The 144,179-nt window shown below is 43.3% G+C and overlaps 1 protein-coding gene across 5 annotated transcripts; it reads right to left on the bottom strand.

The window, feature by feature from the left end:
• Nucleotides 1-12,396: 12,396 nt before the first annotated feature.
• IRF2 (interferon regulatory factor 2) lies at nt 12,397-117,197 on the bottom strand. 5 transcript variants are annotated; one of them, XM_080928288.1, is made up of 10 exons: nt 117,065-117,126; nt 86,381-86,585; nt 65,173-65,265; nt 52,572-52,671; nt 51,736-51,912; nt 51,410-51,456; nt 40,203-40,320; nt 22,230-22,394; nt 15,891-15,937; nt 12,397-14,979 (listed from the first exon to the last, which is right to left on the bottom strand). In XM_080928288.1, the coding sequence occupies exons 3-10, from the start codon at nt 65,257-65,259 to the stop codon at nt 14,671-14,673; spliced, it is 1,050 nt and encodes a 349-aa protein (XP_080784414.1). In that variant the 5' UTR covers nt 65,260-65,265; nt 86,381-86,585; nt 117,065-117,126; the 3' UTR covers nt 12,397-14,670. The 5 variants fall into 5 exon arrangements, with proteins under 5 accessions (XP_080784414.1, XP_080784415.1, XP_080784412.1 ...); XM_080928289.1 differs by lacking the exon at nt 117,065-117,126 and adding an exon at nt 116,765-116,799; XM_080928286.1 differs by lacking the exon at nt 86,381-86,585 and having other exon boundaries at nt 117,065-117,197.
• Between the last annotated feature and the right edge of the window lie 26,982 nt (nt 117,198-144,179).

A 144,179-nucleotide genomic window follows, 5' to 3' on the forward strand; every position in this document is an offset into this window, starting at 1 on the left:
CCTGGGCTGTCCTAGCCAAGATGAGCAATCTAATAATCTAATCTCCATGTCTTCTGTGTCAAACTCCTGCCTTGAGTTTTTCTCTTGGTTTCCCTTGATGGTGGACTGTCACCTAAAAGCCAAATAAACTCCCCTCTCCCACAGCCTGCTTTAGGCCACTGTCTTATTACAACAACGGAAAACAAACTGAGATAGGTAATAACTTCTCCTTTTTGTTTGCCTTTTCCTAAAGCTAAACCTCGAGTGATTTGTCTTGAAAAAATCCCTAGAAGCCGTGGGTAGGTTTTTGGAGCCTGGGTAACTGTTTTGACGATGCCTGAGTTGTCATGCCAACTGTCTCCAGCTTTACAAGGGCGGATCATTTATCCAGTTGCAGTGGGGCACTGTGCAATGCCACCGTGCAGCCGATGACATGTGCCAGGCAATCCAAAGCACACACGGTGACTTCTGCTAAATACAGTAAAGCAGTGTCAACTCTGTAAAGACATTTTTCCATGACAGCTAGGATCGTGACTTTGGGCACGTGCTGAGCTGTCACTGACACAACCGGAAGGATGGAGTAGTGTGAACAGCTAGTTCTACAGCACTGGCAAAGCTTGTGCACCGGAAGGCAGGGCCAACCATGTCGGCTCTTCACTCCAAGGCTCAGCAACTGGCAACCTTTTCTTTTGACGTCTCGATTTCAAAGAAGTTAGCATGTGAACAATAGGAGTGAGGTAAACGATCAGAAAGAAGGCAGTTTTCAGAGATATGGAAGCTCTGAGAATTCGCCTTAGCCAGCAGGGCTGGAGTGGTACTCCTCAGCTGGAGTCTTGGGTCTGTTCAATTTCTGTCTTCACCATTCCCCTCCAGCTTCAGTACTAGTGCTACGTGAGTTCAAATCACATCTTGGAAGGAAAACCATCTAAAAGGAAATGACAGCAATTAAGCTTATTCTATATCTCTTGCCTAAGTTACCAGTAGAGTAATTTCTCATAGATCAGACTTCATTTCCTGAAGGCTCCTGGGTCAGTACATATTTTCATGGCTTGCTAAGAAAAGAGGGCTCCTTGGTCTAGGCTTTTCTTAAACCTCTAAATTAATATTGACATATGGCTATGTGAAACACCCACCTGAATCTCATGGAGGAATCAGGACTTAATCCCATGAAAGCATTCTGAAGTTTGTGTGTTCCTGTGGGTGGTTACTTTGCTTATTGTATTATTTTTCCTTTTACCTTCTTCAAGCAGCTCTTCTGTGGCGGTTGAAAGTTCACACACGAAACCCCTCCCTTCCTGTTTCGCCAATAATCCCTTTGTTTCATAGATTCTGAAATAATTCCCAGCCAGTTCTGGAAAAGTTGGGGAGAGGGGTAAATTTTGCAGTCTGGAAGCATGTGATAAGCATCTCTGGGGGTGGGTTGGGGGTAGACCAGAGCAGGCCAATGTTCAGAAATTTCTGGAAGGAATCTACAAAGCCCTAGAAGAACTGTACTGTGAATCTCAGTGCTCCTCTCCCTCAGCCTGGAGGATGAACCAGCCTGACCTGTCTATCCTAGATGGCCAGTTGATTCTGCAGCCCGGTCAGTGTACTGGGACCACAGGACAAGCAAGCAGGATCTTCGAAGCCGCTGTTCCTCAACCCCAGCCACACCGCCTTATACAGCAGTGCATTCTGGGACAGCTAGAGACCCTGATTTTTATTCCTGGTCACAGGCTCCACATTGATGCCCCTCCCTCATTACGCAGGCATTGAGATACATCTCTTGTATATTTATATATTCAGGTTGATTTCATTATTAATGCAGAGCTCCCTCTGTGCATGTGTGCACTTATGCGCATGTGTGCATGTGCACGTATGTGTGTGTATGTGTGTGTGTGTGTGTGTGTACACATGCATAGAAATGCCAGGTCAACATTGGATATCTTCCACAATCATGTCCCTCACATTCTTATTTCTTTTAATTGTTTTACTTTGTTATTTGAAGTGTCTGAGTATTGTATCTGTGTAGCACGTGCATGCAGTGCCCACAGAAGCCAGAAGAGAATGACAGATTCCCTAGGATTGGTGTCATAGTTGTGCAATGCCACGCAGGTGCTAGGAATTGAACTCAGGTCCTCTGGAAGAACAAGGAGTGTTCTTAACTGCTGAGCCATCTCTCCAGCACCTTTCCCCTTTGATGTCTTAAGACAAAGTTGCTCATGGGACAGGGAGCCCACCAAATTGGTTATGGTGACTGACCAACAAAGCTCCAGGGATCCCTCTGTCTCTGCCTCCCCTCTGCTGGGATTACAAACACGTGCTGCCAAGTTCCTGGATTATTTTATCTGGCATGGGTGCTATGAACTCAGATCCTCACACCTGCCCAGTAAACATGTTACTAACCGAACTGTCTTCCTGGGCCTCCGAGGCCCCCAAAGTCATGTTTGACATTGCTGACTGTCTGTGAGGCACAGTGAAGTCTTAGACTGTTCAGTCTTATCAGCACTAATGGGCTTTCACCAGGGAAGACATATTACTGGGAAAAGGGATGGGGCAAAGCACTTAGAGGAGCAGATGTTTGATCTAAATAAAAGGCTTTACTGCTTCACAGGGATGAGTAAATTTACCTTCTGCATCTGCTTATGTTACATGCTTCAGCACAGCCTTCTTAAAATAACAACTAGCTTTTGAGACAGACGATATTTCTTCAGAAAATTTGGTTCTCAAGTTTTCTTACGGTCAGTGATATCATCACGGGCCCCCAGGGGATGGCAGATTCTACACACATTTTTCTACAAATTATATGTTTAACACCAGCTTTTTTGAGAAGCCAAAAGACAGTAATCATTTCCCATTAAATGCACCTTTATTTATCATCGAATTTTTTGAGAAACCAATGCTTTTTTTATTAGATGTGCATTTATCTTTTTAAAGATACATTTTAATTTTAATAGTGTATACATACATGGTCTGTGTGGATATATACCACATGAATGTGGGTACCCACAGAGGCCAGAAGAGGGTGATACATCCCACTGAAGCCAGAACTACAGGTGGCTGGAAGCCACCAGACATGTTTGATGACAACCAAACTCTGGACCTCTGCAGGAGCAGTGTGGCTTTAATGCTGAGCCCATTCTCAGCTCCCAATATGTACTTAAAATCATTACTGCTAAAATTATTTATTGAAAAAGAATAGCATTATAAATAGTTACAGATGCACATAACTAGAACTCACAAAACCACGACTGTACAAGAATTCTGTACTTCGTACATGTGCTAAGAAAGGACATCTGTGCTTATCTCCCATAAATATTTTATTTGCCTCTGACCTACATTTTCCATGCTTCACGCTGATCCTGTGTATGGAACATGACGACACGGTGCATGCCACGGGCTACAACGAGAAGCATTAGTGTCCCGTGGAAGCATCAAATAGCCCTGTAACCAGGTCCGAGAGCCTGAAGGAAGTGGTGTATGCCTGTCTAAAAGCACATTTCACTTATAGACAACCCACACGCTGTGCTTAAAAGGGAGATAATAGTATGTGTGAGGTGTCTGGGAAAGGTCGGGAAAGAAATCTACCACTGGCTGGTGTCAGATCTAATCACACGTGAGAGTGAGAACTGGTTTCCTGCCAGTGTGTCTCACATTTTGAAGACCCTGGCAAAAAATAGCTTAACATATAAAATATAAGTGAAGGTATGATGTCAATCAGGGTCATTTGATGCGACCACAAAAATGAATGTTTGCTAAAATGGAACATATGGGAAGACTTTCTTCATTGTTAAGGAGTATGCTATATATACTTTTTAAAATTATATATATATATAATATATTATATATGTTTATATATGTATATAAATATAGATATAAACAAAACCAGTCTATTATTAGTTGAATGATTTATACCTCTATCTTTAGTATTTTCAATCCGTGTACTGTCTGTACTGAATATGAGGTGTTAAAATCACCTATTATTACTATGTCCTTGTTTCATGACATTTCTCTCTCGGGTGGTGGCTGCTATGGTTTGTGGCACATAGATAGTTCTGACTGAGGTCTTCATTGTGTGAACTGAGCTCTTCAACATTTTATTACATTGTTCAAATGCCATCGACGTAGGTTTGAAAACGTATGTCACGGAGCTTTGGGGGCTGGATTTACTTTCCTCATCAGAGTCACCATTTCACGGTCTTAATGTTTTTATTTTTGTAGCATGCTTCTGCCAATTTGGGGTTTTGATTAGGAGCCCTTGAATAATTCGACGTGTGCTTGTGAACTTTGTTCGGGTTTAGCTTTTCTGTTATAGGTCAAATTGAAAGCTGATCTATTTGTCACTGGGTGGGGGGAGGCAGGTGACACCTATTCTATTAATTAACACAACTGCTATCATTGGTCCCCTGTGTAATGCTAATATCTAATTATTGCATGCGTTATTCTATATTTTCTGCTGTAATTGGCTCGTTTTTGAGGATATTTGTACATTTGTCACGTGGTTATTGTTGGTTTTATCTGATTTGCAACATACTCACTCCAGCCCCTTCTCTTCAGGCTGTTTGCAGCCCCCATGGCCACTGTCTGTAGAACCGTCCATGATATCAGGTCTGCTTTCCCCTCCTCTCCCATCCCTTTTGGCCATGGAATAATTATTTCTATAGATCATACAATATTTACATATTACATGGCCTGAGCTATACAGATAAACAAAGATTTTATTTCATCATGTGATGGAAACACCTCAACAAGCACTTGCGTGCTCTCAGTCTCATCATTCAAGTTTATCCAGCTTCCTTTTGTTTGGGCAAAAGTCATCTTCAAAGGAGTCAGCTGGTACCCAGACAGTATTGCGTAAGATATTTCTAATCTGATTTTCTTTGCAACATGAGGGGTCGCTTGGCTTATAAAAAATGCTGGCTTTCACTCTTTGCTCTTAAGTCTCTTAAGAAGGTGTTCTTCTTATTCCTTTTTATGTGAGAAGCCTGAAGTTCATAAATAATTTGACCTTTTACCGAGAGGTTCCTCAGTGAGCTGAAAAATGGCCCCAGAAAGGTATATCTAGTCCCAAATCACTGGTATGAGTGACTACTAGCTTAATTGGAAAAAGAAAAAAATCTTTGTAGATGTCAGTGAAAGACCTGGAGATAAGATTGTTCTAGATTATTCAGGGGCCCTTGAAATCAGTGAAAAAAATCTTAGAGGGAGACATAGAATATAGATCACACACATACACACACACACACACACACACACACACACACACACACAGAGAGAGAGAGAGAGAGAGAGAGAGAGAGAGACGAGACAGAGACAGACAAAAACTGACAGAGAGACAAAGAGACAGAGGGAGGGGAAGGGAGAAGGAGAGACTATAATTTCAGAGTCTTCTAGAAAATGTCTCACAATTGCTTTCTTTAAGTCAGTTTTCTTAAATACACAGCGGGTCTTTAGAATGTATAAATTTACATTGTCTATAGGTTTTCTTGGTTTTTACTTGTCTATAAGTCCTGTTCCATCGATGGCTTCTCCTCTACTAGAACTTTCTTTATATGTCTATTAGGTCTTATTTGGCCAGTACATGCAAGGAGAGTGGTGCTTCTTGCTGGACTCATGAAGAAAAAGATGAGGGAAGACTTGCTAGAAGAAATGCGAGTTTTCCCTGCATTGTAGTCACATCACAACAAAAATTGTTACTTTTATTATCAAGTTATAATTGGAACGCTCAAGTGTCTCCCAGGCGGGCACGTGCATGAGGCATGCTAATACACCAGCTGTCCCTAACTTGAGCCCAGCATGTAATACAGCAGCAGCATCTCCAAGCCACCTGTAGCGCCCATTTGCCAGATTCCTCTTCCCCTCTGTGTTCTGTTCTCAGCCCTGGTGTATGGATCACTATGTACTATGCCAGCCTCAGAGTGGCATCTGTCCTGGTCCAATCCCTTGACTTGCTTTCAATCAATCATTCCTTACCCAAGGCTGTGCTTACCCTACTGTTGCAGTTATCTGAGGAGACTGTAACAATGTATCACAGACTTGTGATTTACAAGTAGAACATTTATTGTTGACATTTTTGAAGCAAGAAAGTTCCAAGATTCAGGCACCAGAAACTGTGTGCCTTCTATGTGCCCTCACCTGGTGGAGGGGCACACTCAACCCTTTGTGCCTCTTTGATAAGGATGCTAGTGATAATGCCAAGAGATCTGTCCTCTGGACCTTGTTGGCTCTATTTCAGTCTTGTTGGTCTAGAACGGTGGTTCTCAAACTGTGGGTCATGACCCTTGGGGATCTGCCTAAGACCACCTTATAAAACACAGACATTTATATTATGGTTTATAACAATAGCAAAATTACAATTGGGAAGTAGAAATAAAAATGCTTTTATGGTTAGAGGGTCACCCCAACATGAGGGATAGTGTTAAAGGGTCACAGTATCAGAAAGGTTGAGAATAAAAGTGTTACAATGTTTCTTCTTTCAAAATCACTGGGTCAAAGTATCCCACATCCACAAGTATGGTGAGAACTATAGTGAAAACTTGCCATCAGTGGAAATTGTATTGACGACCCAGAATGAAGCAAATTAAAATATGCCAATTATCTTGAGTGAGTGTGATTCCACCTAGTGTTTTTTTAGATGTTTAAATTTTTGTTTAAAATTAAATCTACTAAAAGTTTTGTCTCTTCTCTGTTTAACAGAAAGAAATTTACTCTTTGATTCATTCAAACAAGTTCCATAATAGAATTTGTTTTTAGAAGTAAAGTCTAGGACATGGCTTGAGGTTATATAATAAAGCATATATATATATATATATATATATATATATATATATATATATATATATATATTCACTCAGAAACTCTTGAATTCCTATGAGTCAAGAAACTATGGATAATTTGGAACTGATTCTCCAAACTATACTATTAACTCTCTTATATACAGAGTTTATAGAGGTTACAAATGAGTATCTACAGTGTGCTCCATATATTACTAGCTTTATCATATTTAACAATACAACAATCTTACAAATGAGGTGTCAACAGCTCCACTTTTAGAAATAAACATTTCTTCCAAAATATCAAGAGGGTTTCCTAAAGACAGTAGCAATCAAATAAGAACCGAGGACAGGACGGTCTAACTTCAGAACCGAGGACAGGACGGTCTAACTTCAGAAGCCTACCCTGCACTTGATACACGTATCAACCAGCACTTGGAGGCACAGGAAGGACTGAGTTTGCGGCCAGCTTCAGCAGCATAGCAAACATAGCAAGTGTGAGGCCAGCCTGGGCTACACAGTGGAGCCTTGTCTTAAGAACAAACAAACATTGTCCAGAATGGAGAGATTACTCAGAAGTTAAGAACACTGGCTGCTCTTCCAGAGGACATGGGTTCAATTCCCAGCAACCACACAGTAGCTTTGCAACTCCAGTTCCAGGGGATCCATACCCTCTTCTTGCTTTTGAGGTCACATTTATGGTACACAGATATACATGCAGCAAAAGCAACCATACACATAAAATAATACAAACATTAAAAAATTAAAAACCTAGTCAAAAAAAAAAAAAAAAAAAAAAAGCCTTCCTCTGACCTCTGTGTAGTATTAGCCTTTTATCTTTGCTGAGATATATTGGAAGTTGTCTCTCTCTGGCTAGTCTGACTGCCTTTAGCATTCCTACAATTGTTTCTTGGGTTTGACTCTGTAAACAGCCTGTAACATTTACTCTCACCTGCCCATGGTGTGCCCTTCTTCACTGCTCAATCCGGAAATCTTGAAACTTCTTTCTCAGCCTTACTCATGTGTGATCCTAACTTCACGGTATGTTTCATCTTGAACACCAGTGGGAATTCAGTTGTGAGGCAAGAGCCATATTCCTGGCTCCACTGTAAGCAGCCCCATATGTGCCATGAACACGGAGCCTGAGGACTTTCGGGAGCACTGGCTCAGTGTTCAGGGGTCTCAAGAGATAGTTGAGGTGGACTATGACAGGCACTTTCTGATGAGATGTAAAGAACTGATGTTTCCTGTATCCCACCTCCAGTGATGGAGGTGAAGTTAACCCTATGGAAGCTTGCCACATTGCCCACATAAGGACCTGCTTCTCTCTACTCAATGCCTTTGTGCTTAAAATAGCTCCTGTGGTTTTTGCTTCCTGCAACAGAGCACTGCTGATACGAACCACGTTTCTCCTTTTCCTCTAACTGCTGAGCTTTGCAACTGCCAACCCTGCAACCGGTTCTGTGAACACCGAAGTGATGGCTCTGGGTATCTCCACTGCCCCGCCCCCTTTCCCCACTTTATTAGCCTCCATAGCATTTATTGCCTCCCAAAGATTATGTTTGTCCAATGGTTGAGTATCTCTCATCCACTCAATAGAAGAAGTTCCATTCATCTCTATATGTCATTAGCACTTAAGGCCAACGCATACTGGGAACTTCATAGTGTTGAGTAAGTGACATCTATATCTCTTAGTAAAACATACCCTTTAAGTTAATGGGTTAGTATAAACTTATTAACAATATGCCTCCAATAATATGTTCTTGTGAGTGGCACACATGTCTCCTCTGATTTCAGCATGATATGCAGGGCAACTTATTCCTATGGTGTACCTGAGACAGTCCCAATTTCAACAATAAAAATAAATAAATAAAAACCTTGAGGGACCTCTCAGTTCTAGGCAGACCAAGATCATTACTTACCCAATTAAAGTCATCAGCTGCTAAACGAAAATCACTTAGAACCATATGACTTTAAATCTATCCTGCAAATAGAAACTTAAAACCATGCTAAGCCACCCAGTGGTTTCCTTCCCTTATCATAGCCTGGTTGCCATGTGACCCCCTATAGCTGCGAGTTAGAATTTGAGCAAAAGCGTTGGCTGTATTTCACACTTCTCTCTGAAATTCTAATTTCCCTATAGGCGGACTGCCGTGCAGCCAGGACTGTGAACCCTCTTCCCAATTTCACAGTCACATTAAAACATGATCTATGGGTTTCTGGGAGCAAAGATGCTGCAGATGGAGATATGAGCTGGATTTACAGGCCTGGAGAGGGACCATTGACAGACAGAATAGTATTCTCTATAGAGGACATTTGTCAGTGTTAATGCTCAGTGGATAAGGCCTGGCTCATCACTAGCCATAGGAATCACTCCTACTGTCCTCAAACTTCAGGCACAGCCCCAGTGCAAATTGTGGGCTTAAATTGTCTTTGCCATTGTACATTGGGGGATTTGGGGGCAACCCGAGAAATCCCAAATAGAAGACCCAAGCCCCAATCAGACAGAAGATATCTGATGTCTTTTCCAATTGATGGCTCATGTAGATGCATATGAGTTAGTGGTTCCAATTTTAGTATCTTCTTCTTAGCAAAAAAAAAAAAAAAAAAAAAAAAAAAAAAATGTTTAGAAATATGTGGCCCAGACCTTGTCTTCTTGCCCTGCACACAAGAGTGCATCTTGTACGCCACCGACTTGTGACACTGAACAATGAGTGATCTGTTTATAAAAAGATAAGGGGGGTGTGTTCTATGGAGTGTGGTGAGGTGTGGGGGAAGGGAGCGCCTCTGGCATGCTCATATTGAGGCATCCCTTACCCCTGAGGGACCAGCCACATGATAGTATAGACTAGAGTTTATCCAGGGCATGGGGAGGGAAGTTAAAAGGGTAGTAGGGGCAGAGAGAGAGAGAGAGAGAGAGAGAGAGAGAGAGAGAGAGAGAGAGAGAGAGAGAGAGGAAAAGAGGAGTAGAGGAGCAGATAGCAGCAGAGGCAGGTCATGAGTCTGTGGAGAGAGACCGGGAAAAGGAATGGGGAGAGAAGGGACAAAGGGGGTAGAGGGTAAGATAGCAAGAGAACAAAAGAGTAAGGAGGGGCAAGCAGCCCCTTTTATAATGTTAGGCATACCTGGCTGTTGCCAGGTAACTGTGGGGCGGAGCATCCCTGACTGTTGCCAGGTAACTGTTGGGTGGATCTTAGACAGAACGCTAACAATGAGTATGCCAGCAGTGACTTCAGCTGTGAGCACAGGGGTTAAGCCAAAAGCACCTGGACAATCAAGTGTTTTCCATAAAGCCAGCAATCTGTCTGAACACGTCTACACAGCACTAGGGAGAGAGTGACCAAACGTTATCTAGAGGCTCATGCTTTGCTTTCTTTCAGAAAGAACCTGCTGGAGGATTCTAGAATGGGGTCTTGCCAGACTATATAAACTCTTAACTTTCCATTTTTATGTGTTTGTGTTTCTGTGGTGCTGGGGGTTGCACAGGGTCTTGCATATGTCAGACAAGCACTCCAACACTGAAATGCTCCCCCCCCACACTCTCTACTATGTGAGCTCTGAAATGCCCGCCCCCATCCTTTCAGAGCATGACTGAAGTTCTTGGACAGACAATATTTTTGCTAAAACCAGCTATCAGGCCTGACCACTTCCTTCCTCCCAGGGTCTATTTTCGGACAGTGCCTCAGCACCTGTTGTCAGAATGGCCACAGAAGCAAATCTCATTGATGGTCACAGTAAGGCCAGCGATGCCCAAGGCTCCAGCAGGGCATAGTGTCTTTGTTCTCTAAGGGCTGGTCAGGGCACAGAAGCCAGTAGAAACCACTATACATTACATTTTTTTTGTATCTCCTTACACCCCAAGTTTCACACACCATGGTAAGCGCTCCTTCTCTAGGTCTGCAGCTGGTCTCCAAGTCATTGCTGAAGGGCGCATCTGAGGACCAACATGGTCCTCTTAACCCTAACAGTGGTGGGTGGGGGGTGGATGTGGGAGATGCTGGTGTGATTGTCTGATAGCTACATCCCACCTGCCACTTGGGAGAATCAAGATGTGATGTAGATTCCACTCAGGGGCCTGCTGTCCCGGGAGAGATATCAAAGCACTGTGATCCCTCTGGGAGGGGTCGAGTGCAGCCTAGACACACAGTAGGAGTGATGCTCCCTGGTCCTCTGGCAAGTCATGTTCATAGCTCTGACCGTTCATCCTGGCCCTGGGCTATACCAAGGAGTGGAGTTTCAGGGTGAAATGGTTGAATATAACTGGTTAAAACCAGTTTTTGTTCTCCACCCCCCCCCCCGTTCCTTTTTCAAATCCAAACTAGTAAAGTGTCAGATAGTCTGCATGCCAGAGGCCCATCTGTCTGCTTGCCAGCCTTTTCTGGGTTTTAAAAAATTTATCTATTTATTCGCTTTACGTGCCAATATCAGAGGTGCCCCCTCCTGGAGACCCACCCTTCCCATTCCTCCCTCTTCCCTAGGATGTTTTTGTTTTGTTTTTGTTTTCTGTCTGTCATCAGTGAAGTCCTGGCAGAAGACTTGGGTTCTGAGTTCCTCCTTTTATCTGAGTCTGTTTGTCCCAAGCTAAAATAACAAGGGGCTTTTAAAGCCCAATGAATTCAGCACTCAGAGGACAGTCTCTAGGGACTGGAAGGTCTAAAGTTTCACCTCTCAAATTTGGGGGCAAGAGGCCATTTGGGGCTTAACACTTTTTTTTCCCTCCATTCACATGAAAAATACTTTTAAAAGCACCAACTTGAAAACTCAGAATCCTGAAACCAAATCACCAATCTTCCTCATTCCTAAATGTCGGTCTCAGGAGTGGGTTATATAATAGTACCCTTTGCATTTGGGAGAACAGAAAGGGGGTATCATTTTAGGGCTTTGATGTTGCAAGGATTTGTATTTCTAATACATTCAATTGGACTAAACGCCAACTCTGGCATCTAAATAGGGAAAGGCGGCTACGGCTGAGGATGGGCTTAAGACACCCAAACAGCATCACAGAAACCTCTTACATCAATGTGCTCTGTTCTCTCTATCTTAATGCTGTCAACGAATTCCCAGATCGCAGATGCATGAGAACTTTGTTACAGGTGTGACCTACCTGCGTGCTTGCCCCTGAGAACGGGGGCTATTGTCTCAAAGGCAGTTATATTGCTTCTTAAACACACCCACAGCCAAAACAGTCATAAAAACCATATCAGGCACACACAGAGGCCTACTAAATAAATCTCATGTCCCCAGCACTTCCTCTAAGTGACAAGGTCTGGGGCTCCAGTTACTTAGTTGTCCATCTGGTTTGTTTGGCTCCCCCAGGCTTCATGTAACTCATTTGTTTTTCTTTACTCGCCTTTGGTTGGGATGTTTTAAGTATCATTCTGTTTCATTGTCTTATTGACAATGGAGTCTTACCTTGAGCACCTAAATTATGTGCCTCTGAATCCTGAATTTGGCTGCTAGTCTGGATCCCACCGCAGGAATGGATGTGTGGCAGTGTGACACAGCATTTGGGGTCTGCAGGGCTCACTATGGGGTGAGTCAGGGCTAGCTTCTATTGTTGTGTTTTTGTTGTTTTGCAAACAAAACAAAACAGGGAGATTAATGAGATTTTGTTTTAATATAAATTACCAAAAGGGGAGGCTCATATAACTGAAGGCCATATGATTTCTCCTGGGGAATCAAAATAAACAGCTCCTACATCAATTGATATACCAGTCAATCAATAAAAATAATAATTAAAGAAAAAAACAGAAGAAGAAGTAGTTGACCATCTGTGTTGTGAGACATTTCCAACAATGCACCAAACAGTAACATGGTTCCACTGACTTGTGTTCAGGAGCGACAATTTTATGGTCACATATGGTATCTGCAGCCACACACAGCAATAGACTTTAAAAGAGCTCTTTGTCCTTTCATAAATTGAAGGGACCTTTTCAAACATTAACTGGGTGATCTTTCCCCAGCCCCAAAGGTGGCAGGAAGGCAGCTAAGTTTTTAGTATTCTGAAGAAGCATGGGGGAGGTAAGGGAGGTGACCTCCTCAAGGTGAGGACTCTACCTTGAACTACCAAGGTGTGTGAGAAGGCAATAAAAGTTAATTCAAAAGGAAAGAAAATAAATTCTAACTAAGTGGCAGAGAACAGTGTTCTCAAAGACCTAGTCATTAAGGGCAGGGCTTTGTCTTAAGAGACAGCCAAACAGAAAGGTAGAACCTAACAAATATTTTCCATTATTAAGAGTGTCTTAGCTCTGTGTGCCCGGGTATGTAACTCAACACAAATTCAAGTCTGTAATTATAAGCTTACAGATGAGGGCAGAAAACCCACCAAGAAGAGTGGACTCCGCTTACAGTAGAAACAGTGAGTGGGAAATGCCCCCTCCAGGGGCCCTCTAGAGGTGAGCTCCACCAGCATCCTGATCTTGTGTTGCCTCGGTAACCTGAAAAGAGGGTCTTCATTTTAAGAACTCGATTTCTGCCATGTGGAATGGTGACAAATGCCCTTTCTAGACACATCTGTGATGAGCAAAGATTGGAACTCACATAGGACATTCTGCACGAGGCCCGCTGCCGTGGGAAGAGGAAATTATTCACAGCCTTACCATAGGAACCTCCTAATTTTCTGTGGTTAGCAAAGGAAAGCATGTTGGTCTTTAAGAATAAACACTTTGTCAGCCCTGATCCATAATTAAGCTCTAAATAGACACACATAAAGCCGGAAGTGATACCCATTAAAATTTTTAACTATATACCATATTCATTTATTATCAATCCACAGGATAATTTGATTGCTACATGAGCTCATAAAAGTTTTTTTTTCACCTTTACAAAATTAAAAAAAAAAAATGTGCCACAAGGATGTAATAACAACTGCTGATAAACAAGAAAAGGAATCTTAAAATTATAAATTTGCTGTAGAAAAGATAAAAAACAATTATATTTTATTTAGAATTTTTACCTTGAATAAAATATTCCCCTTGTATAAAAAAATAAAAAAGCTTGCTCTGGTTAGAATTAGAGTTTTTTCGTCTTCAGATCTGGGAATTTGCATAATATTTCCATGACAGCTTTCCTTTGTACCGCGTGGCATTCAAGCATAGCAGATTAGAGAGACTTTTATTCAAGCAGTCTTAAAATGGGACAGCTGTGAAGAAATTCATTTTCTTCTCCTCCTCCTCCAAGATGTAGAACTTTGCCTTTGAGGAGAGGAAACGGAGAAAAGGAACAGGGTGGGCTGGGGTAGGCTGGGTTGAGGAGAGACGGGTGGTGAATAGGCTAGGATGGAAGAGTTGTGGAAAGAGGGTTGGGTAGTGGGTTGGGATGGGATGGGTTGGGGAGAGTATAGGGCTGGGATAAAATGAGTTGGGGAAGGAGGGGTGCATAGAGGGCTGGGATGGAGGGGTTGAGGAGGGAGGGGTGGGAAATGGGGTAATGGACACAGAAGGGGATGCCGAGTGTGCTGTGAAGGAGAGCAAGATTACAAGAAGGCCTATTGTAAGTGCTTCAAGATAAGGTGCAGAAGCATACCGCAACGTTGCTCGTACTGCCCTATGTACAAATTCACAAGAATAAAAAATTCCAGCTAGTTCACATTTTCTCCTCCGTCTGAGGCATCCACTCCACCATGCTGGCCTTGACCGCAGGCAACGCAGCACCTCCACTGCCCGTGTGGCTGTTGGTCCTTGAACTTGAGGGAGTAGCCCTGGCAGATCCAGCAGGTTCTACAGATACGCATCTACCGAGGGGGGTAGGGGGGCTGGAGTCCTGAGTTAAGAAGAAGCTCCAGCCCTGGAGTTGGACACAGCAATCAATAATCTATCGTCAAGGCTTTTTCCCTTAGATTTGTCTAAGATAGGTATCATAGAGAAAAAAAAATAAAATACAAACAAATAAACAACACAAAGCTAAGAAATTCCAACAACCACCAGGAAGGGTCAAAGGCTTAACAGCTCTTGACCCGGGCCTGGGTGATATCAGATGTCTTCTTGATGACGCTGGCCCGGGTCTCCCGGTCTGGCCGACTGCTGCTGGGTGTGGGGGTTACTGGGGCAGGAAGGGAGAGGTCTGTAAATGGGGGCCAAGAGCTGTTGTAAGGCATCGGACAGCTCTCCTCTTTGATGGTGACCTGCAGATCTGGCTTGTTGGAAGTGACAAAGGTCGCCATGCTGGGCAGCAGATAGGTGTTCCGTGTCCCCATGTTGCTAAGGTACTGCTTGCCTTCGATGTTCCTCTTCCGCCAGTGTGGTCTCCCCTTCCAGAGAAAACAATAAAGACACGTGCATTCTTTCTGTTCCTCTGAGTGTCATATGGGAAACAATGTCTTCTCTTACTTTTCAAATGAAGTCTCCAGGCGCTATCCCCCAGATATATTAAATATATTAGATATAATAGCTAAGACTATTCTATGAAGACAGGGGACATATCTTGGCTGGCTTCTGGCTCGTATGTCTAGGCTGGAGTGTGTCCAGCCATAATGGATGGCCCAACCTAATGAGTTATCCTGACTTTCCAGAGTAAGGAGCTTACAGACAGACAGCAAATGCCCTTCGGTTGCTTTTTAAATGGATAGAGCTGAGACCTAAGTTTTTTGAGCCGCAGCTGGCCCTGATGGTGGCCAAATAGAAAAGGAATTAAGCTCCTTGAAGAAATCAGAACATAAAATATGCCAGCATAGTTGCCTACTGTCTTCTAAGAAGTCCCAAACTTGGAATATTAGTTATTCAAACAAATGGGTTCTCCCCCAACGCCCTTTCTCTCCCCATCAGCTTTAGAGCCACTTCCTGCCATTGTGTGAGCCTGGTCTAGGAGGGAAGCCTGAAGCAGGTTGGCAGGGAGTAGAGACTGGACACACACCAACTCTGTGGGACCAGTGAGGAGGGACCCAGCTATATGGAGAGCATTTTGCTCAGCTCTTTCTGATGCTTACTTCTGTTCACTGCTTTGGGCTGGGCAGGCCATTCTATTCCTGTTGGCAAATCGGGATGTTTACAGCCGAAAGAATATCAACATTTCCTGGCCCTGACTGCGATTTCCTCTTCCTACCCTGTTTTATTTGTCTCTCTTTCTGAGGGTCACATTGCTTCCCTTGCTCAGTACTACAGTCTTAGAATACAAAGCTAAGGTAAACTGTAGGAGATGGGCATTCTCAGTCTCCTCTCTTACCTCCGCGTTCTCCTCATCACTGGGCACACTGTCGGTAGTTTCACTTTCTGTATAGAAAGAAAAACAGACAAAGAGCCTTGTTTCTCAAGCTATTTTAAGGCTACAGGAAATATCTTAAAAACCCATGCCGGCACTTCAGAAATAAGAAACTACACATACCCCTCCCTCTACGTTGTAAGGTCAAACACTTCCAAGTGGGACACACTGGAGTGGATTCAATTCTCCACTCAGTCCCCTAACACAAGTGGGCTTTGCTGCCACAGGCTCTGCCTCCCAGGGTTGGGTGCTATCCCTAAGGCACCTCCTCCCCACTGAAGCTCCGCCCACGCCAACATGCCACCTTTTCTTCTAGTTCCTGTCTCTTCTCACAGGAAGTCCAGACTCAGTGAAAATTTCCAAGAAGCCTTCCTGACTCTTTCCTTGCTCTCTCCTATTGTTAGCACCTCCCCCTTAGATTTATACAGATCCAGCTTCCACTAGAGTTATAGCAGATGGCCATGTTGTAGATGCCCCGAGACCTTTACTGAGTGCTAGCTGTTTTGGGGACCTGTCCTCCTCAGTGTGGGTAGGAACTGTGACTTGCTTTTAGCAACAGAACACATCAACGCTGTAACCATTATATAAGCATGTTCATGTTCAACCTATCTTTTATAGATACTCCCTTGCTTGCTGGCAGTGTTCAGAAGACCCACACGGTCAATTAAGGCTAAGGGCTACTTCCAGGTAAAAGTTAGCAAGAAACTGGGAATCTCCGTTCCTCCCTACTTGCAAGGAATTCAATTCTAGCCAATGCCTGGTGAGCCACTGGCTCAGCAGTTGAATCTCAGATGAGTTGCAGCACTAGCCAAAGCCTGATGAGAGGTTAGCAAGGCTCTGCTGCTAAGGACCCAGCTAAGTCATACCTGGACTCCCAACCCAGAGACTGTGAGTTTGTACTGTGTTCAGCCATCATGTTTGTGGTCATACTGTTATAGAGCAAAGAATAATATAAAACCGATTGGACCTGCCAGAGACAGGTCCAAGACACAGAGAACAGTTCTTTACCACCATGAGCTACAGTTCCCTGCCACCTTCCAATGAGGATTAGATGATGAGAAGGAGAGCATTTGGGTGTTTGGAAAGGCCCAGCACAGAGCCGACACTCAGTGCCTGTGATGTGATTGCTATTTAACACTGAGTTTGCCCGTTGGGCTGGATTTGACAGGGTCAAATTCAGTAACTGGCAATGACACATTATCTGTAGGTTAAGTTTTATAAATTAAAAAGAAATGATACTGAACAGTTTTTATTTTCAGTACTTAACAACACTGCTAAAATTAAGGCACAGAAGGTAGAACATCTCAAATACACAGACTTTTGTAGGTCATTTTGTCTGGTTCATTTATTTTACTGACAAGAGCTGGGCATTTGTGAAGATCTATGGCTCGGCTGTGCTGGAGTCTTTGTATACAGGTTTTTGTTCATGCCTTACCAAGATCCTAAATCAGAAGACAGCTGCTATCATCTGACAATATGTTGTCCATCATTCCGAGCACAGCCCAGCGACCAGGCTCTCCACATATAGCAAATTAAAAAACAAGTGACCGAACCGCACCCCTCCCCCTCGGTGCATTTCGACAACCATTGGAGATCCAAAAGTCTCCTTCAGGAATGTGTTGCATATCCCTCAGACTCTGCTCTCCAGAGACAGGCCTGGGAGATTGCCACAGGCTGACCAAAATCATCATTTTTTTTTCTCCTCCACCTCACAATGCTCTGCCCATGTAGGGGTCACAAATCCCACAAGCAAGCCTAGGTCTTAGCTGACAGTGGTCTGAGCTATGGGGACACATGGACACTAGGCACAAGAAATGTTTTCAGGCAGAAGTAAACAAAGACCAGAAAAGGAAACTTCTCTTCAAACACAAAAGCCACATCAGCTCAGCCTCCAGAGGAGGCAGGACAGCCACTCCCAAGAGGAAGGAAGAAAATGGGAACGGAGATGTGGAGAACCTTGCCAAGTGGTGGACTGAGTCAGCAGAGGGGAGAAAACAAAACTGTCCTTTGGATCCCAGAGTAGCAAACAGTGCAGAGGCTACCTCCCTGCTGGCAAACGCTCAGGAGCTCCTTCCTATTTTCGTGCTTGGCTTTGTTTGTGCTCTGAAGCCTAAGTTCCCCTTCCTTTCAGACATACCAGGCACACTCTCCTCCTAATGATTCTCCATAAGTCCTAAAGTCTCCCAGGCCTTTCCCCTCCAAAAAAAGCAATCACACAAAGATATCAGGCACAGCTGGGAAGGCAGGAGACTGGAAGAAAGAAGCTGTTGACATCAGGGTTCTAGGATCCCACAAGTGCAATTCACAGTAGTTGGAAGTTTTGGAAGTTAGAGGCCAGGCTAAACCCCTTTGTAAGACTTTGAATAGACCTGGAGGAGGATAAGAACCTCAATTTCCTTTAAGTACCCAGGATTCAACTAGAGGAGGAACAAAGATGTGGCTAAGGAAAGGCACACATATTCTGCCCTTGTGTTTCTGGCTGACACAGACAGTGACTGGAGAAAATCATTTCTAAATTAAAATCAACGGTCTCTGCCATAGTTATGGATCCTCTCCATTTCAGTAATTGGGCATAAGGGTTCGGATCTTAACTGTCACCCAAAGTGCTGAAGATCTGGTCCCCAGATGACAGTAACATTGGAATGGGTTGGAAACTTTAAGAGATGCAGAAGATACCAGGGTCCCAGCTCCTTCCTGTCTTTCTTCCTTTTCCCATCCAACATGGTCTGAGCAGCTTTGCCCCACCACATGGTTCTGGCCCAAATCACTTGAAACTGAGCCACACTGTCTTTAGCCTCTTGTGTTTTGTTACGGCAACGTGAAGCATGCTAAGATACCAGTTTCTAACTCCGATTCTTTCTGGAGAAAGTGGCCTTGAGGGGCCTTTAGCCTAGGAGGTACAGGTGCTGCCGTCTGGCGATCCTGAAGCTTGATTTCACATGAATGGTGGTTTTTAATAACTATTACTGAACAGTCGGTCCCATGTCCTCATTCCTGTTCTCTTGATTTTCGTCCACCATGGCCATTTCCAGAATGGCTTTTTACATGACAAATGAGCTTGCTGTAGCTGCGGCTTCCAGATCAATGTGACTGCCAAGATGTCCATGTGGATTTTATCACTCCCTCTTTTATTAGTTTGGATACTTTGCAAACTGACTCCCAATACAATGAGGTGAGAATAATGGAAGGTACTTTGCAAGAGTGGTCAGAATATGCTAAAATAATTACACATTAGTAGCAGATCCTCAAACAATTGATTTAACCTTTCTGGCCTGTTTTTCCCACAAGCAGCTCAAAGGGAAGGAAGTAATTTGGACTTGGATCAGATGGCCTAAGGGCTCTTCCAGAGCAACGGTTCCAGAATCCTGCCACTTCAGCCTAGTTTCTAACATCTGCCTTGGAATATGTTTTGCCAATCCACCTTGAGAACATCCTCGAGAGGGAGATGATATAGTTTATGGAACACATTACTGTATTATGTGAGATCTGATATGTTTTCTGGAAGGCTCAATTCCCACCCAATCGGATCAGCATTGATCTCTTTCTGAATAATTTCCAGTTATGCTGACTTAGAAGACGTAACTGGCTGCTCAGTGGCTCAAACCATCGTCTTCTTAGTCTCCACAGCAATGCATCTTTGCCTCATTCGTGACCTGCACGCGGCTCCTGGAAGGATGGTATGGTTGGCTACCCGCCCGGCCTCTTTTCTCTTGATTATATAGACAATTAATTTTTATTATGCTTCCTATTCAAGCCTGTCTTCCACCCTCTGTCTGCTGAATCACCATCATGGTTTTCCTTTACTAAACCACCAACAATCTAGTTAAATCCTAGGAAAAGTGAGTCATGTGGTCACATCAAAATATGGTGAGGGTCAAGGATATAGACTAGTGGTGGAGCACTCCCCCCATCACACTCTATGCCTCGGGTTTGCTCTTCAGCACTGCAAAAGTAAATAAATAAACAAACTAAACAAACAAAGTAACTGCGCCTCAGTCTTTTTCCAGGCTGGGCTTTGAAACAAACTTCTCCACTATGAAATTTTTACAAGTCAAAGCAAGTTTTATTATCTTAAACTATCTGATGCAAATCCTCCCTTCCACCCAAAGCTTCTCACCCTGACAGTTAGATCTTATATCAGAAGGCAAGTGTGTAAAGTTGAGTGTGGTTTTTGTGATACTCCTAGAGGTCCGCTGATTCCATTTCAGTGATCCTTAGAGGAAAACTAGTCCAAAACAGTTCCCTTGTTACCTTAACAGGTGGGTAGAGGAGGGAGGTAGACGACTGGGTGAAGAGTCCACACAAAGGACTCTTTGTGAGCAACAACCAGCTGATGCTACTGACGGCCACACAATGAAAGGATGGGAACAGAGAGCTACAGAATCTTACAAACTTTCTGACGGGAACCCTTGGACTAGTGGAGAACTTTCCTGTCATGTCTCCAAGTATAGAGAAGAACCAAGAACCAACCAGAAAAAATTTTTGAATCCATCAAAAAAAAAAAAAAAAAAAGTCCTCTACAAGATTCTGGAGAATTCTGGCAATGAAAAAAATAGATGAACCAAATAGAAAGAAGGCTGGAAAGCTGGGCTCCCACAGAAATTCATGCTGCCTCCCACCCTGGAGCTAAAAACCTTCTTTGGAAATCTATGCAAATGTCCCAGACCTCGGGATGACATTTTCATTTCTCTCTCCTCACATCAGCTGTTCTCAGAGTGCCTCTGCTAAGGCAGAATGCCAGAATGTCGCTGCTTACAGGACAGGAAGAAGAAGGGCTTTCCAAAAATCACCAAGGAAACCTGATAACAGTCAAACCCTGCTACACTAAGGCTCCGACCCTTAAGCCCAGCCCCTGCTTAACCACCACAGCAGCTTCGTGACTTAGAAGGAAGCCATGGATTTAGCCTTAGCAGAAATGCTTTGGTCTACCCTCTCTGCACTGCACCGCTATGTCACTAGTGTTTCAATTCTAGGCTCACATTAGCCTTGGAGTCCTCATTTTTGAGAGGAGACAATGACATTTATCCCTTTGATAATTAAGCAAGTCAATTAGTGCCAGTTCTTACAAGCATTCAGCACAACCCCCAGAGCACTGTAAACATACAACAAGGAGAGTAACTGGGCCCTGGCAAAGCCCCAAAAGAAATGGACACATACGAGTTCAAACTATATCTGATGAATGAATGAATGAATGAATGAATGAATGAATGAATAACAAGTTGCTAACAATGGAAAACCTGTGTTACATGCATTTTGCCACAATTCAGAAAACAAAGAATAAACCTGGCAGTTAAAAAATGTGAGGCTAATTTATCTCGTGGTTGTTTTCAAACACCTGAGGTTGGGATGAACTCTGCCACACGAGTCTGTCCCATCATCCTGTGGGCTCCAGGGAGTGCAAATAAGCTTGGGGAGGAGGTGACCCTTTTCCTGGAGCTGACTGGCCTTTCCCAGTCTCTGGCCTTTCCTTTTTGTTTTTCATAGCTGTAGGAGGCCAGATTTCCTAACTGTGATCGAGTTCCAAAGTCTCAAATTTTGATGGTCAGAAAGTGTAAGGTAACAAACAGGATGCCGTGATCAAAGGAACCACCATTTTCTCAGTCAGTCTCCAGTCCTGGGACTTATATGCAGGATCCAGGAGAAGTAGAAAAGAGCTCAGTTCAACTAGAAGCAGCACTATATAGGAAGTGAAAGAAGGGGCAAAAGAGAAAGGAAAGAAAATATGTGGTAGTGATAAGAAAAGCCAGAAAAAATAAATTGAATCTAGCGATAACCTCAAAGTTGAAGACCGAGTTCAAGTCCTGGCCAGGACACTTTGTTGGCCCAGTGACCTTGAAAAAAAATTTTTACTTCCACAAATGGGAACACACTAGAAAAGATGATTTATGAAGTCCTATCATCCTAAATAAAATCAAAATTCCATCAAACCACTCTACCTGCCAAATTCTGTTAAATTGGGCGAATGGGTCAGTGGGGTGGATCTGAACTCACATGAGCCCGTGCATTTTTGGTCTTGGCCACCTCTCAGTATATCATTTGTTGTATGTTTATGACGACAATGAAACATTTATCCTAGGAAATGTCATTTGTAGTCCTGGATGAACCATATCATGGGCAAATCAAGTAAAGGGATACCGTGAGTACGTCTTTTAACAGAACTGTCCAAGACATTGTCGAGAACATGAGTAAGAATAGCAGCGATTCTAGTGCAGAACAGAGATCTCCTGTAATGTGGCAAAATGGGGTGATGGTCTTGTGGTCTGGTCCCCATCCAGTGTCCAAGTCACCCTCCCACCCCCTTACCTGCATAGGAAGACACAGGAGAAATCTGTAGTGGGTAGAGCTCACTCATGCTGACTGGCTGGTCGTCACTCTCAGTGGTCACTTCTACAACCTGGCAGATGTCTGGCGGGTTAGTGACGATCTCTTGATCTTCAATGTTGCTGTCCAGATGGGACTGTCCTACAACTTCAAAGGACAGGAGACCATCATCCCTCAGAGCCTCTTGACATCACGATTACAACACACTCCCCAAACAGAAAACCATCCTCAGTTCAGGGAGGTTGCCAACTTGGGTTCAGATTTCAGGCCTCCCTGTGCCACCTGCCAGGAAGCTGAAAACCAAACGTGTTCTGAGTTAACAATCACAGAGAAGTAGCCTGCAATGGGTTGGCCCAGGTGTGTCCCCAGCATGCTCTTTGATGGTACAACGTGGGGAAAATGTCCTGAGTCTCAAACTCAACCTGGTCATAGCCAAGACCTCAGGCTGCATCTTGACCAAATCTCAGGCCAGATAAACTACTGTCCTGCACATGACCTACTCCTTCCTCTGTCCTTGTTCTGCAGGAAGGTGCTATGCTTGTTTTCAGAATTCTGTGCTCCAGGCAGACACGGTCAAACCTTCCCAGGAAGGCAAAGACACAACAATCCACTCACTGAGCCATTTCTGACCGAATTGGAAGGGGAAGGACGCTCTGCTTATACTTTCTCCTGATCTGAATGTAGTCGACTGTCCAAACTATCAGAGCACTGAAGCAGTTCCCGGATTCTAACAAATGGTTAATAACATTGACTGTTCAAACACTGATGAGATACTCTAATTAAGCTCAGTCTGAACCTGCCTCTTTTTTTTTTTTTTTAATTCAAGTCTTTATTTTGGTGAAGAAAAACGACGGTGGAATACCCAGACTCAACTGATCCATCTGCAACACAGCCCTACACCAAGGCCCGGGACCGTCACCGAGGAGAGGGCAGCAAGACTGTAAGGCCAGAGGACCATGCGACTACCGTGAGATGGGTTCCTTTATAAAAGACAGGAAGGTTGCACCTATGTAATCTCAACAATATGGTTATATAAAAAAGTCCTGAACAGGACAAAGGCAGCTGACCCAACACTGCAGATGGTGGAAATTTTATGTTGTCTCCACCTCTAGATAATTAATGACTACTGGTGGGGGAGCGAGGGGGGGGGACAATTTTTTTCACCTAACTTGTTATCCAGTACCAAGTGGTCATCCCTAAACACACACACACACACACACACACACACACAAAACACAACACATAAAACACTAGATGGACTCAGAAGAGGGTATTTATGTATATATAATTGAAGAATAAGATCCTGTCTGGATCCTTTATCCAGGTTTCTCCAGGCAACAGCTTTGGAATCCAATACCTTCATTGTAACTTACAATCCGCCATCTTGTTCAGATAGCCTCATTTCTGCCTGGGTTCCTTGGTGTGAGGTGAGTATAAGTACCTCCTTGCAATTATATCATATACAAAGTTTCATGTACCGACCACCGCTGCTGTAAAACCGACTTCACCGCAGGTGCCTTTGTCGCTCTGTAGCCTTGACTACCCCTCTGCAGTCCCCTCCCAGCCACCCCCTGTCCCTTGTCCCTGACAGTCACTAATCTGATCCATTTTTCTGTAACGTCCACAATTCCAACGATGTCATATGAATAGATCCATGCATCGATCCACTCAGCTTGGCTTTTTTCACTTAACATAATTCCCGAGAGAGCCACCAAGCTGTGTGTAGCCATTGCTGGCTCTGTATTGCTGGCGAACACATTCTGCGGCTTAACTACTGTAGACCGTTGGAGGACATATTCCATCTGTTTAACTAGCCGCCCATTGAAAGATGCTTGGGTGGATACCAGTCTTTGCCTAGTACAGACGAGATTCCTGTGAACATTTGTGTTCAAGTTTTCCACAAACATGTTTCCATTTCTCTGGGATAAACATCAGAGACTGCAATTGCTGGCTCATACGAAAATTCCTTGTTTAGATATTCAAGAACGAGCCAAACTGTTTCCCAGGGTGGCTGCATGTTTCACATTCCCAACAGCAGTGTCAGGGTGATCTAATTTGTGTGCATCCTTGCCAGCATTTGGTGTTGCTAGCATTTTTATTTTGACCATTCTTCTAGGTAAATAGTGAAAATCCACCACATCTATGTCCTAAGTTTTAAACAAAGCTGAGCAAGCGTACACTGTTGTTGGCTGCAGATTGAATAAATTGTTCCTGAAAATTGGCTGCAATTAGTAAAAGAGAAGTAAGCAGGGTGTTAACACATTTCCAAAGGTCCTAAAAGCATGAGGCAGCCACAGTCAACATTACACTTATGCGCTTGGAGGTTGTTTTAACATTTCTATCATTAGAACGGAGCATTGGTATCCCGATACCGACAAAGGAACTAAGTCAGAGAGGCAGAAAGACTTCTCCATGGGCTCACAGTGGTTCTGCACAGTGCTCTGTTCCTCACCATTTCCCATTCTTTTCCAACTGCGAAATGCTGTTTTTGCCAAAAAAGGCCACACACCAGTCTCCCTGAACATTATCCACTGCAACTGTTCTGGTTCCAGACACTCAACTCATCCCTCTGGCTGACATACTATTTGTAAATTTTAGAATACTTTCAAAGATTTGATTACTAAGTGTATGTGTGCATGGGCGTGTAAGTACCCTCAGTAGCTAGAGGCTTCATCCTCCCTTGAAGAGTGAGTTACAGGCAATTGTGAGCTGTACAACATAGGCACTGGGAACCAAACTCATGTTCTCTGCAACAGTACAACACCCTCTTAACCGCTGAGCCATCTCTTCACCCCCAGCATTTTAAAAACATTTATATCTTTAATCGCAGCACTTGAGAGAAAGAGAGAGAGAGAGGGAGAGAGAGACAGAGAGAGAGAGAGAGAGAGAGAGAGAGAGTTTCCAAAGAGGTCAAAAGAAGACATCTTTCGAGCCTCCCAGCATGGATACAGAGAGCTGAACTGAGGTCCTCCAGTTCCAGGCAGACTTCATTTTAAGTAACTTTCTGTTCTAATTGCTTTAGAAAAAAGAGTGAGAATATTACTGTCTGGTTTCTACTCACAGGAAGCGTCAGGGACGGTGAGGATTCATAGGATCTTTAATAAAGGGAGGATGGAAAAGGGACCACGGCAATGATGTGAGCACTGAAGGCCACGGCACACAGAATGGAAGGGAAACTGGATACTGTTTGCATTTTCCTGGCAGTGAAATAATCAAAAAAACGAGAAACCATACCTGGGGACAGAGACCCAGAGTCATATTTTATACATTGGAAAATCGTGTTGTGGGGAGGGGCATTAGTTGTGCAATTCACTAGATTCTGAGTGCAGACACTGAACTCAGGGCTTCCTCTGCCCATCTCTCAAGCAAAGGGAATGAAGGGGGAACAGAGAAAATGGCAGTAAGACCAAGTCTTATTCTACTGATAGTCCTACAAAGTAGGTAGGTGATGAGAAAAACCAAGCAGAGGCATGTGTGTGTGTATTTTGTATATATGTGTGTGTATGTGTATGTGTATTTGTGTGTGTATGTGTATATGCATGTCTTTCTTGTATGTATGTGTATATATGCATGTATGTGTTTGTGTGTATATGTTTACATGGATGTGTGTATGCGTGTCTAGGTAGGCTTTCATGCATGTATTTCTGTATATAGAGTGCATGTATATTGTGTGCACATGTGTGTGCATGTAGATGTGGTGTGTATGTGTGCCTGCACCCATATGCAGTAGATGCATGAAGCATCCAGGACAATGGAATCAGGGTCCTACAATAATTTTATTTAAATCAAAGCCTGTTTCATTGCAGCGCTCCAAAGCTCCTTCCTCCTTATGCTGTCATCCCGGCCAGCGACAGGAAGCTGGCTAGGACTAGAAACACACACACAGCTCAGGTGTCCACTGCAGCTGTCCTTCTGTTCTGTCCAGGAGTGCTCCTTCTCTGTTCTCCTCCTCACATACTCAGCTCGGTTATTCAAGCTACCCAGACAGGCGGCGCGCCTGCCCCGCACAGACGCTGCTGTCTGGTTCTGGCTGGGACAGAGAAGATGCAATGAAACAAGGATCAGGACTGTAAGAAGTCTAGAGGGCAGCATGCCAGCAAATAACCACCTAAGGAGGAAACAGAAGATGGAGAAGACAAAGGGGAAAAGCAAGGGATGAAGTCAAAGGGATGAAGTCAAAGAGACATCAAGCTGAGGAAGTCAAGTATATTTTTCCAGCTAGAAAACCAAAGGCTTCAGTAAGGTAGGACTGGAGGAGATGAAGCTGAGTGAGCTACAGGCTCTGCTCAGATGGCCCTGTTTTCTAGAGCCCTTACCAAGCCTGACCCACCGATTCCTTTAGCCTTCTCCTAAGCATCTCTCATACCCTGTAGATGGAGCTCGGCCCAAACTGTGCGAGCTTGCAACACACCTTGACTTTTCTGCCTCAGTTTCTAGTTAACTCCACGTCTTTACTTGACCTTTCATTTGTACGTACGGTATCTCCCACGAGCTGAGAAATGCCCTCAGCACTTCCTGAACTCCATCGTGGCCCGTGCTCACGGCTCGTACCTGGAAAGAGCTCAGCAAACTTCTCCTGGACAGCTAATTAGTGAAGGGATCCAGGCTCAGCGGCTGCAAGGAGGCTTTGAGGAGTTAGTTCATAATAGTTTGTAAATATGGGGCATTCCAATAAATGCTTTCTAGAAAATGTCAAGACTTGCAGTGAGTGGGCTCATTTAAAATTTCCAAAGTGAAAAAGACACAAGAGGTTATATTGCTATGATAAGTTAGGGGTAAAAAAACATTCTTGGTTGATAAAGACATTCTGTCTTGTTGCTTGGTACTAGTTACACAACCAAATACATTTGTCTAAACTTAGAGAATCATGGGGATAGGCATATATCTCAGTAGTAAAATGTTGAATTATACACATAAAGGAATTAATTTTGTCCTCTATTTCATTTAATGTACATGACTTGAGAGAAAATGCAGACATATAGCCCTGTTTAAATTATTAGTGGATCCTGAACACTAGCTTCTACAACAGACAGCTAAGTCTGCTTTCTGGGGCTAAGAGCTTGATACTCAGTCTACACAATTATCATCTCTAAAGCCAAACTTCCCTCATAGGTCTGTGCTATTTTGGGAAGAAGGTAAGGTTCTTTAACCACTCACTGGTGAGGGCCCTTGCAGGGCCTCCACAGAAACAGGGGAACCCTCATGTCTGAGCTCTAAGGGTGTGTGCTGGTACTGTTGGTCATCTGCTTCTTTAGATGGTACACCTCTAGGCACTAGATAATGAGTAACCAGACTGAAAAACAGCAATAAAATCCACCTTTCCAAGCACACCCTCTGAAAAGCCTCCCAACTCTGTAAGGAAAGCACACCGCAATTATGACCCCCATTTTAGACAGAATGTGTGTGTGTGCGTGTGTGTGTGTGTGTGTGTGTGTGTGTGTGCATATGTATATATATTCAAGCAACAGCTATCCAGCTAGTACATGACAGAACCAAGATTCAAGAACAGCTTTGCCTTGACTTCAAATTTCAAGTCTTTTGTGGTATAAACTCCCTAAATAAAAGCAGCCCAGATAGTTCAAGCTCAGCTACTTTTACTCACTAAACCTTTTCGAGACAAAACCTCTCAAATCTCACCTTAATAAATCTTGGACCCATGGTCAACAGTGAAATTTCCTCTCAACAGCTTCCTGTTTAGTGCCAGAAATTCTCAACTGGATCAGCAAGCAAGGAATCCACAAAGCTTGGCCAGCACAGGTCAGCCCCTTATGCAAGGTCACCCCCCAGGAATGAAACTTTATCTGAGTCTAGTTGCTAAGAATCACAACAATATTATTCAGAGCCAGTTAGCCATGGACAGACTGGTTTGATTGTTCAAAAGGTCATTCTTGCTTTATTAACAATTGTTGAGTTGGTGCAAGGCCCCACCTTAAAAAGCAGCTTTGCTCTTGGGCTTCAGACAAAGTGCTTTCAAGCAGGGACTATTGGAAACAGAGAGGCCCTTGAGGGAGGCTGGTCCTATCATTTTACAGTTTAAAAAGTTGAAAGGCTGGGCTGAGGTAAATTGCCAGGGTTACCAGGTAGCTACAGAACCAAGCAATAAACTTACTGGCTGTGCATATAAAAACCCAACAATCAACATCTCACTATAGGAAGAAATGTATTCTTAGATGGGTTGAGGATTAAAACTGCAAATACGGGCCCTGCTGACACAGCCTACGGGGGAACACTTCTACTAAAATGCATGTTAATTTGGTTTTGGAAATACAATCATCTTATATCCCCTCCAAACAGAGTGATCAACTGTCTGTTTTATTTGATCTTCACAGCTCTAAGGAGTAAATACCTTCCCATTTTACAGATAATAAAGCATGAGCTGCCTCTGATTCACATATATGCTGTGTGGTGCTTTAAACAAAGATGGCCTCCACAAAGGAGTAGCATTAGGCTACTCCTACCTCAACGACTTGACACAGGAGTAAGAAGAAGCAAGAGTTTAGCCGGTACAGAGGGGGATCATCAACTGGAGAGCACAAAGCAGACCACACAGGTCTCCCAGTAACACTCTGCAGAGTTAATCAGAATCTCAAAGGGCCCATGTTTTCTGGAGGCAAGGTTTCTGCTAGGCTATCAGGAAGAACCCAGATGTGGCGCTTGGTCCTAAAGTCTCCCACCAACTTCCTTCCCTTGCACACACTGCTAGATTACTCAGGCTGTTCAAGCTCAAATGCATGACATCTGGTCATGACAGGCCAACATGACAGGCAGGGACAGGTGATGCCAGACATGAAGGAGACTCCAGTGTGTTTTGTGTTGGAGGCAATGGTAACATGGTATTGAGGGCAGTTTCAAAAAAAAAAAAAAAAAAAAGACTGTGTGACTGAGAATGAATAGGAAGAGGGGAGGATGGAAGCGGAGCCCAGGTCGGAAGCAAAGTCTGACAATAAACAGTGTCAGGAACAGGACAATGCAGAGAAATGGCACAGGATGAGGGTGGAGTACCTGATAGTTAATTATCAACAGGTAGAGGTGAATGGAAACAAGGAGAGGAGAGAAACCCTCATGGAAAAATGGCAGTCTTCTTAAGCACATAAAAAAACCTCATAACTCTGGGAAAACAACAGCCACACTCCACCACTTATGACTCCTGATTAGCAGATGTGACTGTCCCACCTATGTGACCCAAATCTTGGTGCCTAAGCTGCCAACTACAAGATATTGTATTTTTCTTTGTTTTCTGTTGATTAACTTGTTCCTGGATTTTAAGACTCAGCTTAAAACAAACAAAACCACCACCACAACAAAAACAACAACAATAACAACAAAACACTACTCAAAGCTAAGGTTGTATAATTCAGTACTGGAGTGTTTACCAAACATACACAAGGTCTTGGATTCACTCCCTAGAAACTCAAAAATAGAAGAATAGGGAAAGATGAGAAGGCTCCTAAAACTCAATCTTTGCTTCACATGAAGCTAATCAAATTGGAAGAAAATGCCAGAAACTACAGTCCTCCAAGGTGTGTTTTTAGTAGCTAAAATGAAGAAAAATGCTCTCATTTCCTAAATGTCCTATGTCCCGTCACTGTAGGTTGCTTTATGCCCATCAGAGTTGAATAATTCCCCTTGTTTCTGGTGACCTTGGCCTTATCAAAGGGTGTGGTTCCTTTCTATCTAGAAACACAACGAGGCTGGAAAGCACCACCTCACAAGTGGGGCAGAGCAGGGCTCCTGCATGTGTCATAGTTTGGTCTGCAGATCCGTTCCATACAGCTCAGTGGAAGCTCTGGTACCTCGGGCAGGAGGGCACTGTCAGAAAAATTTGACGTCTTATGCACAGAAGTCACCAAACACCCAACCAAAATTCAATGCTAAAAATAAGAAAAACTCTCCCTTCCCTTAGAGAGAAATGGGAAGACTTTTCTGGGGGCTAACCCTGTGACTTAACCATTCAAAGCAAAGAAACTTTAGAAGACACAGTTTAGCAAGGAGACATTGCACTGTTTGGACTTCCTGTTTGGACTGCTTGTCAGCCTGTCTGTGTGTGGGGGTGTGTACATGCAGATATCCACAAAGGCCAGAAAAGGGTGTCAAGTCCCCTGGAATTGGAGTCACAGGAAGTTGGGAGCTTCCCAACAGTTACTGGGAACCATATTGTTGTGTGTGTGTGTGTGTGTGTGTGTGTGTGTGTGTGTGTAGACACTAAACAAGAGTTCATTTGTCAGGGCAATGGTACCCTATAGTTTTGATTTATGAAAACAGCCAACTCTGACTGGAATGAAAGTGTACCAGTGGCTAAGCTCCACTGAACTCAGTGATTTTCAGTCCAGCTCCTGGCTAAAGAGCCTCCAGACAGGACGTGAAAGGCTCCAAAATGAAGTAACCCATTCCAGCCTCCAGTTCTCATGCTTGTCAGCATAGGGTGCAAACAGTAAACTCTGTGGAGCTTTGCTGTTGGAGCCCAGATAGGAAACAGAAATGCAACCCAGGTTGGGAAGCAAGTCAGTGGACAGTGAGAAATGGGGTCATTCATAAATAAATAGAGTTTCGAGGTCGAGATAGTCTCTCAGAAGCCACTGTAGCCATGGATCCAGATCTGTTTCTCCATTGTATCCACAAGTCTCCGAGACCAAGGTGGCTAATAAGACATGCGTGGGACGCTATAGGCAAAAGTGTTTACGTCTGAAGTTTAAAATCTGAAGAGGTTAAAGTCTAGAATAACTCGATGAACACGGCACTGATTGGCCTCCATTGAACTACACAATGGTTCTTTTTTTTTTTTTTTTTTTTTTCAATGACTCAATTTGTAAGGGCAACCTGCTGAACAGAAAGAAGTCTCCAGAATAATTTTGCAGCTATTTATTTCTGATGTACTATTAAGTCTAGTAACTATTAACTTCCTGGTCACTATTAAGACCAGGAAGAGAAGTGTTAATGTAGCAGGTAACGGTCTCTGGAACCCTGTCTGGAGTCTTTGCCCTGGAAGAGAGGACTTGACTTCACACCAGCTCCAGGCAGCACCAGCCATGCAAAAGGGCAAAGAACGGTCAGAAATCCTACACGCCAAAGACCCCGCCAAAATGACAAGAAAGAAAGAAAGAAAGAAAGAAAGGAAGGAAGGAAGGAAGGAAGGCAGGAAGGAAGGAAGGAAGGAAGGAAGGAAGAAAAGAAAGAGAAAGAAGGTGGAGCTGGAGGACATGTTACTTAGTGAACTAAGGCAGGCACAGGAAAACGGAACTGCTTGGCCTCAGCATGAGTCAAAATAAAGTCGTTCTCACTGGAAACAGAGAGAATGAAGGTGATCTAGGAGGGAAGGGAAAGGGAAGCTACAGTGCGAGAGCATGGTTAACATTGAGGAGTGACGGTTTGAGGTCTTCAGCCCCGCATGCTGCCAGCCGTGGTGATGCTGAACTGTGTGCGTCCGAATGGCTGGAAATTTGATTTGTTGTTTTAAACAAAACAGAAAAGCCCCCAAAACTCCTAATGTCCCAACAGAAAATGTTGATGAGGTGGCAGACACTTTTATTAGTATGATGAATTAATTGTCCCTACAGTGTGCACATCAGACACAGCATCATACTGAGTCCTTTGTAAATTCATAATTATCACTTGTCAATTAAAAACAGGTAAGTAGCGTTCCAATCAATCATGGAAACCCATGATACAGCCCTCGCTTTGGTTTGGCAGATCGTTTGGAGCTTATTTCACCTAATAAATGAAGGGAAACTTTAGAACCATTCAATACATTCAAAATGAGCTAAGTCTTAAGAAATTGAGCCTGGAGTTTGGGGGGATGTTTTCTTAAGGGCTCCAAGAGTCATATGTAAATTCTCCAGGCCTGCCTACTAAGAAAGCTAACTGTTTCCCCATAATAAATTAGACCGAAAAGAATGGGGGCAGGAGGCAGGAAAGAGGAGGGAGGGGTGAATACTGACCGTCTCTGGCTGTGGTCTCCTGTCAGTCGGTGTTGAAGCTAAGAGTTTGACAGAAAGCAACCTGTTCAAGAGGTTTGGTTTATCTTTGTTGATTCTTTCAAGTTCTTAGTAATATCAGAAGGCCAGATGGAAGCAAAGCAAGGTTTTATGAGCCAATATGTATCGTTTGGCCACACAGCCTCAACTCTCAATTTTGTGTGCAGATTCAAGGCAAGTTCAAGGTGTACCCAGAGTCTATTCATCATGGCTTCTCAGCAGGATAGGACTGGGATGCATTTCCCTACCCACCCGCTTGCCTGAGGGCACAGTGCTGGCTCCGGGGCATTTTATTGCTCATATCATGCTTCAACGTAAAAAAAAAAACATTTATTTTTATTTGTCTATTTATATATTTATTTGTGTGTGTGTGTGCACATGCACACTCGCACGCGCACACACTTAAGAGTGATGGCAAGCAGGCACAATGCAAAGAATCTTCCTTCTTCCGTAGCCTTCCTATAGGCTGGCAACAGAAGGTGTGGCCCAGATTAAAGATGAAACTTGCCCATCTCAAAAGAGCTGGATTATGTGTGCCATTCCATATCAGAGATTCAGATGAAAAATGAATTTTCCCTCTTCAAATTATTTAATTAAGAAAAGAAAAGCCCTCACACTGTACCCTGACACTTGGTGTTGGTTCATTGTAGATATAGTCAAGCTGAAAACCAAGAATAATCATCCAAAGTTCACCCTGGTCGGTGCCTTTTTATGTCATCCTTAATTACCAGAAGAAAACAATAACCAGGTCATAATTAAAGCTACCATGATATGACTATCATACATATAATCTCAAATGTATTATATATCTAACCAGGACATAATTATGATATAGTTATTCCTTATATAACTGAAAACACAGGATCTGAAAAGACTTGGGGAGGGAATAAGTATGATCAAAATATATTTAAGTTTAAAAATATTTTAATAATGAAAATAAAATTATTTTTGATTAAAGTTAAATGTATGTATTATCTAAAGCAAAATAATATTTTGTTTTAGAAATAAAATGTTAAGTAATATTAGGAAGTGAGTATTTACATACTAAAATTTATTAAGGTATTTTACAACAGGTGACAATGTGCCTTAATGGACATTTTATTATCTCAAAACTTAAATATGATGACTACTGATATTCTCTTATATGTTGTTAAATTACATGATAAAGAAATCAAGGAAAGAAAACTCAAATATTTGTACAAATGCATCCTTAACAAAATTATGATGGAAATATTCATATTAATTAAAATCCTCATTTCTGCAACTGGTCACATGGCTTTAGTGCTAATAACCACCTTCCTCTCCTACCCATTCTATGTTTCCTCCACCTCTGGCAAGAGCCACATCAGGTCTTGACTCTTTCCCTGGAGGAGTGACCCATACTTTCATTCCTGGAGGGTCTGTGCCCTTTGTCATCCTGCCTGGATTAAGCTGTTGTAGTTTCCTATTGACTTTAATAAGAGGATGTGGTAGCACCAAGAGATGCCCTAAAGGATCTACTGCACTGGAGACATAATCCTTCTTACATCCATTGTGGAGAAGCAATCCAATTTCCGAATAGTAATCTGGATCAATCACCCCTCGTAATAATGTTATTCCCTTCTCAGCCTTGGCTTAAGGGCATCAGAAGCCCTAAGTAGGCAGAAGGGAGTCTAGGTGTCTGGCTCAGTGGAATGTTTGTTGTGGCTCCTGGCAGGAGCTCTCTCCCATCTGCAAACCAAATTTCTAGGCCAGCAGAGTTTAAGGCCATGGGCACAGAAAATAAAAAATTTCCTTATGGGTCACTAGAGGTGATAGTGAGTTGAACTACCTTTTCCATCCTCTGCTGAATCCTGGCTATGGAAAAATTGTACTATAGCTTAGACGTTAATATAGGTTGATGTCTATATGCAGATGAGGGCTGGCACTACTTAGGTCAAGACGATACATGATTGGGCGGTAGAGAGTGGGGCGGGGACAAAGTTCTGGTAAGGAGGTAGGAAGGGGAAGGAGCTGTGGAGCCAACATGGCGGCGGGTGTGGATATTCTTCTTTACACATAAATACAGGTTGTTATGAGTATTCTTGCGTGTTCTTTGATGTGGTGACTTAATTGAGCTCAAAAGAGAGTGTACTGGCGGGACACACAAAGCCTGCCTCGGAATTGGGAAGTGAATGTGCCAAGGGCGGTAACAAAGTGAGTAAAAGCAGCATGCTGGGACGCTGGTGGACCAACTGGGTCAGAAGCAGCCAGGGCAGGTGGAGCAGACCGCCTGGGTCAAAAGGAAGCTGGCGTCTGAGGGGACGTGGGGACAGCGTGGAGCCGCTGAGATAAAGTTACGCCTTGGTGCCATGTGGCTCTAATGATGCCGGCACTAGCACGGGATAAATGTTACCCTGCTTTTAATATTTACCGCAACACATTAATTCAAAGACTATAGCACTTCTGGGCAACCCAGAGGTCTTCAGGCTTCTGCCACCTGGTTAGTGCTATAACCGTGTTTTCAAAAGGCCATTCCATCTTTCTATCAGGCCGGCTGCTTCCATGACGGTGGAGAGGTAAGGTATTCTGTAAACCCATGGATGGTAGTTTTGACAGAAGCATTACATGAAGAAAAAGCAAATCCATAACCACAAGAAGCAGCTGCTCTAGTAAGGACAAAGCATTGCCTTTTCCACAGAGGAAATGGTCCAGTGTAGTTAACCTGGTCAGAGCTGCTCACTCCACAGGATGGTGCCATGTCTGAGACTCTGTGCTGTTTCTGATGTTGGCAGATCTGGCACTCAGCAACAGTTGTAGTCAGGTCAGCCTTGGTGAGTAGAAGCCCTTGTCGTGCCCATGCATACCCTCCATCTCTGCCACCAGGGCCACTTTGCTCATGTTCCCATGGGCAATGGCAGGGATGGCTGGGGAAAGAGGCTGATGTGCTTGATTACTGAAATCTTTCTCTGCTGGCGTCACCTTTTGAAGATCGCTTACATGTGGCACAAGTATCTTCACATCCTTCCCAATTTGGAGAGATCTCTTCACACACTTCTTCCCCAGATGTCTTTCTTACAAATTTCACAACTGTACTTTTTCCAAGTCCCTGGGCACCCAGCAAATCCATTGGCTTCAGCTCATGGATCAGTGGCAGTTCACATCTGGACATTTCTTCCTTCAAACAAACTGTCTGACAATGTACATTGCCTGCAGTTCTGCCCACTGTGAAGATGTCACTTCACTGATGTCATTCAGCGTTGTCTCAGAAAAGTGGTTGTCATGCTGTACCTGTCCATTTCTGGGCAATGTCTACATAGTGCGTAGAATCAGACCCTAGTCTTCTTTTCTTCATCCAACTGATCATAGAACATACCCCAGAGGCTGTACTGTATGCTTGGGAGCAGACAGCATCGTAACAGGAGTAAAAACTATAGGTTTCTTAATGTAATTTTTTCCCCGCCTTCAGGACTCCCTAGGCCCTGTCACATATATACCACTTCCATTTGATAATGGATTTCTGCTGTGCACGGCCTATTGTGACTTGATGGGTCAGAGAACACCAGCTCATGATGGGAAACTCAACCTGCATGGTAACTTTGTGACCAACTGTCAAGCATTCCGTTTCCACCAAGGCCAACAGCAGGCTAAGACCTGTCTGTCAGAGGGAGAAGAGTTGTCTGTAGGTGATGGTAGAGCCTTGCTCCAAAATCCCAAAGGTTTCTTCTGTGATTCACCTTGAGGGACCTGCCAAAGGCTCCAAACAGCATTGACACCTCAAGTGCCATTAATCGTGCTGGATCATATGGCCCAAGGGGTAGAGCAGCCTGCATAGCAATCTGGACCTACTGAAGAGCCCTGTCCTGTTCCAGGCCTCATTCAAAGTTAGCAGCTTTCTGAGTCACTTGGAATACAGGCTGAAGTAACACACCCACATGAGGAATAGGCTGTCTTCAGAATCCAAACAGGTCCACTCAATGTCACAACACTCAGCACTTCTTTCGGGTTGGTAGCAGGGCCCAAGTGCAATAACTTACTCTTCACCTAAGAAGGAATATCTTTACATGACACACACCACTGGACTTTTTGAATTGTTGGTTGGATTTCTTATCCTTTGATGAGAATGTGTTACAACAAAGTCCAAAGTAGTCGCTCCCTCTCGCTTATTTGGACTGATCAGCATAACATCATCAATACAGTGCACCAATGTGATATTTTTTGGAAGAGACATATTATCCAGATCTCTTTGATCAAATGACACAGGGATGGAGAGTTCATATGCCCTTGAGTAAAACTGTAAAGGTATATTGCTGGCCTTGCCAACTGAAAGATTCTGGTGGTCTTTATGGATAGATACCAAGAAAAAAGTATTTGCTAGATCAACAGCTGCATACCATGTACAAGAAGATGTGTTAATCTGCTCAAGTAAGGACACCACATCGAGTACTGATGCTGCAAACGGTGACCCACTACTTGATTATGTTTTCAATAGTCATTCTTCATGAGCCACATGTCTTCTGTACTGGCCAGATGGGAAAGTTAAATGGAGATGTGGTGGGAACCACCATTTCTGCATATTTCAAGTCCTTCAGGGTGGCACTCATTTCTTCAGTTTCTCCCTGGAATGTGAAACTGTCTTCAATTCACTCTTTTCCCTGGTGAAGACAACTCCAATGGCTTCCATTTAGCCTTTCCAACCATAATCTTCCTCACTCCACAAGTCAATGTAGGGTAACACCAAAGTCTAAATGAATCTATCCCAATTACACATTCTGAATCTAGGAAATGAACTACAGGGTCTACTGTTTCACCTGACTTTCATATAAGCCCCTTCTTTAACTTGAGGGCCACAATGTTTTGGGGATCTTCTAGAATTAGTGTCAATTAGAATCTGTGTCCAACAGACCCAGAAATTCTGATTGTTTCCTTTTCCCCAGGATACAGTTAACCTGGTAAAAGGCCAGGTGTTTTATTAAGGTCCTTCCTTAGGGGTACCTGGCCATTTCTTCACTCAAAGGATCTGCAAACTAGTTTAAGTCTGATATAGGCAGCGATTGACTTTTACCATGGTCCTTCATTTGTTTGAGAGTGTTTCCACTAACACATAGTAACTAGAAATACAGTGGGGTTTTTTTTCTTCTTTTTTTCTAGTTCATGCCTGGAAACACCATATTGATTAGCCAATACCCAAAGTCCATACAAGTCATGCCATTATAAAATGTACTTTATGTGCCTAGCCCATTACTGGTCAGGCTATTATGAACATTGCTTTGTCTATGTTGGCCATTATGATAACTATGATCACCTCACCTTTGGCAATTCAATGCTGCCACCTGGCCCCTTTGGGTCCCAATTAAACCTACTTATTGCATTTAATTCATCCAATTCAGCAGTAATGTCTCCAACCCTAAGGTCTGACACAAGGAAAAAGGAAAGAAAGCTCTTCAAATGTGCCGGGGGCCCTTCACCAATTTAACTGTCTTACATAAGATTAGTGAAGGGCACATCTTTCTGGGCCTATTCATGTGAAGGATTGCATATCCACTCTAGCACTGCAATTTCCCTGAGTCTTAAAAGCCCTTCATCAACAGTAAACCAAAGGATATCAGACGTCTCCAGCTTCTTTTCAGTAGGCCATCTTTTGACAAATGCTTTACCAACCATTCAAACAAAATGTTCACATCCCCTTTAACTGAGCAAACGTCCATATTAAATCTAGAGCCTCCATTCAGTGGGACCATATCAATAAACTCAGTTTTATGTTTCTTCCACATTATCCACACCCTCAAACCCCCACACATACTTCCTAGAGTTCTGCATAATTGAATTAGCAAATTTGTTAAACTCTTTAGTAGTGTATGGGGTGCACTTCCTTGTGTTTACACGTTCTACCTCTCTTCTAGGAACCTGCTTAACCTTAAGTGTGATTATAGGTCTAGAGGCAAGTAATGGTGGTCCCTCAGGGACACCAGTATTGTCTTGGCTGGCATCTCTTTCACAGAAAGTTACCGCTGGTTTAGCAGACAACAAAGGTCAAAAGTGAAAAGGGCAATATTTCAGAGGGGGTGGTGTGAGTCTATCTTCTGAGGGCAGAGAGATTAAGACCTCAGGTAAGATAAACCTTTGAGAGCCTGAGGGTTCAAAGTTCTCAACTTCAATAGGGTCCTTTCACATAGCTCCATTCCAAGCTCCAGGACCCATTCTTTACCAGTTAATGTCTGTACTCTAACTGCCAACATCCTCCAAGGCTGGGACTTGAATTTTCATTGTTATTCAGTCAACCTTACAATGAGGGCTTTGGTTTGATTTTCTTTAACTTGGGCTCTGTGGCTGCCAGAGAGAAGATTCTCTTCCAGGACACACTAAGAAACCTTTAGGCTATTCATGTGCACTTGGAGCAGGTCAGTTTTATCACTGAGATCATTGTTGTTCTTCACAATCATCAAGCTCCTTATTTTTCCATAAATTGTCAAATATTTTCTATACAGGGTCACCAAACCCGTTGCCTTTCACAGTTGGTGAACCAGGACAGCCAATGCACTCATCTCTTTCCGTTTATAAAAGGGTTCACACAATGGGCTTTTAATATTTTTTTTTAACTTCAAGGAGAAGCTTCAATATTTGTAGGTTTTGGCATATTAGAAATCCTATTCCACATATTTCTAAAATGCATATTATACTTCTGTTGTTCTAGAACCACTTCTGGTACCAAAATCTTTATTAGTCGGCATTCTTTAGAGGAACAGAACACATAAATGTATATACATACAGACATATACATGTATATACACACATATAAAGAGGATTTTAGAATGGCTGATAGGCTGTGGTGCATTTAGTTTGACAATGTCTGTCTACTAATAAAAGGTCTAAGAATCCAGTAGTTGTTCAGCCCATAAGCCTGGCTGTCTCACCTGGATTCAGTAGATGCCGGAATCTTGAGGAAGTGGCTCTAAAGCCAGTGAAGGAATGGACTTGCCGGTGAGGGTGAGGGTAAACAGGCAAAAACTAAAAATCTTCCTTCTTTGATGTCCTCTATATAAGCTGCCAGCAGAAGGTGTGTCCCCAGTTAAAGGTGGATTGTCCCACCTCAAACAGTCTGGATTTAAAGTGGGTCCTCTCAATTTAAATGATTTCATTAAGGAAAAGAAATCCCTCATGGGTGTACCCAGCTGCTTGGGTTTAGTTCATTCCAGATGTGGTCAAGCTGACAACCAGGAATAGCCATCTGAAACCTCTGCCTCTGCGGGGACCCCATGAGTAGTCACCGTACTTCTGACATTATGCACCACTGGCTGCTTTCTGTTCCTTCAGATGTTTTTCTACAGGGTTTCTGTCAGCATCATGTCTGCCTCCACAAGTCACCTGCTGCTCCTCACACGGGCACTATAGGGGACGGTCACTCTTCCGAGGACACCCGCCCTACCACGCAATTCCAGTTTCTAGATTCTTCCTTTGTATCACAGACTACAAATGGGGGTGCTATGCTTATCTGTGGCTTTGCCCGTTTACTGGGTCCCCACAAAGGTAGGAATAGAGCTCAGCTTGTTCCCTATTTACTCCAGACCTGCATCTTGGAGGTGGAAACATCTCTGCAAATCTATTTAGCCAGTCAGTTCCTTTGACAGAAGGTTTTCGTGCCTCAGTTTCCTGGCCTGTAAGACGAGTGCCAACTCTGGGCAGATGTGCACAAGGCCAATGCTGAGGGGACCCACATGGATGGCCTTTCTTCTCCTTGGTTCCAAAGTTAACAAATGACATTTTAGCTGACAGTGATTGATTAAAAACTACTAACCATTAGCCACCAAAGAGGAAGCTAGAATGCCTGGCCTTCTTTTCTCGGTTTTGACTCCTCTACAAACCTTCTTCTCACTAAGGTCCTAAAACCTAGGGACTAAAACTGGGATTTGGACACATTCCAAGACCTCCTCTTACTGACTGTGTTATTTTGAGATTACTGTTTTTACAAAGTTTAGACCTCAGAGGCTGCTCGTGAGTATAAAAAGAAGATGTCAAAACAGTTTACCTATGATGTTCACCGTACTATCCACTTCATTTTTTATAGCTGAAGTCAGGACCGCATACTCAGGAGAAAAGCCACTTACTCCATTACTAAGCCCCAAAGATGACTCAACTGGTTCTTGCTAGGAAGAAGAAAAGAAAAAAGAATTGAGAACACTTCCTTCCTCTCCCCTTTCTTAGCTTCAATTCTCCCCCTGTCTAATTGGTTGAATCCTGGGGTTATTCATTCATGCCATGCCCCAAATGCATCCCCTGTCTCTTTGAATCAGCCTGACATTAAAGAAGCTAGCTCTTCGGATTCTTTCATTTTCCTTCAAGGAAATGTTCTCAGTACATCTGGCTTGCCCTCAGGAAATACCTGCAGCTGCAGATACACAGAGGACTGTTCTGTGGTTGGATGGGAGCTTGCAGCTCTGACACAAGAGTCTCTGCACGGGAGCCTCCTCTGAGGGAGCGCTCAGAAGAACCCGCTCCTGGATTCCTGCAGAAGGCAGGCCTCTGCACTGGCAGACACTTCTTAACATAAACTCTGCCTAGATAACAAACCAGTGAGCACTCAGGCATACTTTGTGCTGGGGTCCGGCCACTTGAGCACACTGCACTGGTGGTCCGATGATACTATGAGCCTTAGCCTTAGCTGAAGTCTCCTCTCACTGGCCTATAACCAGACAGGTAGTCCCAGCTCCACAGCTTCACATTAGTGCTCTTCTTGTGCCTAAAACTCCCACCCAGCCCAAGAAGCTGCATAGTGACACTGACTACAACACTGTCATTCCTTCCCTTGTTTTAACTCTGCATCTTCTTCATTCAAGAGTACTTGAGCCCTCCACTCCCTGAGAATCCCAACCAATCAAGGAAAGTCAGCCCCGCAGTACACTTGATTCTCAGCACTTTGACGAAGGTACTTCCCTCCGGTAAGACTACATTTGTTTCAGAGATAGCAATAAGCCAGACAAAAGCCACATAGTGGGACAACTCCCGGGGAATCCAAAATGGAAGAAGAAGCTTGAGGAGGAGAGTGGAAACATGGCTGCAAGCAGAGGAGCACTGTGAGTAAAGTGGCAAATTCAGGAGCATTGGGCATTCAAAGGCATAGGGGGGCAATCTTATCAGTTGGTCACACTGGGGAATGGAGATCCAACTCCATACGGTCTTCATGATCCTCTGGCAAACTCCCTTAATGAGTCTGTCTTTAGGGCATCATTTTGATGTTCAGCTTAGCTTAAGGAAAACAAAACAAAACAAACAAACAAGAAGCCCTCACTGTAGGGTATACCCATTATACCAAAGGTCAAATACTCAGAAGGCCCCAGGGCAGGCCCAATGAGGAAAAATTCCACTCCTTTCTCTCTTCGCATCTTGTATTTTCCCCTCCTTAGTAAGTTCCAATAGAAGGCTTGTTCTTTCAGGGAGAGGGGGAGGAACCTTACCAGTTTTCCTTCCTTTATGGTCAAATATCTTAACAAACGCCTGCCTTTGCTAACCCCACCTTCTCATGAACACCCTTAGGAAGGCCTATAGTCCTAGTTCACCTCCACCTGCAGAATGAAGCCCCCAGAGGACTCGCTAAGAAGAGGATGCTGGAATCAGACCACGTGACCATGCCTGGCACCTATGTTTCTCACAGGCCAAATTTAACCCTTTAATCCACCCCTGAGTCTTTGTAGTCATGTGGGAGCTCAGAATGGGAATGGAAGCCATACCGCGGATTGAGAAGCTTATAAAAGACGAATATCGACAAGGCAGTTATTCTTAAATTACACTCACTACCATCAAAGGTAACCAACAAAACTGTTCTTCCAAAATCCAGCGGCCTTTCTCAGGCACAGGACAGCGTGGACTATGCCTCCCTCCGGAAAACCTGAATCGCCCGCAGCTGCTGCGCATGCGCACTTCACTCTGATTCCATCTTTCCTTTATGGCTCTCTATGGCCCCTGTTCCATTTTTCCTTCCCCAATTATGTCCCATGTTCCATTATCCCTGCCATTTCCTCAGTTCCTCCCTAAGAAACTAAGTACGGAGCTCTAAACGGAGGACAGGAAGAACTGCTTCTGTACGTTCTCTTTTTGTTTCCTTTTCAAATAGTCATCCTATTTCTGGTTTTCTTATCAAAGTAATAAACCAGCCAGGTTTGCGCTATGCAAAAATTGAACTATTCTGACTTTGCAACAGAGTCTGCTAAGTGTTTCACGTGATCTACAGCTTAACTGCTGGTGACAAATGATACTTTTTGTCACTTTTCATGAGAGAAAAGAAATATGATTCACGCAGTTAGTTTTCCAAGGGCATGCTACTTTTAGCCTGTTGTGATGCAGGGACTGAGCCAAGCCCTTTTGCTCCTGCTGTATGTTCAAATGCCTAGTCTTCTGCACCCATGCAGACAGAGAACAGGATGGATGGGCGGCTGCTGCTTCTCTCGGCCTACCTGGAGCAGAACATTCAACTAACGGCTACTGAGAGACTATTTGGAACGTGCCTCACTCTTCCTACAACCGCTCTGGGAAAACTCATTGGTTCTGTCACCCCAGAGCATCTGTTCGCAACCAGTGAGTCATGAACTGCTCGGGGAGGTCAATGACCCCTTCACGTCATTGGATATCAGATATCCTGCGAATCAAAGGTTTAGATTATGATTCTTAAAAGTAGCACAGTTGAAGTTATGAAGTAGCAGTGAAAATAATGTTACGGTTGGGGGGTCACCACAACATGAGGAACTGTATTAAAGGGTTGCAGCATTAGGAAGGCTGAGATGCAGTGCTCCCGTGGACAAGAGGGTAACGTGTAGAACAGCATGTGCCCTGACAAACCTCCTTCCAGGGTGTGGCACCTGGGACCATTTGGTCCCAGAAGAGAAGCTTCTTCAAGACCCCAACCAAAACTTTTAAATGATTAGAAATGGGAATATCAAAAGTTAAGAGGTTAAAAAAAAACACTAATAAAAGAGGTAAGGGGTTCTCTGACCTCCACTAAGTACACTCCACACTGTGACCACGTGGGCATACACACAAATAGACACTAAGGAATGTGAGGCAAACATCTTTACAAAGCCCCCCAAAACCTTAAGAACCCGAGGGTTCCAAACTGTGGGAAGAGGTGATGGTTCTCTGTGAACATGCACAGAGGTGGTGTAAAAGATGGATGGCCTGTCCCTGTCATCTCTGGTGGCCCACTGCTGTGTGTAACAATTCTTCTTCACTCTACCACCACACCGGAGCCTAGCCCAGTGAGTCCTGAGCATCATGTTAGAGGTGCTCTTATAAGACAGCTTACCTGTGGCTACCTGGGTTTCTAAGCCTCTTGCCTCACTCCAACAAAATCAAACAAACAATCTCAGGCAGAGCCTCTCTGCAGCGCCAAATTAACCCTGCCAAATACTTAGGCTCAAAGACATCTTCTGTAATAACAGAATCTAAGACCTGGGGTAGATTAAAGGGTTTTTAAGTAAAAGGGTGAGTGGCGGCTACCCTTAGCAGCTGTAAAACAGGCTCACTTTGGTTGTCTCTGGCCTTGGCTTGCTTGATAGGCTTGCCATCTAGCTTGGCTTGGTGGCAGAGGAGCCAGCAGCAACGGAGCCAAGGGGTGGGACACTGCATCCCTCTGCTCCAAGTCCCTTCTGCCTCACCCCTGTGCTAAAGCGCTGTCTAGATCAGTCCTCCCAGGCCCCAGTGGAATGGCCTTGAGAACATTTCCCACCTCTACCAACCTCCTATCTCAAAATGCTCTCTCAAAGTTAATTTGAGGACCGCAGATTTAATGGTACCTCTAGGTCTCTGTTCAAAGGGCCAGGCTGAGCTTCATAAACAAAGGCAGGGGAAGAACCTCAGAGGGTGCAGAGACCCACCTCAGCATCACAGAGAACAAAAACTGCCACACAGCCTCCTGCCTTCCTTCACTCCCCCCCCCCCCCGAACCCCCGAGGCAAGGCTGTCTTTACTCATCTCTGACTGACCAGCTTCCCCTTGGCTCATTCCTCCCTCCCCTTTCTTTCCCTTCATCTCAGAGGATTTCTGTGTTGGAACAGGGCCTCCCTGCTTTCAAGACTTGCAATGTCACTCTGAAGTGAAGGGTCACACCTTTGGGCCTCGGACACTTAGCATGACCTCTGCTTGCCAAGGCTCTCCCATTTCACTCACAGACAAATCCAGGCCTTGTATTCCATCACTGTATCTTCCTCGTTTAACCTCTCCTGTCCTCGACCTCCATACTCTGAAGAAATGTCCCCTGGGCTCCATCCCAATGGTCACCACCTTTGTCTATACTTGCTACTGTGTCATCTGTCATTTTCTTCCTTTTACCCTGAACCACTGGTCTCTAAACCTTTGCCCCAAGTAGTTCAACTTTATTTCCTAACGCTATTCGTAGAAGTGTGAACAGGGCTTCCTGGCAAGGAGCTGTGTCTAGAAAGACTGATGCACTGACTAGAACTTGAGTAAGATAAAGAGACTGGAATAATGGAGGACTCAGTAGGTCATCTTGAGCTGGCATTAGCCTCCTTAAGAGTTTTCTTTGCCCCACACTGTGTCAGAACTAACATGGTTGTGACCAGTCAACAAGAACGTTTTGAACTACGTTGCCGTATCATACTAGCTTCTGACAACTCCAAAACTAAGAATGCCATCAGATATGGGGCCTGTGGTAAAGTTGCCCCAGCTCACCACAAAAAACCTCTCTGATTCACTCACCAATGTGTTTTAAGCTTGCCTTGACTCAGTATTTTCTGGATTTTGCATGACTATACCATCTCATAAAACTTCCCATCGTGGAACATGGAACTTAGAGTGACCTAAACCTATGTTCCAGAGCCATGATCACTCAAATTTAGCTCTAGGATAAACCGTCTTCTCTTTCCTCTAAGGTGAAAACTATTCTTTCTGTGCCCATAGAAGTGACTTAGCCCAGCAGTGGGGGAGGGGCCAGAACGGTCAGTGATGGCTCCTAACCTGCTTTATCTTTCTAGGAGCAGCTCTGGTGTGTTTTCAAGTAGACCACAGATACAGGTTCCCTGGGAATCACGCTTTCAAACCTGAAGTGTTTTCCCAAACAGGAAGGGGCTGCTGCCCTAACCGGCCTGTCTAATCAGGGATGCACTACCACAGGAAGCAGCCTTGTGAAGAGAAGTCTGCAGAATGGGTTCCAGCTATGTGACTTCTCCCTACATGGCTGCCCCCAGAACTAACACAGACCAGTGACTTCCACCAAATGACATTAGGCCTCTTTCTATTCTGTTTCCATGGGAACGCTGGTGCGTTGATCTGGAAATGCTTGCATGTTTACCTGCAAACAACCCCAGAGGCAGGACGCCCTTGTTAATATCCATCTTACCTGTACATCTTTATTTCCCATTGTTCTCCACACAAAGCCCCTAATTAAATTAAGACAGCTTCCATATTCATCTAGAGAAAACCAAATAACTCTGACCTTTACAACTTCATTCATGAAGCATCCTCCTAGGAAAAGAGGATTGTCCAATCTGGGCCACATATCCCTCCTGAGAATTTGGCTCAAGTTCTGCAGCTTCCAAAAGACTAAGGCATGGAATTCACAAACTCCAGCAAGCTATGCCATCTTGGGAAAATGACTCAGCCCCTATGCCTGTACTTCCTGGATATGGAAAATGGAAAAACTCTGACCATCACAGGAAGAGCTAAGTAAGGTAATATCACTTAGAAGAACTAAGAATTGTCAACACCTACTGCCCTACCTACTTTTAGCCTTATTGTTCTTGGTCTTGCCTGCATGGAACAGAGCAGTCTGTTTTAAGAGAGCAATCTGCTCTGTGGTATTTTTTGAAATGCGTACATCCACTGATGTTCAGTCTAAAACTGCTCACTAATGTTTCTCTTATTCTAATTTCCTTAGGTTAGACAGGTATCATCAGAGAGGCAGTTTATTTCAGTGATGTGTGGCCCACTAAGCACCCAGGATATACTCTCAGATAGACAGTGACAGAAATGAAGATATTTTAGAGGCACATTTGTCCAATTAGATGACCTTACAAAATGTAACTGAAGCCCAGAAAATGATGGGTCAGTAGTGGGCGGGACCACACTTGACCAGCCCACCATACAGGTTCATGTTCTCTGCCTTCTATTTAAATTAATTTAAATTGCCTTTTGGGACCCTGAAAATGGACCTGAGGATTCACTGGATCCTTCTGTTCTTCTTCCCAATGTTGTCTTATTGAAAAAACAATCTCAATTTTCTGCTTTCTACTATGAATTTGGCTCTTTTTAGTGGCTATTGAGGATGGGTGACCAAACATGGCTTGGAGAACAGGCTTCAAGATGAAAACATAGTTCAGCAAATTATTAGAACTGTGTGAAATCTCACTGGGAGTCACGTTTCTCCATCAGATAGGAGCTTTTTTTTCTTCCACCATGAGATTTCTAGGAAAATTCCTGTTTCCTTGGTCTTCTCTTCAGAATACCTTCATTTCTGCCAGGCCAGTTACAACCAACTCTACCCCCCAGTTTCTGTTTTAACTTCTCAGTCTTGAGGTGGAACTTGTCTATGTTTAAATGAACACAGAGAGCAATGAAGGAAGGTTAGAACTTAAGTATTATCAGCTACCCATGCATATAAAGCTTTTTCTTCTAACCACTTGACTTTGGGAAGAGCTGGCACAACCAACTTCATTTTGGTTTGAGAAAGGGGTTTATTATAAAGCCCAGCCTTGCCTCAAACTTAATATCCTCCTGCTTGAGCTTTGTCAAGGCCAGGATGACGAGAAAACACTGCCATGCCCAGTGTGACCCTGTTTTAACTCTGACAACTCCCCCCTTCTCTCCTCCTTTACTATATGGCCATGGATTTTGGAGAAACTATTCTCTGAAACAACAACAAACTATTCTCTGAGCATACAGTGAACATGTCCATGGCCCAGTACTTGGCTAACATGTCCTAAATGTTATTTGCTGATTAAAACTTTTAAGTTGAAGTGAAGGTTGGGAAGAGCTTGCTTCAACAATGTATGTCATTGCAATTGTTACAGTTTCCTTGGTAGGCATGCATTTACACAAAAAGAACTCAGCTTGGGTATTTTGTTTTGTTGTTGTTTGGGTAGGAGGTGGTGGTTGGTGTTTGTTTTTATAGCATAAAACAGGATTTAGTGTAACAAGACTGACCTCAAACTTCATATGTAGCCTAGGCTTACCTTAAAATTCCTGGCCTCCTTCCACTTCCCAATGACTAGGATTCTAAGCAAATGACACTAAACCTGGCTCAGGTTACAGACTTTGACTTTTAACAAAAAAGTAACCTATTAATTTTTTTTATTAAAGAAAATCTTTTAATTATATGTTCCCAAAGCCATCATAGAATTAGCTTTGGAAACATTCTGCTCATCGGTGTCTTTAGCAAATATAAACCCCCAGAACTGAGGAAACCCACTGGCCTGATTCATGTCCTACAGGAACACTGCATGCAAGACATATGCAAAAGAGATAGCTACATCCAAAGGTTAGGCTGCACTATGTATGATTCATCAGCCTGCCGCTGAAGGAACAATGTCCCTTGAGGAACACAGTGTTTAATCATATCTTTGTTACACAAGGGTTTCATAACATATGATGCTCAGTAGGAGCTTCTCCCACCTGGCTGCATTCAAGACCTCCCACTTCCTGGGTCAACATGGCTAAGCCTCACCCAGGGCCGTGCCTTCCACAACTTGCCCATTTTAGTGGCCCCGCAGGGCTGATGTAACCAAAGCTACTCTTTCCTTAGGAGAACCCCACATGCCACCCGCCCTTGGAAGCACATTTCCTCACATCCCCACAGCTCTGTGATGTTGCATGTCTCAACCTTGACTGCGGGTCCCAGCTTCCCTGGAAGCATTTTATCTGTCTTAAAAAGACATAATATAATGGTTTGACAATGTAATCTTTGTCATTTTTGATATTGAATGAAATATAGTGGTTATATTTGGGGAAAATATACTGAAAAGTTGATGTTATTTTGCTGTTGTTTTTCTACTAACTGCAATTATGAAATTAAATCTGTACTCTAAAATAAAACCCCTAGTTCCCACCATATAGAATAAATATATCTGTTTATTTAATAAATGCTCATGTATCCACTCAGTTATTCTAGCAACTGTGAAAATAATAAATTTGACACATTAGACCTAAGAGTGCAGTGAATTCTTCAAATACGATATTTATGGCAAAAAAAAGTTTTACATCTCTTACTGAGATGTATAGATATATGAGATGTATAGGTATGTATATATAGACCTATTCTCAAATGTAGGTCTAAAAAATATCACCATGGAAAACAGTATGGCTAATAATTAGCTTTTTATAATCATAGGGAGAAAATCATGTTGGTTTGTTTTGTTTTGTTTTATTAAAAAAAAAGACATAGGAAAAGCCCATAGACTAAAAACAAGACCACTCAAGGTAGCTGTGGTGGCTCTGGTCCATGATTCCAGCACTAGAGAGGCCGAGGTTGAGAACTGCTACAAGTCTGGGGCCAGCCTTGGCTACACAGCGAGACTCTGTCTCAAAGAAAAACCAACAAACCAAGCAAAGAAAGAAAGAAAATTCTGGGCATCAGAGGACATGGGCTCAATTCCCAGCAACCACATAGCAGCTCATGACTGTCAGTAACTCCAATTCCAGATCTGACAGCCTCACACAGACATCATATAAGGCAAAACACATAAAAGAAAAGTAAATCATTTAAAATATTTTTTAAAAGAATGAAAAATTCTTGAGATATATCAAAAAAAATTTCACATGGGGTTCTCACATAAATTTCTTTTTCTTTTTTGAAACAAAGTTTTCTTCAAGTTACTTGGTGCAGGACAATCATTCCCAAGATCTTCCTATCTTAGCCTCTTGGCTGCTGGGATTATAGATGTGTGCTCCCTACCAAACCAACCCATAGTGTGAATATTAATTAAGGAAATATACATTACATGTACATACACACACGTATGTATGTATGTATGTATGTATGTATGTATTGCAATAACATCTCTGTGATAATAGGAAACCTGAGTATTGGCTAGATATTTAAGGATATTGAGTGATCCCTGTCAAATTGATCAGCTAAAGTAATGATACCATGGTATTTTTAAAGCATGTATACTTTTACAGATATATAGTGAAATATTTATGGAAAAAACATCATGTTTGAGATTTGTTTGAAAATATTTTGACATCTATCACAAATTGTTTCTGTAGTCAAAATGGGTCAAATATCTATGACAATCCTGAAAGTCAGGGAAAAGATGGAGGCACTGCTGAAGCAAATTTGGTCAGGAATTGATTAATATAAAAATTAGGGAGTGATCTAGAGTAAATTTTACTTCTTCCTTTGTATACAAATTTTTTTCACAATAAAAATTACAACAAAATTTATCATTAATCCTATGCTAAATTTATTTATTTATTTTGGTATTTGTGCAAGTGAGAGTGAAAGACAGAGAGAGAGAGAGAGAGAGAGAGAGAGAGAGAGAGAGTTACGTACATGTCTGTAGAAGCTAGAAGAGGGTTTTTTTTTTTTTTTTTTGATTTCTTGAAGCTTAAGTTAAAGGTTGTTCTGAGTCACCTGACACAGGTTCTTGGGACCAAATTCAGGTCCTCTAGAAGCAGTCTCAACCACCAAGCTACCTCCCCAGTCCCCAATCCTGTGTTATTTTTAAAATAATCAGAAACTTTAAAATATCAAAAATGAAACAAAGTGTCACTGCTGCGTAGTCTATGTAAAATTCTTATTTTCCATTACAGAGAGAAGCATCTCTCAACCTTGAACAGCTAGCTAATATTTCCCTAACACTCTAACTACAGGAGCTAGAGAAATGGCTATGTAGTTCCGACAACTCACTGCTCTCCGAGAGGATCCGGGTTCAATTCTTAATACCTACATGGAGGCTGACAACCTTCCTTAACTCCAGCTCCAAGGAATCTGAGGGCTCTGTAGATAGCAGGTATGAGGATGGTGCACAAACATACATACAGGCAGCCTAAACACATAAAGAAAACCTAACAACAGCTAGCCGTGTGTACCCACAATTCTATACCCACATAATACCTACGTATTCAACCAATCACTGGTTTGTACAAAACATACACCGAGTTTTTCTTCTCGGTTTTCTCTAAATAGTACAACACAACTTTTATATCATATTAGGCATTAAAAATAACCAAGGGGGTAATTTCAAGTAAATTGAAGATGTGGATGGGTTCTACACAAACGCTACTGCAGCATTCTCCATGAAAGTGCCTGGCAGGGTGGAGAATCCTGGAAAGCAGCCAAGCACCCTCATGGTACTCACAGGATGCTGTCCCTTCTGAAGTCTAATGAGGTAACTACACTCTGTCACTTTGTGGTTTGTTTTTTTTTTTTTTTCTTTTTTTCTTTTTTTTTTTGTAAATAAATCAGAATGGTTCACATCTACTTCAAGTTTGGTTCTAAGGAGCCATGGAACCTTGCACAAAAGCCACTTGACTCATACTTCAGTCCCTCCCTTTGCACACAGAAGCCAGTATCTTATATCATCTCAAGGGTGGTCTCTGGGTCTCTAGCTGTGCTCTCTGCTCTCGGCTTAACAACTGATGCACCTCCTCAGTCAGGCATGGGATTATGTGACTGACACCCTCCTGGATATTTAAAAAGGGCTACACCTCCGATGCACTAAGATCACTGACATACAGGTGTGGTTAGACCACCTAGTCACCCAACATCCTCAAGCACACAGACCTGTCTCTATGGAGAACTCCTGGGACTTACATGGGATGATTCACTCACAAAGCAGAGAACAAACCACTGAAACTCTCACTAATGGAGTGTGTGAACTACTGTGTCCTCAACCTAATGGCTTATGATAGATATAAATAGAGTTAATGATTCTTAATAGAGATAGAAATTTCTCTAGTTTTCAAACATATCTCACAGTCTGAAGCCAGACTTCACAGCATTAGGCAGAAGCCAGTTGCTGGAGCTTAACTAGAGCTGAGAGATTGGACTGCCAAGCTCTGTGTATCGGTGATGTCATCTGCACATTTTCTCTGGGACACTGGACTAGGTAAGGTATCTGTGTGCTTATGTCTGCAGGAGGGTGCACACAAAGGAAGAAAGGCACATAAAACACAGTAGCAGAAGGAGAAAAGCCAAAGCCTCTGCCGAGGTCCTGATAAGACAGAACAGGAATCATTACAATATGGTCACAAGTCACAACATGGGCTTTCTAAGCAACCAAAAATTACCTTGATGTGCTTAACTTTGTCTTCTTTTTCTGTCTTTGGTTTCTTTCCTGTGGCAATAAAAAGGTAGTTCTGGATCAGTTCACTGAAGGACAGACAGACATGGACTTTCCTACATTAAATTCTTTCCAAAATCCCCTGCCTCACCTACATGGGATCAAAATTCCACAGCATCTTTTCTGCCTTTGGTGCCTTGAAAGTTATTTTTCCAAGGCCAGTAGAGACAGAATTATCCCCTCTAGAGTGGACAATTATTCTACCCTTGACAGTGGTGATAGAGGCAGAAATGAGCACTGAGGGGTCGTTATTTAGTAGATAAACAGCTTTACCTTTCTTGGAAGGTCGTTCAGATAAGGGCAACATCCGGTAGACTCTGAAGGCATTGTTTCCTTTCTTTATGCTTCTGTCCTTCACTTCCTCAATGTCGGGCAAGGAATTCATGGCACATCGAAAGTTTGCTTTCCATGTTTTTGGATCTGGTTTATCTACTCCTGGTTGATGCTTTCCTAACAAAATAGCCAAAAATAAGGAAAAGGGAGAAGGGACATTAGACAGTGGGTGAGATGTCTAAAACCAGTACTTCTAGGAGGTGCAAAAGGCCTTTTTGTTCCAGTTGAACAGCAATCCCACTTTGATGAGACATTTATAAAGTATTGCCATTTTATTTTACAAAACCTATACAATGGGAGCCACACCATGACAAGCTGGTCACTCTGGCTCTACCATATAGTTTGAGGCGAAAAATAAAATGCTAGAACTCAAAAGCCAACTATACATAAGACTAGAACACCAAGTAGCAGAATTAACTAGCTTCAAATATGAAGTAAAAGGTCCACATCTAAAAATAGCTCCCTGCAGAATTTTTGCAATAAATAAAGGTATTACTATACATTACTAGTGCTTACTTCCCCTAGTAACCATAAAGAACTTATCAGAATAGCATGTCTATGGGAAATTTAAAGACTGGGAACCTCTGGGACGGGTGGGACCTCACTTCTTCTGAGTAATGTGACCTGAACAACTCACACATCTCCTAGATGTACCTGAGGACAAGTCACAGGATTTTTAGAGCTATCCTCACAAGGTAATGAGCCAGGACAATTGTGTAATGGAAACAAAACGACACAACAGCAGTTGTGTGAATAAACAGGCCAAGGTTGGATACCTGTATGGATTGCCCAGTTTCGAAAGAGTGGAGCATCCTTTTCCACATCCCAGCCGTGTCTAGCTGCATGCATCCAGGGGATCTGGAAAATCTTCTTTTCCTGAATGAAAGAAAAAAGAAGTTAGGTAAACACTGAAGCCATGGCTGAAGACACTCTAATGTTCAATTTCACAACTAAGCAAAACTCAATCTGCTGTGTGTCTGTCGGGAAGTCGACTTAAACCAAGACTTCGGCTGTGAAGTGGCTCAGTTGGTGAGGTGCTCACCATGCAAACGTGAAGACCCAAGTATAAACACCATATGAAAAGCTAGGTGTGGTGTGTGACTATGTCTTAGTTAGGTTATGACTACTGTGATACAACACCACGACCAAAAAATTCGGGAGAAAAGGGTTTATTTTGTTTAGATGCCCATATCACTGCTCATCACTGAAGAAAGTCAGGACAGGAACTCAAACAGGGCAGGAACTGTAGGCAGGAGCTGATCCAGAGGCCATGGAGGAGTGCTGCTTATTGGCTTACTCCTTATGGCTTGCTCAGCCTGATTTCTCATAGAGCCCAGTCCAGGGATGGCACCACCTACTGTGGGTTGGACCTTCCCATATCGATCACTAATTAAGAAAATCCCCACAGGCTTGTCTACACTAGATCTCACAGAGGCGTTTTCTTTATTGAGATTCCCTCTTCTCAAATGATTTTAGCTTCTGACAAGCTGACATGAAACTATCCAGCACCGTCTGTAATCCTCGTGCTGGTGAAGTTGAGACCAGAAGGTTCCTGGAGCATGCCCAGTCTTGCCCAGTCAGTAGGCTCCAGGTTTACTGAGAGACATTGCCTCAAAATCTAGGGTGGAGAATTATTGATGAGGACAACTGACATTAGATATGAACAATGGGAAACCCATGAACATGTTGTACACATGCAACACACACAATTTGAAGAAATCATAATAAAATAATTTTTTAAAATCCCACTGCCCCACTGCATCCCCAATTCTGACAATCTGACCTGGAGGATATTCAGAATCTTGCAAGGCCTGGCAGAACAAAAGATATTATAAGGCCAAAGGACAAGGTTTATGCTACAATGTGTCCCATGCTTTGTACCCCAGCCCCACCCCTTTCAACTGACAACTAGCTATTGGCAGAAATGTCTAGTACGTATTTTATTATTTCTTCTTGTCATGCTGCTAAAGGAATGTCTAATGTACTGCAGAACACTGCCTCAGAAAACAAGTAACTTCAGTTTTGCATGTATATTTACTAAATATAGTGTGTGCACGGATGCATGGGTGCACGTGGGTCCACACTGGAAGGCACACAAGAGGATACATGGGCTTTCTGGCATGTGTACGTGCCTCCCAGGTCTAGATCCTGTGTTGGACATAACAGAAGGAAATGCAAAGAGATCCAGTTTGGCAAAGAGTTTGATATAAACTTTGTACTAGATTCTACCTTTCTGAAGAAAACTCACAACGGCTTCAATCAACCTAGCAAACACATGAAGAAACTAATGCTACTGAAAAAAGTCGTACTCATAGTAAAACTCCATGTATGAAAAAGAAGGGGGGTGGCCTGCTCTCTGACCATGCCTGCCCTCTGACCATGCCTGCCTTCTGACCATGCCTGCCCTCTGACCATGCCTGCCCTCTGACCATGGCTGCCCTCTGACCATGCCTGCACACTGACCATGCCTGCACACTGACCATGACTGCACACTGACCATTCCTGCCCTCTGACCATGCCTGTCCTCTGACCATGCCTGCACACTGACCATGCCTGCACACTGACCATGCCTGCACACTGACCATGCCTGCCCTCTGACCATGCCTGCACACTGACCATGCCTGCACACTGACCATGCCTGCACACTGACCATGCCTGCACACTGACCATGCCTGCCCTCTGACCATGCCTGCACACTGACCATGCCTGTCCTCTGACCATGCCTGCACACTGACCATGCCTGCACACTGACCATGCCTGCCCTCTGACCATGGCTGCCCTCTGACCATGCCTGCACACTGACCATGCCTGCACACTGACCATGCCTGTCCTCTGACCATGCCTGCACACTGACCATGACTGCACACTGACCATGCCTGCACACTGACCATGCCTGCACACTGACCATGCCTGTCCTCTGACCATGCCTGCCCTCTGACCATGCCTGCACACTGACCATGCCTGCACACTGACCATGCCTGTCCTCTGACCATGCCTGCACACTGACCATGCCTGCACACTGACCATGCCTGCCCTCTGACCATGCCTGTCCTCTGACCATGCCTGCACACTGACCATGCCTGCATACTTACCATGCCTGCACACTGACCATGACTGCACACTTACCATTTATGCTTGTGCTTGTGTGCACAGGCTCACTTTTGTTTCTTGCAATTGCCTAAGGAGTTGTGCTCACAAGTGAGGAGCTGAAGAAATGAGCCAATTGTTTCACCAAGGAACTCTTGGTTCAAACTATCTAAAATTAAAGCCAAGGTCATGTGACCCCTGTTACCCCCCCCCCCCACTGTCTCTCACTTTTTTAGATTTGGATTCTCTGCCTTGTTGACTTGGATTCTGTGGCGATTAAAGCCCAGGAATGTGGTGGGGTTGGGAGTTGAGGTGGGGACTCTCTCTCTCTCTCTCTCTCTCTCTCTCTCTCTCTTTCTCTCTCTCTCAACTTTTTGGGTAGTCCTGATAGTTTCTAAATACCAGGGATGCCAACATCTCCCAGTGGGGAAAGAAGAAGAAAAAAAGAAAAAGAAAAAGGAAGGACAGTAGGGAATTTCCACCACCTGAGCTCACATAGTGAACTCTAGAAATGGACAAAGCTGTCTCAAAGGGACTTGAGACCTGGACACGAAACCACTCACAGAGACTTAGCTGATGATATTTCAAAATGCTGAAGAGTCTCCAAAACTGAATAACAGTCAGTTGATAAAGAAGAACTGAAAGTGATAGACATTTTCATAAACTCTTCACCATTCAGCATGTGTCACCCACAGGTGGGCCGAAGATGAGGGGAATCCCCAGAAGGCCGAGTGCAGCTTTAATTTTTTAATGTGCATGGAAATCCGAGAGCAAAGTCACTTAACGCAGTTCCTTATCTTCCTGTGAAAATGAATGCCAATGTAAAGGAACAAGCCCGGTGGAAGTGTTTTCCCTGATGCTAACCTTTCAAAATGCTACAGGCTGCTACCAAGATGCTGGGAAGGAAACACATCAACTCTCAGCGGTCCAACCCCGGGCTCTGCACACTATAACACAGACCAGTCAGGCAACATGTGTGCACTGGTACAGTGGGACATCAGTGGTAGTACCCAACTTGTCTCTGCTTGCATTTGAGACCTGCTCCACGGGTGTGGATGTGTGTCTGGTATTGCAAGCCTGCTCAAAAATTCACGACTATCAAAGTCATAGGCCCTGGTTAGGAACGCAGTACATTTTTTCCCTAAATTAACATGTTCCCAAACTGCCTTCTAAATATTTTTGTTTACACCCATAGAATAGTATTGCTCTCAGCCTTAGCTAGAGAAGTTCTTTTGTGCGGTGGGCAGCATCCAATGCAAACTCGTGACTTGTCAGAGTTACTGTCACTAAGAATAAGTGACTATTGAGTGTTCAGTCCCAAATGAGTTATCCACATTGACTCCTCAAAACTCAGACAACATCACAGAAGTGGGGGCAGAAAGAATGTGATACTGGAGAGAGGGGAGGGGTACTGTGACCTGTCACAACCATTGCACCTCTGAACTAGCTCAGCTATGTCTGCATGAGACCAAGCCAGTCAACATTTAGAATGGAAGGGAGGTAGGCTCACAAAGTCTCATCCCTGTCTGAGGTGCCATATTGTCAGTTGATGGCTGCTCAGGAAGGAGTGCCATCTTTCTTTGGAGGTGTGGCTGCCGATATATTGCTCTCACTCTAGTTGATAGCCTCAGCTTGAGTGAGGTACTACTGAAATTCTGAGGCTGGTTTAAAACAAAAGGAGTGAACATGAAGATAGATTGGGGTCCAGGAGGAAAGGGAAGGGGGATTAGGGTTGGATAGGATCAAAGTATATTGTTTACACGTATGACACTGTCAAGAACAAATATAAAGGGCTTTCTACATGAAGTGAGTTCTGACATTACACAACTAGAAGTCATAAGGTAACATTTGTTCAAGCATTGTGTGTCTGCAGATGTGTGCGCATATACGAGTGAGGCACCCAAATAGACCTTTCACCAAAAAACAAAATGTTAAAAAGGTATAAATATACGAAAACATGATGATTGTTACCCACACTAAAGAGTTGTAAATTAAAACAACAAACAGTTCACCCCACCCGAATGACTAGAGAGGAAATAAAGGAAAACTAGAAGATTGGGATACACTGGAACTCCCAGGCACTTTGAGGGAATATGGAAGAACACAGCCACTTTGGGAAACAGTCTGGCCATTCCTCAGGAAGGTAAGTACGCAGTGCTGGCAATGCCATGATTTTACTTAATGTCTGCATGTGTGCTCAAAGAATTATAAATATTCATCAAAAACTGATATGTGGATGTACACATACTTATAAAGCCCAGAGATGGAGGCAGTTCAAATGCCCACTAGCTGATGAACCCATACACCGAGTGTGGTGCGTGCATGCAGTAGACTATCACTCTAGTGCACTTCATGCCTTTCATTGGATGTCATTCCATTTAGTGAATATGGATCAGGAACGAGGTGCTGACAATGCAATCTCATGGGTGGACTTTGCAAAGATCGTCCTAACAAAAATAACCCAGACACAACAAAAGGAACACAAAGGGAACAAACAGCCAGTGGTCCCATTTATACGGAACTTCAAAGCTGTAGAGGTTAGAGGCAGCTCAGCAGCTGCCAAGAACTAAGGAAAGAAGAAATGGGCAGCGGCTACTTAATCAGTATGGTGCTTTCTTCAGGTGGGGTGAAAAACACTCTGGAAAGAGTGGATAGATCTCTGTGCAATGCTTTGCAGGTGCCCAGTGTCTCTGAAATGGACACTGTAAGGTAGCTAAAGTGGTAAGCTTTTAAAAACACACACATGGCTTTTAACTAGTTTTTCAAATTGCATAGAAAGTGCTGCTGGATAAATATATCCCAGAGCTTAAAAATACTTTCATGGAAAGGGGTAAGTCTCACTTTAAACATGCATTTTATTTTGTATTTATATGTATGTGTGTCTGTGTGTGCAGGTTCAGAGGGCATTGGGTCCCTGGGAGCTGGGGTTACAGTTGGTTGTGAGGCACCCTGATGTGTGTGCTGGGAACCAAACTAGTGTCCTCTTCAAAAGCCGTATACTTCCTTAACTGCTGACCAATTTCTCCAGATCCAAGACTCATTTTTAAATTGAGATTTTTTAAAACAAAGATTCTTATCAAAGATCCTTTTCATTCAAGGAACAGGAACTTTGTTGTAACGTGTCTCAAAGACCCCGAGACATCTTCAGAGTCCAGTGACCCAGTCCTTCCCAGTCCTGCACACATGGTGGCACTACACACTTCACATGGAAAGAATGCATCTAAGTGCTCCCATATGTGCAGATGAACAGACATGAACAACTGAGGGAGAACTGGATGAGACTGTCTTGAGCAAAGTGAAAGACACGAGCGCATGCGCATGAGCGCGCACGCACGCACACCCCCCCCCACACACACACACCTTGGTCACCATGGAAACTAGTTCTGTTATCTCCCTCTGCTTCCCCCCACACACTAAAACTGATAAGATGTTCTAACTAGTTTGTTCCTTCTGTTTGGACTTTTTATACTCTGCAGAGATAGTCTGATATTTACAAAAACACAAGCCTATCTGAAAGTGAGGAAAGAAAAGGGCCATTGATCCAATGAGCTGCAATGGTGCCTTGGTCTAAACAAATCTCTATTGTGAATACCAATAACCAAAATGGAAACCACACAAAGAGAAAGGATGAGTCAAACAGTAAATACCTCCTGCATTCCTAAAGAAATGGCCTGGCAAAAATTATAAGCAACTGTACAGATAAATCCAGAACTACACTGGACTCTCCAATCAGTCCATGACAGGACACATGTTAAACAGGGCACTTACTGCTCATGGTTAGAAGAGACTTAAAAGTCATAAAAGCAAACTTGCAAACCAAACATACGTCAAAAAGATTATACACCATGGCCAAATGTGCTTTATCCCTGAAATTCAGAGATAGTTCAATATATCCAAGTCAATAAAGATAATAAACCACATGAGTGGACCAAAATCTCATCATGATCATTTCAATAGATGCAAAATCTACCATGCCTTCATGATAAAATTTCTATATAAAGTAGGCTAGGAGAAACATAATAAAGGCTGTATGCCAGAAAGTCAAAACAATATCATCCTAACAGAAGAAACACTTGAATTAATAGGACAGAAATGAGAAATGAGACAGAGATGTCCACTCTCCCCACTCTTTTTCAGTATTGTACTCAAAGCACCAACTACAACAACAGGGCAGGAGAAGAAAAATAAAGGAAGAAAATAGGGAAAGAAGTCAGACTATCTCTGTTTGCAGAATACATAATACCATACATTAGAGATCCCAATAAAATTACCAAAAAATTTTTAGAAATGATAGATTCAGCCATGTGGTAGGATAGCAAATAGAGAACACATCTTCCTTCAAAACCTTGGTCTGGAGAACTGTCCACATACAGAAGAAAAAAACACCTTTCATGTTTCTATCACCTTTCATAAAAACTAACATCAAGTATATAAAAGACATAATGGTGAGACCTGTAAAACTGAAACTCCTGTAAGAAAACATAGGAAGTATCTACATGACACAGGTATAGGAAAGAACTCCCTGAATCAGACTTCATTGGCTTGCACATTAAGGTCAACAACTAACAAGTGGAATTTTATGAAACTAAAAAGTGTGTCTTCCACACAGCTAAAGATGAAGTCAACAAAGTGTAAGGTAAGCTCAGAGAATGGCTGAGAATCATTAGCAGCTATACATCTGATAGAGGATTAGCATCCAGAGTATATAAAGAACTAAAAAATTAGGGTCAAGCAAAGAAACAAAAGACCCATTTAAAAAATGAACCTAAGTCTGAACACAGAATTCTCAAAAGAGGAAAAAAAGTCTAAGAAATATCTAAAAAAAAAAAAAAAATCAAAAACAAAAACAAACAAAAATGTTCACCATCCTAGAAATTAGAAAAATCCAAATCAAAACAACTCTGAGATTTAATTGCACCCCAGTAGGAATGTCAAAGATTAATAAACAGTTGACAGGAAGGGCTGGAGAGGGGGTGCTGAAAAAGCAGAACTCTCATTCACTGCTAGTAGGATTGCAAACTCGTCCAACCAGTCTGTAAATCATTGTGGGGAAGCTAAAAATAAATTTACCATGTGACCAAATGGTCAACCTGAGAGCACACATGTAAGTAACATTATACAGGCTGAGCAAGTTATATTTATGGTTTAAGAATAAATATCAAAAGAATGAATATAAACAGAAGAAAAAGAGGCCATGAATTTAAAAGAGTGTTGCAGGTGGGGGATGCATGAAAGAATGTAAAAGGCAGAAAGAAAAGAGGAAGTGATATAATTGTATTTATAATCTCAAAAAACAAATTATTTTTAAAAGGTTTCTTGGAAATATACAAAGTACCTAAATATTAGTGGGACAGTGATACTAAAAAACATATTATTGGCTTTTTTCTATTGACAATTATATAGTAGATAAGGAGATATCTTTAAATCTTACAGACACGAATTATCACACAGTGAATTTAAGATAACACCCCCTCCTATCACAAAGAAGATAAAGCTAGATAGTAAGAAATCTAGATGTGGGCACATAAGAACTGAGTCTTCTATTCATTCTAGACATCTGACTCAACCACACTATGTCATTGGCAAAGATTGTCATAGAAAGCAGCTAGCCTTTCCAGGGTGTCTTTCACAATTGGTAAGAATGCCACTCTGGCAACTTCTTACATGTTCATTTGGACTCTTCCACTGTAGCTGGGCCCTACAAGACGATCTCCTTCAATTTTATTAAAAGTGGGATATCAAAACAAATCAAGGCATAATTAAATAGTGGCCTGACTCTGGAGATAGACATGATAGTGCCCAACACACTAATCCTAATAATGATCTCTCTTCATTCTCTCCCTCTTTCTTTCTTCCTTTCTTTTTTCCTTTCTTTCTTCCTCCTTCTTCTTCTTCCTTCTCCCCTTCCTCCTCTTCTTCTTTAGAGTTTCCACAGATAGCCCATTTAGACCCAAATGTTCAGCGATGCTGAGTATGAAGGTTAGAGATACATACCACCAAGCTTGATTATCTTTGTGTGAAAAAACAACAACAAAAATAAAAAGAGCCATGAATTTGTGTTTCTTGCCTTTATCCACAGGTTCACAAGCCACGTCATATGAAAAGCCTCCTATTTGATCAGACACCAGGTCTGGCACTGTACATTGAGAGTAACCACCAGACTGTCTTGTACCAACTGTACTGTACCATACCAACTGCTTACAGGCATGAGTAAAAATGCATCCTGAGTGCACACTGCTATGATCTGGATGTAGCATGAGTGTGTCTTGCATGGATGGGTTAAGCGATGGGCGGGAGTCCAATGTAGAGTAATTAGATCACAGGCTCTGCCCTATGGATAGATCAGTGCTGTTTCGAGGAGTGGACTGAGTCTGGTGGGAGTGCCCTAGTTCCTTACAAAATTGGCAGTCATCATTTTAACAGCAAGTTGGACCCTGCACAGGTCTTCTCTCTTTGCTTACAGACCTGCATCTTCAGCTGTCAGCCATGTTGTAGAGCAGCCTTTACCAGCACTTGGGCTCCATGCCACTTGTACTTTGAGTCATGAAAATTCTATACGCAGATCAACACATTTTTTTTTTACTGCAACACAAAGTGAACCAAGATACCAACTGTGGTTTAAGAGAATCACACAGTCTTAGAGATGGTTCATCTGTTTTACTAGAATCCCAACATTCTTCAACTGGAAAGGAGGTTTTGGAAACGTGTGCAACCACTCAAAATACTAACAGGGGTTCTTTAGAGCACTTGCGAATAGCAAGGAAAAGACAGCAGGCCCTTGGTGGCATATTTATGTCAATAGATTAATGCCGACAAGCCTAAGCTAGAGGAAATCTATGAAAAGATGCCTGTAGGAGTTTAGGTATAGATAGAAAATACTCTGGCCCGCCTGAGGCTTCTACTGTCCAAGTTTCCAGACACACACCTACTGTAGCTTAGCCTTGTGGGTTTCCTGCCTAACAGGGACCCTCAGACACAGAGCAGCCTGGGCATTCCTGTGTCAACATTGTCCCGAGAAGTGGAGGAAGCTAGAGCCAGTGACATGCCCTTTTCAATCAGAGGGCCTCAAGGGCAGCCCAATAGAATTGCTCAAGGGATGACCAGGAGGCCCTCTTCCCAGGTCTTCCTTTGGAAGAGAATTGTGGTGCCACAAGAAGCAGAGAAGCCCAGCAAAGAAGGCCCCCCTGAGCACACTAGGGGTTTGGTTATAGGAGGAGAATTTATTGCCTCTGGCCCTAGAGCAGAAAAATTCGTACAAATCTAGGAATGTATCTCAGTGGCGGAGGCTTGCCCAGTATGCACAGACCTTTTCATCCCCAACACTAGGGTAGTGGGTAGCATACAAGAAGCCCCCATGAAGGAGAAGTACCTAGAGGTGACACTTGTTCTCTAAAGCTGTTATTTAAAATGACCATACCCTAAGTGGCTTAAAGGAGAAATACGTTCTGTCACAGTTCTGAAAGTCAGAAACCCAAAATCAAGGTGTTGGCTGGGTTTTGATGTTTTTAAAACTTCTAAAAGAGACTCTTCCAGACTCTGACAGCTCTAGGAGTTCCTGGACTGTGGCTTCACCACACCTCCTAGCTTCATAAAGCTTCTGTGTGTATGTGTCTTCTTCGGTTTCTTCTAAAGACACCTGTCCTTGGACTTAGAGCCCAGGCAGATAATGCAGATGCTCTCATCTTAACGTCTTTAACTGCATCTGAAACCCTTTTCCAAATAAGGCCACATACCCAGTGGAGGTAGAGGCTACTGGTCACCATCCTATAGAGACCACAGCTTGCCAACGCCTGGTTGACACAAAAGGAACAATGACACCCTGTGTTCTCCACATACACACATGGTCCAGGAGGAGCAACAGAGAGAATGGGAAACTCTGCTGTCCAAAAAAGAAAAAGTGGAAACAGCATTTGCTTTTCTTGAGAATCAAGAAACGCACACTTCGATCTCCCATCATGAATCCAAACTGGAGCCTTCCTTACCTCTCTGTACCTCAGTTTCCTGGTCTGCAACATGGAAAATAACAGTCCTTTCCCAGAGTGGGGATAAAGTGTCGCTGTCTGCAACCCCTTGCTTAGATGAGTAAGTAGCAAAACCTACTTAAAGATGTCAGTGGCCATTGCATCTGTTACCCTGCATCTCCCTACATTGTCTCTGAACCTCACCCCTCTCTCTTTATGCCACTATTTGGATTGTTGCTCACTGAGCAATCACGGGTGACCCGAGCTCTCGTTTGTGTTTTTAGAAGAGCTGAGCATATACCCGAGCCTCACCCTGCAAGCCTGGAAAGAACATGCTGCTTGCCACAAAACCTTCCAGTACATGACAGGACATGTAAAGCAAGTATGTAGTTTACTTATTTCTATTTTGTTGGTGTCCCATCCTGTCTGAAAGAAAAGATGCAAGTGGAGAGATTCAATTACAGTCTTCTTACACTCAAAATAAATGGGCAAGGTAAAGAATGAGCTTTGAGAGGAATCTGAGAAGATAAATTGAAACCTGAGGTTTCGGTTGGTTTTGTGATTTGTTTTGTTTTGTTTTCTCCACAATATCTTTTACGTTCATTAAAAGCAGGCCCCAATCTGCTGGCTTTAAGTACATACACCTGGTGCAAACATAAGGCCTGACCTGTTCAATTCTTCACCATGTCCTTCAGATTAAAAGATGAAGGGGAGTGGTGTGAAGAAGAGGAAAGGGATTTGCTCAGAATTCTTGCTGTTCTTGGTGAAAGAAAAAATATTCTCCCTTGGGCCTCCTTAGGGAAGGCATGACATATTCTGCTCAGCTATTTCTCTAGGCCAGTGGTTCCCAACAGTGGATCCAGACCTCTCTGAGCATCACATATCAGACGCCCTGCATATCAGACATGGACACTACGCTTCCTGACAGTAGCACAAATACAGTTATGAAGTAGCAACGAAATAATTTTATGGTTGTGGGCCACCACAACATGAGAAACCCTTATTAAAGGGTCCCAGCATCAGGAACGCACACACCTGCATTCGGGGAAATGTAAATGATTAAAAACTACTTTGTTAGGGAAGGTAGACACACAAGTAGGGTTTCATATAAAGACGGCACATACATTTGTCAGTTTGCAGTTTGTTTTCTGAGATAGGGTCTTACTGTGTATTCCACCTGGAACTCATTCTGTCAAACCAGACCTCAGACTGGCAAAGATTCCTGACTACGCCTGACTATGTCTGCCGCCCAAGTTCTGGGATTAACGGCAAGAGAGACCACCACAGCATGGTAGGATTTTTCACCTTTTAAGGGAGAAGAGCAAAAAAACCTTTTAAAGGACAGTGGTAGGGGTGGCCCAGCACTCAGGAGGCAGAGGCAGGAGGATGTCTGTGAGTTCAAGGACAGCTTTCTCTAGAGAGTTTCAAAATAGCAAGGTTACACAGAGAAACTGTCTCAACAACAACATCATCATCAACAACAACAACAACAAAACCAAAAATGGAACCTTTTAAAGGTTAAGGTCCTCCACTCAAACAAACAAACAAACACGCAGGACCGTGGCGTCTCTGTATCTTTCCGTGTTTGAGCAGTAGAGAAGCAAAGAGAGGGTCTGAGGACAGAGGGGACGGTCAGAGGAGAGCACACCACAGTCTCACAAAGTCACCTGGAAACCAAAGGTGCTCCGGTTGAGATGAGAGTCTGAGAAAATGACAAAACAAAATAAAACAAACCTTTCTTGCAAAGAACTTGCAAGTGAGATTGGCAGACCCAGACTCTGTGCATTGCAGTGACCGTGTGTATGCGACAAACAGTCGAGCTGAAGCTGGGGACTCCACAGTGGACTTTATAACTTCACTAGCGATTATAGTGTTATGGGCTTATCCACTACAAAGATAACTACATAAAAAAAGAAATCCATAACATCTCAAGCTTGAAAACGAATTAGAGTTATAACACCCTTCATGATGCATGGGCCCATTACCCATAGTCCATTCTGGTTTGTCACTTAAAATTCACCCTTTCCCTGTACCCTGCTGTCTCTCAGAAATGTGGCCAAAACCTTTTTCATATGATGCATTCATGTTTTATAATCACTGCTAGCTGGCTGTTTCCTGTAGGAATGCGTATAAGATTCAGAGCACAACTTTATTTGGTGGTCCAGGGGGCCCACTTTCAGCAAGAGACACCTACCTTCTCTTTCTCCTTTCCTCCTCCTCTTCCTATGTCTCTTTCTGTCTCTCTCTGTCTCTTATTTTCCTGACACACATATACACACAGGCACACACACACACACACACACGCGGGGGGGGGGGAGTGCACACCTACCTTGTTCAGCCACTTTAGCCCTGGTATCGTATTTGAATTTATCTGCTCCTCCAGCCACGGGCGCATTCGCATCCGCTCCACCGGCATGGTATCCTGTGGCAGAAGAGAAACATAGCGTTTGGTATTTCTACAGCTGACTGTCTCATCAGCACCGTGAAGTTCTCTACCCCTGCCATGACCCTTTCCCAGCCCCCTCCTCCGAGGCAGGAGTTGAGTATAGTCAGCTCCCTTCCACCTGCTCTTTCCACAATCCTCTTCTCCCAGGGAACCTCCCAGGGAATGTCAAAATAGACCAGGCCAGACATTCTCCAGGTTGACTCTCAGCTGAACAAAGTTCTTATAGACATGGAATGCCATGTGCCCAACTAGCTGTAGGCCCAGACGCCTCTTAGTGACTTTGTCTCAAGCAAACCTTTACCCTTCCTCTTTGTGCTGTGCTTGTAGAAGAAACTGTCAGCATATTAGATATTCAAGGCCCAACATTTTACTTTCCAAAGGAAAAGCAAATACCAGGCAAACAGTTCTGAGACGAAGAGCTATGGTGACCAATGCATTCCTTGAAGACCTAGGGTGTATCAATCCTTTGACCTCTCAATACTGGCACTAAATTACTGATTAATATGGTTCACTAAAGGTCTGTTAAAGTTTGTTACTGCCTAGTCATTCCTTCTAGACGTACTCTATGTTCAGGGCTCAGCAGTGACTTCCCTGTTCTCCTCTTTGCTTCCTCATTTTCTCTAGTACAATCTCTTAGTCACTGCATCCTGCCCTGACCTCACTTGCATGCCTTTCTCCTTTGCTCATTTTGCCTTTGAAAATTACTGTGTGAGCCACCATGTGGTCCTGGGATTTGAACTCAGGACTTTTGGAAAAGCAGTCAGTGCTTTAAACCGCTGAGCCATCTCTCCATCCCAGGACATTTTCTTAGTGATCATTGAGGGAGGGCCCAGTCCATTGTGGGTGGTGCCATCCCCGGGCTGGTGGTCCTGGGTTCTGTAAGAAAGCTAACTAAGCAAGCCATGGGGAGCAAGCCAGTAAGCAGCATCCCTCTGTGGTTTCTGCATCAGCTCCTGCCTCCAGGTTTCTACCCTGTGAGTTCCTATCCTGATGTCCTTCAGTATTGTACAGTGCTGTGCAAGTATAGGCCGAATAAACCCCTCCCCTTCCTTCCCAAAAAAGAAAAAAAAAAAAAAAAAAGCACTTGCATAGCTGGAATATCTTCCCTCCACCAAGCCACACATTGCCTCCCCCAACCCTAGCCATACACACACACACACACAGACACACACACACACACTCACACACTCCTACTAGACTCTACAGCAGTCTTTCCTTTTCCTACCCCAACACAGCGGCCCCTGTGGAATAGCTAATAAAGCTATTCTCTCCACCCAACATCTGCCTACTGTCAGTACGTTTACATTCAGTCTGACACCTGGGATTCGAGGTGACATTGACTCAAACTTCTACTCTATAAGAGTTCACAGGCAATGTGACATTACAGCCCTCTCTCCAACCTGTAGCTGTCTTATGTCTTTAACTCCTCCACTCCAAACTTAACGTAAAAAAAAAAAAAAAAAAAAAAAAAAAAAAAAAATCCGTTCCGATGAATGCGGATTCACACCGCATGATTCTTTCTTCCATCTTGCCAAGCAATTCTCTATGCTCTACACTCTATCCTCTATGATCTCATGATGCCAAGAAAACAAGCACCATGACAAGAATCAGCAAGAGCCACCCCGTTGTACATGGGGGCCATCCCCCCTTTTCTCAGTGTGCTGTCACCGCACAAAGCACAAGTCCACCATGTATCTCCATCACAGCCTTCCTTCCTCCTCAGCCTCGTCGATCTTTATCCATGTTCCAAGACCTCCTCTCTATACTTCTCACAAAGGTCATTCCAGAACACTGCAGCCTGGAGCGACCCCTCCTCTCCCAACTCCCACATCACTCACATATCTTACGCCGATTAGGAGAGAAGCAGACATTGCTTTAGAGCAGCTGTTTTGGACGCAGCTTTCATCTTATGTCTTGTTACGCCTGTAAAGTTTTCAGCTGTGCACAGCCACACTTTCCCATGCAAACTGGGAGCTCTTTGGGAGGATGAACTTCACTCCTTAGAGTAAAACGCACAGTCCAGTAATAACCCGAGTTCTGTCTTCTACATAGTAAATGGTTCAACACAAATCAGGTAAGTTCTGACAAGCAAAGCAAAGCTGCCATGGAAGGGTGGCTTCCTGCAACATCTGCAGGCTCCAGGTGGCCTTTCTCTGAGATAGTAATAAAAACCTCGGAGGCATTACAAAAGGATATGGGATGGTGATGAACAGTCACCAATACAGCTGCTTTTCATGAATCTCAAATGTGTTCCACTCATGCATTTCCTTAGTCATTCACCATACACCCGTGCAAAGACCTTGGGTTGAAAACGAGATTCTGAGAGTTGGACAGGATAAAACATCTCGATTCTTGGATGGCTCTTAAAGAAGGGAAATAGAAACATGAAGAGTCCTGTGTACCGGTGGAAAGAGTTGCCAAAGCATTCTGAGAACATTGGGAGAAGCCAGCCACACTGCTGACACCATAGAGGCTCTGCCTTGCAGAGCAGTGACCACAATGTCCTCTTCCTTCCTTGGAGAAAGACCTCAAGACATGGGATAAAGAGAGAATAACAAAAGTGGGGACAGTTTCTGGAGTCATGAGTAGACAGCAACAGATGCTACATCTGAGGTGACGTAACAGAAGTACTGCTGGCATGCCTAAACTTAGTGGCAGGACAGGATGAGGGGCAGGTGAGTAGCCATGCTTTTATTACAATACATACTTTTATCATCTCAGTATATTTTCTCCCACGCTTTTTTCACAAATAGCCTATCTGAGGAAAAAAATAATAACCACGTGAAATATTTCATGAAGCTTTCTCTCCTCTAAGCAACAGTTCATAAGGAGAGATATAGCTGGTGTGCATTATTTCCAAGTTCTTTACATAGGAAATAGCTTACTAAAGATGTATTTGTGACTGTGAAATGCACCATTACATTGTTTTCATAGTCATTACAGATTAACCCACAGGGGGAGAATGCTGGATGCCTGACACTGACACACCCAGCTGAACAAAGCAATACTCTACGTTCTCACCACCCTCTCCTACTTCAAACTAAAGTCCTTTCTGTGGTCTATTTAATATAATATTTTTCACATCTCTGTATTTTGTGTTGATCTTCTTCACATTTAAACACCCCCCAAAAGTAGTGCTAAGGTACCGAGCTATGAATACATCTAGCAGTTGATAGGACTTGTCCCCAACCTTTACAGTAGAGTCACCAGAAGAGAAGGGCCAAGTGGAAGCTTCTCTGCCAACCCCTCCCCCTATACATTCATATAAACTGAAATGCCCACATACACTGAAATGCACCCACACATGCACACTCAAGCACACCTACAGATTCATACATTTATATACTTAAAGTCATGCAACACACACACACACACACAACTCAAATATACACACATGCATCAAACACACTCATACATCCATGCTTATGGTTACTTATACCAACATGCTCAAACATAAAAATATGCACACTCACCTGCCCACTGTAGTTTGATTATATTTGCCCCCTTATATTTCCATATTAAAACCAAAACCTTAATATATCAGTGTTGAGTATTGTGGTCTTTTGAGGATGTATTTATTTAGTGGTAGTTACACCTTCCTATAAACACATTTAAATTTCAGTGAAAGTGCTTTCGAGATAGGTTCTCTTGCTCGTATGCACTTCTGACATGTGGAAATTCAGGTTTTGTCGCCTTTGTTTTTTTGTCTTCTGTCATGTGGGGACACAGCGAGAACATCCTCCCTAGGTGCTACTCCACTGATCTTGGACTTGCCAGGTGAGACTTACAGAAAAATGGAATTTCTGTTCTTTACAAATTACTCAATCTGTGCTATTATAACAACACAAAAACAATCCAAGACATCTCTCTCTCTCTCTCTCTCTCTCTCTCTCTCTCTCTCTCTCTCTCTCTTTCTCTCTCTCTCTCTCTCTCTCTCTCTCTCTCTCTCTCTCACACACACACACACACACACATACACAAACACACATGCTGTGACCACACACACACATACACAAACACACATGCTGTGACGTGCCTCATGCAGAAAAATATATGAAATTAGACTCAAGAGACTCAGTCATGAGTCATATCTATGTTATATGTGTTTAACCATGAGATCATTTTGTTATAGTGGTTTCTTCTTGAGACAGGGTCCTTCTATGTAGTCCTGGTTGCCCCGGAACTTGCTATGTAGATCAAACCAGCCTGGAACTCCCAGAGATCTGATCTCCTCTGCCTCCTGGATGCTGAGATTAAAGGTAAATGCCATCTTTCTCTGCATAAACTCAGTGTGAATCAACAGGGTGTGTTAAACAAGTTATCTTAAAACATAAAGGCGATTTATCAACTGATGAGAATGTCCTGAGCAGCATCTCACCAGAGGCTGATGTCATTGTAAGAGAGAACTGAAAATACAGACATCCACAAAGAAGGAACTGTGGGTATGGATGTGGAGAGAAGACACTCCATGTCCACGTACGCAACACCAGCGACTGGGTGAATCTTCTCACCAAACCAAGGAATTCCTATGGCTTGCAGAATCTAGAACCAAACAGTTAAATGGAGCCTCTTCTATAGTTTCCAGAGGAAGCAAGCACCTTGATTTCCTACCTGTGGTAGAACTGTGGCAAAAACACTGCCATGGTGATTAGCCTGGTACTTTGATATGGCAACCACAAGAACTAACACAGGAAGGAGAAAACACAAAGACCTTGAAGAAGAAAGACCAGCAACCAGGCAACAAGAGGAAGTACTCGAAGGACCAGCCTGACCCTACAGGTCCTAGAAGGCCATGGTGCAACAACTCTAACACCAGAAAGAAAGCTAATAAGCTTGTAGGTCCCTGGACTGTGCTCTGAGAACCCAGGCTATAGATACCCTTTAATGTTTACACAGGAATTGCTCGGATATTCTGGATCATCCTACAACGTCTGGTCTTTCCAGCCAGCAGATCATTTCAGGAACACAATCACTCACACACACACACACACACACACACACACACACACACACACACACAAAGACATGTGAATAAACACATAAAAAATGTTTAGAAATTTTCTAAAAATTTATTTTCAATGTTTCTCTTCTATCACATACAACATACATACCAATGCTGTAGTTGAAGGGGACAGTATCTTGTTCTTTTTGCTCTTTCTGTTGAGGATTCATTTAGCTCTACACTCTAGCAGAAATGCCCTACTACTAATAATAGCTACTGTCGGAGTGTTGACCTTGTTCTTGCTTTTATAATTATCTACCAAAAATACTAAATTTCTCCATCCAGAGTTGGCTTAGTGGAGGAAAGTACAAAAAAATGTAGAAAGAACAGACTCCATCAAGATGTCCTCTGACCACCACATGCAGACCATGTGGCATCTTTGAATATGAAGAAATTGCTTTATGGTACTTTCCAGCAACCTCACTGGTAGCTAGCTTCACTCCCCTTGCCCTGTGGGCACAGCTTATGTAAAATAAAGGTCACACGAGCTCAGACTATGCAAGACTGTGACAGCTGATATGGTAACTAAGATGCCTCTGATGACAATCATTGTAGCACATGGACCAGGGGAAAACTCATTGCCCAGGTGTGTTAGAGCCACTTCATGTTATCTATGGAATTTGATGGAATTTTACACTTAATGTTTTCTGAATACCATTGACTCAGGACAACAGAAACCACAGAAAGCAAAAGCACTAAGAGGTTGTAACTACTGTTTGGTTATCAGTATTGTGAAGGCCACTACAGAAAGCCAGGCAAGGTACTTGTGATCTATATACCAGAAGTGGTTCCTCATGAAGTGAACAACAACACAGTCCTGATGGGTGCCATTGGCAGCCATGTTTACTTTCCAGCTAAATAACAGAGATTTGGTTATTGGGATAGTAACACAATTTTATGACACTTTTTACAATAGCAATATTGAGTTTTCTGAAGACCTAGCTATTAATATTAAAGTTTTGCTTAGTTCTGTTATTTAAATATTGTGGCCCTAGGAGACATGGACTTAATTAGGACATACCCACCCCTATAGAGGGATAGGTTGGAGAAGTGCTGAAAGACAGCTGCTCAGGGAGTTGAGACTCTAAGGAGTCTATGTGATGGGGGGAAAGCCAGGGGCCATACTTGTTACTCTAGAATGACCTTAGTTAGGATGGCCTCTCTGTTGTTCTATCAACCCTTCCTTTACCAATTTTTCTTTCTTACAGATCACTTGCACATTCATCTTCTTAAACACAATTTTGAATATTTTGATTTTACATCCTTCTTGAGATGTCTAAACCCCCCAAGTGAATGTGCCAACCCCTGGGAGGAGGTTGTGGGGCTCAGAAGCTGACCAGAATTTGGGGCACATTTAGGTGACTAAGGAGATAACTGGAGATCAATACTCATCCACAAAAAGGAGGCCCTGGAACTTTCCAAAGCTTTGTAAGTAATAAACTAAGAAGGGCTGGAGCTGGAGCCCAGTTGAGAACACTTGCTACTTTTTCAGAAGACCTGGGCTTGATCTCAGCACCTATGTTGGGTGTACATCTGTACTCCACCCAAACACCTGTCCCTCCAGCTTAGGGCATGATACAATGCTTGTAGCTGCCAAGAGCACCTGCACTCATACGTACACACACACACACACACACACAGTCACACACACACTCACACACACACTCACACATACAGTCACACATACACTGACACACACTCACACACATACACATTCACTATTGAAAATAAAATATAACAAATGAGAGTAAATAAATAAAATAAATGGATAGGTTCAGAAGATGAATCAGTCTGTAGAGGGCTTACTTTGCAAACATGAAGACCACAGTTAGATCCCTGGAGCTAAAATTTTTTAAAAAATGGAAGAAAGAAAGGGAGGGGGAGGGAGGGAGGGAGGGAGGGAGGGAGGGAGGGAGAAGCTGGCTTTGGCAGCACACATCTATAAGCAGCTTTGGAAAAATAGAGGCAGAAGGATCTTTGGAGCTGGCTTCTTAGTCAGCTATTCTAGCAATACTGATAAGCTGCAGTTTAACTGAGGGGCTGTGTCTCAGACAATAAAAGGGAGAGCAATTGATAAAGATATGTGATGTTGACCTGAGGTCTCTACATGCATACAGGCACATGTGCACACACTCCTGTACACATGTACACATTCACATGCAAAATAACCAAAGCAGAAATAGACTAATGCCAAGCAAAGATGGAAGCCCAGGTTTTTGTTTGTTCGTTTGTTTGTTTGTGTTTGTTAGTCCAGTTTTGAATTACCCAAACTCTACTCAGATTAAATTAGCTTCAAACTCCCAAAAAGTACCTGTAAGTCTTATGTTGAAGAAGGTAACACTATAAAAGGTTAACCTTTATGTCTGGAGCTCTTCTTATGCTGTTGCCACATTCCATCACTATAATTAGGAATATAAAGATCAATGGCAACAAATGTAACTGGAAACAGAACCATAGGATATAGACACAGGCCTTGAGCAGACATAATGGTATACACATAGACCACATGTCTTCAGGCATTTATTTTAAACAGGGTCTCACTGTGTAGAGCAAACTAGCCTCAAACTAATAGAGCGTTTGCCTCCCAAATCCTGACTGAAAGCCAAACTACCACACCCTGCCCTCAGGTAGTTCTAAAACAGCAAAAAACATAAAATAAAATAAAGTAAAATAATAAAAGGCAAAGGTAGAGAATTAGTCAGATAAACAATTAAAAATTAAAATTAAAGAATTAATGTATGTTGTTAAAATTAAGAATTCATTGGATGGGCCTAAAAATAGCTTTAATACCTGTAATTTGGGGTGGGGTTATGGGGGGGATGTATGTGAGCCAGAACACAGGTCAAAGAAAACTCCAGAGTGAGGCTGAAAGCCACAAAGATGAGAACATGTAAGGCAAGCATAGATTCCACAGGGGAACACTGCAGGGTTTAAACTATGGCTAAATTGAAAGTCTACAAAGACAAGGTAAAGAGTGAGCCAAATTCTTGAGATAACCACAGTGGGGCATTTTCTAATCACACATCAAAAGTCACAGGAAACCCCAAATGGCCAAACACAGATAAAAACCCAAAACAGAGAAGATTAAAAAAATACACCAGAGGACAAAAAACAAGTGACCTTTGAAAAAACAAAATGAATAGCAAAACCTACCAGACCCTTAAGTTTAGAGTCAGTGTGCCACAGAAACACTAGAAACCAGAAGAACTTTGAAAGAAGTCCTGGACCAGCATGGTTGAGCAGACAAAGGTCCAAGCCAGTAAGCCAGATAAATTGAGTTCAGTCCTTGCAAGACCATGATGGAAGAAGAGAACCAACTCCTACACATTGTCCTCTGACCTCCACACTGCACTGTGGCTGTGTGTGTGCATGCACTTGACACAGACACACACAAACACACACACACACACACACACACACAGCCAAACATAATTTTGAAGAAAAAATATCAAAGGAAAATGACCACCTGTGAATTTTTATGCTTTGACAATATTTCCTTCAATAGTAAAGATGAAATCAAGTCTTTTTTTTAACTAGAAAAAAAAAACTTACTGATTCTCATCATAAACTAAACATGGTGGTAGAACACCCTATAACCCCAGAACTCAAGAAGCCAAGGAAGAAGAGTTGAGAGAGACAGAGACAGTCAGACACACAGACACAGAGAGACAGGTAGACACACACGCAAATACCCACCTACCCTCACACATACCCACACACACACACTCATACAGAGAGGTGAGAGAGGGAGAGAGATTAAAATTAAAATCCCACAACTCTAACCTTCCAGAATTTTTTATACACAGTTTATCAGATCACTACGAGTCACAGAAGACAGGTGCTCTGACACATGAAAGATGCATACAAAATTACTCAGGACAGAGCTAGGTTTGAATATCTGTCCTAAAAGCTGAAAATGGTCATGCCGTAACCTGGTTCTTCTGCAGATACATCACTTTTGCCAAATGCTTCTGAGTGTTCTTGTCACTTATCATGTCACAGAGCCATGTCCCCAGCCCACTGGAAATTTTTGTCTTCAGGCACATGATGCTTGGGTCCCCAGTTCCCCTCAACAGATAGTTCTTAACACACAGAGTCACATGGGCCTGCCTGTGCTAATTGCTGTAGTGGGAGTAGGAGAGCTCGGAAATATGTAAGCTGTGATTTCTACCCTTGGGGAACTCCTAAGTTAGCTGAGGAAGTGAGACATAAATCATATAATATATAATGCTAACTAATAATTCTGTAATTATCATAATAAAACGATGCAGTAGAGACCAGACAGCAGTCTGTGCTTAACTGCCAACTAAGTTACCTAGTTCATAAGGAATACATAAATCCACTATTAATTGGATTCCCAAGGAAAGCATTTATGACAGAGGAAGAACAGATCATTGGATCAGAGGAAATGCCATGCCAAAGAGAGTTCACCAGATGAGCTAGCTAAGATAAAGAAGGGTCAAAGCCGGGCTGTGGTGCTGATGAGGACAGAGAAACCGCCTCAGGCAGCATTACAGAAGAACCTCCTGAGTCACCCAGCACTGGAAAAGCAAATCCTAGGTATTTAACATTAATCTTCAGTAACACACACAACAGCCTTAACCACCAGATATTGTTATTTCCATTTTAAAGATGAGTAGAAGGAAGCCCATCCCAAAAGATGAGTTAAATACATTAAAAAAAAAAAGTTAAAAGAGAGGGGGAAGGGGGTTGAGGGGAGAGAAAGTCAGAAAGAGGGAATGATGCATCCTCTAAAAACAGAAAGGGGGAAATTATCATAAAGTTAAAGGACGGTAACTAAACATTCAGTAGTATTCTTAGCATGCAATAATCATTCACCAAATTCTCATTCACATCTTATAGAATATTCTAGATCCCTCACACTGACTGAAGTGTGTAAGAGCATCCATGCACAAGTACACAGACGGGGAGAGACTGGAGCTGAGTAACGACAGCCATCATGATTTCCAACACCACATTCATTCCAGAGCTTATAAGGAGCCAAGTGCTTCCCGAGTACAAGCCACCGAGGCCAAGTGTCTTCTCTCTGTCCTGTAGTGGAGGAAATGAAGCCACTTACTTAGCCTGACCTCAGAGAAGCAACAAGGCTCAAGCGCCAATCCAAATCTTCCTGCCTCCAAAACCCAGTGTTTCTCAGACCTTCAGCAATAGCTCACTAAAGCATAGTGGGATGTGTTTAAACGTTTTGTTGTTGGTTGGTTGGTTGTTTTTACCAAGATTACTATTCTTAGTTTATGATCAGCAATTTTAATTTAATTTTAATGGACTGAAGTATAGAATATAAAATAAAAGAAAGCCTACAAATAGAGTCAACATAATTGTAAGAAACTTCCTTCTATTTCAGATCTCGTCATATATGGTGCTTGGCAGAGTTAACATTAATACTGTGGCTGATAAAGTTTAAGAAACAAGATGCAAAAGAGAAATAAAAAGAGACAAAAATAAATACATAAATCCATTCTTAGTAACCACGGCCTACTAGGAGATAGAAATCAATGTACCAGAGTTTACTGGCATTTGCTTGCACAGAAATATCACCTTCAGAGCTAAGACAATATGCCATGATATGTTAAGGAGGAGGTGTGAGACCCTCACATTTGGCTGAGTTTCCTCTGTCCCAGTCTATGGCATTTGTTCATATCACTCCACATATTCTGGTGGAACCCTGGAGCAGTAAGTCAACAACTTCCAGTCATGAAGACAGAAAGGTGTTTTAACATTTCAAAGGAGCGCCAAACATAGGGAAAAGGCTAATGTTATCTATACCAATAAAATGCTGATTCTCACAAAGTTTTGTTAAACTTCATCTTTGTTTTCAATTTTGTTGTCTTATGAAACTGTTTAAAAAATATATGTCAGATCCATCAAAGAATACACTCCAGGGTGCTGCTGGAGGTGAAGAGCTACAATGAGCAGCTCATGGCCATCTGTAACTCTAGTTCCAGATCTGATGTCCTCTTTTGGCCTCTGCAGGCACTGCACACACACACACATACACACACACACACACACACACACACACACGGTGCGCATACATACACTCGGGTACACACAGATGCACATAAAATAAATTCAAAGAACAGGTTTCAAGTTTGTCCAAGTAAAATGCTTCCCAAGGCATCATAAGGACCTGGTCCCCAGAGTCCATGTGAAAAGTCAGGCATCATAACAGCATAACACTGCTGTCCCCACAGAGACCTCAAAGACAGAGACAGGATGATCCCTGGAATTTGCCCACCAGCTCATCTAGGTGAACCAGCTCCAAGTTCAGTGAAAGATTCCATCTCACAAATAAGGCATATAAAGAAGAAAGCCAACAGCAAACTCTGGCCTCTATATGCTTATATAGAAGTGAACTGGTGTACACTTACACACACCACGTGCATGCACAATCTCATGTGCGGGCGAACACACACAGAGACAGAGACAGAGACAGAGACAAACAGAGAGAGCAGAGACAGAGAGAATGTTTCCAGTCTGTTGTTCTCTCCACTAAGTTAAAAGCAATGAAATCATTAATTCTATTACTAGGAAAATGGACCTTCTGAAGCATCACAAGCCATAGCCACCTTTTCTGTTTTGCATTTATCCTGGTCTCTAAAACAATATTTTGCAATATTATTACCTAGCAAACTTTGAAAGTAAATTCTCTAGCTTGGGAACAGGAATCACTTTCATTATCCTAGAGTAATTTCTATATGCCACTAAGGGGGGGGTGGGGTGGGGAGAACCACTGCCACTTAGTGCCCATTAATCTAATGGCCTTCCGCATCCCTGATGGTTAACAAACATCTCCAAATGAGTGATGGGACAGGAGGAGGCTAATGGTGAATAGAGTTCATTACTAATGGAAAGCAAATGCATATGAAATTAAAATTCCAAAATGCCTTTATCACAAAGCAGGCTTCCCACACTGAGAATCACACTGATTATAGTTTAGTATATCTGCTTTTTACACAGAATTTTCTGATTAGGTGAGTTCTGGGTCCTTTTGGAAGATATCATATTGCCAGAGCAATTTTACAAAATGACATTGTCTCTGGGCACAGACTATCCTGGTGCCCAATGCAGTTTGACTTAGTTTCTGATCATAATGTGTAGTGTTGTGTGACTACCATAAACACACAGCAAAACCGCCTCAGGGTCTTCATATGTATGCTCAAAAAACACTAACTTATCGCCAGTTTGAGGTATGACAGCTGACATAGTGGTCATCCCAGAAAGTGGTCTCATTACAGCCTCACAAGAGCTCTTCTGCTACAGGATAAGCTTGCCGATGCAGGAAACTTGTGATGCTCCTGCCCCTGTGTTTTGCTCAGAGGCCCCACTGGGTTTAACAAGCATCTCTGGGACAAGTGCTAAAAAGCCCAGGTTAAACACAGAAACTAGAAAACAGCTAGGCCTCTTCACTGCTGATTGGTTCCTTAGTACTTGGCGTCACTCATCACCATCTCCCTTACTCTCCCTCCTACTGCCATGCTTAGCCACTCAGCACTTAGCCAGCTGCTTCCATGGGGCTGCCTTGGACCACACCCTCTCCATCTTCACCAGGGCAGCCGGTTAGTGGTACTGCCTTCTTCACCTGGGATGCCCAGCCAATCCTGCAGCGGGTGATTCAGTCCGTTTCCAAATTCTACTTGGCAATCTCAGAAGTGAGTCTGCAGTGATCACGAACATGTCTAGAACTTTCCTTTTGGTATCTTTTTGACAAAGTCCATCCCTCTCACTATGACCTACAACGGTCCTTCCTAGGTCTCCAGAATCATCTTAGTATCTCATCCAGCTCTGCCCACTGAGTACAGCAGTCCCCAGCTTGCTCTTCTGTCTTGACCTAGCTCTCTTGCTTTTGCTCTCTGGAATGTTCTTGGTCCCATGTACATTCCAACACAGTAGCTCTATTTCCTTACTACAAATGGATCCCATCGACTTCCCTCATTTGCTCATGCTGCAAAACATCATGATAGGGCTGAACACTTGACTCATTACCTCCCCTGACCATTCAAAGCCTCCCCAGGTCTCGGCACTTTTATTTCTCAGCTTCTCCTCTCAGTCCTCTCCTCTCAGCCTTCACCTTCCTCAAGCCTCTGGATTCACCCCCCTCTTCAATGTCAACAAATGATCTTGAAGGTGGCTTCATGGAGAACACAGACACCAACAGGCTCTTCCTTATAAATTTCTTATTCTCCTCCACGTCTGTGGATTTCTGTGATCTCCTTTTCTGGTTTCTAACTATGTGGGAACCATTAGCACACAGCTGCAGCATTGAAGGCATGCCAAGGTTGACTTCTGAGCTATTGTTTGAGATCTCTTTGAGACAGAAAAAACAATGTTGGGTGGTCAATTAGATGCATGAGGCTGGAGCTCTGGAAAAGGTCTAGTCAGGAAATGGCCAACTAACCCTCTGGATATTTCCAAATGCTATCTCTTCTAAAATGACTACAACTTAAGACGCAAAAATCCCCATGTGGACTCATAATGCAACCTCTGACAGTTATTTAATATACATTTACTGCCTTCCAGGGTCTGTTTCATTTTTTTCTATGCTTCTACCCACCAAGACAAAGGCCCCCTGGAGCTGGAAGCCTGTGTTGATGTTACTATATGTGCAATAGTGATGACTACAGTTGTGCACACTGCACCTACGAAGTATAAATCAGTTTTACCCAGCAGACTTTTGCAACAATCAACTTTATCTATAGGGTCCAATAAGCTTCTTGCTAGTCATTTATACACAGACTTGCTAGTTGTTTATAACACCTTACCTAAGAATGAAAGACAGATCTAGCCTTCCCTAGTCAGAATCAGCCATCAGATGCCTAGTACAAACAAAGCATCTGCCCCAGACAACCCCATGGAGGTGCCAGAAAAGTTGTGCTAGCCACTAGCCATCGAAAGCATACTATGCTGGGAAACTCAGTTTGAAAACAGCCTGACTCATATTCTACAAGCTTAGTCACCTCTTAGAACACAACCTATTACTAAGTGGAGAATCTTGAGTGTGAACAACTAAATGATCCAGGTCTAGACATGCAAGCTCCTGCAAATAGCACTGGCTGTCAAGTCCAGAATTTTCCCCACACTCAGCAGAAGACTATTAACAACAGCTACCAAGTCCAAATACTTAATGGTGTCGTGCAAGTTATAGGCATAAAAAGCACCAGCTTCATGTATTCACCAGCATGAAGGTGTTTTTGTGATTTCTACTTTACAGCTGAAGAAGCAGATCCTTGAGGTTAAATAAAGTATCCAAGGTTACAGAACTCCTGATCTCTAAAGCAGCCATCTTAGATCCATATTATTTCCCTTCTGGGTAAGGAACGCATATACTTGCAGGCCAAAATTGGGTCCACAAGGCCTGAATGTCACCATCTGACCCCCATCCATATTGGGAGCCAGTACTGCAGTGGCCACAGGTGGGGCAGGAAGATACAGTACAACAAACCCAGTGTTAGCTCCAGGGCTAAGCTTACTGAATAAGAAACCATTTTCCAATCTCCTTTATCCAGCTTTCTCTGGTGCCTTCCTGGAAAAAAGGAATTAACAGAAGTCACCACACACCCTAACCAAACACAGCTTTACTTTTGTAGTTGCCCAAGGAACACAGTATTTCCTGACTCTCTGTGTGCTAAGAAACAAGTACTTTCCCTCTCTCCATCCCTTCCCTTAAGAAACAGGAAGAACAGAATTCCTCCTGTCAAAAGAAAATGCAGAGACCAAGAGTGAAACACACTGAAGGAAAGGCCATCCAGAGACTGCCCTACCTAGGGATCTATCTATCCCATCTGCAGACACCAAACTCAGACGCTATTGCTGATGTCAAGAAGTGCTTGCTGACTGGAGCCTGGTATAGCTGTCTCCTGGGAGGCTCTTCCAGAGCCTGACAAATACAGATGTGAATGTACACAGGCAAACATCAGACTGAGCATGGGGACTCCGATGGAGAAGTTAGGGCAAGACTAAAGGAACTGAAGGAGTCTGCAACCTCATAGGAAGAATAACAAAATCAACCAACCAGACCCCCCTCCAAAAACTCCCAGGGACTAAACCACTAAACAAAGAGAACACACGGGGAGGCCCATGGTTCCCTCTGCATATGTAGCAGAGGATGGCATTGTAGAACTTCACTGGGAGGATGATGTGGAGTTCCTGTGGAGGCTGAAAGAGCCAGGGAAGGAGAATGCCAGGACAGTAAAGTGAGAGTGGGTAGATGGGTGGGGAACCCTCATAGAGGCAGGGGGAAGGGCAGGGGATATGGGTTTGCAGAGAGGAAACTGGAAAGGGGGATAATATTTGAAATGTCAATAAATAAAGTAAGCAATAAAAATTATTATTAAAAAAAAACAGGAAGAGGAAAGAACCAGAGGAGGCTCCCCCAATTATACCACTCAGGCACATCTCCAGTTGCTTCAAAGTAACTTCCTGAAGCAGGGTCACCTGGCCAGAGCACAGGCTCCCTGGTTCTCAAAGGAACAGAAAGCAGAGGAGAAGCATGCGCCCTGCCTGGCCCTGTTTCTGATTAGCCTGGAGAGCTATTTCAGGAGTGTAAGTTCCACAGAAAGCTAATGTTCCACCACCCTGATGTTACTTTCACATTAACACTTACTGAAGGTGTTGGAAGCCACTAAAGCACCTTTCCTATCTGCCCATCTCTGTCTCCTCCCAACTGATAGGGAGAAGAATAACAAGCTAGGAGGCCATGTTGCTTCCCACTCCAAAATAATTTCCCAAGCCTGAGAACTATTCCAACCACTTAAGTATCTCAGCACTTTGTTTGTCCTGTACTTCTCAATACTAAGTGACTTCTCTTGGCTTTCAGGCAAAGATTTAAACTTTCCCTCCTATCTTAGGGTTTTGCTGCTGTGAACAGACACCATGACTAAGACAACTCTTACAAGGACAATATTTCACTGGGGCTGGCTTACAGGTTCAGAGGTTCAGTCCATTATCATCAAGGTGGAAATATGGCAGCATCCAGACAGGCATGGTGCAGGTAGAGCTGAGAGTTCAACATCTTAATCTGAAGGCTGCTAGCCGAATACTGGCTTCCAGGCAGCTAGGATGAGGGTCTTAAAGCCCATGCCCACAGTGGACACACCTACTCCAACAAGGCCACATCTACTCCAACAGGGCCACACTTTCTAATAGTGCCTCTCCCTGGGCCAAGCATATATACACCATCATACCTCCCAAGAAGAGTTTTTAAGGCCAGCAGAGCTCCAGCTGTTAAAATGAGCCTTACTAATTTGATAACACTATGAAATATCTGGATGCTAATGGCAAGCCATCTTGCCTGTCTCATAGCTAATTAATTTGACAACTTAGGTTTTTGCTTTGAGTTAGGGTCTCAATACGGCCCCATATAACTCAAATTAGTCTCAAACACCTGATCCTCCTGGCTTCATCCTGTCTCTGTCTCCTGAGGGTTACTCAACACTCAGCAATATGGAAAGTTGTTGAGTGTTGTTACTGTTGTTGTTAAAGAAGAGTTTCATGCTATGTAGTCAATGATGACTTTAAATTGGTCCTCCTGCATTTACCCCTTGAACAATAAGATTACAAAAGTGTGCCCACCATGCCCAGTCCCCTCATGCATGAAGCACACGATCAGCTACTGACCAACATCCTCAGACCCAATGTTTAATGAGATTTTTGAAAGACTATTATTATCTAAGTTATTCATGTGTGTGCAGATATGCAGGTACATGTGCCTGTGTGTAACACACAGATGCCAGAAGAGGGAGTCAGGCATCTTCTATCTTTTCCTATTCCTTTAAAATAAAGTCTCCCCTTGACTTGGGGCTTGTGTCTTCTTACTAGACTAGGATCCCAAGGTCCTCGTGTCTCTGTACCACTTGGAGCTGGAGGTTCCAAGTGTGCACAGCTTTGTTATGTGGGGACTGGGATAGGAATTCTAGTTCGTTGTTTGAAACGTCTCAATGAGTCATTACGATCTCCATAGGGTTCAGCACTGTCTTTCTTTATCATAGAGTAAGATAACGACCATTAAGCAGAATGTAAGATGATATTTGGTGTCTTTAGTGTTTGGATGCCTCTAGGACATTCTAGATACCCAAAGGCAAAAGGTGTACCAGGAGAGACCTCCTTGGCTTCTATGTGTCTCCTAAATGTGCAGAGTGAACCTGTAGCTCGGGCATCTCTTATTTCTTATATGAGATAAGAACTGGAATTTTTGTAAATGAGAAATCAGTCTGGTGTTATAAAACTCAGAAACCCCCTAGTCTCTGCGACTCACTCCACAACTTAAAAGCTGTTAAGTGATGGTGACGGGGGGGCTCACTCTCAATTGCATCCACTTTCTAGGGAGCTACTTCAAGAACCAAATGCAGAGGGTAGCAGAAGCCAAAGTCTTCATGATTCCATTTCTCTCCCCCAAAATAAATGAAACTTTCTCAAAGTTTGTGATAATTGAATTCTGAGCATATAAATAAATAGCATTTAGTTAATAACTACTAATGACTGCAGATACAAAATTTATGATTAAAGATATTTAAGGAAAGATTGGGGCTGTAGCTTAATCATGGAGCACTTGTCTAGAAAGTACAAGGCCTTGGGTTCAACCTAAAGTAAAAGTAACCTAAAATATATGTGCAAAAGAAAAAAAAGAAAAGATGCATTAGAGAGAATATTAGCATCAGAGAGGGTTGACATGGCCACTCTTATTACCTAAGACTGTATCTGACCAACAGTGCTTTACTATACACACACACACACACACACACACACACACACACCTCTCCATAAAAAGAAAACCTCTGTAAAAGAAAAGCAAAGGTGCTTTTCAAACCTTGTTCATACTTTTGAACCATTAAAGTTGAGTGAAATATGTAGACTCCTGGAAGATGTTTAAATACAATGTGGCAGAGTAAAATAATGAGATACTGAGAATGTGTGTTGGTTTGAATATGCTTGGCCCAGGGAGTGGCACTATTAGAGAATGTGACCCTGTTGGAGTAGGTGTGGCCTTTTTGGATTATATGTAGGCTTTAAGGCCCTCATCTTAGCTACTTAGAAGCCAGTATTCTGCTAGCAGCCTTCAGATGAAGATGTAGAACTCCCAGCTTCTCCTGCACCATGCCTGTCTGGATGCTGCCATATTTCCACCTTGATGATAATGGACTGAACTTCTAAACCTGTAAGCCAGCCCCAATTAAGTGCGGTCCTTTATATGACTTGCCTTGATCATGGTGTCTGCTCACAACAGTAAAACCCTAAAACAAAATGCCAAAGTATGATTTGTATGGGAATGCTCAAAACATTGGGATGAGAAGTGAAGGAAGAAGCAGGTTTTTCAGCTGTCAAAGTAATTAAGATTCATGCACAAACTACTGGAGGTTCTGTGCCACAGGTTACACAGCAGGCTTCCACGTGGGCACCGTGGAAGAGGACTATTGTCATTGAACAACAAAGCCATTTTCTCCTTCTGTGTTAGTGACAATCATAGCTGACCCATCCCTAGTGCTCCAGCTAAATGGCACTTGTGATCCTCAGGACACACATTTGCCTGGCAATTTAAACCAAGGGGCAGTTGTCTGGCTTCAAACTGGACAGCTGGGGATGGGGTCATACCCTAACACGAAAGCGGCCAGCACAGAAGATGTGGACGTTTCCTGAACAAAGTGAAAATATCTTGAAGGCAGAAGAAGCCCAATGCCTTCAAAAACGTGTGTTAGCCTGTACTCACTGTGGGGCCTGCATTTCCTAGCCTGTGCTCACTGTGAGTCCTGAGTTTCCCAGCCTGTTCTCACTGTGAGTCCTGAGTTTCCTAGACTGTTCTCATATCAACAGAAGGCCTGAACTTTAGCTGAGAAAGTAAGTATAATCTATCTATAGAGGATACCCTCCTGAGCCCACAGAAGAGAGCCCTCAGCAGAGCAAAGCAAACAAATGCTCTGGCTTGAAAAAGTCCTCCCCCACCTCCCAGCCCCACAAAAATCTCATCTACCAAAAACTGTGAATGTGACTTTTTTTGAAAGTGGTATCTCTGAAGATGTATCCACATTTAAAAAAAAAAAAAAAAAGGCTATCTTGAATTAAAGTAGCCTGCCTACCTGCTTCAGGGAAGGAGATGGGGTTTTCTTCTACTCTTCTAGACTCTTTGGCCTGGCTACAAATTAAGATGACATAAGGCAGATTAACAAGAGAAAAGTCCTATCTAAAACCCTATCTAAACCATACACACGGACATCCCACTGAATTTGAGACTCAAAAGGAAGCAGGTGATTGAAGTGTAAACAACATCTTGAGCTACAGAAGCATTTGGGGCTTATGTGGGATTGTGGTTACATATGGAGAGGTGTGTGTGTGTGTGTGTGTGTGTGTAGTAAAGCACTATTGGTCAGATACAGTCTTAGGTAATAAGAGTGGCCATATCAACCCTCTCTGATGCTAATATTCTCTCTAATGCATCTTTTCTTTTTTTCTTTTGCACATATATTTTAGGTTACTTTTACATAGCTTCCCAGATGTACTCCTGCACCTGAGTTTCCCATAGTAATCAGCTTGAAAAGAATACCAGAGAAGTATATCTGGGGTGATATATTCAGGGTTTTAGTATTACATTCGAGGGGGCATAGACTGAGCTCATTCTTCAAGTCCCATAAGATCAATGTCTTTCTTTGAAGAGAGGGAGGGAGAGAGAGAGAGAGAGAGAGAGAGAGAGAGAGAGAGAGAGAGAGAGAGAGAGAGAGAGAGAGAGAGATTGAAACAATCCATCTACACAATCCGTCTACACAATCCATCTACAAACCACAGAATCAAGTCCTGCCAGCAACCACCAGAAGGAAACCAGGGAAGGCACCCACGAGCTTCTCCCCCGAGGCTTCAGAAGAAAGCAATTTGGCCAATACCTTGATTTCAGGCTTCTGGCTTTCAGAACTGAGAGGATCCATTTCTGTTGCTTTCAGTGGCACACCATCATTTGTGGTCACCAGAGTAGCCACTGATGAAGAAGGAAGGCCAGCGTGGTAAGCATCGGGACTGGCATAGTGCAAGCTTCAGCAGGGAGACAAGGCAGAGGCATCCTCAACATGAAAGAAGGAACGCCATGGGGGGCAGCAAAGGCAGATGTAGGAAGGAAACAGAAGCTGGGAGACAGATGCCAGGCTTCCTCTACAGAAGACAGCAGCCTTGTGCAGGAGCAACAACAGGAGCCAGGGGACAAGGACAGCAACTCAGATGCAGAGAGGCAAACATGGAACTTGACAGTACCATGTGCACACAGCTAGACACGTACAGAGTAAATACAGTCAGAATAAGAGGACGAAATTACACCAGCAGAAGGCTAGACTCATGAAGGGCACTGGGTTAGTGGTGGAGAGGGAATTGGTTTGAATTAATGATTTTTCACATATGTAAGGTTGGAGAGATGGCTCAGCAGCTAAGAGCACAGCTGCTCTTCCAAGGTCCTGAGTTCAATTCCCAGCAACCACAACCACATGGTGGCTCACAACCATCTGATGCCTCTTCTGGCATGCAGGTGTACATGCAGACAGAACACTCAGATAGATGTGAAAAAGCATGTGTGTACATATGTACATGTACATGGTGTAAACATACATATATGTCAATGTATATATGTGTTCTCTATCCTTCTCTCAGAAGGCCTGGGATGAGCAACAAAAACCTCAAGAGCAATGCCCCAATCAAATCTTAGTTTCAGACTACTCCACTAACCAGAACCAGAGATTCTTAAAACGATGGTTGATTCCAAGGCCGGGCCAAGGAACACAAAAGACAAATCTTATCCAAACTGTTTGCTTACTTATTTGGGGCAAATAATAATAATAATAATAATAATAATAATAATAATAATAAAGAAGGTTTTCAAAAGATAGCAAACATATCAAAAAGGAAAAGAAAAGAAAACATGGCAGCAGACGTCATCTTAAAAAGTCCACACTGGCGAAATCAGACAGAATATGAGCATCAAATAAGTAATAATAAAAATGTAAGGATCCACAAATAAGTAAACAGAGAGTAAGCTTTTCCATAAAGAAGAATGCCAATCAACAAACAGAACAATGGAAACCGAACATTAACATTTGGTACCTAGCAAAGCAGTAGGCCTTCAATTAAGAAGTGCTGTAGTAAATATTAAAATGATGGCTTATCTCTTCATCGGACGAGGTCTCACACCATGGATGCCACTCTAGTATAGAGCCAAGCACACGGACTCTGTCACTCGGTCCACGAGCCGCCTCTTCTGGGGATTCCTTTCCCAGGCGGTTCACTCCGTCCGTCCCGGTGCTTCTGTCTGGAAAATGGAGCACGTTGGCAGGCATAGCATGTATAGCCAACACTTAGAAGGCTGAAGCAGAAGCATCATCACAAGTTCAAGGCTACAAGGGCTCCATAATAATTCTGAAGCTGGCCCGGGCTATGCTGTGAGATCTTGTTTCAAAAAATAATATAGAAAGCTGGTGAGATGGCTCAGTAGGTAGAGGCACCTACTGCCAAGCCCAATGGCCTGGGTTCAATCCCCAAAACACACAGTAGAAAAAGAGAACAGAACACAGCAAGTTATCCTCTCATTTCCACACACCAGTCCTAGCACATACCTCCAATAAATGTAAAAATGAAGGAGAAGGAGAAAGACTGGCAAATGCTAACGTGTAATAGAAACAACTGACAAATGAAGGCCTCTGTGTAGTCTTAAAGGTATCTCTCACAAAATATTTTTACTATGAAGGCGGAAATAACTCCACAACAAAAAAGGCTAGCAAGTCCTTAATCAAGTGAGGAAATGAATGTCATTGGGAAATGGACAAATCAGAGTCATATGTGAGCCACACGAATGCGAGATGAGAGCATCAAGCCTGTGAGGATATAATTTGAAAGTATCTGACCTGAATAACATCATGAGGAAATGCCCAAGGAGGCCAGATTGGCAGATATTCTGTAGGATAATGGCCTCTAATTGTCAAAAAAATGTCAAGTTCATGCAAGCTGAGAACAGATTAAGAGGGAAGGGTTCCTGAATGCAATGCCTGGCCCTGAATCAGACTCAGCACAAAGGCCATTATTGAGACATCTGGCAAACTTGAATGGGTCTGTGGATTAATGGTACCAATGCACCAGTGTGTTTCCTGGTGCTGGTGGTCATGCTGTGGTAATGTGTCTTTGATGTAGGAAAGACACACTCAAGTGTGCAGGAGAAATGGGACATCAGAGTTACAAGTAACTTGCTGAGAATTGGGGGGGGGGGGGTTGAAAAAAATTCTTTGTACCATTCTTGTAACCGCAGTCTAAGTCTCAAATTAGTTCAAAAGGGAAGGACTTGGCAGGGAAGACAATAGCAAAGTATGTAAATAATTTGCAAGGAAGGAGAAAAACAAATTTCTGAAAATACAACAAACCCTAGAAAATGCTTTTTGTGCCTCAGTTACACCGCTATTTTCCCTGCCCCAGGAACTCAGTGTACACCATTACCCATCTATCCTGCCTGGTTTAAGGGATGACCCAACGAAGCCACAATTATCTGGTCAATGAGCCTCTGAGCTTCATTTCCTGGGAAAGATGGACGGTACCAATTCATAATTCACTTAAAACAGTTACAGTGCACAGAAAATTTAAAAGATGACCAATGAGGTTGTCTGCTGGCTTAGAGGAGTTTCTCAAATTTTGACATCAAAATTTGACCTCCAGTGAAATTCCTATACTAAAATGTTTAAAAGGGCAGCTTTTTACATGTTAAAACACCATTGATTTCACAGAAGCATTGAGTGTCCTCATCCAGGTTAATGTGATAACAAAGGAAAACATCACATTCCTTGCTGGGCAGCCACCACATGTATACATCTTAGAAGCCCCCACATACTGAGCCCCCATAGTCAAATTCCCAAAACCTTTCTATTTTCCACCAGCCCCTAAAATTGTTCCAGCAACATCGGTTCCCAGCCTCGGTTCATTTCGGATCATGATGGCAGTTCCCACTCCCACAGCCTTTGCAGTACTTGGCTCCACAAATGCTCACCGTGAGCAAAGGCTGAGCTGTTTCTCATTTGCAACTTTTCCTCATTTGCAGAAGGAAGCATGAATGAACCTTCAGTTCTTCTTGTTCCAGCCCGGCTGGAAACTGCAGTCCCTGCGCTGACCTCGGAGGACCAAGCAGACTACATATAACCATTGTCCCGGGAACAGCTAAGACTCTGTGCGCATGGAAAGTGAAGCCAGTGGCTCAAGAACAATTGCGTCCTTCTACAAAGACTGTACCAAGCAGCCATCCCGACTGCCCTCCATCGCCCACAAGCCTGGCTGGACATTGGCTCTGCAGCAGGAACACTCTCAAAAACACAAGTTAAGATCTTGTTGGATCTGCTGAAAGCCCAGTGATATCACACGCACTGACTCCCTTCCAGCCCCTGTGCTGTCATTGCTCCCCAAACTGCTGGGGTGGGGACAGGGAGTTTCTGTCCCAAGGCTCCTTTAGCTGTAGTGCCTCAGCCTCTAGTCTGTGCTCTTTGACTTGCTGCTACTGTCTGAGAATGCCTGTGAACACGGAGTTCCCAGCTAATAGGTGCAGTTTGGGGAGCTTTAGGAGATTGCTCTTCGGAACCCTTAGGAGGAAGCACTTAGTGGGAGGAAGTATGCTATCTGCAAACCTTGGGGTTTCTGGGCCAGCCCCATCTCCTGACCCCAAAACGCTTGCTGATCCACCCAGATAAGAGTGAGCCGTCTCTTACTCCTATTGTTACATCAAACTGACATTCCCACCACCTTGCCCTTTTGCCTCAATGAACTATCCATTGTTCCTAAATACATTGTATCCATATGACACTGTATCCAAATATCAGTCAAAATAAACCTTTTCTCCCTTGATGCTTGCCAGGTACTGGGTAACAGCAACAAAAAAGTAACTAAGACTTCATATAGTGGGGCATGCCTCTAATCCTGAAATAGAAGCAGGTGGATCTCTGTGAGTTCAAGGTCAGCCTGGTCTACAGAGTGAGTTTCAGGCCAGCTAGGACAACATTGTGTGTAGTAAGAAAAAAGTGATTAATACATTGGCTTACTCGGTTTTCTGATTTAGCTTCAAAATGACTACCTAAGCAAGATTTCTCAACCTCCCCAAAGAAAGCCCCCGCCAATCTGTGTGCTCTAACAGTCAAGAAAGCTCCATGATCAAAATCAATTCTTTCACAGTGTATAGCAAAAGCCAAAGGCTAATAAATATTTTAAAATAAATAACAAGTAACTTCTTACAGTCGCCTCTCCTATCCATTGTTTCTGTGGTTTTAATTACTGAAGGCCACTCACTGTCTGAAGAGATTAAATGGAAGTTTCAGAAATAAACAATTCATAGATTTAAGGTAAATTATTATGCTATATTATGTTTAGAATTGTTATATTTTATTATTGATGTTGGGTTATATTGGTTATTGGGGGGGGATATGTGCAGGTAAGTTGAAAAAGCCAGGTGGCTGTAAGATGCTGGAACCAAACTAGGGTCTTCTGAAAGATTAGTAAGCACTCTTAACTTTTGAGCCATCTCTCCAGCACGTGCTCTTAATATCCTATAGTGTTCTTCTGCACCTAATTCATAATTAAACTTCAGAGGTATGTGTGCATAGGAAAACTTACAAAAATGTACATATTAATATATATACATATACATATATTACTATCCACACTTGCAAAGTATCTCCAGTGGATGTGTGAAGACTATGGCATTAACGTCAAGCATCATGGTGATCATAGGGAAATTCATAGGCAATAAAATACCTTTTATCTATCAACCTATATGTGCTGCAGAAAATTCTGCTGAAGAAGGCAGCAGGGAATATATTTTTAATTACTTATTGTAAATAATATGTTGTATTATTTTAGGCTTACAAGATATCAGGATCTTGACTGTTTTAAATTCCACAGATAGGAATTCAGCAAGAACTTAATCGTTCTTACCAGCAGTGCCTATAACTAACAATTCATGATGATCAGCATGATGATCATGTAATTTATTAGCAAATATGGGACAGCTTTGAGATGGTACAGATCAGTGGTTATCCTGGAAACAGATATTAAGAGGGCCTAGCCTCAAGAAAATCAAAAGTGAGGCCAGCCTGTGCTACATAAGTGAGACCTTCTCTAAGAAAAAAAAAAATGAGGCCATTCTTGGAAAACCAGAATAGAAGCATCCTCTGACTGCAAAACCCCCTGTGCTGGAACAAGCTTTTATTCAAGACCTTTGAGCTAGGAGTGTTTCAGAATTTGATTGGTTTGGATTTAGAAAGATGGAAAGGTACACAGACCATGTGGAACACAGGACCCCCAGCGGTGTCTAGGACAGACCCTCATAATCTAGGACAATAATATTCTGCAGCAAAATTAGACATCTGCACTGACCAAGACAAAAGAGATCTACAGTTAGCTTTATGTCAACTCAGGGCAGACTGTGCTACAAGAAGAGTTGTGATAGTGACTTCCAGGCTTCTGTACCCTTTGAATTACAAATAAAGGCAATGAATTTCAAGTTATTTCCATCCTTGGAATATATTGTTGTTTCCCTGCTGTGTAGGAAAATGGGCATCCTGGTTGTTGAACAGTACTAACTTACTTAATTTAGTGAATAATAATATTATTTTTAATTCTAATATGCAAGAACTTTATACAAACTGTCTCTATTAGAAAGTAAGAAAATATGTTTCCTGAATATTTTTACAAAATTTGAATCATAAGTAACCATTTAAATGATGAATCGGGTTTTCCTAGTCGTGTGAATAAAAGTACCCCCTTTTATTAATCTAATGCATGAGATGTTTGTTTATAAAATGAGAATTAAACAAGATTCAAAATGACCGAAAGCTTCAGCACAATGACATTCGCTGTGGCCTGGTTTGTTCTCCAATGAGCTTTAATACTTATTTGAGCAAGTAAAGGCTGCTGCCAAGGCTAACAAGTTTAGTTCCTATAACACACATTGTGAAAGGAAGAACAAACTCTGGAAAGTTGTGCTCTTATCTTCACACTCACACATGGCACACTCTCTTAGTTAGGGTCGTATTGCTGTGAAGAGACACCGTGACCACAGCAATTTTTCAAAAACTAACATTTAATTGAGGCTGGCTTACAGTTCAGAGGTTTGGCTCATTATCCTGAGGCAGGAAGCATGGTAGTGTTCAGGCAGACATGGTGCTGGAGGAGCTGAGAGTTCTACATCTTGATCCAAAGAAAGCCAGGAAACTGGATTCTACATTGGGTGGAGTTTGAGCATAAGAGACTTCAAAGCCCACAGTGACACACTTCCTCTAATAAGGCCACACTTAACCCAACAAATCCACACCTTCTAATAGTGCCACTCCTCATGGGCCAAGTATTCAAGCACATGAATCTATGGGGACCATGTTTATTCAAACCAACACACGCACACACACAATGCATACACACACACACTCATACTCAGAGACACACACACATGCAAACAAACAAGCAAATAAGTGAATATAAATGTTTTATTCCAAAAGTTATTCTAAAGGCAATATATTGCATAGTTGGATGCTATGTGTGACAAATTAGATTGAGTTTATTGTTTCTTTCTGTATTCATTTGGATGAGGTCCATGTCATGTATGGAAACTGAGATCTATGCTTCTACCCGGATAAGCCTCACCCCTATGCAAGCACTGCGGTAAGATGATAAAACTAAACGTGGGTAAGAGGATGGGTAAGACTTAAAGCATTTCTTTAAAAGCCTGGAAAACGTACTGGCCACGTCTTTTATCATTCAATTCTGATTGAAATGAAAAGACCATGACAGCAATGTGGAAGATTGGAACACATACAAGCACTTGTGTTCTGTGGCACACCTAGCACACACCACTAAGGATGGGACAGAAACAGTGACACTAAAGAGAGTCGAAGGGAAGGGTCCTCAAGACTCCTTCTGAAAGGGCCCAAACACTATGCCTAAACTGAACTGCATATCTGTATATTTAAAATGTCACAAAGTCTCCTCAAAAACATGCTTTCCTTAGGTGACCGTGGGGTAGGGGATGGTCATGACAGTAGTGACCAGGCATTGCGTATCCACCATTAAACTCAGCATGGCTTCTCACTGATGTCACCCTGTGAGGTCACTATTACTGCCACCTTGATGCACAGAAGATTCCGACTGTGCCTCAGTCTATGTCACACCCCATGCATGAACACCGAGTTCCATTAGCCTAGGCTCTGGGTAACCAAAATTGACCTTCAGCCTTCAGAGGTAACATTGCTAACAGAAAATCCACAGGGGACAATCTCTTAATACATGTTCCCTTTGGGCCCTCAAACATAAAGGCTGAGTGATGGGGAATCTGGCCATCTCTCTCTCTCTCTCTGGCAACTGTCTCCCTGGGTCTGGTACCTGATCTCTATCATGTACATGTACCAGAACTGAATCATGTACATGTACCCAAGCCCATGTGTCACACAGAACCCATAATGCCACATTGTTCATTGGGTCTAATATGTCTGAACTTTGTTCAGATTGAAGGGAAGACAATGAAAATGGCAATAACCCACAAACACAGATGGAACAAGAAGATAGACGAGCTGTCTGGGACTTTTCCTAAAAGAGGAAGTCTTGCAATCTTACATAACCTCAGAGCTGTGCAGATAAAAACAAACTTCTTTTTCAATCCATCACAACAAATCCAGCGGCAGAGGGAGCTTGGCTCTAATGTCTGAAACCCCATGTGCTCTCTGCAGTATCCATCATCAACATGGTGAGCTAAGAGGGACCCAACACCCGTCCTGTCCACTTGAGTTTCCGCAGGGAAACAGGCAGGAAGACAGGACCTGGAAGGAAGCCACAAGACTGTCCTCTGCCTTTCCTGGCCTGGTGGCCGTCAGAAAAGAGGAAATGTGAAGACACCAACCAGGGACTTGCTTTCCAAAGTGACTTTCTACTCTTTCCAAAAGAACACTTTCCAAGTTACAATTTCCCTACAAGCAGAGGTTTGTTGGATTTTTTTTTTATTTTGGTTTTGGTTTGCTTTGTTTTGTTTGAGATGTATTTTTACATGTGTGTCTGTGTCTGTGTCTGTGTGTGTGTGTGTGTGTGTGTGTGTGTGTGTGTGTGTGTGCGTGCACACGCGTGTATTGGAAGGCACACAAGAGAATACCTGGGCTTTCTGTCCAGCCAGTCTAGCCTAATGAAAGAACCAGCCAATGAGAGACCCTGACTCAAAATCCAAATTCTTTCCCAGTCAGGGAAGCCTCTCTTACAGGCTAATGGCTCGAAGATTAAGGACACCTCTGAACTCAGATTTGATTACCAAAACCCACATGGCGAGTCTATAACTGGCCTGTCTATAACTGTCTATAACTCTAATAATTCTAGGTGATCTGGTACCATCTCTGGTCTCCATGGGCACTGTACACACATGGTTTACATTCAATGCCCACAGTTAAACACTCATAACCTTACAATAAAAATAAACAAATCTTAAAATTATGTTGTCGGGCACCTGAACAATGACACTCAGGGTTGTCCTCTGATCTACACACACAAGCACACACAACACTACATCCTGTGGCCTATGAACGATGACAATGGTACAAATTTTCCAGATAGAAACTTGGCAATAAGCAACAAAAATTTTAAATGACACTTTGAAGTTTGGCAATGTCACTTCCAGGAATGTTCCTTAAGTAATTTAGTCATGTGGGAAACATATTTTCTTTAAAAAGATAATAATCTATGATTATCATTGAATTTGTTGCAGATACAAATGTAATAATTTTGCAAACCTAAAATGATTTTTAAAAAAGCTGTGTGGGGTTGGACAAATAAATTACTATCCAGATACAACTAAATTACAATATTTTTTATTTTGTTCTACCAGATTTTAAAATAATTGTTTTCTAGAACAATTCTATACCTGGCTTTTGGGAAAGCTAAAACTGTGCTGGGGGAACCACGTGTGCTTGGCCCCGAGACCCAGCACCTGGGTGACATCAGTTTGGGCAAAGTCAGCAAAGCAAGGAACACAGCCAGATTTCAGGGTCACAGCTTCGAGCTCATGCGGCATTCCCAAGTCTTCCCTCTACATGACGAATGAGGAGAAAGAAACTCTAATTCTCCCAGAATCCGCATCTCCTCTGATTCGGAGTTTCACAGAAAGGGAGAAAGAAAATGAGGTCTGAGACATGGTTTCTTGTTCTAGGAGTGGAAAGGCAGACCACTCAAGACAACTCTCTTCCCTTGTGAAATGAAGGTGTTCTGCCATCGGCAAGCCCAGATAGGACTGCTTTGTCTTCATGCACACTCGAAAAATAGCAAGTAGCTCTTCAGCTCTCAAGGAGGCTGCACCTCAGTGAGGCCAGAGAGTTGAACATGCTCTGTTGTCACAATGAATGTATGCACCACGGTTCAGCCACAGAGCACGTTGCTAACCTATGCACCACAGTTCAGCCGCACAGCGTACATAGACCTTCTTGTGGTCCTGTAGCTAGCTTAATAGGAACTGTGGCTATCTGCACTGCCTACAGTCATGAGAAAATATACTGACGAATATCACTATTAAGTCGACAAATCATAAACCAAACCATCCTAAGTCATGGGCAGGCTAGATGGGGAAAATAAATTAAGATGGAACACGATAAGGCTCTACAGAAGGTTCAGGAGTCAAAAGCAATTGTTGCTCTTCCAGAGGTTCCAGGTTCTGTTCCCAGAACCCAGGTAGCAGCTCAGAGCCATCCGTAACTCCAGTTCCAGGAGATCCAACACATTCTTCTAGTCTCCTTTGTTACGCATGCATGTTGTGCAAAGACACACGTGCATACAATACACCTGTGCACATAAAATAAAAATAAGGAAGAAAGGGGAATGCTAATCCTTGTGGATTTGCTTTTTAGTGTAAAGCAACTACTTAGCATCCATGAAGCCTTGAGTTCAGTTCCTGGTATCACAGAGATAAAACAAAAATAACAGAGGTTAGAGAGATGGCTCAGCAGTTAAGAGCATCGAATGCTCTTGCCAAGGGCCTAGATTCAATTCCCGGAACCCAATGGGCTGCTCACAAACATTTGTAATTCTAGTTCCAGAGGATGCAACACATTCTCCTAATCTTCTCTGGTACAAGGCTTACATGTGGTGCAGAGACATGCGTGCAAAGAAAGCACTTACACACTAGAAAGAAAGAGGGACGAGGGTATGTTTTGAGGGGAGCTATCGTCAACACTAATATGTTCAGTACATTGGTTAGAAAAACCAAAGAACAGGATGCTTAAAGGGGCCACTGAAACCTACCAAACTTCAAAAGGCTTCAATTTGTTCACTGCTATCTTTCTCATGTCCATTGTTCGCAGAATGCAGTGAAAACAAAATGGCTTCCCAAATACAGAGAAATGCCTGCTATAGGAAAGGCTGCTGCACTGCCCCCACCATGAGATTCTCTTCTTCACCTCACATCCAAGTTCATGACCACCTCCTTCTTGACAGAATCCCTCCAATGGTTTCCTCTAAGCTTCCTCTCTTCTAGTAACCACTCAATAAAGAGCACCCATTTATTGTTGCTGTTAGTTTCATCATCATCATCATCATCATCACATCTAACACAGTGCCTTATGTTCAGATATAGTTGGTTTCAAGATACAAATGTGAACTATAAACTTAGGCACTGAGTTTTCAGAACTTGAGTCTATTCTTGGGAGAAACTATCACTATCACCAATGAATTCCAACAGTAGAGAGCTAAAATTCTAGGTACAAGAATGTGTCCTGACACAGGGATACATGTCTTCCCTGTCTGCAGGAGGAGTGCCTTAGCATACTTTTAAACAATACTAGTTGCATCCCAGTTTCCAAACAGTTGCCAAAAGTTGAAATTGGCGTGCATTGCATAGTTGCCAAGTTCTCCTCTGAGGCAAACCCCTTTCAAAACCACAGTAAGGCCAACAAGATGCTCCAGTGGGCAAAAGCACTTACCTGCTGCCAAGCCTGATGACCTGTTCAATCCCTGGAACTCAGGAGATTTGGAGGTGAGATTTGGCTATCTACTGCAAGCTGTCCTTTGACCTCTGCCAGTGCAGTGTGGAGTGTGCTCCCTGCTCCCATAGCACACAATAAATAAGTAAACCTTTACATCCAAAACAGTTTCCTTCTTTCACCTAATCAAAACCTAACATGGTAGAAATAGCTCAGGTTTGGTGTCAAGCACACCTACATTTGAATGTTACCCACACAGAGCCTTTAAGTATTGTCTACCGTCTTCATTCATCAACCAGAATCTTAATAGAACCATGGAGAAGCACTTAATAGAACTCACTGGAGACTCTAAGATTTCTCCAAAGAGGTATCAAATGACTGGCAAGCTTTATCAACACAAATACATACCCCAAACACAAACAAATACAGAGCCCAAAGGCATCCGTGGAACAGAAGTATATCCCCTTCCCTGAACAGGGATGATCAGATGTCCCCAACACCTCCTTGCTCAAAATCTGTGACTAGCTCCACGATGGGGACTAAGACTCTCACCCCAGCCTCTGTAATTCACCTCCATTTACCTTCCCAACCCTTCCTTCCTCTGACTCCTCCCACCTAATGATACCAACATTCTCACCACAGACTTGATGGTAGGCTTATCACTGTACAAAGTCCTTCTGCATGAGCATCTTACCTTACACACCGAGGAACACCCCTTCAACTTATCAAGCATAGCACCTTGGGCATAATGATATCTACTGATTAGTAATCAATAAGGAAGTAGATGAATCTCCTTTGGAGAACAGATGGGACAGGGAGGGGAAGGCACATTAACATATTAACTCTCTGTTGTGATAAATTTACCGTGTATGGATGATAAGGAAAGAAATGATTGTACAAAAGCATAAAGGCTAAAGCGTGAACCAATGCACTATTTTTGAATTATCTGGGGAATTTGGTCTAAGTGTATTAAAAAGCTTTTCAATTTATTTAACATTTCATTTAAAAAAAAACTTGCATCGAGTCACACACCATGAAGAGTGATACACATCAGGCATTAGGAAGAGCTCTGTGAAAGACCCAAAGATGGTTCAGATGTGGTACCCAAAGGAGGTACAGTGAGTACAGTGAAAGAACCAGGTGCATCCAAGCATAGACAAGTCATGAAGTTCTAAAGGTGCCATAAGAGAAGCCGACTTGGGGATGCTGGAGTAGCAATGACTCTTCTCCTGCTACAGTGTGTTCCCAGTGTGAGCATCTGACACAAGGGTCCAGCTCAAGCTAGATGCCACGCGCACCTCCACCATTGCGCAGGATTCCTGCAAGACTGCCACCCTCTGCTGTCCATGAGTGGACTGATAACTGCTGAGAGAGCTCTACTTTCTTACATAAAAACTCAAAAGGTTTCAGAGAAGAGGAGACATATGAACTGAAAGATACATGATCCTTGGGCGAAAAAGGAAGGAAAAAATATTCCAGAAAAAAAAATAAGAAGGGAGAAAGACAAGAGTAAGGAGGCATTTGAACCATTATTACTAAGAGAGGTGTTGCCAAATGCTGCAGAAATGGCTGCAAGCCTTGGGTAGGCATGGCTACTCAAAAGAACGTATGGTCCCTGTGCCTTATGAACTGGAGGATGGAGACTCCCTCACTCAACCAGAGCATGCACAGACGGCTGTGACAGCTTTCCTCCCCACTGTCGGCTCTGTGTCTCTCTCCAGGAAGCACAGGCCATGATCTCTATCACCCCTAACTTGTAATGAACAGGTAATAGGAACTGGAGAACTAATCAGCCATCACAGTTGAACTCGACCCACATTTACAGAATGTTTCTACTTGGCTCCGCCTTGTGAAAAGCACTTCACTGCTCACACACTGCATAACTGGTTCCAAATGGCAGCTACTTATAATTGAGTGTAGAATGAGATAAACTGGAATAATCCCCAGAAACAGCTAAGGTCTCTAAGTAAGAATATCACATCTTATCTCTACAGTGAAGAGTTCAGCAAATGTCTAATAGATGTCCTCGTGGTAGTTGGTCAAGAAGGGCGTTCTGACCACCACCAGGGGCAACACTGCAGGGTGCATAGGAAGAAGGCTCAGCCACACAACAACACAAGGGGCTTCCTCTGGTCTTCCAGTGTTTAAGCCCTAACCTGAGGTGTGCCGCCTGCCATTCTATAGCCTAGCATGGTGTCGCTTGAGGAAGGAGGCCCCATGCAGAGCAACTGCTAGGAGCAATGGCCAGATGACTCCCCCAAGTGAAGAAAGCCCCCTCCTATACATGTCTATTCTGCTAAGGCCTTTGCTATGTTCTTTGCCCGCCCTAGCCTTATCCAGACTTGAGACATCACTCTTACCTGCTCTTCACTTTGAAGATCATGAATCAACTCAGAATCACTTCGCTTTTTAATGAGTTGATTCAAAACAAAAGGGAGCACAAGAAATATGTTCCACCTTCATATTACTTCCCCTTAGAAACAAAGCAGTCAAGCTAGGGTCTTCTTCAGGGAGGGTACTTGCCAAGCATGTACAAAGCCTCTGGTTTCTATCCCCAACATTATGAAAGAGAGGGAGGGAGGGAGAAGAGGGCAGGTGGGAGGGAGAAATGGAGGACGGGGATGGAGGGAGGACAGGGAGGGGGGATCAATCTGCAGGATGAGCCTGGTTCCTAACACAGCCAGGATCCAGTTCTTTTCGAGTTGCCTGTCAAGTCTGTGGCCTGCAAACACACACACCCTTTTATCACTTCTCACACATCCCAGGTGCGGAGTTCTGATGACTCAGCAGCAGTCATTATCTTCTGGTACACAAAAGGGAACATATTCCAAATCCTTGCTAATATTCTCTCGAAAGAAAGGAAAGGAAGGGGAGAGGAGGGGAGGGGAGGGGAGGGGAGGGGAGGGGGGAGGAGAGGGGAGGGGAGGGGAGGGGAGGGGAGAGGAGAGGAGAGGGGAGAGAAGAGGGGAGAGAAGAGAAGAGAAGAGAAGAGAAGAGAAGAGAAGAGAAGAGAAGAGAAGAGAAGAACTTTGTTCAAACCCCAGATAAGACCTTTCCTAACTGGGGAAGCAGAAAGCATGCCATCACTCACATGTATGTGCTGGCACATGTACATGCTGGCATGGCACCACTTACATGTGTGTACTGCAGAGCACAGACCATGACAGCCGCATCTGCTCAGCCACACTGGACAGCTCTCCAGGCTCCAGCTGCGTAAGGAATTTACAGCCTTCCCTGTCTTCCTTTTCTCTTCTGTTCTTCCAACCACAATCGCCCAGCTTGCCCGTTGGTTACCAACTGACATTGTCTCTCTCCTTCCATAGCTGTGAACAGAGCCCACTCCATGGTCCCGCCTCCTCCCTCATCACTTGGGCAGCTTCATAAGCTTCTCTGGTGCTCGTATGTCTTCATTTTTTTTCTTCTTTGCCACCACAGATGACCTGCTTCCTCCATCGCTAAACTGTAAGAACTCTGAGGATGTGCCTTGGGATTTTTCAGCTGTGCCTCTTCACAGTGCCGTGCCTCACGCAGAGATGCTTGCAAACATCTGCCGAAGGAATTAACTCCAGCGAGAGTTTTCTTTAAACTTATTTGCAGAGCTGTCTTCAGCTTAATTTCATCCCTGTTATGTTCACTGGCACAGCACTGATGGTTAATTTTAGGGATTCTTGGAGGGTGGGGAAAGGTTTGCCCCGGGCTGAAGAGAAGGCAATTCAGAGCACTGGCTGCTTTTACAAAGGGTCCAAGCTTGGTTCCTAGCACCCACACCTAGCACCCGAAACCATCTCTAACTCCTCTTCCTGGAGGTCTGATGCCCACTTCTGACCTCCACGGGCACAGCATACACTTAGCACACAGCATACACTTAGCATATGCAGGCACATGCTCATGAATAAAAATAAATTCATATCCTTAAAAAAGGGGATGGAGGATTTAAAAGTCCTGTGACTTCTTTTACTACCCCACCTTGTGTCAGATGCAGCATTATGCATCTTTTTCCATATTTACAATCCACTGAGTTATGCTGTGTCATTGGATAAAATCAATTTTCTAGAAAACAAATGAATAAAGTAAAAAATTGAGCATAAATGTCAACCAACAGTGAATTTGCTTTGATACAACATCTTCATCTACTGTAGGAAAAATTAACGAGTCCCTCATTCGGGGGTTGTGCATGGTAGCACACACTTGTGCAAGGAGACTGAGGCAGTAGGATCACAACCTTGAGATGCATCTGAACTTCATCCTAAAACCCTGTCTCAGAAACACAAGGTTCCTTGTCCTACTGGCGATTCATAACAAATATTCAGATGTCTCTAACTAAGCAGATCTGTTATTGTAACAGCACACGTTTCCATCCACACAGCATGGCACTGAGCGCTGACAAAGAGGACTGTCCTAAGTCCGAACTGACGTGCTTCCCCCTGGGACACGACACGAATGCTGGGCCAACTGTGTAAAGATTATATCTGCAGTGAAACCTTCCAAGTCTGTGGAGAAGCTCCTAAAGACTTGGGATAGTAACCAATTCTGGGAACGTGAGTATACAGCAGTCAGCCCTGGGTTTTAGGTAACTTCTTGGGTCTGGTAGGGAAGTCCCCTGGACCCTGGGGTCTATAGTATGACACTGTCCTGTGGGCACTTGAATATCTTTGCTCATCTCAGATAAAGGGCCATGACAGGCTAAAGTAAGGATGCTGCCAATGTTCAGCTTGAACCAATAACTATTGGTGGGTCATTCACCCGAAGTGTGTGCTCCCAGGAGCACATACTATTCAAAGGCAGGTACTGAAATCCCATCCTAGCATGGGAATGACTCCTGGGAGAGGTTGTTCTTTTCCCTTAATAGAAATTTTAGGGCTTGAAATACAGTAGAAAAAATTATTTACTACACAGTCCAACAAAATAAGAGCTGGAGAGTAAGCCAGGCCATAATCACCAGAGAAACAAAAGATTTGGGAACTAAAGAGGTGGTTTAGAAGTTAAAGGCACTGGTTGCTCTTGCAGAGAATCTGGATTTAGTTCCCAGAACCCACATAGTAGCTCACAACCACCCATAACTCCACTTCTCAGATATCTAATGTCTCTTCTGACATTCACAGGGGACACACACACACACACAAACACACACGGGTGATGACTCATGGAAACAGAACCTCAGATTGCGCTGCAGAGCTTCCGAGTAGCTATACTGAATACTATACTGTACCCTACCCTATAGCTGGTAGGCGCTAGCTATACCCTCTCCTTGGCTGTCCTTACTGCTTATGGGGAGGGAGGCATCTTTTTAATCTGTTTATAATCTGTACTGAAATCTACACTTAAAAAAAAGACCAATAGACTCACACCTTGCCATAGCAAAAGCTATGGGTTTCGAGTTAAAAGCATGAACATTCGTCCCTCTGTCCAGAGGGCTGGGTACTCTCCAGGGCATTGATTGGACAGAGGTGTTCTCAGCACAGTGAGAAGCTTAAGTGTATATAAGTGTAAGTTTATACTTAGAAGGCAACACAGAAAATTTAACTCTTTGCTTGTGACTATGATAATAGGAGCAGTACTCACCGAACCTTAATAATTGATCGTTTATCAGAACTCCATTGGTGAATGTTCAAAATCTGAACTTTGTTGGAGTCTTAATATACTACATAGAATTGCTACATAGGGAGAAGGAAAGAACTCTGAAATTTCAGATTTTCACAGACCCTAAAGCACTTCCATAGACCTTCACAACTTGCATTAGCACACCTTAAAAATCACTTTTTTAGACCTTTGCAACTTACTGAAGCGTTCGCATCCCCAGAGCTTTCAAACTTGCATTTACACACCTTAAGTTGCTTCCTTAGACCCTCACAACTTACATTAAACTTTAAACCTATTCTTTGTGTTCAGTCATTTACCGTGAGACCCGGGTGCTTGATTGCTGAGAGCAGCCATGGCAAAGCAAGTGCCTTTAAATAGAGAGAACATAAACAGTTACACTGGAACCTGTTCTGTGGCTCCATCTTTTTCTGCGTGAAGGCTCCCAGCAGTAAACTGTGTCAGTTCGTGTCCTTTTCACCCTCTAGAAAAGTGTGGCCTGAAGTCTGAGTTTCCATATGAAATGAACTGTCCGGGCAAATGCAGCAGCCTTAGTGGGAGGAGCTGTTTTGCTTGAAACCATTAAACTGATGTAGCCAGTTAGCTGTCAACACCATCAGAGATCCGAGACAGATAAATTATGGCAGGGAGTATGATCCAAATGATCTATGTATCAATTAAAATTACAGAGACTTACAGTTAGCTACCCTAGGCTCCCAGATGGTTTTGATTATTTTTTGTTTGGGGTTTTTTTGGGGGGAGGAGGCAAGGGGGGCAGTGGTTGATCTTCCACCGCCACACAGGACAGCACAGGCCTGTTACTGCCCAACCTAGAAGGTCAGAGATCTTCCTGCGGAGATTGACCTATTTCGATGAGGCAGAATAGAGCAGTCAACTCAACAGGGCCCACAGTTTGGGCAGGGTCCTGGCACTGGGTGAGGCATAGAACAGTATTTGTCCAATGGCTGATGTCAGCATAATCCAGGTAGAGTTGTCTGTGCCCCATCATCTTTGGAGACCTTAGGGTTGTCACTAAGGGCTGCCATTTCTATCACGGGAAGCTTTTTACATTGAACATTTCAAATGCCATGTTCAGGAGCTCTCTGAAGAGTTTGAGGACTATTATCTATTAAGTATACCCGATTTTAAACAAACCTCATTTTTTAGTTACTTGTTTCAGGCTTAACCTTGCAAAGATAAAGAGGAAGTGAAATAAAGCATGTCACTGTAAATGAATTACATTTCTACTTGGCATGAATGTAAACTCGAACACTTAAGGTAAGCATTAACCTGCACATCTCGATTATCTTTAAGCTTTACAACAAGCTCGTAGCTTTTATACAATTTGTGCTTTAACACTTTATCCCTGTTAAGTTTGAGCCTTAAAATCCGAGTTGGGGATTTAACTGAAGATCCTTTAGCTTCAAGGTAAATCCATAAATTCAATCCAAAGAGAAACTGGGAACTTTACTAGACCAAAAATAAAGCTTACAAAGAGACTGGACACCTTACTTTCTGACTCTTTCATAGCACACCATTACCGAGTACCATAATTTCTTGTACGACTTGTTTAATCCAAATATCTAAAGCTTAACAGAGAGAGCAAAGGCAGAGAGGCAGACATAATTCTTTAAGACAATTACTATTACCCTGAGTAGGTCTTCAGAATTCATAAACTTTATTTATCAAATATATGTTGTTCCTTACCTAAATGTTCTAGAAGTCTGGTGTTGAGAAGTTAGCCAAGACACAGTAGTTCAACAGACACCTCCAAGTCAGTTTCTGCTAACATGAGTGTCCCTTTATAAACTTAGACTAAAGCATTTTATTCAACAAACTTCTTTTCCTCATCTAAAATGCTATAGAATCCTGGTATAGAATAGTGATTAAAGGCATGACTGCTTAGGCATAGATCTCTAAGAATATCTTTATCACCTTGGGCATTTATCATGCAGAAATCCATCCCATTCCAAGATAATTGGAGACCTACCGCTGCCTCCTCCATCTAAAGGGAAATTTAGTGATAAGCAGAGAGCTCAGTAGGACTGTGAAGCTTTATGAGTGTTGGTTTATCCCACATGGTTATCCTAAGGGAGGTGGTGGAGGAGTTACATTGCACGTACTCTTAACTTTAGTAAGATCACTGCCAGGCAAATGGCTGTTTTCCTCCTGATGAGGTCATCGACCTGATGAGGTCATCGACCAAGATGGAAGTGAGCCACTTGGTTGCTATTTAAAAACATCTATTTTCCTAGTAGATCTATTTTTCAAACAAGAGTTGAAGCCAAGGCATATATGTGATATATCCTAAGATATATCCTAATCACATACATAGTAAGTTAGAGCAAATTAAGACTACTTTTGTATAGACTTTTAAGTCCTTTGTTATAAATCTTCAGCTAAACTTTGTTACAGATTTTTAAATCATGCCCAATGAACTTATGAATCATAAGACAGCTTACAAGTTAGAAAGATTTGGGGGGGGGGGGAACCTAAGAGCAACAAAATTAGAGACACAAGATTTTTAAAAGTAGTAAAGTAGAAAACCTTTAGAAGCAAGAGACTTGGAAATGTAGAGCAAATTTAGATAGAAGAGTTTGGGGGGGGTCATCTGTTTGTGCAGTGGCTGGAGTTGTCACCAGTTGCTCTGAAAATCTGGAGAGCCAATTTTTGGTCATCAGTTGAGCTGTACTGAGGTTAAGTCATCTGTGGCAAGACAGGGAGGCTTTAACCAAATCTCTGGGTCCATGAAGGAAAAGAGAAAAAGCCATAAAGGCCTAGGAGGTTGTAAGGAAGCTACAGGCCCAGGAGGACCTACACAATAAGTTGGGGAGGGAACTGAGAGACCGAAGGGACAGAGTCTAGACAGAAACTCCATGTGAAGGAAAACTCCGATATCGTAGAGACCCGGAAGAGCTTTAGAAAGATGTGGGGCCAGAGCTCCTCAGCTCCATAGTTCCTGGGGAGGGCATGGAAAAGGATGCTCCTGAGGGGAGCAGAGGGATAAGTGCTGTAATGAAAAGGATTTCAAGCTGAGGCTTCGCTGAGCAGACTGAGAGGCTTGTGGGACAGAAATGTCCCACATCATAGAGGAGAGGGATTTCTTTCCACGTGATAGAGGCCAAGTAGGAAGAAAGGAGCTGGCACACCATGTGGCTTTGGTAGTAGTAATAGTAGACAAAGCAGGCAGCTTACCTAATAAAGAAGGTGAGACAAGTGGTTAGAGCAGGTAGAAGAGAAAGCAGTTGAAGAGGTGGACTGAGGGAGCCTTTTGGGAAGAGGGAGGACTCCAACAGAGGAAAAGGAACAAGTACCTTAGTAGAGAGATACCACAAGAGCTTAAAGGAACAAAGAAATGTAGAGGTGTCCAGGTAAAAATACCTCAAATAGATATTTTTACAGCAATATTCAAAGCAGCATTGCTCCCAAGAGCCAAAAGATAATGACAGCCTCGGCATCCACCAACAGACAAATGGATTAACAAAATACACGGGAACATCTTTCATCAGAAAATCGAGATGAAGTCTGACACATGCCATAGTAAAACTGACCAAAGAAAACGGGCTGCTGAGTGACATCAGATGAAAAGGCAAATGTAGTTTGCTTCCACTGACACCAGGAGTCATGTTCCCTGAGGGGGAGCACGGTGGTTTCCAGGGACCGAGAAAAACAAAGTGACTGTTAAATATGAATCGAGTTTCTGGTGAGATGACTTTTTTTTTAATTCAGGAAATGGTTAGTGGTGAGGGTTACACAACACTGTAAATGAACTTCATGCCACTGAACTGTCCATTTAAAGATGACTGGAAAGGCAAATTTCATGACTTAAAATTTGCAACAGAAAAGAAAGAGCAAGAAACAAGGAGTGCGTTTATTTGTAAGTTCGCCACTCTCTGCACCTGTTTTCTTCAGTCTTCTCTGACAAATAGTCATTATCTTTAACACAAGCAACTTGAAGTATTCACTATAGAAACACATAGAGAAAGAGAAAGAGAGAGGGAGAGGGAGACATGAGAGAAATGTGACATGGCCCTTGGACTCACAGACAACCTCTAGTGGCTGCTAAAGCCATTCTCTTTCTTGAGTTACCTACTTGCTTAATCCTGCTATAGATAACTGAGGCTTCTGGGTGTGAGGAACAGAGATGCCTGCCAACATAACCTTCCTCCCTCTTCAGTTTGCACCACATAAGGACCAAGTAAATGACCAAACACATGATCAAAACAGTTGATCTTTTCTGCCGAGTAACTTCCTTGATCCCATCCACCAAACTGTAGCTGTGTTGATCCTCAAGAAATATACAACCAATTGATAATCAATATTTTTGATACCCCAAAGCCACTTGTCCCTAGCAATTCCTCTCCTGTATTTTCTAGCGACTCTGAATGCATGCATCACCAATGCAACATATCTCAAAATGGAAGACCCAGTTCATTTACAGTTCCTACTAGGGCCTCTTTTATGAGCTTTCGGGCCTCTACCTTCCTTTTCTAGTGGAGAGAAGAAAGGGGAACTTCAAATATGGCGGCAGGTACCCATGTGTGCCACATCCCTAGACACCTGCTGTTGGGACAACAGCCTCAAGCTGACTTCCCTATTGCAGTTTTTCTTTCCTCGTTAAGAAGTCCTTAACTTGAAGGGTGAGACCAACCATGCATGAAAGTTAAATTCTCCCATATGAGGAAAGTATCAAAACCCCTAAGAAAGACTCATTATACAGACTAACCTTCCGGATTATTATTTTAAAGTGAGATTATGTTTTTCTGTTCTTCTGTTGGTTGCAAATCCCTAAACCCACTAGAATTCACTTAAAACTAGTCTGCTGTGTTTTTATTGGAAAAGAATAATCGGGAAAGTTCTACCCCGCTGAACAGCTGGGAATTCCGTTGCTGAATGGTTTGGTTTTAGTCTTTATTTTTCTAGCTGCTGGCCCTGCTAACAGGATTCCATGAAGGTCACATTTAATCTTGCAGCGACAAACTACCTAAGCATTTCTTAGGTTGGCTTCAGTAAAAATAAATTGCCTCAGCTCTGTGGACAGGCCTGGTGCTTCAGCCCAACAATGAAAGTCAAGGGAAAAAACGGAAGCAGCCGTAAAACACTGCATTTGATTGCAAAGGCGTCTCACTGCACAGGTTAAGGGCTGTAAGTCTGCGTTCATCACATTAACAAAGGCATGGCTACTTTAATCCACACAGAAAATGGTAGTTCTCAGAAGCTTGTCTCCAGTTAACCACCAAATAGATTTCTATTCATAAAAAGGTATAAATATCGATGTTGGGAATGAAGTGTTGGCTTCTTTCAAATGTCTCAGTGTGAAAGAGAAAAGCTGAACAATTTTTCACCTTCTGAGTGTTGAATCTCTTCTGCATGGTGACAAGTCCCCTTGCTAAGTGACAAGGCTCCATGCGTATGTGTTAGAGCCAGGTACCAATAGGTCTCTAACACAAAGCAGAGCTGTGCCACTCCTTCTGAGCTGGACTTCAGCTTTCTGAGCTAACCTTTGCTTAAACAGAAAGTCAAAGCAACCAATATTTATCTAGTTCTTACTGAGGATCAAGTGCCCGTGAGGAATGCAAGAAGCACATGACACGGGCTCTCAAAGAACGTATCACGGAGGAGAGGGAAATAAAAAAGTCCAAATAACCGAAGCCCTTCACAGCACACCAAGAGGGTCACAAACACTCAGGTATACATGCAGCTCATGACTGTGGGAACAGTAAGTTCTATGCACTGTTTTTGTGGGCACTGAGTATATTTATTGGTTTGGGTTGAAAAAAAAAAAGATCAAATAAGGTTTATAATAAGAGGGCAAAGGAGAGTTGTGAGTTTCTGACTAAAACAAAAGACTTCACCTGCCTCCCTTCAGACTTTTTAGACTCCATTCCTTGTACTAAAACTGTTCACAGACCTATCTTTATCTCTATCTGTCTGTCTGTCTGTCTGTCTGTCTATCTCTCTCTCGATCTCTCTCTGTCTCTGTGCATGTTTGTGTGTGTGCTGATTTTTTTTGTGTGTACATGTGTGTGTATATATGTACTTGGTGGGGGTAGTATGTGTACATATATGTACGTGTATGTATGTATGTGTATGTATATTTTAGAGTGTGTGTGTGTATGTGTGTCAGCGTGTCCGATGATACCTCAGCTCACTCCTCAGGTACACACTACCTTTTTTGATACAAGGCTTGTCACTGACAGGCATCCTCCTGTCTCCAACTTCCCCAGTGGTAGGATTACAAATGTGGGTTGCCAGGCCTGGTTTTTACATGGGTACTGGGGATCAGACACCGATCCTCAGGCTTGTGCAACAGGTACTGTAGCAACTGAGCATCTCCCAGCATCTCAGAGAAGGATATGCAACTTTCATCTGCTGTACCATCTAACAAGTGGCTGCTAGCCCCTTGTGTCTGCTGAGCACTCAAAATGTAGAAAGGTTGAATCAGGTTAGAAAACACCATACTGTGCTTCAAAGGTTTGCTATTAAAAGGGAATGAAAAATAACATTGTTTCTGCACTGATTATATTGAAATAATAATATTTGGGAAGTAACTGGTTAAACAACTTTCAATTTTGCCTCTTTTACTTTTCTAATATAGATAGTAAAAACAAGAAATGATCAGGTGGCTCATGTTGTATTTGTACCGGCAAGTGTCCTCCTCATTAATCCTGCCTCTTGTTCGTGTCTCTAGACTAGTAGTTGATATACCCAACCTTAGTTTTATCATAATCATAAAATAAGCTTGTATTCATAGATGGAGGGAAACTGTTCTGATAGTTCATCGGATAAATAAATGGGCATGCAGGGTCATCTTCCACTGAGAAAAATCAGAGATCACCATGTGACTATAGCTTCCTAACTGATTGTCCATGAAGAGATCCGAAAAGTGGATGTAGTTGGGAACAGCTGCCCTATCCTCCTGGAACAAGAGAACAGATCTGACATGAAGTCAACAGGGAAGAGATAGGATGCAAAGGGAAGGGATGTTTCACCAGCCTCTTACTTTGCATATACTCTGAGAATTAGATCTGTGACTATTTGTCTAAATTAACTCCTGTTAGCTGATAGGGGGAAAAAAGTTTGTCATCAGAATCAAATAATACCGCCTGGTCCAAATCTCTTGTGTAATTAGTGTCCCAGGTTGCTAAAACTAAGAAAACCCCTATCTGCCCAAGATTTATACTGCAGAAAGGGTAGGAGACAAACCATAGAGGCCATCCCTTGATGTTAGTGCTCAAGTATGTCAGCAGAACCCTGATCCTATAGAAGGGGAGAGGGACAGTTTCAACTCAGAGTGAAATACCCCAAACATGACCCTCCAGCACCTAGGAGTGTGGACCAGCATTGTAATGATCCCTGTTAGCTTGCTTATAAATATCAGTAACTCTTGTCTCCTGATCAGGTGTAATGTATTTCATTGATACTTACAAACATAAAAGGTATAACTGTCACGTGGGGTAACATCTTAGACCATTACTAGTTCTTGGCAGAGTGAGGCAATGGTGTCTCCCAGCCTAGGCTAGAAAAGACCCAGATCTAGACTCTGAATCTGCACAAGGAAGCAGAGAGAGCTGAGGACTGGCTAAGACTATAGGCACCATCCTCAGCAATGTCCAATTTCCTTTCCTTTTCTTTTTTCTTTTTTCCTTCTTTCTTTTCTTATTTTTTGGGGGGTGGTGGCTTGAGAAAAGGTAATTTCATGTATCCCCAGCTGTCCTGGAATTTGCTCTGACCACCAGGCTAGCCTTGAGCCCACAGAGATCTGACCCCCTAGTACTGGGATTAAAGGTGTGTGCCACCACTGCCTGGTCCAACTTCCTTTTTCTAATCTCACATTTGCTAGAGGTGGACCAGTGGGGACCCACGAGCATTGTCTGGAGAACCCTTCTTTAGATATGAGAGTTACTATGATCTAAATTTGATTCAAATTTGAAAAATATAAAGCAGCTGAAGAGGCACTAAAAAAAAAAACTCAATCATAATCCTACCATCAAGCTCTTTCTTACACAGATTTTTAGCACTGCATAAACAAAATATGTACAATTTTAAAAATAAGAGTGGGACACAATCTAATATCCTTTTCTCCCAGCCAACTAGCATGGAATAAATATTTGCCCTCTTTAAATGCCATTCAAATGTATGAATTTTTAAAACTACCATCTTCCAGATATACCATAATTTACATGTTTCATGTAGATATTCAAAGGGCTCTCAAATCCAATTCAATAAACACCCTTAAACATAAATCTTTGTTCTAACCTCTAATCACCTTCAGGAAGTAAGTAGGTTCCTAGAAGCCCCATTACTGGAACAGAAAGTTTAACTGTTGCTTACTTGAGGTTTGTTCGCTTTGAAACAAAGTCTCACTGTGTATCTAAGCTAGCCTTGTGCTCTCTATATAACCCAAGACAACCTCAACTTTGTAACAATCCTCCTGCCTCAGGCTCCCTGGTGTTCCAATGTCAAGCATGTACCACTGTGACTAACTGGCTTGAACATTTCATATGTTTAAGCATGCTAAATTTAACATTTAACACCATAAGCATATATCACCAACTTAAATTCCAGAACATTTCTCTGTGTGAAGCTTCAACCATATTATGATCCCCTAGATTTCCCAACAGTAGGTGGCCTGTACTACAGGGCTCACAACTCAATTGCTACCTGTTCTGTGAGTTCTATTTTTTGCTTCTAGATATATCACTTGTGATCTGACAAGAGTAACATCCAATCTAAGAGCAGCATGGGAAGAGGAGGCGGGCCTATGAAAGCTGCATCATAGTGTCTTTAATGGGAGGTTTGTTTTGATTGTTTTGTTTTGTTTTTTAAGAGAAACTTTGAGGGGATTACAATGTGGATCATAGTCCTTCCGTTCCCAATACTTTAACATCAGTACCTCTAAGGTGACCTCAACTATGCAGAAATGGCAAGTCTCCTATAAGCTCCTGTCCTGCAGTCACAATCTATCTTCCACGAGGTTAAAGACATTAGATGCTCTCAGCATTTCAATTGACCCTTAACTAAGTTCTTGCTCCCCTTTCTTTTCTTAACTCCATAATGTAGTTGAAGATTTGTAATGAAAGAAATTTTCTGAAATTTAACTTAGTGGTATAAACCAGAACAAAAACAAAACAAGTCAGAAAACATAACCCACCCTAACCATGCCTTCTTGCACTCAGAGACGACGGATTGTAGTACAGTCTTCCTTGAAATGGAACAGTCAGAGCAGGCAAACCAGGCTGTGAATTCCATTTCTGGGTATGAGGACTAAGGTCAATAAGAACAGCCCCAAGAATGGTGAGTCCTTTTCAAAGTAATTTGGACAATGTAGAAGCAAGGGGTTTTTGCTTGCTGTTTGCTTGGCATAGCTTCTAAGCCAAGGCCAAGACTGAAAGACTATCCGTGAATAGTGAGCAGTTCTGTACTTTTGGCCCTGGCCACACAGTGGAGGGAGACTGGGATGATGGACCTGGCACACTGGAGGGAACAAGAGAAAAGAAGAGATAGATGATAGATATACTCTGATGTACAACCATACTGTGGAGTGTAGCCAGTCTCAAATCTAAGGAATCCTGCATAGTTTCTAAATGTTCCTTTTCCCCTTGGCCATTTAATAATAAACAAATGTTCTGCCTGGTCCCCTGAGGACTGCAGAACTATCCACAGTTGGTGGAATTCAGGTTCCAAAAAGGAGAAGCTATTAAAGAAAGAATAAAAGAGATAAAAGTCAACTCCAAGGCTTGGTGTGGAGCTGAATGGCAGAGTATTTGTTTAGCACACTCAAGGTTCTGGGTTCAATTCAGGCCACGTACACATGTGGGTGTACGTGTGGGTGCGTGGACATCCACACGTGTGTCTATACTCCTTGAAATAAATAAATGTATATAATTTGTGTATGACTAGACCTTGAAATTTAGCAATTTATATACATGTAATATGTATTTGTGTGCATATAAATTGAGTGTGCATGCATGGAGTGAATTCTAGGCATCTGAGCCCATTCACCTCCTCTATACAAAATCTTGTACATGGCCAGCTGTCTACAAATGTTTGAAAAGTGAATACCTTTTTGGGTTACTACATTTAACTAACTATTCACTTGCAGTAATGGTATGAGATTTCTGGACCCCCCAGAAGAACTCAAAGTTTTGAGGGATGTCTTCAGTTGGTTCCAGTCTGTCAGGACTGAAAGTTTAACACAGACCTTCCCAGAGTGCCAACACGTGGGTTTTCGCTATGTTTGGGTAGAGTAAGATTTACTAGAGTTGATGAAAATCACATTTTTTCCAACTTGACCAGAAGTTCTGACTGGAAGCCACAGGTATCAAAGTAGTGAAAAGAAATCACATGCAGGCTTCCTAAATGAACCCAGTTTTCCTCGGAGACTCTGTCCTAAGATGAATCTTATAAGGCATAAAATCAGTTTAAAAGGCTCCCTGACGGTCTGGTCACCAGAGGCCTATTCCTTGTTCTGAGTTCACAGAGATCCTGAGAAATCTTCACAACAGTTGGGTGTCAGCCTGGGGCAGGCGTTTTTCTGGGTAGCTATTTTCCTTGCTATTTTTATTTTAAAACAATGGTTTCATGTTTAACTCTGATACCTATACATAATGTATTATTCCTTTGGGGTTAAATCAAAGACTGACCAAACCTCCTTAGCTACAATCTCCACTGGCTAACACGCCCACTCAACTTAGCCCATTATACATTAAGCTGATATTCTTAACTAAATATTAATCCACGCAAGCCAAAGAGCAGGACACGAATAGGGCAGAGGGAGGTGGAAAGTCCTCCTCCCCCATTCAGGAAGGAATATGGCGTTCCATGCTGATGAACATAATTGTTTTTATTGTCAATACTTCTAGTTATTTCACAGGGACTTACTTGTGCACATATCATATATTGCAAATATATACCGTTGATGCTTATTTTCACCTGTAATGTATTATACATTTGCATTATACATACGTAATGTGTTTTACATATGTAGTGTTGAGTACTCTGGCAGTCAATGAATCCAAGTCAGCCAAGTCCCTTAATGAAAATGCAATAGATTATAGGATAGAGCTAAGCCACATCTGTTACAGTAATAACTTAAGGAGTCTGACACAGTGGTGAAGAAAATTCAGACAAAAGTACGGTGTCACCTGTGTGCTGTATTATTTTTTTAAAAAAGAGAAACATGGTGTTTTTCATATCCAGATCTTAACCATAATTTGCGAGTATATATGTACACAGCTGTGAGTGTGGGTGTTGTATGCCAATTAGAAAAGAGACAAAGAAAGAGTACTATTAAGTGATGGGGAAAGACAGAATGTAGGCAAAGGAAATCATGACTCAGGAAAGGACAGAAAGCTAATGTTTCTCCCCTCCCCCCAGGTTTTCATTTTAGTGGTAGATGTGACTATCTATGAAGTGTGAGCCCCCAAATGATGACTGTTTACTTCAGAAAGGCCATTTTAACTGCACAGAGGTTCAGGGAAATCACAGTCTGAGAGTAGACAAGTGTTGGTCTGGGTGGCTGCCTTAATTTAGTTGTATGATGTCTTTATGGGTGATTTCATTACAATAAAGTAATTTAATGTATAAATAAATTGGAAAAACACACATCCAAGTCAGTTATCCCCATATCGTTTGACCTCCATGGATAACACTTAACTTTTTTCCTAGAAGACCAAAAAAAAAAAAAAAAAATCCTTCACATAATATTTCACTGCTAAATATTTCTTTTTACATATAATAGTTATCCAAGATCCAGTTCTCTGCCATTGTTTTTGTACCCTCAGAGGTACTATCCTAATTGTGATTCCTCGCTTTTATTTTAAAGACAGACTCTCATCCAGGAACTCACAATCCTCCTGCCTCAGCCTTCCTAATGCTCGGATAAGAAGTATGTGCCAGGACACTCTCCTCCCTGTGTATTTTTTAACTTAGAAAGTGTGACACATTTGTGGGTTGCTATAATTTACACAGTGCTCTTCCATGCACAGTATCACAATTGTTCTCAAAAGCAGCCCTGTAAGTGTAAAATATTATTCCCTTTCTTAGACTAACCTCCAGAGGTAATTGCTGTATTTATTTTTTGGTGGTTGTTAGCTCACAGCTAGAATGCAACCTCTGTAGAACCTGAAGAGGCTGTCTGTCCCTCGAGGTTCCAGTTGGTTCCACACAGCCTTCCACTGTGTCTGGTAGTTCATGGCCCACAAATATTTGTCAAATAGATAAATAAGTTTTCCAGCTTTAAGTCCATTTAACTGAGGCAAATAAGGGATCTGCACTGAGATGCCCAGTGTACAGTTCAGTAATCTGTTTGCTAGTTGTTCTTGTTGTTGTTGTTTAAAGGGATAATACTGGGAAAGAGACCCATCTTTTACTACATAAAGTTGAGATTAAAAGGGCAGTGCTCTTGAGTGTGTGGGGGAATCATGTGTCAAATAACTACCCAAAGTTTCAAGTCTTCTACTCCGAGATGTAAACAGCTTTCACTCACTCTGGTATATTAAATATTTACTTGATAACATATTTCAGGAGGCCATAAATCCTAGGGCTGTCAGGACTTCATGGCAATTCCTCTTTGCCTTAATTTGCTTCCAATTTGTTTACAAGTCCCCCCTCCCCTTTTTTTGTTTCCATGAAGATGTCATTTTTACAGGTAAGTGCTTCTGAAACATGTGCAACTCTTTCTAACTTTTGAAGGTCAACAGGTAAAAAAAAAGACCACTCATTGAGAAGGAAATATGTGTTTAATTTTAAGAACCACTAACAAATCACCACAGACAAGATCTCCTGGATCTAAGCTCAGGCCAAAATTTAACTTCTTACACAAGGTAGGCTATAAATTATAATCATGCACCAGTTACAGTGAAACTCCGGACTTTGCCCCATCAATCAATAGATGTTCCAACGTTACCTCTTAGAGATGCCAACTCAAGCCCTAAATAGTTCATTTGCTTGAAGTTGCCTTAGAAAAGCCAAATGCCAAGATTTTATTGAAGTCATTTTTGTGACACACACGAACACTCCCACACCCCCAAAAAAGAATGAGAGTTGAGAAAAATTGTAGAATTCTGAACTTGTGAGAGTGATTAAGTTAAACAGGTCAACCTTTTGGGCCCTGCGCGGCCCAGACAGTGGACATCTATTTATCTGCCATGCAAACATCTACCTTCTAGAAACAGTAGGCTAACAGACCGGTCCCTGCACCTGCCCTTAAGCACCAGAAGTTCAGACAGCTAACTTATTTGCGGTCAGTCGATGTAAAAAAACAAAAAAAAAACAAAAAAACAAAAAACAAAAACAAAACAACAAGCAAACCAATAAAACTAATAAATGACTTTAGGCTTGAGGACAAGCTCCTGGGATTCCTGAAAATGCACAACAGGAAATGTAACTATCCTCCACTCCACCCTCCGGAGCCATTCATCAAGAGCAGCCGCCGCCAGAGTCCCAGCCACAGGGAGGCCAGTGGCAGAAAGCTAACCCCCAGCGCCACTTTGCCTCCCTGGCACAGAAACAACCAAGGAAGGACAAGGAGTGCCCACAGGGGAGGGAGGAGGGGACGAGAAACACATCCCCCAAGTTTCAAACACACTGGAGTTAAGGACCTGCAAACCAGCTCGCAAAGGAGTGACAACCGCCTCTGCCAATCCTGGGGGGTCTTATTTACATCCGACCACCTAGGATCTCGCCTCCACCGACTGATCCGGGCTTCTCACCTGGTGCCAGAGCACAGTCCTGGCTCACGGCTGAGGCTGCCAGCCTCCTTTCCTTCCCTGCTCCTAAGGGACGAGGATGGCAAACGGTCCGAGACCGTCCGGGGCCCAGTGGACAGCGTCCGGGGAGCCTGGGCCCTGTGCTCTCGCGAAGGCTTTCCCGGGCCGCTCAGGGGAGCCGGCCCCCAAGGCCGAGCGACGGGGACTGGCAGGGCACCGCGATTGGCCGCGGCCCGCAGCGCTCGCCCAGAGAGCCGGGCCGGCGGGGCGGAGAGGAAGTGGTGGCTGCCACTCTGCACCAACCATGTTCGGCCGGCGGGCGAATGTCACCCGGCGCCCGGAGCGGGTCGTAGGGCACAGGGCGGGCACTCGGATTCCCACCGCGTCCCGGAGACCCCAAGCGCTCCCTAAACCCCCCCTCCATGCCCGCCCGTGGGGCGCCGCTCGGTCCCCGGAGGCTCCCCGCCCCCACGCCTCGCCCGTTCCGTAGCCAAGGCGGGTCCGGGCCCAGCGCGCCAGGCCGGCCCGGGGGCGCCCGCGGGGACCCGGAGGTGCTCGCAGCTAGGCCGCGCCGGGGTGGGTGACCCCTGAGCGCAGAGCCCTCCTGGGACGCGCCTCCTGGGCGTCTCATGCGCCGGGACAAGTGCAGTGACAAAGCCCGGAGGCCAGGCCAGGCGCTGGCCGGCGAGGAAGAGGACGCAACGTTCCTGGCGAGTGGCAGCGGCCCAGTCCCCAGGAAGCCGGGCGCGCCGGCCAGGCCCGCGCCCAGCCGCGCGCGGAGCCCGCCCGGCCCCAGTGGCGGCTGGCACCCCGGACACCCGTCACCCGACCCCAAGCCCCATGGGCGAGCGCATCCTGGGACCGCCTTAAGGCAGCCTTTAAGTTTACAGTGGTCACTGCCTGGGCACGGGCATCTAGGGACCGAGGGTGCCAGTCTATTTACACCAGAGACCGCCTGGGAAGAAGGGCCGCCGGGCACCGAGAAGAACCGGGTTCCCTTCCTCGGACCTGGTGGCGACAGTGTCTGTAAACACACAGACACACACACACACACACACACACACACACACACACACACACACACACACCAATTTTATTTTAAATGAGGCCAGACTCCAGTGGACCTGTACCCACAACGCACGACACCTGGAGCGCAGAATCACACAGAGTAGATCTGCGTCCATGGAGCCACCTCTTCGCATCTGCAAATCCAAAAGTGAAATTAAACCTCCACTAACCTCCTCCTCCCTCTCTACCTCCTCCTCCTCCTCCTCCTCCTTGCAGCCTCAGCAGCCCCAGCACCAGCAGCAACAGCAGCAGACCCCTGCTTCCCCTAAAATCAGATGATCCATAACTGCGCCGACTCTTCCTCCAAAAATCGGTATTAATATTTATGAACCCCGGCATTTTCCGTCTGCAAAACATCGTGTCAAAGCATCAGGACGCACATACATACATCCTGTCCCCATCAACATGCCCTCGAGAGAAAACACACGCACAGCCACAAGTATTATTTGGAGAAAAAAAAAAAATGTTACCTCTCAGTGTGCTTTTTTTTTTCACGCTACCAATACAATCCCGCAAGGTGTGAGTGTTGTTAGGGTGTGTAAAATGGAAATGAAAGCCCGTCAGTTGAATAATCGCAGGAGCAAAACTAAAAGTTACTCCCCGGCTTGCCTGAGAACAGTCCAGATCGAAAGCAAAACAAGGAGAGGAAACTGCGAGGAGCCGAGGCTGGAAATCCCCCCACCCCCGCCCTCTCCCGGCCCCGCTCCCTCCCTCGCTCCCCCTCCGCCCTCCTCCCTCCCCGCCCTTCCTCCCCAGTGTTTGTTTCAAGCTTGTGCAACCCGGAGGTGGAGGCAGAGGGAGGGCTCCAGCCGCCAGCCCGGAGGTGCGGAAGTTCGCCGCCGCTGTTCATTGGCGGCCGACGCGGCTTTCATCATTTCTCAGAAAAGTCGATTTCATTTTCACTTCCCCACGTCGCGGCTGCGGGGAGCAACAAGCGGCGGCGCGTGAGTGTGTGGCTCGCACAGAGGGGCGCGCGCTTTTCCCCCCTTCCCACCCCGCGGCCGAGCTGGAAGTGTGGGCTCTAAAAGTGGCGGGCCAGGCGCTGGCTTACGAGCTGGCCGCCAGCTGGTGGCTGGAGGGTAAGGAAGGAGTTACCTGACTCTGCATCCTACCTGAAGGTGGAGACCGACCAGAGAGAGCCTGGGAAGCCAGGGGACCCTTCACGGCCTGTGGGTTAAGCGTTCAGAACCGCTGTGCTCAGGCTGCGTATACAAACTCATCTTGCAAAGTCGCCTGCTGCCAAGGAATGTAAGGAACGAAGTCAGCTGAAAAGAAGGCATTACTTGCGTCCCCACTTTATTGGATCTCCTACTGGGGGGAAGGGGGGTTGGGGGGGTTGAAGAACCAGCCTGACACACTCCGCGTGGAAGTTTGGGACGGCCTTCCCCTAGTAAGTCATTCTCCAAAGTTACTTCATACCTGTGCCAGACAAGTCCCGTTCCTGCAAGATGAGATGGACAAGGGTGTGAGCTACTTGAACTTCAACTGTTGTGATTGGGACTGGTTCTGGAGGGAAGGCTTAATGCTGCATATTAACTCCTAGCCCAGTTCTGGACATCCTTGACCCGCTGTCCTCTGTGCTGTTCCGTGGTGACAATACAGAATACAAGAAGAGGGCCTAGTACCAATGAGAGGTGCAGTAGCTAATGCCTATTGGTTCTACTGGGCCAGCTCACTTGGAACCTCCTGCTCTTTGGTCACTTTCAAAGATTTTTCTCACATTGAGTTACACCTGGTTCTTGCCCAGTGGCTTACAGTTTCCTCAGCCTGCCACCAGCCTTCTCTAGCTACCAGCCTTTTCCAGCAGCTAGAGAAAGACCCACCCTAGAAGACTGTCATTATCTATGTGTAAACATCTGGAAAATAATTCTACCTCCTCTTTATCACAAAATTACTGGATTCCACAGTCAGGGAAAGAGAAAGTATTTATGCACTTGTAGAAGGAGATCCGTGAGATTAAGGACCCTGCCTTGTGGTCTCAAAATAGATCCCTTGGGCGCACAATGTCCTTTATTTCTTCCCTAATAACACTGTGTAGTTCTTGCTTTATATTTCATATATCAATAACCATAAAGATATGCAAACTGCAAGGTTGTTGCCCCTTTACCTACCAAGCACCTAAGTTAAATAACCATAGGTTATTTTTTTTATCTGATTTTTTGTGTGTATGGGTGAGTGCGGTCCATGTGTGCAAGTGTGCACGTGTGCATGTGTGCAAGTCATGTACTCACAGAGGCCAGAGTGTACTGCTCAGTTCTCCACATTATTGATTTGAGACAGGGTTTCTCACTGAACCTAAACTAGGCTGGCCGCCAGATGCTCCAGCAATCTTCATGTCTCTGCCAGCCACAGCCCTGGAATTAGGTGGGCACATAGCCAGACCTGGCTTTTCAAGTGTATTGGGGATTTGAACTCAACTCCCCATGCTTGCTTGGCAAGCGCTCTTCCGGGACAGTGCATCTCTATGGATCCTTTTTGTTGTCCTTGTGGTTTTGTTTGCTGTTGCTGTTCTGCTGGTTTTATTTGTTGCTTGTTCGTTGGTTTGTCTGTTTTTTAGACAGGGTCATCTTATGAAGTCCTGGTGAGCCAGAACTGTTTTCCAGGCTGTCCTGGAACTAACAATGTTCCTGTCTTAACTCTTGAGTCCTGGAATTATGGGCATGTGCTATCTCTATATGTTTGTGTTAATCTGTGCCAACCATTGTCTTCTCTTCCCTAGAGCAGGGACAAGAAAGGCACACATACATAGCTCCTCCTGTCCCCATCAACATGCTGTCTGTCTGAACTAACTTCTTATCTCCATTCAGCATCCTTTACTAGATTCACCATCAGGAGAATCCTGCCTGCTCTAAGTGCAACCTAATCAAACAGCTTCTGAAAGAGCAATGGCCTACCTATGTATGGTCTTTAATCGCAGCTAAACATTTTCTTGGACTATTCGGGGTTTGTTTTTGTTTTTGTTTTCAGTTGTTCTTGATACCTTTCTTCCCACATCATCTATCAATCCATCCATCCAGTCAGATCAGTACACCCAGTCACAATCAGTCACAGCCTAGTTCCAGGTCCATGCCTCACCCCAGTGTCTCTGGATGAGACTGACCATTGCAATTCCTGAGAACCATGCCTGGCCCCCTTCCTCGGATTCCTCCACACTAATTAGACACATGGGTAGCCAAATTAAGCAGAAGTTTACTTCACTTAAAGCCCTACTCCTGTCCTCTCTGTCCCTCAGAAACCCATTGGAAGCTTAGAAAATAAAGGCCGCACTGGTTACAAGACACATGGTGTCAGTTTAATATGGTGGCAGATGACCATCTAGCCTCATGTGCTTGAGTACAAGTGCCTATACCCCACCCTGGCAAGCCAACAGCCTTCCTTTATTTGCAGAACATCAAAGTCATTCTCACATTCCTTATTTGTCATTAGCCTGGGGCCCAGCACATAAAGGGTCCAATATTTTTGAATTCACAACTTCTTGCTCTTTGAGTTCTTACAGAATAGTCTAGACTTTCTCAGAGCATTTGTTTTATGCTTTAATAATAAACTTAAAAGGTTGGTTTACTTTGATTTGGTGTGCATGAGTGTTGTGCCTGTAGGTATGTGCACTGTGTGTGCCTGAAGCCCACAGAGGTCAAAAGAGGATGGCAGGTCTCCTGGACCTGCACTGTGGATGGTTGTGTGCTTCCATTTTGGTACTGGGACCTGAACCTGGGTCCCCTGCAAGAGTTGTCCTCTTAGCTGTTGAGCCATCAGTCCAGCCCCTTTTAATAACATTTTAATACAAATGGAACACAATGTGGAAGTCAGAAAATATAGAGAAATTGAAAGAAAATCCCAGTTGCTGAGCTCTGCAGTCCCAGCATTTGGAAGATTGAGGGAGACTGGCCCTTGGTTCAAGGCAAGCCTGGGCTACATAGGGAAAACTTGTTTATAAAGAAGCAAAGTTGAAGATATAGCTCAATTGTTAGTATTTTCTTAATGTAAGCAAAGGCTGGAATCTGGTCCCCACCACATATATGAATGTACACACACACACACATACACACAAACACACACAGAGGTGGAGTCCTGCAATTTTATCCTCAGAAATAGATCTATTGATATTCGGATGTGCTTGTAATTAGTAATCTTTTGAATGTGTGTGCCAATTCCCATCCTCATCTGCTCATTGTTTCTTAATGCACACTGTACTTCCCATCCCCCTCGGGGCTTCTCTTATGTCTTTCTGTCCCATTCCACTTCTTGGCTGGCTCCTCTTTTGCTGCCAGCCTCCTAAATTATGGTGTTTCCAAGCATTCTATCTTCTACCCTCTTATTTTCTCATTTTATATGTTTTTTTTTTTTTTTTCTCTTTGGGTGCTCTCATCCACGCCCAGAGCCTGAGATAGCACTACAGATGGTCCTGAACTTAACAATCGTTTACTTACGATTTTCCAATTATGCTGTGGTACAAAAAGCAACAAGGACTCAGTAGAAAGCGTACTGCAAATTCTGAATGAGAGTCTTTTCCTGGGCTAGCACTAAACAGTATAATACTTTGTTGCCATGTTGGACAATGGCAGACCATCTCATCTCCCAGTCAGCCACAAGATCACCAGGTAAAACGCCCACACCCTGCAATGTCCCAGTTGCTACACTGTAACTTTCTCTAGGCCAGCTATATCAATAGAGTTTTTGGATATAGCACTCCCATTGGTAAGGATTTTATGGGGGACAGGCACTTTACAAGCTAAGAAGCATCCATATTTGGTGATGATTTCAAAATAAACACTGAGCTACTGACATATATTACTTCCTGTATGTCAGTGAAATTCACATATATTCCCAATTTAGGTCAATCAATACTCACACCAGGGAAACACAGACAGGGTCAGAGGCGGAGGCTACCTTGAAATCAGGATCTTCCTCCGTAGGCCTCACAAGTTCTGGGATTACACTGTAAAAGTAAACTCGGAACATCTTTCCCTACAAACTTTGTATTTGCCATTTCATCAGGAGACAGGAATCAGGGAAACATCACAGCACTCACACACACACACACACACACACACACACACAAACACACACAACTTGTTTGAGCCCCTGGGGCTCCCCTAGACATGGGTACCATTTGCAGTTTCCCAGGCCCTTGAGCTCTTAAAACCTAAGATGTATAGACTGTATTCTTATGCCCTTGATGAAATGTCACTGTAGATCAGAGATACAAATATGACTCAGAACACATAGTCACAAAATACTTCTTGGCTCTTTGATGATATACATATACTCAATGCACACACACACACACACACACACATCTCTGTGGAAAATTAGTCAATATAGAAAAATACAATTTTTTATAGTCTGTGAGAAGAGTACTATTTGCTTTATAGTAAAATTAGAATATATTCCCAGGGATTGCAGTTTTTATTTTCTCTGCAGGATGGCCATCATACAGAATAAATGGGATCCTTTTAATAAAATCATCACTCAATTAGCAAATATTTGCCAAGTGTCCAGAAGATGCTTTTTTTAGCAGCAGCTATACAACAGTTAACCAAAGAAATCAAAACCGCTGTCACCTGGGACTTTTTTTTTTTTTTTTTTTACAGTCTAGTCAATTATCATGTCGATTTCCAATATAGCATCCCAGAAATGGCAGGAACGTGGCCTCTGGCTATTATTATAGCCCCTAGAATTGCACATCGCAGTTCTAAGGAGGTGCTTGTTAACTCAAGTCTAAGTGCACTTGAGATGAAATCAGAGACCCTTGCCAGACTGCCAGCTAGTGTCCAGTCTGTGCACAGTCACTGGAACCACCTCTGTGCTGGCCACCGGGGCTCTCCTCCATGGTTCTAAAATTCAGGTGGGAGGGCATAAGAGGATGTACAGTGAGGACCCCACACTCGCCAGAGCACATGCTCAATATAAGGTGAAGTCCTTGCAGAGAGGTCACTGCAGCGATCCCTCCATTGAAGTACAAAGTGCGGAAAGATCAGTATAAAGGTCAAGTTCTAGCAAAGGCAACAGAAGGGGGAAAGGGATGTGCAGACCTTTCAGGTAGTTCTGTGACAACTAGAAACACATTGGAAACATTTTTGAACATGTTTGCTCCTTGCTTCCATTTCCCTAGAAGCAGCGACAAAGCTTAGTTTGTTACAAAATCATGAAGATCATGAGTTTACATTGGGTAATAAATTGCCCAACGTTTAGTAATAAATATTCTGGTGAATAAAAGGGAAACATGGCTCTAAAATTCCCAAAATAGCTCTCCCTTCCCCCATCTCTGTCTCTGTGTGTGCCTGTCTCTGCCTGTCTGTCTCTATGTGTCTCTGTCTCTCTGTGTGTCTCTGTCTCTCTGTGTGTCTCTGTCTCTGTGTCTATCTCTGTCTCTCTCTCTCTTTCTCCCACCCCCAACCCCCATGTGATGAGTGTTCTTGTTCAAAGAAAAGGCTTGTAACTTCAAAAGCTGTCATGGGTTGGTTTTTGTCATCATTTCCCAAGCTTCTACCTTTAAAATGAAGTGAGAATGGGTCTAGCTTTACCTTGATGTTCGTTTGAAAGGATAGTGGTGAGGTCTTTAGGGATTAAGGAGAGAAATTTCAAATGTGTAACCCCAAACTCAGCAAAGTAGAGCTGGAGACATAGTTTAGTTGGTAAAGCATTTGCTATGAGAACACACGGACCAGAGTTCGGATCCTCAGCATCCACCTACAGGCTTGATAGGATGATGTATGCCCGGATTCCCAGCGGGCAGATCTCTGAATTTGAGACTAGCCTGATCTACATAGTGAGTTCTGGACCAGCCAGGGCAGTATAGTGAAGGCCCTGACTCTAAACAAACACATAAGTAAGTAAATACAAGTCACATTCTGGGTACCAGAAGTTAGATTTTAGTATGTAAGTAGGGGGGAGGAAGCCGTGACATCACATCCCAGTGGATGAGGTACCTGAGCAGAGGAACAAGTTGGAACGAGAGTTGGAGGCCTGGCATCTTCTGAGAGTTGGCAGAAAGAATTGGGAGGACATGGAATGTGGCAAGAGGTGAGCAGAGCTAGATAAAGGGGTCTCGACTTTATGAGCAGTGGGAATTATGGAATCCACCTATGGTTTCAAAAATCATGCTGTAAATTTCCAAATCACCTCTTCAACATCAAAGAAGCACAAAGATGTCTTAACTTGCTGGCCTTTTGGAGGCATTTTTGGTTGTTGCCCCATTGCCTCTTGGTCCCTAACTCGGGTATTTGCTGAGAAACACACTGATCTCTGGTCAGTGTTCTGACTTCCGTGTTAACAGTTCATAAGCGAAAATATTCATTTCTGTCCAACTTCTCTGATTTCCTTCTCCACAGATAAATACTGTGAATCTCATTAATGACTCTTACAGCACATACCCAAAGCACCTTGTGGTGGTGGGGTCGACACACACATTTTTAGGTATGCTCTACTTTCCTCCAGTTTTGGGGTAAAAAAAATTTTTTTGAGACTGTGTCAAGATAAAAGTCATTCATTCAAAAATTATAATGATTCTGTGGTGTGTTTTGTATTTTGATGTTTAAAATTTTATATATATGTATATGTATATGTATGTATGTATGTATGTATGTATGTATGTATATATGTTGTATGTATGCATGTATATTTGGTCCTTGATTAACTTCTTTGTAATAGTTCCTAAAATTTTATGGACATGTGTGGAACTTCACAACTGAACAGTCTGTGATGCTTGTTGTTGTTATTGTTGTTGTTTCTTTGTTTTTGAACTTCAAACTATGGCTCCTGGCTTTGAGCTCCTCTCTGTGTGTTTGTTTTTGAAATTGGGACTAGAGCAACCAGGACCATCCTTGAATTTGCTATGTAGCTGAGGCTCATCCCAAAGTTTTTATCTTCCTGCCTCCACCACCAGAGTTCTGGGCTTATGAGTGCTTGCCTCCAAGGCCTGTCAGGCTTCCCTCTTCTTAACAAACAGGTTTACTTCTTACCTGTTTGATCCTGTTCTGGGCTGGGGGAGCTGATCCGTTGGTTGAAAAGACAGAGAGAAGAAGAAGTTGCTATTAGCTTCTGCGAGTCACACTTCAAGTTCAGATCACCAGAGATGAGAAAGGAAACGCAACCAGCCACGTTCAAGCCACCGTACAATAGAAGGGAGAAGAAAGTGTTTGGACCACACAGTACAAAGCTATGCCATGGGCACCGCTGGTGGAGTTACATGAGGTGAGCCTAATTAAATTCACACTGTATGCTCAGCCATGTCAGGGTCACCAACCTAATGGACACATCACTAGTCAGGATGTTCTCTAGTTAATCTCAGTTTTGTCTTCACATCTTCTCTTGACTTTTTAGCGATACAAAGCTGGCTGTGTTTCGTAATGCAGAGAGCCGATGCCAGCATGCTCCCAGGAGACATCCTAATGGCCATTTCTTCCTGACTGAGAAACTGGAGGTCTCTTATCACCTGCTGTATTATCTCTCACAGTGCTTACATCTGATCACATAAATGTTTTTTTTTCCTGTGTGGATATTTTTGTTTATTGTTAACCTCAGTGTGGCACACATCAAAGGTAAGAGATGATTAAAATTTTATAGGAACACGGTATGAACACCTCCATGGCATCATGATTAAAACCCTAAGGAAGTGCTTCAAAATGTCAACCATATTCTCTTTGAATAAGTTATTTTTTTTTTTCTGTCTCTCTGGAACTTTCCTGTTTGTTCCTCATACCATCTAATTTGCTAGACTGATGACTTCCATATGTAATGGAAGATATTTCTTTTTCCATTCAAAAGGAGTACTTGACTATAAGTTTCATTTTCATCAATGTAAAAATTGGGATACTTTTTTGCAGGTGGCTTCAGGAATTTTCTTCAGGGTACTTTTATGAACTGTATATACACTCCATGGGCATATAAATGGCACTCAGACATGCAGAGCGCCCACGCCATCACCTCTAAGGACCACCAGTGGTGTTCTGCTCAGACAGTGCAGGGTAGAAGGGAAACAAATGGGCGGTAAAGTCCAGTCCACTGGGTGCACTTTGAAAACAGAGGGCTATGCGTCTTTCTGCTCAGCACAGCCCGGAAGCCCACAAGTCCAGATCTGGATCATTCCAGGAAGAGATTCTCGTTTTATCGGTGTGACACTTGTCAGGCACAAATCTAAGCAGCCCCAGACAGGGCTGGGATGACAGCAGCTTTGGCTTATGTGTGTGGTTATGTGTCTACCTCCTTCCCCCCCACTCCTGGCCATAAGGTGGTGTGCTGGGAGACTTAGCCCTGGGGTGGCAGTGCTGGGATAGAAAATAAATGAAAAACAAAAAAAACATTTTTCAGTGGCAGGGCCCAGCAGAGGTTGATTTGGTCTTAGTTGCCAGCTTTTAAGAGTTAGTGTGGTTCTTTTGGGACCCTGATTGGTACCAAATATAGTGGGACGTCATAAGAAAGAAGAGGAAAGAAAAGCAGGCCTGTCCCCTGAACCTATGTGTCTCCCTATCCTGACCCATCCTTACTCCTTCCTGTGTTGACTTCCTACACTAAGGCCATTTGCCATATTGTGATGTGACCTTAACTGAACAGTTCCTGGAACCTGCTTTTGAATGACCAGAACTGTGAGTTTAATAATTAATTAATCAATAATAATAATAATAATGATTTATTTTAATTATGTTTGTGTTTCCACGTGATGCACTGTGTATAGGCACATAAGTATGGTGCCCAGGAGGCTTGGCATCCCCTAGTAAGTTACAGTTGCCAATGTGGATGCTTGGAATAGAAACTCTTAACCACTGCAAAATGTCTCCCCATCCCCCACCACAACTCTTCTCTAAAGTGTGGACTGCCGGGTGTTCTATCATAGCAGCAAACGCCAGCCTCAGACAGTCAGTAAGCAGTAAAGCTCAGCAAAGGATTGCAGAGCAGAGGTGCATCAGCCCTTCCAGCACAGTGGGTTCTGAGCTCGGTCTTAAACAACTGAAGACTAAACATAATTAAAGAAAGATTTATATGTACATCATCAATTATTAATATCCGGCATCGGAAAAAAAAAACCATGACAGAGGTTCTCAGATTTCTTAATGATTCACTTCCCCCAACAAATAGTACTGACTTGCAAACTGATTTACTACCGCAACCCAATTCGGTAACTTTTAAACCAAAGCTATTTTGTTAAAGTGTAGGTTCAAGATATTAGTAGAGAGGTGAGCCTAGTTTTTTTTTGTTTTTTGTTTTTTTTTTTTTTTCCATTTAAAACTTAGAGGAGGCCTGGAGCAAGCGTGGGAGAAATGTGTGCCTTTAAAAAGATCTGGAAGAGATCTCTCAGCCCTGAGACCATAGACTGAAAACAGCTTCCTCGTGACGCTTCAAATGAATCTCTGAGAATGAAAGAGAAAAATGACGGTCACCAGATGAGCGCCCGCAGATGTGAATCCGTAGACCCTCTTAGGGCGTTCATGAGTAGCTATGCCGCTGGAATGATCGTGTCGTCCTTATCGTGGTCACGTTCGAGATGGATGAAGATTAGCCTTTAGTTATTTGTTAACTCGGCATTTCACTCACAAGTTACTTTAATTACATGCCTGTGCCTATTCCATAACAATGCACATCTGGTGGAAACTGAAGAAAATGTCTTCTATCCAGATGTTTAGCTTATGGCCATGGAGACAGAACACCTGTGTACTAAAATAGCATTTTACCAGATGTTTGGTAGTATATGTCTGGAGACCAGCTCCGGCTCTGAGCTCAGGCGCCCATGAAGTGTCTGGGCCACCGTGAGGGTTCCACATAAAGGCTCTTTATGTGCACCAAGTGAGGACAGAGGACTTTTATAACTCCTGGGCTGTGAGGTACATTTGAGCTGGCCTCTGTACTGTTTGTACAAATAAACCAGAAATATGAAAAAATAAATAACTGATTGTGTTTTCATAACAATTATATTAATGGTTTTGATGTCTTAATACACTTTAATCAGCAAAATAAGTTTCACTATGTGAGGTGCCCCAACAAAATGTGAATATATATGTATATTCATTCCTTAATATGAACACATGAATGTATGCACATATCCATATCAGTATATACATATATATGTATATATACACACACACACAAGCATACATGTGTGTATGTGTATGCTTGTGTGTGTATATACAAGGAAGGAGTTATTTACTACATGTACTGGCTCACGTGATTAAAAAGTCTCATCACCTGTCATTGACTACTGGAGACCCTGGGAATCGAACATCAGACCCACGCTGGTGGTAAAAAAAAATAATAATAATACAAACCTGAAGGCCTGAGAACCTAACAAGGTGATGTACCTATGTGGGCCTCAGTCTGAAAGCCCACAGACCAGGAGCACTGTGCCCCAAGTTAGATGAGAAGTCAAATTTACTTCTTCCTTTATACTATGATCTGACCTCTCAGCAGGTGGGATAATTCTCTCTGACGTCGCTGATCTGCTTTATTTGGTCTGCTAATTCAACCGCTAGTCCTTGAGCAGGAAGGGAAATAAGCAAAATAAACTGGCATATATGTATGAAAATCTCATAGTGAACTTATTACCTTAAATACAACCTTTTCAATGGAGCCAATATTCAACAAGCATTAATCTCCCGGAAACATTGCCAGACACACCCAAGATAGTGTACCTCCAGCAATCTGGGTACCTTTACCTCTGTGAAGTTAGTGTGTGATCCTAACCCCTGTATGACTTGCATATGAAAACATGGAGTCTTTAACAAAACATAAGCGTGGGTCTGTTCGTTTTGATCATTAGTATTTGACATTTTGTAGAACGACCTTTTTTTTTTTTTTTTTTTTGAGAATGGTGGGAAATTTGAACCAAGACAAGGGCTTTACCACCAAAGAAAAAAGAAACTTGTGTAGAAAGGACACTAGTTGAGTGTGAAGTAGGAGCCCTCTTAGTGCATGGGTTCTTGAACAGTTTAACCTCCTGCAAGTCAGTTCCTTTGGGGGCTGAGTGTTTACTTCCCAACTGCGTATGTTGTCCCTCTATAGGATCTATGGGAACAAGGTCTTAACTGGTGTGTCTGCTGCTACTGTCATTTCCAAACAGCCGGCTCTGTTCAGATGCACCACAAGTGTTGTTGAACTACATCAAGTGGTTTGCATGTAACCCAGCCTGGGCCTACCCACCTCTCTACAGCTTCTCCTTCCACTCTTTCCCTTATCCCTTACAGTACCCTTCAATGTCAAGCAAAAACCTAGCTGGGTGCTTGGTTTTGTTTAGCCCTTTGAACCAAGAATGGCATTCAAGTGTTTTACGAGGCTCATCTGGGGACAAACATCAAATGAACGATGCTTTGCAACACGTGAAGGTTCCGTGTCCTTTACATCTCTGTATCCATAACCAAAGTGGTGCACCATGGCTGTGCCTCTTCGATTCTGTGCTGTCCAGGGTGGCTTCTGTGCTCCAATAACAGGGTTGAGCAGTTACCACCGAGACCGGATGGCCCACAGAGCCTAAAACGCTCAGCCAGTTGGTCCTTTGTAACAGACATTTGTTGACAGTTTTAGCACACTGTCCTAAAAAACTTCCTTCCTGTGCCTAAAAAAACTCAGCCCAACAGTCCCTCTTCCCAGAATGGTGTTGCCAGGTTTTTCTCTTTCTAGAATGTTCTTCCTTCTCTAACATTTCCCATGGTTTTTGATTTTATAAGTTCTCACCGAACTCGCACCAAGCCAGCACAAAGGTTTGAGAGTGTGGTTGGCTCTGAGTTCCATTAACATGGTGACACCTTCTGCAGAGAGTGTGAATGACTGTCCCCTCTCATGTTGGGCACACATTTAGAAGCTGGAATAAAGGGCAGCATATTCCAAGACCCAGTCTCAGGAAGCCAAAGGATGGTCCTGAAGTCCTCAAGTGCCATTTCAGCTGTGCCTCCAACCCGTGATCCCAGCAAGGAAGAGAACAACCGGGATCATTTTCTGTTGTTCCTGAGTCCTCTAATGTAACTGTGCGTGTGGACTCTCCAACACTTCAGGGGACCAACCTACCGGGAAAGAGACCAGGAAACCCTTTGAACAATAGATAGATTTTTTTAAATGTATGGTGCCTCGGTGTGCACAGTTCTGAGATTTCCTCTCTGCATGGTCACTGGACAAAACTGGGGAACAACACCAGTCATAGGTCATTGAACATTTTACTTTCTGAGCTACAAAAATGTGTATTCACCTAATCCTCTTAGAGATAGGTAAAAAATCAGTTGAGAAAAAGACCTGTAAAACTGCTCTTTAAACCAAATATGAAAGAAATAAATAACATTTTCCACAAAATTCCACATAAGAAATACTCTGCAATGTACACACACACACACACACACACACACACACACACACACACACTCACATACACAGCCACACACACACATGCACACACATACACATACACACATACATACAAAGACACACATACACACACACTTACACATACACATACACACACACATATACACACTCACATATACATACACAGCCACACACATACACACATACATACAAAGACACACACATACACACACACATACACACATGCACACACATATGTGATGTCAATGATCTTAATGAAATTCATCTAAGTTTGCACATTCTCACATGTATACTTTATTCCTTAAACTACAGACAGAAAAGAGAAGGGACGTTTCTAGATCGAAAATATATTTGGTGAGATTCAGGGTGCTGCCTGTCCTAGGCAGAGATAAGAGATAGAAAGACTGGAAGTGGCGAAGAACAGAGGTCAAAGATCAAGGCCAAGCCAGAGAGAAACCCCAGGATGACAGCTTTAACTTAGAAAGCACACATTTCCCAAAGCAATCAGGCAGTAGGGGCGTTTCTTTGGGGACTGTTTTAATGTTACTGAGAGTGGCAAATACGGGGGTGGGAGCATTCTGACAGAGGCTATTGAGGGAACCTTTGAACTGGGTCTTGGAAGAAAACAGTCAGAGGAAAGTGACAACCAGACTGAGCTTAGGAGTGCTTTTAGCACCTGTCAAGGCTGGCGTGAGGACATCATGGCGCCATGGGCTTGGAGTCAGGATGTGCGAGCCTATTCTAGTGCTCTTAACACAGTAGCTATATGACCTTGATCTCTGAAAGGCAGTTTTTTCCTCTATAAAATAAACACACACATATGAATACACACATATTGCATATTGTTTGAGACAGGGTCTTCTGTAGTGTAGGCTGGCCTTAAGGTCTATTCAACTGAGGATGGCCTTGAACTCCACACCCAGGTTATGTGGTGCTGGGGACTAACCCAGGGTTCTATACACGATAGGCAAGCATTCTACCCATCAATCTATATCCCTCATGGGGAGTAAAGCTAATATCTAGAAAGCACCAACCCATGTATCCCGAGTAAGGGAAGTAGTAGGTACCGCTCTGGTTGACAACTCTGTCACTGTCAAGACAAGCACTTCGTCTCCATCGAGCCGGCCTCCTTAGATCACTAAACCTCAGTGAAGACGGGTAGCTGCTCTCACGAGCTGATAGATTCTCTCCAGGCACCTGGAGGTGACACAGGAGAAGAGCACAGCAGGGACAGAGAAGGCCACCGGCTGGCTTGGGTACCCGGGCCAATTTGCTCTTTCAGCTGTGACTGGCTGAAGAGAAGACATAAGTCTGGGGCCTGGGTCCATGGTCCTGGGTCAGAGGACTGATCCCAGCCAATGGTAGGGGAAGAATTCCCAGTGAGGTAGCAGAGCCTGCGGAGAACTTGCTTGCTGTGGGCCGGATTGGCTGGTCTCGGCATCAGGTGGGATGCTCAGGAGTCCGATACAGAAAGTTAGCCAATGGGCAGGAGGCACCTCCGTGGTGGGAGCATAGCCACGGCTCTTGCAGGATATTCGGTGCTAGGGTGTGGCTGGAGATCCAGGGCAGGATTCGTTGAGTGTCTGAGGCCGGTAGCCTTATCACAGCCACTTGCTGCTGCCCACACCTCCCTGTGTGTCCCTGCTCAGTGGATCTCCACTTCAGTCTCATTTCTCATCTGTAGAGAACAAGTGCACAGTACAAGTTAGGCCAGATGGGAGGCTGGGACCTAGAATCAAGTAAGAAATTCCAGATCTCCGGCATCTGGAAGGTTCTCTAGAACAGATGGAAAGATTGAGTCTATCTGGTGAGGACCAAGGATCATATCCACTTAGAAATCCCAAGATCCTCCCAAAGTTTGAAGCTTGCAGGTAGTAAGACCGACACAGCTTCTAGTAAGACTTGGGCCCCAGCTCTAGTTCATCCCCTTCAGACCCAGTTGATGCCTGACTTATGACTTATTGTTGGATCTTCTGTTCTTGACATCTTACCAGAAAGCATGGCCCCTCAGTGGTTCAATATGATGAGTCAGCAAACTAAAGAAGGTCTCTCATTGTTCAATAATGTGTAGGGTAGGAAGGAATGTGAAAGACAGTAATGGATGGTTTGCACTTTGTGGAATATTTCAGTCAGGATTGTTATGTGTTTGCTCTTAAGAATTAAAACACATGCAGAGTTCTTACACTCAATTATCCTGCAGAAAATACTAGAGTCTAAATTCTGCCCTTTAGCCCCCCGAATTTGTACATTGAATCTCCCAACCCAGCACCTCAGAATGTGACTGTATTGAGAGACAAGGAGGTAATCAAGGTAATAAAGAGGTCATTCGGGTGAGCCCTAATCCAGTACAACGTGTGTCCTTACAAGGCATAGGATTAGGACACAGAGATAAACACAAGACGGTTGCAAACTCAGATAACGCCTGTGGGAACACCCAGTTAAAGAGTGGCTATTTGCAAACCAGAAAAATCGAGCTTTCTGGGCCCTCCTTTGCAAACCCCTAGCTTCCAAAACAGCAAGGCAACCCACTTCTGTTTTTTAAACCACCTGGCTTAGGATATTTTGTCATGGTAGCCTTAGCAAGAGCAAGCTGACACATCTCAAACATCTCAACGTCTCAAAGATACACAGGGTGGGGAGGGGGATATGCTGGGAAACTATTAACATTTATTTCAATATTATCTTATAAATTTATCCTAAAGCCAGTGAGATGGATCAGTGGATAAAGGCACTTGCTGTGCAAGCCAGGTGACCTGAGTCTAGTGCACACACACACACACACACACACACACACACACACACAGTAAGGAAATCTTTTAAAACTAAATCTATTCTAAAACCCTTATCCTAGACACTTAAACATCTGCTTATTTTTATTTATTTGTTACCTAGTATTGCTGATTTGTGAGTGAGTTATTTGCATTTGACTGTGGTTTGACGAGGGTCATCCTTCCAAAGCTTGCTGATAGGAAAAGACTGAAGGTTATTTAGAAGTGAGGCCTAGTGGGATCACTGGAGTGCTTCCTTTGGAAAGAATACACATTGGTCTGTGAAAGTGACCTTGCGTCTGTGAGAAGGTAGTGGCCCTTATGGGCTGCCTCATTTTATTGGCACAGACAGCCAGCGGGCCTGCATTTCTTCTAGTTCACGCCACAAGTGTTTCTGCAACTTTCTTGGAACCGTGGACTGAGATTGTTAGCAGTTCCTTGGTTAAGTGCGCTGGCTCTTCACCATCCAGAAGATGGCGTGGTACTTAAGAGAACGCTGAGCTCCACAGACGACCTGAGTTCAGTGTCCAGCAACCATATCAGGCGGCTTACAACTGTTTCTGACTCCAGATACAGGGGCATCTGATGCTTCTGACCCCACAGGTACCTGTCCTTATGTACACACACACACACACACACACACACACACACACACACTCAGCAGAACATGGAGGGCTGTAGGCCTGTAGGAATCAGCATGGATGGCATCAGCTGTCCTCTGACCATGGCTTCCGCGTCAGGCTGCCGTTCACGTCACAGCCAGCTTCCTCTCGTGGATCTAGCACTCCTGGCCTCAGTAAAGGTAGAACAGAAGGTTTGTAACCAACTTCTACAACCATATAGTAGGTTGTGGCTGTGCTTGAAGTTAGTTTTGCTTCTCCGGTCAAACTTGAACCGATAGAAAATTGGAGAGCAGAAAGAACTGGTCCATAGGAACCTAAGATGTGTGCTTCTGGCTTCAGGGCTGGACAGTGGATAGATGGTAGAGGGGCCCTGAGAGGTCCATCAATGAAGGGTTAAACTGACACAAAACATTGGTGTGATCTAGAAGAAAGGAGACCTTTTTAATAGACTGAAAAGTTAGCAACATTAAGCTCTGGAATGACTTAAAATATAGAAGAAGAAAAGAACATGAATGGAGCTGGGGAGAAACCTCAAGGACAAGGACTTATTTCACAGGCAGGAGGGTGGAGTCTGGGTGCTCATCGCCCAGGTAGAGCTGAGGTGACCCCTGTCAGGATAGGGGACAATGTTCCCCGGATCTTGTTCTGCTGGGCGGAGTGAGCAAGTGCCAGGGTATCACTCCTATTGACTTCATCTAAGAACCCTTTGGAGGACCCAGATAGCAGTTAATGACGTGACAGGAAAGAAAAGCAGGTGAATTAGAGAGCTGGTAACCCTCTGAGAAAGAACCTGAAGAGCTTTACCCTGCAGGGATGCTGGGCATTGACATAGGAGATGAGACCCAGAATCCCTTCTGTGGCTCCAGGAAAAACTCTTTGAGGTCAAAGGACTGAGGACGAAAGTTCCCATGTGGTTGAGAAAGTGAGGGAATCCTGTTTTGTCTGCCTTTTGTTTGTTTGGATTTTTTTCTTCTACCCTAACCTCTCCTGGTGCTACAAAGCAATGTAACGTGGGCTCTTGGGAAGGAGATAATTTTTTCTGTGGGTGCAAAGGCTGTGAGCATTTTGTCACCCCAGGAACTGACATATACTGGTAGTCCCAAGTAACTGACAAAAACTGCCTAGTGACTCATTTGGGCAACAACCAAAGTGCTTTGTGTGGGCTGTGCTTCGACTGACAAACCATTACCAGATAGAGTTGACAAACCATTACCAGATAGAGTTGACAAACCATTACCAGATAGAGTTGACAAACCATTACCAGATAGAGTTGACAAACCATTACCAGATAGAGTCGACAAACCATTACCAGATAGGGTTGACAAACCATTACCAGATAGAGTCGACAAACCATTACCAGATAGAGTCGACAAACCATTACCAGATAGAGTCGACAAACCATTACCAGATAGAGTCGACAAACCATTACCAGATAGAGTCGACAAACCATTACCAGATAGAGTCGACAAACCATTACCAGATAGAGTCGACAAACCATTACCAGATAGAGTCGACAAACCATTACCAGATAGAGTCGACAAACCATTACCAGATAGAGTCGACAAACCATTACCAGATAGAGTCGACAAACCATTACCAGATAGAGTCGACAAACCATTACCAGATAGAGTCGACAAACCATTACCAGATAGAGTCGACAAACCATTACCAGATAGAGTCGACAAACCATTACCAGATAGAGTTGACAAACCATTACCAGATAGAGTTGACAAACCATTACCAGATAGAGTTGACAAACACCATTACCAGATAGAGTTGACAAACCATTACCAGATAGAGTTGACAAACCATTACCAGATTGTTGTTCATTTAATATTTTCATGGCTCATGGGTTTCATCGAATAACCCTAAACTACAATTTAGCATAACCCCTCAGAAATCTCAGCTTTTAAAATGCTTCTCTGTTTCTTCTTCTTTGTACATGTGTATGCATGTGTGTGGTGCATACGAGTAGATGAGTGCACATCTATATGGATGTATTTATGCAGAGCCTTTCTAGATCACTCTCTGTTTCACTGACAAAGTCAGGGCTCTCAATGAACCCTGAGTTCATCTACTCCACTAATCCATCTAGCCAGCTGGCCATGAGCCCCTCTGTCTCCACCTCCCAAGAGCTGGGATTACAGGTGAGCCATGACACCCACCAAACTTTTATGTGAACGCCAGGGTACTTGCACTTGCCTGACAAGCACCGAGCCATCTCCTGGATATTGTGGTCTGATTCTTCTTCTCAGTCCACAAGACTGACTCAAAAATATATTTAAAAATACCTTGGCCATATACCTGCATATTTCCCAGAGGGGTGTGTGTGTGTGTGTGTGTGTGTGTGTGTGTGTGTGTCCCTGACTAGATTGTAACTAAAAGAACCCAATTCTTTTAACCTATGTTCTGCCATTTGGATGGTTACCTGTGCTCAGGTACCATATGTCTGTCTCCTCACATCTTCCTAGGCCCATCACCCACCCGGCTCTATCCCACAATTCTCTCTCCTTCTGGATGCCTACGCCATAGACCGTCAGATTTATTATTGACAGGTGCTGCATCCATACAGACGTTAGCTATTCTCAGTACAATTTCCCACCCTCCTCCACAGTGTTTCTCTTCCTTTGCCCTTCAACACCTGTTCCCACTGTGACACTCACGAGGATCAGCTCAGTCATTGCCTCAGTTGGTTTAAAATGGTGAGTTCTTTTAGTGCAAGGTTCTGCTGCCAGACTGTACTCTGGTCATGTGACTTTTGGAGACATGGTGACAGTCACATTTGTCACCTGTTGTCTTCTCAAGGCTCCCAGAACACAGTGAGCCTGGCTTGCTGAGCTAAACACACACACACACACACTCACACACACACACACACTTCTGGACACACACACACTTCTGGGAACTATGCAGATAATTTGTGACAAAAATAAGTCTTGACTTTCATTCATTTAAAAGCTGCTTTGTTCCTTCCTTGCATCTAATTAAGTCAAGAGAAACATCAAGTGTAAGAGTCTTAGCAATCTGGCTTTTGTTTCACTGGGCAAGAAAAATGTGCCCTCAAGTGGACTGTTTTTTTGTTTTTTTTTTTTTTTTTTTTTTGTTTTTTGTTTTGTTTTCTGTGCTGGAAGATTAAAGTTCTATCTCCAATTGTTACAACGTATATCCATTTAATCATTTTGATGCTAATGTAGACAAGTTCAGCAGGAATGAATATTCTAAATATATATTGCCTTATTTAATGAACATCTTCATTAGAAGTTATAGCTCATCGTGTGACAGGCGTTTCCAAAACCAAGAGTAGGCTGATGGCATGCAAACCCTGCGGTTGCCCAGAGAAGAAAACTCAGAGATCCAGATAAGTAAATATAATCAGAGATCTCACATGCAATGGTTGTGCAGTTTTCTCCTCTCCTGCAGCAGGAGGCCTTTCTGCAGTATAGTATTTCAGAGACTCCGTTCCTGGGAGCTTTTTCCCTGACTCTGCAGAAGCCTCCCCGGCAGCTATAAGGTGCAGGGGCTTCGTTTTAATCACACAATGTGTTCCAGTTTCTGTAATAATCTGCAGCTGTTTGACCGGTGCATGCGAGGAGTTTGAAAGATTGTTCGTTGTCCCCTAAAGCAGCTTCAGAACAAAAGCGAACGATTTTTCCACTTCCCAGCATCAGTGAAGGGCCACCGATCAGTGGAATTTTTAACATTTCTTCAATTAAGCTCCAGACCTACAGAGTTAGTGATGAATAAGAAAGAAAGAAAGCGGGTAGTGAACTACCAGAGTTTCTTTTTAAAAAACTGCTCTTAGGATGACAAAGCTCTGCCCAGTGCAGCCTGCAGCCCTCTCTGCAGGACACACCTGTGAGCAAGAGAAATGCCCATCTTTGGACCCCCCCATGTTGGCATGGGAAAACCTGTGAGCAGGTGGAATGCCCATCTCTGGATCCCCCCATGTTGACATGGGAAACTAACTCACAAGTAGAGTTATAATCAGGGGCAATGAGCTGTAATATTTGTGACACCTCAACTTTAAAGAGATGTTTTAATTTTATTTTAAACAAAACCCCATCACTATGAGGTCAGGCACTTTCCTTAGGACTCTAAAATTCCATGTCTTTTAGACCCCAAAAGATTTGGGGGGGGGGTGTCATAGTGTACTTGCTTGGCAAGCCAGATCTGCCCTGGCGAGCCTGGCTTGCATTCTGTCCCATGACTTTTTCTATGCATTCCCTTCAGACACAGTTTGTCATTAGCTTGGGGTCTTCCCTAGGCAGTCACTTTTTCTTCCTTTCAGATTATTTGGAATCAACCACATAATAGTTAAGCCATGTTCCAAATATCTGTAGCATAAATGTCAAACGATGATATTTAATTGTGCTCTGGGGGGATATTTGGGTACATAATGATTATGGGTTCTCCACAAACACAAAGGGAAATATTGCATGTGGCTGTCGTTGTCTTCCAGTAAGCACTCAAGCACTCCTGTATAGCATCTACTTCTGTAAGAGACAGGCTAGGAACACAGCGTCAAAGTCTTGTTTATACTGTTTGGCTGTCACACACATGCATTTACATTTTATGCTCCCAGATGAGACTCACATACTGATGCTCAGAAGAAGAAAAAAAATTATTCCACAGAACCAAGATTTTTTGGATAAAGGTGACCTTTCGAATCAACAATATAAGGTTATGCAAGAAGGTTTGGTTCAGGAAGTAGGGGAGTTTCTGGGATCTTGTTCCCTGTCCCAAATCTAAGATCCTTACTGAAGGATCATGTGGTTCTCATGGGGTTCCAAGGCAGGTGTTAGATAGCATCTCTTCCTTTTGTGCTGAGCAAGTCGGGGACACACTGGTGTTATAGTCGGCAAAGTTCCTCAGAGCTGAATACTAGGGTCCCAGGAGCTAAGGTCTGAACTCAAAGCTATTGCTCACTGTAGCAAGTCTTCATTCACTACTCTCTCAAGAGCCTTCAACCAAGAAGAAAGTGAAAATTATAGATCCTTAAGGAGAAAACAGAAAGGGGTGGATGGGGAGGGGGAGGAAGTCTTTTCCTCTTTGTTAACTAGTCCTGTTGGCCTCCCCAGGATTGTAGGTCCCACAGCCCTGAGGGGACCCTGACAGTCAAGAATCTCTCTGGACAGCTCCTACCTAAGGATGTACTTGATATTCTGAATAGTTGAAAAACCTGCAGCTGGCTGACCTTTTACTTTATCCTAATCTCTACATCTCTGAGCTTCTTTTAGCTCATCTTGTCTCGGGGAGCTACTACTGAACCATTGAGTGGGTAAGGACACGTGTTAACCTTTTGTCTGAGTCTGAAAAATGTAGAGCATTGAGAATGTCTTACTTCTGAAAAGCAGCAGTCATCGGATCCATGTACTTAACGCTTCCCACAGAAGGTAAGATTACAGTGTTCCAGTCTCAGTTGCCTGGGCAAGCCTCTCCTCTGGCCATCAACCTGATAACCAGACTTCAAAGATTACCCACCAGATACCCTGGTACTGTTTCCAAAAATGAAATATCCTGCTCAGGCCTTCCCATCTTCATCCTGTCCGACCCCATTGAAAAGAGTGAGGACAGCGTCACTTGGTAAAATTGCAAAGGCCGGACCTGCAGCTGGCCACATTGAGCTGTTTCTGAAGCTTGGGGCAGCTGTGACTCATCCCTCCTAAGGTCCCATCACCTCCCATCGCTCCCACCAAACCAACTACCTGTCTCACTCTGACTCCTAAAAGCCCACTTATTTTCAAATTTGCTCAATAAACATATCATCCAACCCCAACCTGCTTTTCATACACAGGATGTTGAGAGAGAACACGCGATAAAATGGGGGTGGGGCAGGGGCAGAGTTAACAGAGGGAAGAACAACCAAAGCTTCCCTGGACTTTGGGAAACGAGAAATAATTGCTAATAAGAGACAACAGCCAGGTGTAGGACGTGCGCCATCCTGCCCAGCTGAGTTAAAGGAATGCACTTGTCCTAGGCATTTGCAGGAAGTCGCTCCACAAGCGCCTGCACACACAGCGGTGCGATTAGGAACCTAGTAACACTCCGGTGCCCTGAACGAGCTGAGGGGGTCACAATGGACGAAACTGGCTTCCTGCCAACACATCAAGGAAGCTCAGACATCATTTCTCTGCGCCACCTTCCGGCCCTGTTGCCGAAGTCACAACAGGAAACACAAAACCTCAATTTTTCAAAGAAGTTTCGGGTATTTCCTGGATGGTTCCAACTGCCGATAAGCAAAAAACAAAACAAAACACCAACGTGTGGTAAGAAGAGAACAACAGCACCTTTCAAGAAAAGCTGTGTGGAAGAGAGCAAAAGAAGAAACCAGAGTTTGATGAGACATGACTGAACCAAAGCCAGTCCAGGCAGACAGCAGTTTTAAGGGAGTGTCCCAACAAGTAACCATTTCCGGGTTCATGGCTCAAACCCATCTCTGCTTTGCTACAGTCTTAGGGTCCAGGGAGTCCAAGAGCCCCCCCCCCAAGTACTTTGAAGAGAGAAACTATTCAGTACATTTGTTTGATGGTATTATCATCATTTATTAGTTGTTTCTGTAAACGTATGATTTATGCGTGTGTGCACCTAAGCATGTGCGGGCGGCTATTCCTGTGAACATGTGTGCGGAACTCAGAGGAGTTGACATATCCTCCGCAGTCACTGGCTTATTCTCTTGAGACAACACTGGGGACACTGGGGTGACAGGTGCACACCGCAATGCCCATCTTTTTTATGTGGGTTCCAGAGAACTGACCTCAGGTCTTTTGGCTTGTGCAACAAGCACTCTTGCACACTAAACCACTTCCTCAGCTCCTGGTCAACATGATTTGTTGAGTGCCTACCACTTTTCAGGCACTAAAACACGGAGCACCGGAACAATAGAATTCTCACTATGTCACCTTCCCAGCCTTAGGTAAACGCATAAATCATATGCATACAGAAACAACAAATAGAGGAACGGGTTCCAGGACCCCGCTCAGATCCCCCAAATCCAAGGATGTCCAAGTCCTTTATAGTAATGCTATATTGTCTGCATATAACACACACACACACACACACACACACACACACACAAAGCTAGAACTTTTCAACTTCTACATAATAAGGTTTGCAGATGTGGGACAAGTGGATATGAAAGGCTGACTGTCTTTTTGGCCTGGAGATCAAGCCAATAAAGCTAATCATTAGATCTTAGTGGAAACTCAGAAGCATGTGTCTAACATAAGCCCCAATTAAAAACACAATTTACTTTCCAAGTTGTAGATTTTCTTAATTCCTTTGCTTTAAAACTTAGATCAGACTGAGACACAGCCTTTTGCTTGAAACAGTTCTCAGTGCCTATATGCAGCTCTCAGAAAAAGGTTCACAGCGTGCTACTCAAAGTGTCGCTTTAGTCTCTGCACGCATGGACCTGAACTTGAGGTGGCCCCCTCAGTTCCGCACGTCCCCTGCTGATTCTCCAGCGCCAGGACCTGCGAATCAGCTCCGCCTCCTTTGACTCCTTTATGTCCAGCAGCCAACAAACATGACAATTTCTCATTTCTACTTCCTAATACCACTCAAACAGCGTAGTAATGTGTTACCTCCTCTGCCAACACTGTGCAAGGCACGGGAGAGATGGTCACTGCCATCATCGTACTTGCTCTGAAGATGAAAAAGACAGCACTGCAGAGGAAATACTGTCCCCTAAGATTACACAACACAGCAAAGGTCAATCTCAAGTTCAAACTCGAATTCTTAAATCCTGTTCAGTGACCCCTGCCCTAATCTCCACCCCCCCCCCCACACTCTGCTTTCTTGTTGGTACTTTGAAAATGATCTGCATTGTAGCTCTAAAGTCAAATTTATAAAGGCAATACATAAACATGAGGTCTGCCTCTTTCAAGTGACATTTGCTAAGTCTTGACAAATGTATATGGTTAAGTAACAGCATATACAGGAGATTTCTGTTACCCTGAAGAGTTCTTGCTGGCCACTGAAGATCAGGGCTCTCCCTGGTTCCTGACCTCAGCCATCAGAACTCAGCTTTTCTTCCCCACAGGTTCTCCTTTTCAACTTGAAAAATGTTGGGCAGGAAGAGGTGTCTCAGTAAGAAGACAACTTACTGCTCTTGCAGAGAATGCGGCTGGATTCCCACACCCACATAATGGCTCAGGAATGTCTGCAGCCCCTGTTCCAAAGGATCCAATGCCCTCTTCTGTCCTTTGAAGTCCCCAGGCATGTGGTGCACTTGGGTATATGCAAGAGAAACAGTTGTACTCATTGAGATCTTTCTTTTCCTTCCTTTCTTTTATCTTTCCTTCCTTCCTTATTTCCTTCCTTCCTTCCTTGTTTCATTCCTTCCTTCTTTGTTTCCTTTCTTCCTTCCTTCCTTGTTTTCTTTCTTCCTTCCCTCCTTGTTTCCTTCCTTTCTTGTTTTATTCCTTCCTTCTTTGTTTTCTTCCTTCCTTGTTTCCTTTCTTCCTTCCCTCCTTGTTTCCTTCCTTCCTTGTTTCCTTCCTTCCTTCCTTGTTTCATTCCTTCCTTCTTTGTTTCCTTTCTTCCTTCCTTCTTTGTTTCCTTTCTTCCTTCCCTCCTTGCTTCCTTCCTTCCTTCCTTTCTTCCTTCCTTGCTTGCTTCCTTCCTTTCTTCCTTCCTTCCTCCTTTCATTCAGGATCTTCCTATGTACCTGGGTGGCCTGTGCTTCGTTCATCCGGCTGACCTCCCACTCACAAAGATCCAACTACCTCTGCCTCCCAAGTGCTAATATTGCAGGGATTTGCTACTGATCCTTGCACAAAATAAAATAAATCTTGAAAAACAAAAGTTAAGGGACAGAACACTATCAAATGGTGCCATCCTTGGCTTCTGTATGCTTTAACTCAGCGTACTTTTTTTTATGTCATCCACGTTGTTTGGAGTATCAACAGTTCAGTTCCCTTTGTCCCTAACTCATATGTTCACCGGTGCTTTGGGTGGTAGAAATTATATTTGGAGCTTCTATAGATGAGAGGTGCATGCATAGGTGTTATATAAATGCATGTTCTTTCTCTTGGGTAAATATGCAAGAACAGAATATAAGCCATAATGAAAAAATATAGATACTTGATTTTGCAGTAGTCTGTCAAACTGGGGACTGGGGGATGGCTCAGTTTGCAGTGCTTGCTGGGCTATCCTAAGAACACAAGTTTCTCCAGCATGCATGTGAAAGCTGCATGTGTGTAAAGCATATCTGTACCACCGGTGCTGGAGAGGGAGAGGGGCAGAGACTAGGAGATCAATCTCTGGAGATCATTATTCTACCAGGTGCAGCAAGAGACTTTGTCTCGAAAGAAAACAGTGAAGAGTAACTGAGAAAGACACCCAATGTTGATATTTGGCCTCTACATCAATGTGTAAATAGCACACACACACACACACACACACACACACACACACACACAGTATCTTTTAAAAGACAAAAAAAAAAAAAACCAATTTATTGGATCATTTTCCAAGTGTCTCATGGTTTTGCATACAAGCCAGCAGTGAAGGGGTCCCAGGGACTCTGCACAAACCTCTGGTGTTGGTGCTCTAATTTTAGCCACACTGAGACACATGGAGTATTACCTTGTTACAGTGTCGAGGGATGACTAAGGCCATTGCTCATCTAGTTCATGAGCTCACTGCTATTTGTCTTCCTTATATGAGTGCCCTAGGTCCTTTCTAGGCAGGCAGTGTATTTTCTGTTTTCTGATTTGGGAAGCTCTCCAATCTGCACATTTCTTTATCAGATAGATATACTAGGCAAATGACTCTTCCAAACCCACTGCCTGGCTCTTCATTTCCTTAGCAGCATATTTGAAGAGTGGTTTTACGTTAGGATCACCGCAACCGACTGGTTTCCTTTGTGCACCCTGATTTTTCAGTATCAGCTAAGACTCCTTTTCCTAAGCTAAGGTCAGGCAGAACCTTCATTTCAAGTGTCCCCGAATTCTTTGGCAGTTTTGCCTCTTGTTTTTTAAGATCTATGTTCTGTTTTATGTTAACTTGAATATGGTTCAAAGTCAAGGCCGAGAGGTCTACCTGGGGATGTCTGTAAGGGAAGTCACCCCCTTCAAAGGGGTAAGTGGGGTGGAGGCGGTGGGGGGAGACTGCGACAGCAGATAGGCAAGTAGCAGCAAGCAGCAAGCAGCAAGCAGCAAGCAGTAAGCAGCAGGCAGCAAGCAGTAAGCAGCAAGCAGCAGGCAAGTGGGTTTTGCATGAGTGGGTTTTTAAGAAGGAAAGGGGGGAGGCTGAGCTAGGGCGAGTTGGTAAGCTGTGCTAGCCAAACAATGACTTTTGATTGGTAGACATTGGTGTTCTGTCCCAGGAGTGAGTCAGTGGCCAAATAAGGGAAAGAACCTTGGGGGCTAGGTTCAAAGATGTAATCTAATGGTTTAGGGCTTTTTTTTTTTTTAACAAAGCAAAGAGAAGGGGGTAAAAGGGCAAAGCCTGTTAATGCCATATGCTCCATGCTAAGGCCTGGTAAGCAGAAAGCCCTTCAGTGTCCAGTTGTTTCCCCATGGAACTCTGTCAGTAGGTGTCCCACTGTCAGCGGGATGTACATGGGGCATTTCAGGTCCCTAGTCTGCTTTGTTGGTCTGTTTATCTTTATCCAGCAAGATCCTGACTTAAACCCCATAGATGCAAAGTGTTTTGAGCCAAGTGTTACAAGTTATGTGTTTTCACTCTTTCTGTCCAAAACCATGTTGGCTCTATCACTTTTGATATTATTTATATTGCATTTGATATTCGTGGTAAGGTTAACATGCCCATTTTGACCAAACAAAAAGAAAAAAAAACTTTCTAGGCTTAGAACCGGGCTATCTTAACTCTAATAATCTTGGAAGGAGTTGATATTTTACAATATTGACTTTTATGTTCCATGAACA

This window comes from Micromys minutus (genome assembly GCF_963924665.1).
Source record: "Micromys minutus genome assembly, chromosome: 14".
NCBI classification, from domain to species: Eukaryota; Metazoa; Chordata; class Mammalia; order Rodentia; family Muridae; genus Micromys; species Micromys minutus.

What these genes read in the sequence shown, in the direction of transcription:
- IRF2 (XM_080928286.1), bottom strand. Translation starts at nt 65,259, where the DNA reads ATGCCGGTGGAGCGGATGCGAATGCGCCCGTGGCTGGAGGAGCAGATA. An exon ending in ACAAAGTTAAGCACATCAAG is followed by an intron (nt 40,321 to 51,409) that starts GTAATTTTTGGT and finishes TCTTCTTCCTAG; the next exon opens with CAAGAACCAGTTGAGTCATC. An exon ending in TAGTACGGTGAACATCATAG is followed by an intron (nt 22,395 to 40,202) that starts GTAAACTGTTTT and finishes TGTCCTTTGAAG; the next exon opens with TTGTAGGACAGTCCCATCTG.